The following is a 144179-nucleotide window of genomic DNA, read 5'->3' as shown; positions in this document are numbered from 1 at the left end:
CTCTGTAAGAGGATGGTATGGTCAATAGTGTCGAATGCAGCACTAAGATCTAATAAGACAAGTACGGAGACAAGTCCTTTGTCAGCAGCAGTTAGAAGGTCGTTAGTGATTTTCACCAGTGCCGTCTCTGTGCTATGATGCATTCTAAATCCTGACTGAAAGTCTTCAAATAGACTATTTCTATGCAGAAAGTCACACAATTGATTAGCGACTACCTTCTCAAGGATTTTGGAGAGAAACGGGAGGTTAGATATAGGTCTATAGTTGGCTAAGACCTCAGGGTCGAGGGTGGGTTTTTTTCAGAATAGGTTTTATCACAGCTACTTTAAAAGACTGCGGTACGTGACCCGTTAATAAGGACATATTGATCGTATCTAGTAATGTGGTGTTGACCACGGGTAGTGCTTCTTTAAGTAGCTTCGTTGGAATGGGGTCTAAGAGACAGGTAGTTGGCTTAGCTGAAGAGACCCTTAACATTAATTGTTGGAGGTCTAAAGGATAAAAGCCGTCTAAATAAGTATCAGGTCTTATCGTTCTCTCTAGCCCTCCTGCGCCCAATGGTGAGTCGTTGGAAGCTGTGGGCAGAAGGTGATGAATTTTTTCTCTAATTGTTATAATTTTATCATTAAAAAAGGTCATGAAGTCATCACTGCTCAGAGCTATAGGAATAGATGGCTCAATAGAGCTGTGACTATCTGTCAGCCTGGCTACAGTGCTGAAAAGAAACCTTGGGTTGTTCTTATTTTCTTCTATTAGTGTTGAGTAATAGTCTGATCTGGCATTTCTGAGGGCCCTCCTATAATTTTTTAGACTATCTTGCCAATCCACACGAGATTCTTCCAGTTTGGTGGAACGCCATTTACTTTCAAGTTTTCGTGAGATTTGTTTTAATTTGCGAGTTTGGGAGTTATACCAAGGTGCTAGTTTCCTTTCCTTCATCATCTTCTTTTTGAGAGGAGCAACCGAGTCTAAAGTAGTCCGTAGGCAGGCCGTAGCAGCGTCTACAAAGTTATCAAGTTGGGAGGGACTAGAGTTAACATAACAGTCCTCTGTTATATTAAGGCATGACATTGAGTTAAGTGCTGTTGGAATAGCTTCCTTAAATTTAGCTATAGCACTGTCAGATAAGCATCTAGTGTAGAAACTTTTATTTAATTTCGTATAGTCTGGTAGTAGGAATTCGAAAGTTATTAAAAAATGGTCTGATAATAAAGGATTCTGCGGAAATACTATTAAATCGTCAATTTTGATGCCATATTCTAGCACAAGGTCGAGGGTGTGGTTAAAACAGTGCGTGGCCTTATGCACCCTCTGACTGAAACCAATAGAATCTAGCAGTGAATTGAAAGCAGTACTAAGGCTATTGCTCTCAATGTCCACATGGATATTAAAATCACCTACAATAAGTACTTTGTCTGATTGAAGGACTACGCATGATAAAAACTCTGAGAATTCAGATAAAAACTCAGAATATGGACCTGGTGCTCGGTAAACAACAACGAATATAATTGGCTGTACTGTTTTCCATGTTGGGTGTTGAAGATTAAGAACAAGGCTTTCAAACGAGTTATAATTTAGTTTAGGTTTAGGATTAATTAACAGGCTCGAGTCAAATATGGCTGCAACTCCCCCTCCTCGGCCTGAGCCTCGTGGAATTTGGGTATTATTATGACTGGGAGGAGTGGCTTCGTTTAAACTAACATATTCGTCATGGCCCAGCCAGGTTTCGGTGAGGCAGAATAAATCAATGTGGTTATCTGATATCAATTCGTTTACCAATAATGCTTTCGATGACAGAGATCTAATATTTAATAGTCCACATTTGATTTTCCTATTCTGTTCTATCGTTGCAGTGGTTGTTTTAATTCCAATTAGGTTGTTTAGTATAGCACCTCTTTTGTTAGCGTTTGGTTTAAACGGTCTCAGTCGGGGGACAGACACGGTGGTTATGGGATTATGAATGGGTGATTGCTCTGAAGGGAGCACAGAGGGGCGTGTAGCGCTGTATCTCTGATTATTGACTTTGGGAGAGTGTGTCTGGTCAGTGTGCTTGTGGGAGTGTTTACGGGATGTAAACAGTCAATCAGAGGTCTGGGTATGCAGGGCGTGGTGCAAATTTCCACGTAGCATCTGGCTTCCGCGTGTATTGTTATTAACTAACTTTCCTGACTCTGTTGACTCTTCTACTGCAACAACCCACAAAGACGCACCCAGTGAACCGCTTTGAATTCAACTTCGAAGCAGTCACGTGGGGGGGTGTGAAACGAAGTTTCAGACGTCACTGGTCACGTGATTATCACAAAACGAATCAAGCTCCGATACAAAGCTTCATTCCAAATTGGTTCATTTCTTCGATACATGCCTCGAAGCAGGAGGTTCACGGGTAACATCACTACTACTCTCTACTGCTGTCTCTCTATATACAACTCTATACTGTTGTCTCTCTACATGCTACTCTCTACTGTTGTCTCTCTATATACAACTCTATACTGTTGTCTCTCTACATACTACTCTCTACCGTCATCTCTCTACATACTACTCTCTACCGTTGTCTCTCTACATACTACTCTCTACTGTTGTCTCTCTACATACTACTCTCTACCGTTGTCTCTCTACATACTACTCTCTACTGTTGTCTCTCTACATACTACTCTCTACTGTTGTCTCTGTTCATACTACTCTCTACTGTTGTCTCTCTACATACTACTCTCTACCGTTGTCTCTCTACATACTACTCTCTACTGTTGTCTCTCTACATACTACTCTCTACTGTTGTCTCTCTACATACTACTCTCTACTGTTGTCTCTCTACATACTACTCTCTACTGTTGTCTCTCTACATACTACTCTCTACCGTCGTCTCTCTACATACTACTCTCTACTGTTGTCTCTCTACATACTACTCTCTACCGTCGTCTCTCTACATACTACTCTCTACCGTTGTCTCTCTACATACTACTCTCTACTGTTGTCTCTCTACATACTACTCTCTACTGTTGTCTCTCTACATACTACTCTCTACTGTTGTCTCTCTACATACTACTCTCTACCGTTGTCTCTCTACATACTACTCTCTACCGTTGTCTCTCTACATACTACGTCATCTTACAGCGCCACGGTCGAGCTGCTGCTCTGCCCGGTGGGTTCCATCCAGACGCTAAAGAGTGATTTTTGCGCTGGTATCTGACAGCATCAGTAATTTACGAGTTGGGAGTGAGAACGGGTTGCAGTTAAACGTACAGTATGTCCCCTCCCAGAGTGTCAAATAGACACGCCAACAGTCCCAACCCAGAGAGTTGTAGCACGTGTAAATGTGACGACAAAGGGCTAGATGCGAGTCTTTCAGAGCGTGAAAAAGTGACGCCAAGAGTCCTGACCAAGCGCGTCTAAATATGACGCTAAAGGAGACTTTTTGCATCAATAACAAAACGGCAAAGATACCAGACCAAGCGTCGCTTTCTGACGCGATGGGAGTGAGAATGTGTTGGGTTGTTATCCTTACACATTCGTTTCCATTTTTAACCCATGCATGTTAACGTTTAACACTAAGGTCCGACCCATCTGTGATCTTTGCTGTGTGTATTTTCTGCGATGTGTTGCTTTGCTAGCAAATATTTGTCGGGTCTCGAGACACACAGCTTGGAACCGGGACGTCTTGTTACCGCAGTTCAAAAAGCTCCTTCTGTTATGTTTATACATATTTTCTGTGGGCGTGCTGTGTCCATAATGTACGGTTTGTGACAAAGAATTTCCCTTTGGGGACAATAAAGTCTAACGTCTAAAGCAGGGGTTATCAAACGTATCACTCAAAGGTCCTCCATCTGAATTTAGTTTCAGGTCAGGGGTCTGGAACGATTGGCGATAACAAAAACAGTTAATCAACTAACTTTGAAGCAATGTACATTCAAGTTGAGTTCTCTGTTTTCCTGCTCAACCTTTGTACTGATACCACGACCTGGAATACCGTACGCCTTTTTTCGGTAGCCTACTTTCTGTCTAATACCTTTTTTTAATTTCAGTTGTAAAAATAAGTCCAAACCTATTTGTTTTTAGGAGGGAGATATCAACTACGGTCCATTACACCAGTACTGTATATTCAATTCAATAACAATGTATTGATCATTATAAAATGTATTTAAAAGTAGAAAATGTCTAAAGTCTAAAGTCTAAAGATGCATGCGATAAAATGAAAAGAAAATCTTATTCACTGCGAAAACCGAGATATGTTTTCTGTGTATAGAGATTTAAACAACGCAACGTTTGCTTCGCAAAGTTTAGACTTCTGTGGACTTTGGTGAAAGTTAATTTTTGTAAAATTGTCGTTACAAACGTGTCGTAACGTGTGATAATCTAATTACAGTGATTACATGAGAGGCACGACCGGGCAGCAACTTCAAAAGATTCTATGTGTGATTATAAGTCCATCCTTGGAGCGATCTCAGTCATTTAGTTTGAATGATTTGAGTGCTTTTGTGCAGCAGTGTGGGTGTGTCTGCATGGTATTCTGCTGCCGGCGTGTTCCCATCATGTCAACTCTCAGGCTGCAGGGGAAACTGACTACTACACCCAGATACTAACTCAACCTGAATTTACACAATGTCAGATAAGTTTGTTTAAGAAGCGGGTAAACTTTTATAACTTTTTAAAAAGGAGGAATATGTCAGCTTCAAAAACATAAAGAACACAAACTTAAAAAAAAACATTTTAAACTGTGCCATGGATAAGAAAAGTTAATGTGCAGCTGTTTTAACCCTCATGTTATCCTTGGGTCAAATTTGACCCATTTTCAAAGTTTCTATATCATAAATGTGGGTTTCTTTTAACCACATTGCCCCTAAATAACATGGATGGCGCCATAAGACGCTCTTCACAAAGGAAATTAAGGCTCAGATCTCTATTTTCATAGAATTTTCAATTTTATAGCATTATCCTGACTAAACTTTAACAGATCTGTAATTATCCATTAGCTTCATTCCTCTGATCTTAACCATTAGTCAAAATCAGTCATCATTTCTGCTTTTTTCTTTCATATAAATGAGGTTTATTGACCATGAATTCCAAAAAAATCTGTGTAAAACTAGTGCAAATAAATAGGTCTAGTGGTGAATATACTGGTGTTAACAGAAAAAAAGTGCCAAAAACATTGAAATAAGTGACAAAAACCTTAAAAAAGCAAGCATTAAGTGGGGAAAAAGCAACATAAACGTAAAAACAGTGTCTAAAAAAGTGTTAAGTTTGACCCGGGAGGACAACACAAGGGTTAAAAGAACAGGAGGCAATAATGATGAAATAACTGTTGCTTTTCCATCCGACAAACAGTATGCAAAGTGGTGCAAAATTAGCCTAACCCTATCCCTAACCCCATAACCCCATAACCCCCTAACCCCTTAAACCCCCTAATCCTTAAAGACTTAAAAACTTCCAAGCATGACTCTGCAATTTGAAGAAAACAGACTTAAAAAGCCTATAAGCATGATTATGCAATTCAAGTGTGAGAAATGAAGGAATGGATAGCTGCAAACCCTAACCTTAGAAGTATAAAAGAAAGTGTCCATTGGCAGCGCCATTTCCACGCTTCCCATTCCTTGTCTCTGTAAGAAGCCGGGCAATGCATTCTAGGAGCGTTGCAGCGTCTTTTGAGAGACGGGAGGTTGCGTCCAAAATCAAATTCTCTGTAGAGCTGAAGATGGGTTCCGTCGGGTTCGGTCTTAATTTCTATCATTTTTCACGGGCCTGGGCTGGGCTCGGGCTTGCGCTCTGGGTTGCGCGGTAAATGAGCGGTCAGCTGATGTGTTTCGATTAGTGCGGAAATGGATGCTGAGGATGTGAAACCGAGGCTGGCCTCTGGCGATTACGTTTTGGCTGCACCGGCAAAGAAAGCAAAGTCTGAGGTGTGGAAAACTTTTGACCATGTGCATAATGAAAATAATGAGCCAGTGGATTATGTGAAATGCAAAAGATGCGACATTCTGTTAAAGTACAACAGAAAGAAAAGAGCTGTGTGCATGCGCACATTTGAATAATGTCGGGCTGTAAACGGGTTAGGCTTTTAAAAAGCTGTCAATCAAAATGTATTTGTTGGGCTCGGGCCGAATTCTGTCGGGCTCGGGCCTTGTCAGGCCTAACTTTTAAGGCCCGATTACAGCTCTATTCTGAATCTGTTCCAAAACTCACATAACATGCTCTGATTCACTTTGATTAGAAATCACAGTTGCCTAATCATTTGCACCAAGCCAGCAACAACACAAAGCCAGCTGCAATGACTTTGCAGTTTGGCCATTAACTGTCTCTACATGACTCCTCTTGTTGTGGGCAGAGTGTGGCAGCAGATGTTTTTAGAGATCTGGGGTCCGTTTCAGAAAGCAGGTTTAGTGAAAGCTCTGAGTTTGTTAACCCTGAGATGAGGGAAACTCTGGGTTTTCCGTTTCAGAAAGAGAGGTAACTTAACCTCAGAGTCAGTTACTATGGTTACTGAGTCTGTGAACCTAATCTGGTCGGGAGCAGGTTTTCTTCAAGAAACCTAGAGTTTCTCTCAGTCAGAAACTCAGGGAGGAGGTTTTCTCGAGGTTTCTTCTCTCTCATTTCCTCATTCATTCATTCATTCTGTATCAGGTGCATTTTAATGCAGTTTGTTATCTGCATGAATAAAAACTTAATAAATAAAACTTATTGTTAGGCAGATTATAAAACATTTTTTTCTCAAACATGTCATGTCCTTTTGTCGACGATCCTGTTGATGAAAAAGCTGTATTACTTCACAGAGAGTTTACGTCGGGAGATGATATTGAGTCGCGACTAAATGTATTTTCATTTCCACATAACCGATTTGAGAGGTATTTTTTTTCACCGTCCATCAGATATGTAGATACCTTATCCGTCCTCATATCACTAACATCCACCATCGTGGACATGCTTTAACATCCCAGCAGATTCTTTGTGTCGCATTATGTTTTTTGCAAATGGCATTTTTCTTTATTGGTAATGCAGAACATACTGTAGGCTAATAGTAAAGCCACTGTATGCAGAGCCGTCAGAAAAGTGTGACCCGCTCTGAAATGTTTTTTAAAAGTTTTTTGTATTGTTCTCTGGACACAAACCAGTGAGAGACATTAAAACGAAATAAATGATTATAAATTATAGTTCTGTTAATGATCATGGTGCTGCAGCCTCAAAATGGGATATAGTAGGCCTAGTAGCTTACTTTTTCGCCCGCAGGATTGCACCCAAATGAAATTATAGGTGTAATACAATTCCAGTTTTCACTAGTAGGCTAATATTATAAGTTAACTGTGATTAAATATGAAATTAATACACTGTTAATGCTTACACATTGACTCGAGCAGCAATTTTCTCCCACACCAAATTCTCTCTCTTTTGCAGCAGCAGCCCCTGTCTTGCTTTTTTAACGAAATACATGTTCAAACTCGCTGTTTGTGCGCATGAGTATTTCCGCCGACCCGTTTGTTTGTGGTTGTTACCATGGTGAATCGTAGAATCATGGCTCCATTCATACTGCCTTTTTATTGTGGTGGTGCACGCGCATGAACCTACTCGGAGTTGATTGAACCAACTCATATCAGCTGTTCTGAAACCGAAAACTCAGAGTTTCCTATCTCAGGGTAAATCAACTCAGATATCAGGGTTAGACTCAGAGTTTGTTAAACCTTCTACCTGAAACGGACCCCAGGTGAAAAGTGCAGTTTTGGGGTTTGGTTTGGCAGAAAGATGTGCTTGTGTTTCTGCAGCTCAGACTTGATGGCTCTAGTTGCGTGAATCAAGGGATGACATACAAAGGAGAAACTTTCAGACAACGTATTTGATCCCTTCCTGTTCTTTGGAATGTGCTTTGGTCAACGCGCTTAAACAAGACTCAGAATCAACTGATCTCTTTCGTTTGTCACATTTATTTTCCGTTATCATTCAAACTTCATATTGATATGTTTTCTTCGTTTCCACAAGCGGTACTCAGCGGCCATTAAACCGTGTGGGTACAAACCTAAGGAACCCCAACTGAATGACAGCTCAGCTCTTATATACCAGCTGATGCAATTACTGCCTCAATCAGCTGATTGTCAAAAGGCTGTGGCTGCAGTGCCCTGCTACGCCCTGCAGTGCCCTGCTATGCCATGGACTACTAAAACTACTATTTCTAGTCATAGTTCCATTATCTTTATTGTGACTGTTATTGCCACTGTTCATCACCCCCCCAACCGGCACCGTCAGATACCGCCTATCAAGAGCCTGGGTCTGTCTGAGGTTTCTCCCTGAAAGGGAGTTTTCCTCACCACCCGAGGTTTCTGCCTAAAAGGGAGTTTTTCCTCGCCGCTGTCGCACTAAATGCTTGATCTTGGGGGAATTACTGGAATTGTTGGGTCTTTATAAATTATAGTGTGGTCTAAAGCTACTCTATCTGTAAAGTGTCTTAGGATAAGTCTTGTTATGATGATTTTTAAAGGAGAAAAAATGTAGCCTACAAATTACATTTGTACAGTTCGGTTTTCGCTGTTTCAATCGCAACCGCTGCAGCTTCCTTGCCTGCCATTTTTCACAAGTTTGAAAACACGTTAGTGGTCCCGTAGCTTCAGCTCTGTAGCAAAGACGGTGGCCGTTGAGTGTGAGTAGTGTCCAGCATTCCACACTCAACATTTTGATAATTTTGAGTATATATCATTAGGATTGGGCATCGAGAACCGGTTCCTACTTGGAATCATTTCAAAAATCAGTTATTTATTGGAATCATTTGGAAAAATTTGGTTTCAAATCTGATCATCGGTTCCAAATTTAACACGTGCAAGTTTTTGGTTTCCGTAGCACCCGCCATACTTTCAGGCGCTTGTTGTGTGGGTTTATTTTACGTTGAAAAAGCCCGGTAGAACTGTAAACCACCATTGAATAAAAATAAACCTTTCCACTTATCTATGAAATAAGCATGTGACCCGTTTGAACTCCACCCCTCAAAGAATCAGAATCGAGAATCGAGAGGAACCAGAATCAAACGGAAGAATTGGAATTGGATTCAGAATTGTTAAAATCAAAACGATGCCCAACCCTATATATCATTGTATCATAGGCCTTCGTCAGTGTGAACACACTTTGTATTCAAAATACCAGAGTTTTATCTGCTCGTTCAGAAGAAGAAGATGTAGTTCCTCCATTTGGCCCCACATCTGCTCTGCCTATAGAAAACAACATTTTCTTCCAAAGCTGCATCTCATTGGCAAAGCGTCTTCACAGAAAAGATTTCAGTGTCTATAAATGAATCTGTAATGATTTAAAAAGGGGTCAGCCCTATGTTCCCACATTTCTAAGATTTTTCTTAAAATTAGGGCTTGTGTTCCTACATTTCCCTTCAAGGGTTAGGGTTAGGGTGGGTTAGGGGTTAGGCAAACATAGGGCCTAATTTTGAAAAAAATCTTAGAAATGTGGGAACATATGGCTGTGGGAACATAGGCACGCTCCCGATTTAAAAATACCTAACAGCACCTTTAAGTGCAATAATCTCTCTTAAACTTTGCGGCTTTCTTTCTATTTCCGATGTTTTTACCAAAGCTCTTTGCACCTGAGTTTCCCAATCTTATCTTGGACTGTTTTATGGATCTTAACAGAATATAAAGGGTCTCTATTTATTGTCCTCAGCTGTGTTTGCTCAGGATCCGGCCGCTGACAAAGACCTTGATCAAACAAGAGGTTTACTCTTTAAGCCACGGCACAATCACAGGCTGCCAACAGTTACCCAACTTATAAAAACTTTATAAGGGTTTTTCTTTTACAGCTGCGGAGTGATTGATTGCTTTTTCTATGCTGGGCTGGGTGTGAACTGTAAATCTAAATGTAACCGTGTCTGAACTCGCCCTGCAGATCTTGTAGACCCTTCTAGAAAACGAGAGATGGCGTGACGAAGCCTCTGGGCACATACAGGCGATTGTATAAGTGGATTCCACATTTCTCAGACACACCCACAGCCTGTTAACCTCACTCGCTCGCCGCTGAGTTAAACAAGGACAGGTGTCTCCTCCCAGGCTTGGCAAGCGCTCGCCATCCTTTCCCTCCGCCTCTTCACAAAACTCATACAACAGTATAAAATATCTCTCTCTCTCTGAGTTTCTCCACTCTCTCCTGAGCATCTGAAGCAGATTGACAGCTTTCACTCTTCAACGCCAAACAGAAAGACAATATGTACTACTCCCAGTCCATCAGCAGCGGAGGCGGCGGCGGCGGCGGCATGCGCAGCAGCAGCCGATCCATGTACGGAGGATCTGGAGGCTCTGGCGTCAGAATCTCCTCCGGTGGCTCCACCATGTCCATGTTTGGCGGTGGCTGCGGTGGAACTGGCTATGGCTTCGGCTCTGGTGGCGGAGCAGGCGGTGGCTTTGGCTTTGGCCTTGGCGCAGGAGGAGGTGGTGGTGGTGGTGGTGGTGGTGCTGGTGGCGGCGGCAGCTGCGTGGACATCTCTGCCAACGAGAAGGCCACCATGCAGAACCTGAACGACCGCCTGGCGTCCTACCTGGACAAGGTGCGCAGCCTGGAGAAGGCCAACAGCGAGCTGGAGCTGAAGATCAGACAGTTCCTGGAGAGCAAGGTCGGCCCGTCGGCCAGAGACTACAGCCACTTTTACGTCACCATCGCAGAGCTGCAGGGGAAGGTAGGCTCACCAGAGAACCCCCAAAACTGTCTGCATGCAACAACATTAAGGTGTAGCATCTCTCAACACATACTCTCATGCAGCACAAAACATGCTTTCATATACTGTACATTAGATAGGTACATATATAGTAAGCACATTAAGTACTCTTTTCGTTGGTATTTTTTAATTGAACGACCCTGTCGACTGCATTCTCCGCAATAAGTGTAGCACAGCCCTTGTACAATAAGATATTGCACAACTAACAACCCCCAATAGCCTACGTAATTATTGTGATATTCTGCGATATACTGCAACGTATTACCTTGTTTCCAACATCAAATTATGTCGCCAAAGAAAAACTTTGTCAAAGTCTGTTTTATCTGATCAGATGAATGTCTACGTTTGTTCATCTCATCTTTGTTCATTTTTAATGTTGCAAAAAGAGATTGTCAAGCAGACAAACTGACTTTGTTTTAATCCAAATCAATATTTATCAAAAGCAGTGTACCATAGACATCAGTCATTTAGTTCTCTTCCTCTTTAGGATTATTTTATTGTTTATGTTGGACTTATTTTGGGGAATTGGCCCTTTATTTGTCAAGGAACCACTTACTGGTGAATAGAAAGAACTAGGGCTGCAGCTAATGATTGTTTTCATTGTGTGATTAATGTGTGGATTATTTTTTGGATGAATAGATGAGTAGTTTGGTCTCTAAAATGTGAATCACGTAATCACGTAAAAAAAAAAAAATGTATAGATTTTTTGGTTTCCTGTTGTCGCCCTCTATCTTTAGATAGTCAGGTCTTTCCCCCAGAATTTCAGCTTTTACCCTCTGGTAGAAGATTCAGGGTTCCTAAATGCAGGCTAAACCGATATAAACACACAGTTGTGCCTATGTCGATTAAGCTTGTCAACACCAACATGTAGGCTGGCTGGGTTGTGCACTATGTCATCGTGCAATAAGTAGGTTATTGGGGTTGTGCAATATGTAAGTGGTGCAATACATGGGCTGTTGGATTGTTCAATATGTACTGTATAGGTTATGTGAAAATGTGTCATTGTGCAATATGTAGGCTATTGGGGTTGTGCATTATGTAATTTGTGCAATACGTAGGCTATTTGGGTTGTGCATTATGTTAGTTGTTAGTGCATTGTGTCATTTTGTGCAATACAAGAACTGCCACTGAAAGGAGGAGCTAATGTGCTTACTATATAGGTCCCTGTGTAATGTATATGAGAGCATGTTTTGTGCTGCATGAGAGTACGTGTTGAGAGATGCTTCTGTTCTGTATTTTGTGTTGTCTTTGTAAAGCTGCGGAACAGACAGAGTCCAAAACAAATTTCTCTTCGGGGACAATAAAGTATATTTTATCTTATCTATCTTAGTAAGTCTGTTAAAACAAAGTATGAACATGAAAAGCTGACAGTATTTCTTTTCCTCTCCAGATCCAGGACGCTACCAGGATCAACGGCGGCATCTACCTCTCCATCGACAACGCCAAGCTGGCTGCCGACGACTTCAGGATGAAGTGAGTCAATTAATTTGTTCATGAATAGTCACACTTAGCGTTGATTCATGGTCCTGCCTTGAATCTACGTCTCCGGGTAGCCTACATACGCAGGGTTAGGAATAGGTTTTTTTTTTTTCGGTTACCAGTGCCTGAACAGTAAAAAAAAAAAAAAAAAGAGCACAAAATGACAGTCGATGACGTTAAAGAACGTCTTTGCTATAGCCATATGGTTCAAATTTTATTTAAATTTAGCTGCAGAGTGTTGTACATCCCTGCAGGGCTGGATCATTAAATGCGCTCTGTCTCTATAGACACACAATAGAAACAATACACACTTCTCCCTCTTTGTTTGCGTCCTTGGTCTGCTTCAGCGAGCTATATTTTGGGAGGAAACAGATTTTGAAACAAATGCTTTGTTTTCCCTGCAGGTATGAGAACGAGCTGGCCATGCGTCAGTCGGTGGAGGCTGACATCGCCGGGCTGAGGCGAGTCCTGGACGAGCTGACTCTGAGCCGGACCGACCTGGAGATGCAGATCGAAGGTCTGAAGGAGGAACTCATCTTCCTCAAGAAGAACCACGAGGAGGTGAGAGCGCTGAAAGATCTAGGCCAGATTACAGCTGTATTTGTTGCTTTTTGTCGAAAGAAATTTTCTCAACGTTTTGGTCGCTTTTCCCAATGTTATTGGCGGGGTTTTCTGACATTTTTGGGGGTTTTTTTCTCAACATTTTCTCCGATGTTTTTGCTGTTTTTTCTTTACTCATCTGGACTGCCGGCGCCCCTGGCATCTGCCTATGCTGCCTATGCCATGGGCCGGCCCTGATTGGGAATAAATAAAACGTCTCAATAAAGTTAAACGAAAATAGGTTTACATTCAAAATTCTAGCGGTTAAAAGTTTCCTCTGGTTTGATGCGTCTCCTCTGGTTTCATGCGTCTCCTCTGGTTTGATGTATCTCCTCTGGTTTGATGCGTCTCCTCTGGTTTCATGCGTCTCCTCTGGTTTGATGTATCTCCTCTGGTTTGATGCGGCTCCTCTGGTTTGATGCGTCTCCTCTGGTTTGATGCGTCTCCTCTGGTTTGATGCGTCTCCTCTGGTTTGATGCGTCTCCTCTGGTTTCATGTATCTCCTCTGGTTTCATGCGTCTCCTCTGGTTGGTTTAATGCGTCTCCTTGTGTTTGTGTGCAGGAGCTGCTGGCGATGCGAACGCAGATGAGCGGCCAGGTGAACGTGGAGGTGGACGCTGCTCCGGCCGTTGACCTCCAGAAGGTCATCGAGGAGGTCAGGGAGCACTACGAAAACGTCGCCAACAAGAGCCGCAAAGAACTGGAGGCCTGGTTCCACTCCAAGGTAAGGACCGCTGAAACGTCTCAACGATTGTTGGATGGGTTGTGATGAAATGTGGTCGTCTGACTTTTCATCCAGCGCCATCATCATCATTACCTGCAGACGCACCGGGTATAGCTGCCCCCCTTTTTGGTTTGAAAACTCCCATCTAAATATTTTAGGAAAAGGGGGAAAAAAGTCGGGAAAAAAATTTGAATATTCTTAGAAAAAAACGTTAATATTTTTAGAATTAAAAAAAGTCGTTTATGTAAGGAAAAGGGAAAAAAAAGGCTGGAATATTTAAAGAAAAACGTCTGAATATTTGAAAAAAAAGTCAATTTTTTTAGAATCCATTGAGTTCCAGTGTGAACGCCGCCTGCTGTTTCTCTCTACAGTCAGAATCGCTGAACAAAGAAGTCGCCGTCAGCACAGAAACGCTCCACTCGTCCAAATCAGAGATCACAGAGCTCAAGCGAACACTGCAGGGCCTGGAGATCGAGCTACAGTCGCAGCTCAGCATGGTGAGAAAGTAACTAAGTACATTTACTCCAGTACTGTCCTTCAGTCCAAATCTTGAGGTACTTGTACTTTACTTGAGTCTTTTCTTTTCATGCCCCTTTCTATTTCTACTCCGCTACATTTCAGAGAGAAATATTGTACTTTTTACTCCACTACATTCATCTGTTACAGCTTTAGTTACTAGTTACTTTAGTTACTCCGCTACATTCATCTGTTACAGCTTTAGTTACTAGTTACTTTAGTTACTCCACTACATTCATCTGTTACAGCTTTAGTTACTAGTTACTTTACACATTAAGATTTCTGCACACAAAACAATGTAGTTTATTCTCTCTTTTTCTTTACTTTTAATACTTTAACCACATTCTCCTGATGATACTAACAGACTTTTACTGAAGTAACATTTTCACTGCAGGACTTTTACAGTAACAGTATTTTAACTGCAGTGAAGGATCAGAATACTTCTTCCAGCGCTGTTAAAGTGTCTCTTTGTGAATCCTCTCTCCTGCAGAAAGGATCGTTGGAGTCGACTCTGGCCGAGACGCAGGGCCGCTACGCCATGCAACTGAACGGGTACCAGATGCAGGTGAGCGGTCTTGAGCAGCAGCTGGTGTCGCTGCGGGCCGACCTGGAGAGACAGGGACAGGAGTACCAGATGCTGCTGGACATCAAGACCAGACTGGAGATGGAGATCGCCGAGTACAGGAGGCTGCTGGATGGAGAGGGCGGCGGCAGCGGCGGCGGCAGCAGGTGAGAGAAGCAAAGTGTTGATTCCCGTGAAAAAGAAAAGGAAACAGAGTTATTTTAACTTCACGGAACAAACGGAGCTACGTCACATTCTGCTTCACAAGCGTAACCTTCAGGAAGTGAAGTAGGCCTAATGTCTGATTTTAACTAACAAAGAGAGCGGCAGCAGAGCTCAGTTGGTAGAGCAGGTGCCCATGTGTAGAGGTTTACTCCTCGATGCAGCGGCTGCGGGTTCGACTCCGACCTGCAGCCCTTTGCTGCATGTCATTCCCCCTCTTTCTCCCCTTTCAAGTCTTTATCTGTCCTGTCAAAAATAAAGGCCGAAAATGCCCCAAAAAATAATCAGGCAGGTAAGCAGGTAGTTTAAACTAGTTAGGCTACATCTACATTGCTATGTTTTGGTTTTTAAGCAGAGTTTTGAGTCAAAAGCAAACTCTGTGCACAGAAGTGTTTTTAGCTCCACTAGAAGAACTATTAAGACCCATAACGTTCACATTTTGTTGCCTTAACTTAACCATAATCTCCACCGAAATGACCGGCAGCTGGCAGTGCTCTGTATAGGATTGGGCATCGAGAACCGATTCCTACTTGGAATCGTTTCAGAAATTATGATTCCGGTAGAATTGTTTATTTATTGGAAGCGTTTGGAGGATTTGGTTTCAAATCCGATCATCGCTTCCCAATTTAACATGCACGACTTTTTTGTTTCCAAAGCGGCCAGGCGCTTGTTGTTTTGCAGCCTTGGAGCACAGTAAGCAGTGTTCTAGTGTAGCTTTATTTTACGTTGAAAAAGCCCTGTAAAACTGCAAACCACCATTGAATCAAAATAAAACTTTCCTCTTATTTGTGAAAATAGGCATGTGACCCGTTTCAACTCCACCACTCAAAGAATCAGAATCGAGAATCGATAAGAACCGGAATCGAAAGGAAGAATCGCAATTGGAATCAGAATTGTTCAAATCAAAACGATGCCCAACCCTAGCTCTGTACCTGGCTCATAGTCATCTATTCTCGGGTAACTGAACCACCAACTACCACTGATACGACGGAGCACCATGCGGAGCACCGTAGCTCTGTAGCAGCTAAACATCTACTAACTGCCGCTGATACGGCCGAGCTTTGATGGAGGTCTGTAACAGCTTAAACAACAAGCAACTGTCTCTCTCTCTGCGCACGGCGCTCGTACCAGGCTACTGTAGCCGGCGTCACGTGACCAGCCGGCGTTCTCCTTTTGTACGATATCTTACGCTTTAGTGTGCATACATTTTCGTACGATATCATACAGAGCAGTTTATGAGAATGCATTGTGTTATGAATAAAAACCTAACTGTGTTGTTTGTCCCTCTCTCTCCTGCAGTGTCGCCATTTGCACCGCCACCACCCAAAAAACCACCCAAAAAACCTCCAAAACCAAAGTGATCACGGTCGTAGAGGAGATCGTGGACGGGAAGGTGGTGAGCTCGTCCTCAGAGACCATCGAGTAAACCCTGGGAGCTCCAGCAGACAGAAACACGCAAATAAACACAATAAAAGTCTGCCAAGGTGCTTCAAAATAAAACGCCGTCTGTTGCGTCTTCTGTTCAAACTCAAGTGTCTGATGCCTACCATACACTAGACCAGAGATCTTTAACAGCAGTCACTGCAAGGGGGCCTGCAAAAGTTTTTTTCAAAAATTAAAATGTCTAAACATAATTCCCATGTATTATTAGCAAATATAAATCCCCACTGATGATATGCTTACTGGCCTACACATTAAAAAATGGAGGTACGAGACAAGAACATTTCTGTACTTACAGGTACACTATTGAGTACAGTATTGTTTTTTTACGAGGCCAGAACTGGACCTTTGGACTAATTTGAGGGTAAACAATGAAAGAGAAGGGTACATGATTGTCTTTTTAAAAGGGAACCTCTCTTGCGACAAGCATTAGGTTCTCAATGATACTTCTATTTCTGAGTGTGTACAACATCAACAAACCGAAAACACTTGCCTTAAATTCATCAAGAGTCCAAAGTTCTCACTGTAATGCTCTGAAATATCAACACTTTTTTACAAGTGTACACAACTGTCCAGTACCCGGAGGTCTGTGTTTATTTGCCGGTAAAACTACCATTGGATGACTCGCTTCAGAAGGGTTAAAAATCAGAAACTTTCCCTCTTTAGCATTTAGCTTAGCGCGGCACCATAGCAACCATAAACAACACCGGCATAAGCCGTTTGCTGCTTCCTATTTGGTGCTGGAGGGAGAGCACCCATTGGTTGTTGATGATGCACGTGTGGTCAGCCCTATGTTCCCACAGCCCTATGTTCCCACATGTCTAAGAATTTTTTTTTCACTGAAAATTAGGCCCGATGTTCCCACAGCCCTATGTTCCCACAGCCCAATGTTCCCACATTTCTAAGATTTTTCTTAAAATTAGGCCCTATGTTAGAGTTAGGTTTGGGTTAAAACACAACGCCCGGGATGGGCACTGCGAGGGGCACGGGCACAAGGGGACCACTGGTGTGAATAAAACACTTAAAAACCTCCTTAAAAAAACAAGTTTGGTTATATAAAAGCTCTTTAAAAGAAAACCAGATATTAAAAGCAGCTTAAAAGAACCACTGGACAGGACGGACAGCGGGAGCATAAAACTTTAAATAAAAGGTCACCTCCACACCTGCGCTGGCCTCTCTCCTGGAGACAGTACACAATAAATACCTAATATATATATATATATATATATATATATGTATGGCGTCGCAATACAAAAAAATTCTATCCCAATCTATCTCCACATTGAAAAGAACTAAAAACATTTTAAAAGTCTAAAATACTATTTGAATTACTTGCCCGTGAGGTTAAAAAGTACACATACCATTAAACATTTGTAATAAGTGCTGAGGTTTAAAAGTGCTTAAAAAGTAAAAGTGCCACACAATAAATAGCCATAAATAATTTAAAATACATCTTAGAATAAAACCACACTGTTAGTCATGCATAAAACCAATGGCATGTGTATTATCATCTTAAAATCTTGAGGCAAGTAATTCAGTGTGTAATAATAAATGATAATAATACTAATAATACTAATACTAATAATAATAATAAACATTAAGAATAGATAAAGAAACAGTAAAAGTATTATTAAAATATAGATAAGGCAGAACAAAAAGTATAAAGGACAACCAAGGCATCTTTAAAATATTTATTAAAAAATCTGTAAAAACATATTCGGTGGGACCCCCTCTGCTGGTGGAAATTAACCCCCTTAAAGGAAAGAATAATAAAATCTAAACAGCATGCTATAAAAGATATAAATAAGTAAATATTAAAACAATTACACATAAATTATTAAACATAAATATGGATTAAAGCAATAGGAAAAGTCATATAAAAGAGAAAACAAAGGAAATAAGGAAAAGAAAAGAAAGCAAGGGGGGTTTAAAAGGTTGGTTATGATGCGCTGAGGAGGTCCAGATAAAACCTGAGGAGAGAGGAAACCAGAGCAGTGGGAGGTAAGTATTTCTAAAAATACCCTGTAAAACTTAGATTAAAAAGAGAAGTGGATCCATTTCAGTATTTTTTCAGTTAGACTTGTGGGGTCTATGGTTTTAAGAAGATGGAGATGGGTTAGGGTTACATTGCTACTGGATAATAGGTTGGGTGTAATTAGGAGAAAGAGGGATAAAAAGGAAATGTGGGAATATAGGGCCTAATTTTGGAAATTTTTTTTAGAAATGTGGTAACTGTAGGGACATAGGCCTAATTTGGAAAACAGTCTTAGAAATGTGGGCACATAGGGCTGTGGGAACATTGGGCCTAAGTTTTAGTGAAAAAAAAAAAATCTTAGAAATGTGGGAACATAGGACTGTGGGAGCATAGGCACACTCCCGTTCATGTGATTTAACTTCACTTCCAAGACTTAAAACTGAACGTCCAGACGGAGAAAGACTGACAGAGTTTTATGACCTTACATCAAACGATTGATTTCATTATGGACTTTCATTTTATTTTTTTTGGTTTCATTATTTCATTATGGACTCAGGATTTCATTCTGATATTGGAAAATAGTCCGCGACGATCGAATCGCTTAGTAAGTTGGTGTAAGGCCGGCATTAGGTGTCTAAAGTTGCAGTTGACCTAACTTGACTGGGAGTTTAAAGAACATAACGACATTTGATTCAAATCATCAATATATAGATATATAGATATCAATTCATAAAACCCTGAGATGGATCTTTTTAAGAGTCTCTGTTTTAAAGCCAGAGTGAAGATATTGGTATCATATGAAACCAGATGATCTAAGGAATCCATGTCATGATATATAATAACTCTCCAAAGTTAGACAAAACTTTGCAGATGGAAAAAAAGCACTTGTACAATGTTTTCTATCTCTATGTAACAGCTTTGGGGCCATTGTTTTCGTGATTAACAATTTTTAGGGGTCCAAGCCCGAGTGGGCTGGGAACCTGTGTATGCAAGGCAAAGCTGTTCCCAGTACCAGCGGAGCTGGGAACCCTATTGTAAGTGATATAGGGTTAGAGTTAGATTATTCTTATTCTTTTTATTTTTCCTTATCTAAAACTCTTGCTGCAGCCTCAACCGTAAATGCTAGGGTTGGAATTTGTACAGGACTGGTCCAGAACCCTGCAAGGACTTTGGACACAAAAATTGACACAATTCTGCCACTAGGTGGCGCTATAGCAGAACAATTAGTTTGGCCCTATAACTCCCAAACCGTACATTGCACATTTAAAAACCTTATATCCACATGTTCCCTGGATTCAGCTGAAATGCCATCAACTTAAAAATTGAGATTATTGTTCGACATGATGGTCTGAGGCTTTGTACCAAATTTGGTAAAGATCGGCCATTAGGGGGCGCTATAACGGAGGTAGATGGGTTTTGGCTGATAACTCGGCCAAAACCCATGATATATGTAATAAATGTAAATGGGAAATTTGCAATTGCAATTTACTACAGACTGTTTCATTATGTTCTGTCTCTATCTGGACTGTACATCATGGACGATTAAAGCAGTCTTACTTACTTGAACTTTATTGCAAGTGTGCAGTCATCATCTCTCAACTCTCTGCCTTTGTAACGTTATCTGAACTGGTCCGTGTGCGCGATGTAACCTCTAAATCAGTTCCCCGTACAACGGTACTTAAATAAACAATCCTATTGTTACATATTTCTCAAGTTAGTCTCTTTCCTTGAACTTAGGTATTCTAGTGCAACAAACTTGTACCATATGCTCTGCTCATTTACAACAGATCTAACAACATAAGCAATAATAAATCAACAGCTCAAAACATCAGTTTTTCAACAAGTGCAACAAGTGCATAAACAACACAGTTTCATTTCTTCTTCTTTTTTTTTCATAGTCCATACTCTAATCACCGAGTATAGTCTGTCAGGTAGTGGGGTCTGACAACTTGTCGACCTGACCTGGTGACCGTGTCTTGGTTCTCTGCTGGGCCATCTGGTGGTATGGCCGCCTCAGTCACTGTTGGTGTGGGTGTGTTTTGTGTTGGTGTGAGCTCGGTGGGATTGTGTCTGAGGTGGCGACGATTCCATCTCAGAACACCTCCTGACTCTAACTCCACCTCATATGATCTATGGCTCACCTGTTGGACCACTCTCGCTGGTCTCCAGCCCTTGTGTGTGTCACAGGGCTGTACTCTCACTCTGTCCCCTCTTTCCAGAGTGTCCATGTCTTGGCTGTGCAGTTGAAGTACTTTTCCTGTCTTTGTCTGCTGTATTTCAGTCCCTGTTCATTGTGTGTTACCTCTGGCTTCAGCAGAGTGTCCTTTGTGGGAAGCAGGGTCCTGGTCCTCCTGCTTAGGAGTCTCTGTGCCGGGCTTGTGTTGAGGCCCTGGCTCGGTGTGTTGTAATGATCCAGCGTGGTAAGGTATGGATCCTGTCTCACTGCTGCAGCCTTCATCGTCAGGCTCTTGGCTGTTTTTACCGCTGACTCTGCCTTCCCATTACTCTGCGAGTATCCCGGCGACGGTTTTGTGTTCAAAGCCCCACGTCTGACTGAGGTGCTGAAACTCTTGTGATGCATACTGGGGTCCGTTATCCGAGATAACAATGTCAGGAATCCCCTGTTGGGCAAAGTGGGCCTTGAGTTTTTTGATCACTGTGTTGCTCTAAGTGTCAGGTAGATAATCAACCTAAAACCAAAAGTTTGAGTAATAATTTAGGGTCTGCTGGCCATGTCATGTGGCCAGCAGACCCTGGGCCACATGACTCTCTTTGTTGCTTTGGGTTCACTGACCGACATATGTCACATTTGGAGATGAAGGTCTTGATCTCCTGGTTCATTCCCAGCCAGTATACACACTCCCTCGCTTGCCTCAGACATCCTTCTACTCCCAGGTGAGAGGAGTGGATCCTGTGAGTGACGTCCACCCTGAGTGCATCAGGTATCACGGCTCTGTCTCCTCGGAACACTATGCCGTCCTGGAAACTCAGTTCATCTTGGAAAGTGTGATAGTGCCTGATATCACTTGGTAAGTCCTGTTTTCTCTTGGGCCACCCTGACAGTATCCTGTTTGCCACACTGTAACTTTGTGTCATCTTCTGTTGCAGCCCTGATGGCACTCAGCCTCTCTGCTGAAATGGGTAGGTAGCTGACCATGTTCACAGTCTCTATATCTGTCTCACTCCTTAGTGCTCTCTGGTAAATATGCTCTACTCAGCGTGTATGCAAGTAACATATCCCTGCCTGGAACATTAGTCACACTAATATCATACTGCTGCAGCCTGAGTAGCATTCTCTGCAGTCTCTTAGGTGCACTAAGTAATGGCATGCCGTGTATATTCTCTAGAGGCTTGTGGTCGCTTTGTACTGTGACCTCTCTACCATAAGTATACTGATGGAACTTTTCCATCCCAAACACTATGGCTAAGCATTCTTTCTCTATTTGGGCATAGCCCTTTTCAGTTGGTGTGAGTGCCCTACTACCAAATGCTACTGGTTTCCCTTTCTGTCAGGGCGGCCCCCAGTCCTGTGTCTGATGCATCACACTGTAACAAAGTTGCCCAAAGTTCTCTGCCTTTTTCTCCGATGAGATAGTTGAATAGCTTGACTTATGTGGTCTCTTCGGTGTCTGGCATGGTAAGGTCGATGTATAGTGTGAACTCCTCCTTCCAACTTTTCCATGACTTTGTCAAGTTGTTGCGGTCCAAAACCAAAGTTCCCGGGGGTTTTAGCCCTTCCATCGCTGTCAGCTAGCTAAACTTTCACTTTCCCTAGTTAATTCTGACAATTTTCGACGTGCACACCGCTGCCACCATGTTTCATTATGTCTCTATCTGGACTGTACATAATGGACGATTAAAGCAGTCTTGCTTACTTGAACTTTATTGCAAGTGTGCAGTCATCATCTCTCAACTCTCTGCGTTTGTAACGTTATCTGAACTGGTCTGTGTGCGCAGTGTAACCTCTAAATCAGTCCCCCGTACAACGGTACTTAAATAAACTATTGTTACACAGACCTTTCAGCTTGCACGTTGCGATATTTCCTGATGTTTGCCTCGCTGCCCTCGCTTTGGGTTCTACTTTTGCATGCTGCACCGGGGGAGGCTTGGACCACCATCATAACTGCTTGCAGTTCTAGTAATTTTTAGTTTTTAACCAGATACAACTCCCAACATGAACACATCCCCCCCTTCGTCATCACCACCCACCCAGACAATATTCAATATGATCATTCAACAAAATAGTAACAAAATAGACAATAAACCAAATAAACATATGTATAAATGACAACACCATAATACCATCATACACATCTCTCCCCAGCACAGAGCTTCTTAAGAGCCCTCCAGAAAGTTCAGGTACTTTCCCCATTTTCTAGTATGGACATCCAATCTGGCAAACCGTTTATATGACATTTTTCAAACGCTGCCACTCTAGCCATCTCACAAGCCCACTCCTGGATTGAAGGCGGCACCACTTCATTCTTCCATCCTCTTAAAATAATCTGTCTGGCTATCATTAAACTAGTCTGGACCCAACGCTTTGGGGTCATAAATTAACGACAAGAGTAATATTTTTAATAATTATCTGACAATCTCTTTCATCTAAATAAACATTTAATGAAAACAATGGGAATTTGCAACCCTATATGGCCCATATGGTCATTTCTCATTTAACTGGGCGACGGCGGTCTGTCATAAACACAGAAGAAGAACACACAGAAACTGACCCTCCAATAAAACTCTCTTCCGTCCATAAACCTGCAGTCAGTCGCAGTTAATCTTCCACTTTAAAGCGGTCTTGGGTTTATTTACCATATACATTAACACTGTGAATGTTTTTAAGGACGCGTCATAAGACGCACTTTTATTCTCTGGCTTTTCATTTTAACTGTGTTAGGTTTTTTTTCCCAAGGTACCTCCAGGTTTCCACAAGTTAAATTTAAGACTTTTTAATACCATTTAGAATGAAATTTAATCCCGAGTTCATGAACATACTGGCACACGTATGTAGGACATAATGGAACATCAGAAACGATGTAAGGTTGTAAAAGTACTTGTTTACCAAGTACTTGAACTTAATACAACATTTTATTGTAGTACTCAATACATACACACTATGTGACAAAACAATGGAGTTATTTAATCTTATGAAAGCACAACACAAATATTAGACCTTTGTGAATGAAATGTAAGACTTTCTAAAGAAATTTAAGACTTTAAAGGCCTTATTATTCGAATATTATATTTCAGACATTTTTAAGACCCCACGGGAACCCTGAATGATAAACTTTACACTACAGGTACCCTGCTTTACTTTCATTTGATGTACATATGTGTGTGTATATGTGTGTATATATATATATATATATATATATATATATATATATATATATATATATATATATATATATATATATGTTTATTTTCTGTTTATCTGATTTCAATTTGTGCTTCAACTTGTTTCTTGTATTTCCACTACATCTATGTTTATATCTGTGTTTCATGCTTATATACATATGTTTTTGTCGTTGTGAAGCACCTTTATGCAAACTTGTTTGCTTTTAAAGTGCTATATATATATATATATATATATATATATATATATATATATAAATGAAATAAACTGAAACAATAAAGGGGAACCGTGGGGACGTCCACTGAAGATCTGCCTGCACCGATCCCAGTTTGAAACAGCGGCTCATAAAAAAACACACACCGGCTGATTTTACTCAGTCAAACTGAGGACTGAGAGAAGCAGCAGCATAATCATTCCTAACCTGCGTCTTATTTAACCAACTCAGTTAGAACTACCGATTATCTTCATGGTGGATTAATGTGTGGATTATTTTCTGGATGAATGGATTAGTTGTCTGCTCTTTAAAATGTTAGAAAATTATGAAAAATGTGGATCAGTGTTTACCAAAAAGCCCAAGATGACATCCTCAAATGTCTTGTTTTGTCCACAACTCAAAGATCTTCAGTTTACTATCACAGAGGAGAGAAGAAACTAGAACATATTCACATTTAACAAGCTGACATCAAAGTTGTTGACAGCTCTAAATTAAACTTGATGATGATGATTACTAATTTTATGACTTTTTAAGGCCGGGACATTTTTATTTTGAAATTCCATGACTTTTCCAGGTTTTCATGACCATAGGAAGTAGGCTATGCAAAGATCAAAATCACTGATGCACTATGGGAGATGTAGTGTACACAGGCAGGTTTATTTATATTTGGCAAGAAAGCAAACAACACAACTCACAAATCCCAGCTGGTGCCGGCTCTTAAAGATGTAGTAGGTAAGCCTTATAAAACTAACTTTCTGTCGTATTTGCTGAAACTGACCCTATGTTCGAGCAGAACTACATGAAGCAGAAAAAAAAATCCAGCTCCTCTGGCACCACCTACAGCCTGTAGTGAGATTTGCAAAAATCCATCGCTCCCTGTTCAGATGCATCAATCATGGCCAGAGGGTGTCTAACTGTGTGTCGATCACTGTTATGCACACACATTCATTCTCCCTTGTGGGGGGAGGGGCTTAGGAGAATGTTTTGGGCTTTAGCAGAAAGGGGGGAGGGACTGACAAGTTGTTCATGTTCAATTTTTTTGGCTAAGTCCTGGATCTTCCCAATCCTACCTACTGCACCTTTAAAATTAATTTATACTCGAGTAATCATTGAGGGGCGGAAACAAAGACAAAAACAAAACATACAATAATAGAAAGACACTAAAAACTTTCTGAATAGGAAAAATGATTTGATAAATTATTTAGGATAACATTATAGAAAAGAAAGTACAATTGTAAGCAGTTACAAGTAGATGTTTGCAGGTTTAAAACCACATTTCTAAATTGTTCAAAAGGCACAAGTGAGTTGATTTTTAAGCAAGTGCTGTAATTTGTTCCAGGAGTCATGTGCACTAAAGTTGAAAGCGGTTTTTCCAACTTCAGATCGAGCTCGTGGAACAAGAAGTAAAAGCCAGTCAGTAGAGCGACTCTGATGACGTTCCTCGAGAGACAGAAAGGTTCTGTAAGGTAGTGTGGTAGTTTTCTAATAAAATAATAGATAAAGGGACACCAGCAAGTTTTGTGTCTCTCTTGGAGAGAAGACCACCCAACACGTTCATATGAAATACAATGATATGTACCACAGACATGATCAGTTATGAATCTCTAGGCAGAGTGATAGACCAGAGTCTATCTAGATAGAGTCCAGAGATTTAACAGGTTAAAGAGGGTACGACCATATTTACTGCCGCACGTTGCCCATTCTATTTAAGAATTAATATACACACATATCCATATATTTGATTCAATATGAACATGCTATACATTGTTAGATCGGTTAGGTTCTCCGCAATTCAGTTCTTTTTCCGTAAATCATAAGCACCAGAGCATGATTCATTCAGATTTACCGGAAACAACAGAAACCTACCTAGGAGTCCATTCCTCCATCATTTATATTCCTGTAGTCCGAAAGTGTCCACCGAAAAGAATCCAATGGGTTTCTCATAAAAAGTAACCAAAGTTGTGATTATTGTTGTGTGTTGTTGCTAACTGTCTACTAACTTGGTTTTTCAGAACAGAAACCAAACTTGTTCCGAGTAAAATAAAACGTTCTCCTTTTTGGTGTGATTGTTTTTGGTAGTTTGCTGCCTACAAAATGAAAGTATCCCCACCGTTTTCTGTTTAGTTTTTACCCCGGGACAGCCTCTGAAATACAAGCAAGTGGACGGCCTCCATCTTGTCTCTGGCAGCCATGTCAGAGAGAGCTGTCATTGGCTATTAACAAGTCAAACATGACGACTGTAGCCAATCAAATTCCCTTTCCAACAAGAGCTAATGCTGCGTTCATAGACATTGGAAAAACATTTTTCCGAGTGAAAACGTCATCATTCACGTCCCTTGCTGTGGGAATCAGAGGTGGGAAACTCAGGCTAGATTTTGCTAACCGAGTTTCCCAATTGGTGACACGTTGTTGACAACTGAGGTTTGATGTAGGCGACTTTGGTTCACTGAACATATTTCAATGACAATAAACTGTTTATTGTGGACACATGCCTCTGCCAAGAAACATACACAGACATAACATGTTTAAAATTATTCATAAATAGGCCCATGTATAAAAAACCAACACCTTATCCGTGTCCTTTCCCGTTCGTTGTCCTGCAGGTAACACAAACAAACACCTGTCTGTGTGCTGTTTCTATGCTCGTATAAGAAAACAGCAGCAAATCTTTTGTTGTGGCCTCCATGTTTTCACACACCTGGGCCCTATTTAAGGAAGGAGGTTTACCAAACTCTGAGTCTAACCCTGATCTCTGAGTTGATTTACCCTGAGATGGGAAACTCTGAGTTTTCGGTTTCAGAACAGCTGATATGAGTTGGTTCAATCAACTCAGAGTAGGTTCACGCGCGTGTACCACCACAATAAAAATTGTGGCATGAATGGAGCCATGATTCTACGATTCACCATGGTAACAACCACAAACAAACTGGTCGGCAGAAATACTCATGCGCACATACAGCGAGTTAAAAAAAAAGCAACACAGCGGCTGCTGCAAAAGAGAGAGAAATTGCTGCTAGAGTAAATGCGTAGCCTATATTCCAATATAGTGTATATCATATTTAATCATAAGTATAGCCTAATATTACTGGTAAAATGGTATTGAACCTATAATCTATTTAATTTAGGTGCAATCCTGCGGGCGAAAAAGTCCTAGGCCTACTGATCCCATTCTGAGGCTGCAGCACCATCATTATCAGAATTATAATCCATAATCTTTTATTTCAAAGGGTTTACATCATTCACCTGCAATACTGTGGAACTCCTTTTAAAAACATTTAAAACACGTTTCAGAGCGAGTCACACTAGCCCTTTGCTACAGTGGCTTTACTAAAATGCTCCGCATCACCAATGTTGTAAAGACAAATACCGATGGCAAAAATACGTAATGCGACACAAATAATCTGCTGGGATGTAAGAGCATAGATGGGTGACGTTAGTGATATGAGGACGGATAAGGTTATGTAAGCTACATAACTGATTGACTGATTGAGAGAAGAAAACCGATACCGCTCAAATAGGAAGTTATCTGACAATTAAAATGTCGGGGCTTCAATATCATCTCCCGACGTATGTTTAACTCTCTGTGAAGTAAAGCAGCTTCTTCATCAACGGGATCGTAGACAAAAGGAAATGTCATGTTTTGAGAAATAAAATGTTTTATAGTCTGCCTAACATGGTTAATAAACCAACATTTTTTTTTTGTATTCATGTAGGTAACAAACTGCGCTAAAATGCGCCTGATACAGACTGAATGAATGAATGAGGAAATGAAAGTGTGCTGTGCTGAGGGAGGAGACTGAGAGAAACTCAAGGTTTCTTTAAGAAAACGAGCTAACTTCAGGTTCAACCCAGGGTTTTCTGTATCACGAAGGTGGATTAGTTGTTATCGGGTTCAATCGCCATGGTAACTTATGCTGAACACCTAACCTGGTCAGGAGCAGGTTATGTTGGAGATTAGAGATCAACCGGTAAAAAGCACCACCTACTGACCAATCAATACTCGACTGATAACGGCGTCACCGTTCTTAGAAGATCAGCTGGAGCTCGGTGGGCGGAGAGAGAGAGAGGTGCGCTCATAAAAGTTAAAACATTTAGAGACCGACAACCCCGTTAACATTCCCTGATGGGTATCTTTATGAAAGATATAGATTTGAAGCGGAGGGAATTACATATAGGCAAGTTGTCGGCTTCTTCAGCCGTGTGTTGCCAATAGGCACATCGGTTTACATTATGTTTTGATATTTTTTTATTTTCTCTCACAGCTTACCACTGCTGGGGTTGCAACTGAAATAAAAGGCTAAAGCAACGACAGTTCATGGAAAGCAAAAGTGTAATTATGGTCAGATCTTGTGCCTGACTGATGGGGAAGTGACCAGTGTAGTCTAATGTAGGCTATTATAGTGGGTGTAGCCTACTGTACTGTATATTGGCCAGAATCTGCCTTTGGGGGAGGAGGGGGGCATATCATAGTGGCATATCATAGTGGTCAAAATATATGTTATCTTAAAAAAAGCACGGATAACAATTCAAAATCTATCAAAAATATAATAGAAAGTATGTGAAGTGTCATTGGACATTTTTAAGTGGGTATATAGACATCCTGGAGCTATCACGTAGACTACACCACTGGAAGTGATATTGATAGGATAAGCGTTGTGATTTACGCAAAACAGCGTCGGCTTTTTATGCCAGCTTTCCTTCCTGCATTTTGCCTGTAAAACCGTGTCTGTGTTCTTCATATTTATGTAGAATTATAGTTTGCTCTTCTTATGTAAAATATGCGTCTCTGGTAGATTTTTTTGATTGGTCATGCTGCGCAAACACCGCCTCTTTTATGTGAACGTGCACGCCGCTGGATTGGGAAGCCCTGGGTTGATTGAACTAGTTGATAACCAGCGTCGTGATACAGGTTATGCGGGACCGCGGTTGTTAGGTTTGATGAAGCCGGATAACTGAAAGAAATCCAGGGCATGTTGATCTTGATTCGTAGTACAGGCCTCAGGTTAGGTTCACAGGCTCAGTTACCATAGTAACTGACTCTGAGGTTAAGTTACCTCTCTTTCTGAAACAGAAAACCCAGAGTTACCCTCATTTCAGGGTTAACAAAACCCTTAAACCTGCTTTCTTAAATACCACCCTGATGCTCTAGGCCAGTGGTTCCCAACCTTTTTTCCTTGGCGCCCCCCCTACTCATGTCTAAGAAAAGCTGAGTCCCCCCTGCGAAACCGAAGTTGAGGTAACTCTCGTGATAGATCCTTACTTTCTTTTTTGATACAGAGGAGTTATCAGCACGTTTAAGTTTCTCCGCCATGTTTCATTCATAAAATAGTGATGCCGTGGCAGCAGGACAAACGAGGATGATAGCAGCTAGCAGCTGACCTGATGACAGCAAGGGTCCCAGGTTAAGAGGTCCCGGAGGTTTGGCCTACTAAGTAGCCTGCCTACAATTTTAAGCGAGAACAAAAATATATAGTTTTTATACAGACTTTTGTATACATTATATAATCTAGTGTATTATCATAATTTGTTTAACATGTGCAAATATTTTTCTTTTTACCTCAACCTCAAACCAGATAAAGACTTGCGCACCCCCTGTGATCTTTGCCGCCCCCCTGAGGGGTCCCCGGACCCCAGGTTGGGAACCACTGCTCTAGCCTATGGCCAACCGTTGGTGGCAGTCATGCAACAAGTTGTTATGCCAAACACCAATATAACAGAAGAAGAAGAACACGCATCCCGGCCATGTGAACGCTGGCAGTCGGAAAAACAACGTAATCACGGGGGCGGCCCCTATTATTCCCAGGTGGCATGAATGCAGCGTTCATGCCACCTGGGAATAACTACCAGAGCCAGCAGTCACATGACTGTATCTTGTGCGAAAAAAGTTTTTTTCCAAACTTTATTTAGAACAATTCAGCACATTACAACTGCTTGTAGGAATGTTGAGTTTGCATTCCTCAAAAACAATATCAACATCAAAACAGCAACACTATACTGACAATAATAAAAAATACATACATAAAGAAAGAAAGAAATAAACATAAGGCAAGACATTAGCCACTTCCAGCAGTCCTTTATTAGGTTTCTGTACTCAGCCAAATATATATTTGTATCACGGATATTTTGAGACCAGGTTTTAAATAAACTTTTTTGATCACCAGCCAACACGGCTAATAGATTTTTAAAGTTAACAGCAAATCAGATTTTCCACTAGCCACGTTTTGTTTGTTTTTTTCCTAACTAACTTTACTTTAACTTCAGCTCCTCTGGTTTGTTTTGCGCCGTTCCGTTCGTCTTCTCCGTTTCAGCGTAGCTCGTAATCAACACCGCACGCTAGACACGTGGCCCACGGTTGTATGACACGTCATGACATAAGTGTTCATGGGAAATGGAGGATTAGTACTACAAGCAGAGTTGCCAGATAAATATTACGTTTTTCAAGCCAAACACACACCAAACCGCCCACATTACTTGGCTGTAAACAGACCATCTTTTAAACAGACGCAGTGTAGCCAGACCTTACTACACATAAGGTTGGGCATCGTTTGGATTTTAACGATTCTGATTCCAATTCCGATTCTTCCTTTCGATTCCGGTTCTTATCCATTCCGGTTCTTATCCATTCCCGTTCTTTGAGGGGCGGAGTTGAAACGGGTTACATGCTTATTTCAAAAATAAGAGGAAAGTTTTATATTGATTCAATGGTGGGTTGCAGTTTTACCAGGCTTTTTCCAACATATTATAAAGCCACACTAGAGTGCCGCTTACTGTGCTCCATGGATGCAACACAACAAGCACCTGGCCTCTACGGAAACCAAAACTTGTGCATGTTAAATTTGGAACCCATGATCAGATTTGAAACCAAATCCTCCAAACGATTGCAATGAAAAAACGATTCCACTGGAATGGTAACTTTTGAAACGATTCCAAGTAGGAATCGGTTCTCGATGCCCAATCCTAACTACACAGCACTGTGAAGATAGAGCTGGCTATGCGAGACCTTTACCAACCAACCCTGACTATCCGCTGTATGGGTCTGTGCTTGCATGAAGGGAAATCTTACTGCGACAGCATACAACCATATGTGATGAACACAAACAAGCTAACGTAAAAGTATGTGGGCTTTCCACAGACCTTGGGTCAACAGTTTGTGCTTGTCCCTTTCCTGTTTCAACATGACAACGCCCCGAGGACACTAAAAACAGCACCAAGAATGCACATTACTCAAAAGCTTTTAGAAGTGTTTCATCTGCATGTGGATCTGTTCAAGATCCACAAAGTAGCATTCACACACAAGAAAAAGTTCAAAATGTTTAAGGATGCTTTGTTTTTTAACTTGGCATATTTCGACCAAACTCCATTTCATATTACCTAATTCTGATGTCTAAACAGGTTCTTTCTTACATCCCAGTATCTGCTAAAATACAAACATGACTCAGCCCTGTTTGTTCATGGTGTGGAGGACATACATGGTGAATGGATCAAGGGGTGCATGAGTTAATCTGACAGGACTGTAGGGGGGACCTCAGACCAAAAATGTTGGGAGCCTCTGGTTAGATGAAGACAAATGAATGAGGTCATTTTATGGATTACACTTTTAGGATTGCTGTTTTTTTCCACATTTGCCACCAATAAAACACACGTGAAACATTTGTAAATAAACCAGTTCAAGAGTAAATAACCGTGTGTCTCCTGCTTGTGTGTGTCATGTCACAGCAAACAGCTCGAATAGGTGGCACAAAGGATTTCAATGTTTGCTTGCACAATAGAAGAAACGGGGGGGGGAAGTCTGAATGTAAACCTGCAGGGTCTAAAATAACACAGTCAACTCAGGAAAAACAGACAGGTTTGAACCTGCAGAGAGAAGAATCCAGGGGGATGTGAGACAGACAAGGGCTGCGTGTCATTAGACGTTTGAAATGTGCAAAAACTGCCAAGCGGATTAGATAAAAACTGATCCCATCAGGCTGACAGAAGAGCACAAACAGCTGAACAAACGGTGCGATTGAGTTACCAGGAAGACATTTTCAGATAGCAGAACAAACAGAGATGTGTTATCATTGTGCAACAGACGTAAAGTTCCCTGCTGTGATTGGCTGCTGTGTTTGCCGGCTCCGTGGCCCCTTAGGCATGCCGTGGGGTCTGGACCCTCCTCCCCTTGCTCACATCCAGGTGGGGATAAAAAGGAGCCAAGTTTGCACTCCGCTTCATTCTCTTGTCTCCATCCAGAGCAGACAGACTCCTCCACCATGACCTCCTACGCTCGCTCCGTCACCTTCTCCAGCGGGAGCCGCCTCAGCTCCGCAAGGGCCCCCAGCGTGTATGGCGGCGCCGGTGGCGCAGGAGTCCGCATCTCCAGCATGAGTGCTCCTAGGAGCTTCTCCTCTGCCGGGGCAGGGTTTTCTGCTGCCAGGTCTGGCAGTGGTGGCTTTGACCTGGCCGACGCCATCGACATCTCCGACAACAAGAAAGTGGCCATGCAGAACCTCAACGATCGCCTGGCGTCCTACCTGGACAAGGTGCGCAGCCTGGAGAAGGCCAACGGTGACCTGGAGCTGAAGATCAGACAGTTCCTGGAGAACAAGACCAAACCGGAGGGCCACGACTGCGTTGCGTTCAAGGCCGCCATCAGCGACCTGCAGGACAAGGTGAGCCAGGCTCTGATTCTGTACGCAGGTCTGTCTCTGACAGAAGAGATTCATTGATAAGTTGTCAAACATTAGATTAATCGCCAACGATTTTGACAATCTATCAGTTTGAGTCATTTTTTATGAAATACAGTGAAACTTGTGTGACGTCAGCTTGTTAAATGTGAATATTTTCTAGTTTATTTTCTCCTCTGTGACAGTACAACGGAAAGACTAGAAGTGTGAGATCATGTGAAGCCTTTATGCTTGAAAATTAATCTTCTCGGGCACAAAAGCTTCGTCGTCTCTGACACAAAAAGCCCCGCGGCCAAATTCAGGCAGACAGCCGTGATGTGTTGTTGGATGCAGGATGAAAACAGGTGCAGCCACACAATAAACAAAAGGAGGTAACTGAAGCACAGCCAGGCTACAGTTCCATTCAGAGTTGGTGCCCTAGGCAAGATTTCAGCTGGTTTCATCCCTTTATTAGATGTTTCTGTCACTTTTCTTCACTCATTCGGATGGCCAGCGCCCCTAGCATTTGCCTATACTGCCTTTACCATGGGCCAGCCCTGGTCTAATTTGCATGATATACATACAAGAACCACTAAAACAATGAGGGGAAATTTGACTTATATTTGAATAGTCTTGTCTCTTAAATCAGTTTTGTAGCTGCCTCATGGACCTTTGTTCAGTCCACACTCATTCAGGACAAAAATAAATCAATCCAAAAGTTAAGTTGCCTTTAATTCTAAAAGCCTAAAGTAGGATGAACCTGCAGAGATGTGCTGCTGTCTGCTGTTTCCTCCCCTGGATCAGATGAAATATTTCTTTAAGTCTCAGTACAGGTTACATTTTATTTCCATTTATTTTATTTATCAGGACAAAGCACATTAATCAACATTCCTGTAATTGGACATGTGAACACATGAGGTTTAGATCCACCAATCAAGTATGACAAATTAAATTCACCATTGACTTTTTAAACAATGTTTAGGGGGAAGTCAAGGGAATTAATTCCCTGCAACACAAAGGAGACATAGCCAAAATGGTGTGCCGGTTGCTTTCTACTTTAAAAAAAACAAACAAGACATCATAAAGACAGCAACAGCAACAACTTTAGCTTTCTCAAGAAGCCATGCAAAGCGACAGGAAGCAGCCAAGCAACACTGATTACAGTAATTTTCTTGATACTTGAAACATGCAGTGCAGCAATAATAATAAAACAAATAAATTAAATAAAAATCTGGATGGGGTTCTTAGTTGATTATTAAAAGTTGCTGTACAAGTTAATAAAATAGTTAGAAATAGTTAAAGTACGAGTGAAATCAATCCAATTTTACAAATGAACAAAAAAAAAAGATATGTTAGAGAAGGAGCAGGCAGAGGCATAATGCTTATATAGTCCGGCCCCTACTTCACAATATAATGTTATTACAGAAAAAAATCAAAATTAATAGATCATACATTGTCACACTCTGATGATGAAATAAATCTGTGCTGCCTGTGTGTGTGTTTCAGATCCTGAGTGCCACCCGGACAAACGGATCCCTCTACCTGTCCATTGATAACGCCAAGCTGGCTGCTGACGACTTCAGGGTCAAGTGAGTTTACCTACAACTGCAGCTTTTAACTTTTTGTTCAATGTATTGTTTTTATTATAACCTATGCTCTTCTATTCTTTATTCTTATTCCTCCTTACCCCTTTTTTCAAACTTCAACTCCTCCCACATTTTTCAACATAGAAACTTCCTTCAAACATCAACATATTCAGCTTGATACAAAATGACGTGCTATTACTTTTATCATTCATAACTTTCATAATTTTCAAAATTTTCCCCATTCAAGTGAATATGGGATCATATATGGGACTAATTAGGGCTGAGTGAGAAAATCAGATATCACAATATTCTTGACCAAATACCTCAATATCGATATTGCGGCGATATTCTAGGGTTGACAATTGGTGCTTTAACAAAATATCTTCACACTTAGATTTCAGATAAATAATCATCTGTAATGTGGACATAATGTCTAAGTGGGGAAAAGGCAAATAATAGAACAGCTAGAACAGTCTGGTAAGTTCACAAAAGTACATCATATCACAATATCGATATAATATAGATATATTGCCCAGACCTAGGAATAATGAGAGCAGAAATGTCAGGAGGAGAACAGAAAGAAGCCCTCTTTTGCCGGCTACTGTTCTGACATTTTTTTACACTACACATACCATTGTTTTAGGGGTGGTGTTTCTCAGTCCGTAGGGAGTGGGGTTGAGAACCGGAGGGTTGCTGGTTCAAGTCCCCATACAGACCAAAGTACGGAGTGTGGACTGGTAGCTGGAGAGATGTCAGTTCACCTCATGAGTACTGCCGGGGTGCTCTTAACCAAGGCGCCATACCCCCCCAACCGCTCAGGGCGCTGGTCCAGCACTGGCAGCCCACTCACTCTGACATCTCTCCATTTGTGCATGAACAGGTCCTGAGTGTGAATCATCCTGTGTGTGTGTGTGTGTGTGTGTGTGTGTGTGTGTGTGTGTGTGTGTGTGTTATATTATATATAACAGAGTGTAAATTGTAATTTCCCCAATGGGGATCAATAAAAAGTACAAATTAAATTAAATTGCAGTAGGAGTTATGGTTTTTGAGCTAGAAGCAAGAGTATTTAAAGGTGCACCAGAGGCTCATCTCTGTGAAAACAACTCTTTGAGACAGGAGTTGTCATGGCAACCTTTAACTGCAGTTGCTGACACAGAGCTCATTGAGAACTATTCTCAATATGTTACCTACTTCTTACACATTTAAGCAAGCAATCCCGTGTAGCATTAGCCTTTTCTAAAAAACAATTAAAATATTCCACACATTTCAAACATGGGTGTTATTCAACTATTCAACGACATTCATGCTAATTAAACCTGTTCCCAGTTTTTCAACTATTCTCACACATTCAAGCCAGCAATCCAGTGTAGCGTCAACCTTTCAACATACAGCATTCACACCGCAATTTCTTCAGAAATTGCATTCTCTAGTTATTAGATATTATTCATTATTGGTGACGTTTAGGCGACTAAAACTACTTTAAAACAGTTTAAAATTAAAGAGGTCTTGGCTGTGGTTTCTCTGGTGAAGTTTTCCTGTTTTGAACAAAGCTGACAATCTTATTGTTGCTTCGTTCGTGTTCAGGTTTGAGAACGAGCTGGCCATGCGTCAGTCGGTGGAGGCCGACATCACCGGGCTGAAGAGAGTCCTGGACGACCTGACTCTGGGAAGATCCGACCTGGAGATGCAGATTGAATCGCTGAGAGAGGAACTCATCCAGCTCAAGAGGAACCACGAGGAGGTGGGCACGAAATGCTAACTAACTGCATTCAAAATGAATTCAGGAGAGTTAATTTTGAAGTTTTGTAAGCCTCTAGCTCACCCAGTAAGAGCGTTTGCCCCATGTTGGCTGAGTCTTGCAGCGGCGCAGGGTTCGAATCCGCCCTGCTTCTCTTTGCTGCGTGTCATCCCCCTTTCATATCTATCCACTTTCAAATGAAGGGAAAAGCCCCCCAAAAAAAAATCTAAAAAAAGAAAAGGGTGTCAATATTGTGTGAGAGCATTTCAGTTGTATGTGTGTGAGGTTTCAGTATAGTATGTGACATATCATTTTTCAGTAGTGTATATGAAAGCATTTCAGGAGCGTGTATGAGAGCATTTCAGTTTTATGTGTCTGAGGTAATTGTGAATAATGTCCTTGATGGCCCCTCATAGCCTGTCTTCAGTATTTTAGTGTAAAGTTGCAAAGGCGATCTTGATTACAGATTTGTCCCAAAAGGTGGCCAGTAAAAGTCTTCAAAGATCATTCAAAAGACAACTGAATTGAAAAGGATATGAAAAAGAAATACGCAAGCAGCGAATCTTGATAAAGAACTTAAAAACAAACTTTTTGTTATCATCGTCATCGTCCAGGACCTGCTGGCTATGCGGGCCCAGGTAGGAGGCCAGGTGAACGTGGAAGTGGACGCCGCTCCGCAGCAGGACCTGTCCGCCGTCATGGCCGGAATCAGAGAACACTACGAGACCGTCGCCAACAAGAACCGCAAAGAGCTGGAGTCCTGGTTCCAGACCAAGGTGAGCGATATGTAAATCCTCTTAACCAAACTGTAGGGTGGGACGATATGCTTTTGTCCTGATTCGATTCTTTCCCAAAACATGGGCGCCAAATGGATTTGTATTCGAATTTTCATTTATTGCGATTTGATAGTATTGTGTGAGTGTTGTGATTTTCTTTTCCTTCTTCATTAAAACTAAAGTTGAATAAAACACTTCTAGTGACAATATATCATGAGATATTTTTAAAAACTGATAGTTTTCTAAGAAGAATGGCATCACATGTCAGTCAGTCAGTCTAACATTTATTTATTTTGTAAAGAAGTACATAACATGGATTTTCTGCATTTTTGGCGGAAATGATGTAGTCTATACGTATACCATATGAACAAGAAATATTAGGTGAATCATTGGTAAAAAAAATAAAGGTTGCTCGTTCCAGATGTTTATTAATGTGTTCTTTATTAATCCTGCAAGGGGAAATTACAATGTTTTCACTCTGTTGTTATTACACACATTACACACACATGCTCAGTGCCTATACATGCACTAATGGAGACATGTCAGAGTGAGGGAGCTGCCCATGGAAAGGCGCCCCAAGCAGTTGGGGGTTCGGTGCCTTGCTCAAGAGCTCCTTGGCAGTGCCCAGGATGTGAACTGGCACCTCTCCAGCTACCAGTCCACCACCATACTTTGGTCCGTATGGGGACTTGTGTGTTTATGTGCGATTTGTCACCAATTTTGTTCTCTCGACTGCCCAAGACTAATTCCTCCTATGGGACACAATAAAGGCGTATCTTATCTTATAAAATATCTTCCTCCGGAAAAGGTCTCTTTCTGACCTCATATTTACAAAGAAAAATTGGGTATTAGAGGGTAGGAATAAATGAGCGATATCGTCGTATGGATTGGAGGACTTATTGGAAATAAGAGTGACAAAAAGCAGATTTTGATTCATGAGCAGTGTGAAAACTTTGTTTTTGTTGTTTTGTAGTCCGAGGATCTCAATAAGGAGGTCGCCGTGAGTACGGAGACTCTTCAGTCGTCGCGCTCCGAGGTGACCGAGGTGAAACGCTCACTACAGGGCCTGGAGATCGAGCTTCAATCACAGCTCAGCATGGTGAGCATCTACCATCCATTTTGAATCCTCATTACAGACATTACAGCACTTTGTAAATGTATGTATGATACAGTGTATCATAAACACTAAACACAGTGAAAAATGTCACTGTAAAAAAAAAAAAAATCTTAATTGTTTTCTATCTGTTGTTTTATATCCTTGTCTGGATTTTTTTCTTCTCTTTCCTTTAAATATTTAAAACATATTCATGTTCATTTGCAAATTTGTGTCATGCATGTACAGCTGTCTTTAACCCTTGTGTTGTCCTTCGGGTCACTTCAATGTTAGGTGCGTTCCTTTTATAAGCCCTCAGGGGATGTTTTTTATCCAAACTGTGCAATTTATTATGTTATTGTATATTTATTCGTTTATTTTAATTTATATGCACAATTAAATAAAGAAAGAAAGAAGGAAATCATCGCAGTTTGTCAAGTCAACTTTCTGCAATATGTACCAGACATACAGGGGAATCGAAAATACATTTCTCTCAGACCCACTGTGCAATAAGGACAGGTACAAATAGTATAATATAATAAAGATATAAAAGATAAGTAATATTTACAAATACAGTCATACATTTTAAATTCTGAATAGTGCAAATGGAAGGCAAAACCAGACAGTATAAAAAAACTAAAGATATAAATCTCCTGACACTGTTTGTTCTCCCTTTCCAGAAAAAGTCTCTGGAAGGAACCCTCGCGGAAACCCAGGGCCGCTACGCCAACATGCTGGCAGGTTACCAGAGGCAGGTGAGCAGTCTGGAGGAGCAGCTGGCCCACCTCAGGGCTGACCTGGAGCGACAGGGACAGGAGTACCGGATGCTGCTGGACATCAAGACCAGACTGGAGATGGAGATCGCCGAGTACAGGAGGCTGTTGGACGGAGAGATGTTCAGGTGAATGCACCAGCTCATTCTGGGATGTTCTGGGACATAGATAGATCAAACAGATGCAGTATATTAAACATTTCAAGCAGATACAGAAAACAATGTGTAAAATCGGTGTTTTCCCTAGGTTTGTGTAATATTCCTTGTATATACCTTCCACCAAACGACTCTTCAAGTTATTCCTCTGTCTCAGACTAATGTATATATTCTATAAATAATGAAAACCTGAGAGTCTTGCTAGAATCGGGGGGGCTCCCGTCCTCTCCATCATTTTGAGGTAAGGTCATAAAACTCAAAGTCAGTCTTTCTCCCGTCTGGACGATCAAAATCAAATGTGTTTGATATTATCCTAAGTTTTAAGTCTTGGTAGTGAAGTCAAATCACGTGAACATCGTCAGCAACCACTGGGTGCTCTCCCTCCAGTACCAAACAGGAAGCAGCAAAAAGCTAGAGCCAGTGGTGTTTATGGGTTTATGGCGTCGCGCTAAGCTAAACGCTAAAGAGGGAAAAGTTGCAGATTTTCAACCCTTCTGAAGCGAGTCATCCAATGGGAGTTTTACTGGCAAATAAACACCGACCTCTGGGTACTGGAGACATTCATCTGCATGTACGGCAGAACAGAACATCTGCAGACTTTCCCTTAAATTACCAGCTAATGCTAGTGGTAGCTAGCTAGCTTGGTTTACTTTTTCAAAAGGAATCTATTTGTAGTCTTGCCAATTGCGACCCTGCAAGATCCCTGGTCTTTACATATTATGACAGATAACATTAGTCTTTAACGTTTGATGTGAGATGTCACATTTTAGTTACTTCAGAATATTTTCAGAGTCTTCTAATATACTCTGAAATATTTATAGGACCTCTGGCATATTTACAGGACCTCCCTCATGAAAATGTGAAATTTGTTAATTGAAAAAAAAACAATTGAAAACCATAATTTTTTCTATATTACTATATTACCAATGTTGGTAAATCTAGAGTAGATAATGAATCAACAACACTCAAAAATAAATAATGCAAATTAAATAATACAAAGTTTAAAGAGCACAAAGTATCAATATAGAAACATGCATGTTTGTATGAGTATCACTTGTAAATGTAACGTTGAAGCTAACGGGACTGTTTGTGTGTCTCACTGCAGCCCGCCAACCACCACTTCAACTTCATCTCGTAAAGTTATGATCGTCACCAAAGAATACAGCGACGATGAAGAGGTCAGCTCTGAAACTCAGAAGTGAAACAGCAACACGCTGCCAACCGTTCTCAGAAATAAACAAATAAAATGATGAACTGAAACGTGTTTGTATGTGTGTTTTCTGTGTATTATATCTGTAGTCTTGACTCATATCACTCAAAATAACTACATTCTCTTTTTATTATAGATAAAGATCGTGTGAGTTATACTATAATACATCATAATTAAATGATTCTGTGCTTAATGTTTCACAAGTTACCAAACATAATACAAAGGGCTTAAGAAGTGGCCACATGGTGGTGCTATTGGGACCATGTCTTGGGATCTTGAGGGCAAAATTTTAGGGACCATGTATCGCAAATTTGATGTCTTTAGAGTGTATAGACTTTGAGATATTAGATGAGAAAGAAAGGGGTCAAAATATGCAGTTTTCCCATGTTTTGTGCTAAGAACGGTTGTCAGATTGCTACCAAAACATCACAGCTGATTTCATGGATGTTTTCTGAAGGTTGCTCTAAGACTGCAGGACGAGGTACTCACTGAAAAAGAGACATACGTTAATAATAATAACTATACAACAACAATAACAATAGATGTCGTTATGCAGATGACACTCAAATGTATCTTGATCTGTAACCAAACAACTTCAGTCCCATTAATTATCTCTGTAACTGAATAAAAGATTGAATGTGCTGAACCTTCTTCAGCTAATTGCAGACAAAACTGAGATAATTGTTATAGGGGCAAAAAAGGAAGGCTGTGTATTAGCACTCAGCTCAACTCTCTGTCTCTAAAAACCAAGTCAGAAATCCATGTAAAAACGAGCCACATCATAACACAAAGTCTGCCTTCTTAAAAATAGAAAGGATCAGAGGATTCATGTCCAGGCAGGACTGAAAGAAACTAATCTGTAATAGTCTATTTTGTTTTAGCTCTCCTCCCCCCAAAACAAAAAATCTCTCAGAGAACTTCAGCTCATTCAGAAATCTGAGTATCTAGGTTAAGTAAATTACATAAACAAGTCCACATTGACTTTTGGTTTCACACGGGACACAATCAGCTCCATCCCGAGTGAAAGTCCTGAGTTTGTTTAACCCGTCCATCCCTACGTGGACTTTGTATATTTAATACATCAAAGATAAACATAATCTTGGTCCGAAACTAAATACCAGAAACCTGCAGCAGCTCCACTCAGGTTTATGCAGCTAATTGATGATGGTATGTCTTTGTCAATCAACAGATCAAGAGTGTTTTTCATAATTTAAAGCTGTAAACCCAAATTGTTGTCACGTTGACCAAAAATAACATCACAGATTATTGTATGGGTCTTGGTCTTAGTTGTAACAAATACAAATTTTCAGAAAAGTAGCCCCTGCAGTATGTTTCCCCTAGGGGAATGACATGTGGCAGGCCTATGAATCATGACCAGACCGACAGAAAAGCCTCTTGGAAGCATCCTCTAAACCCAACAGGAAGACAGCCATTTTGAATTTGCTTTGCTTTTTTAAATGTTTTTGTCTAGTTGCAGGCATTGTACTTTAACAAACTCCTCCTACTGATTTAACCCGATTGAAATGAACTAAATATTGTGTGAGCAAAGAATGTAGACAGCAGCAGCTTATCCGTCAGTGTGAAATAAAAACATGTGAACCACAGAAAACAATGTCAGACTTCGTCTTTATTAAAGAACCTGAGGCAGATTCAGTTTACACTTTACAGCATCTGATTCTGGTTCCATTGGCATCTAACTGCTGCTGATCACGGTTCCAGACTCGTCCACTTCCTGTGTTATCACCACCACCCTGGAGGTCTTAGTTGTGGTGGACGTCTTCGTAGTAGTGGTGGCGGTGGTGCTGCAGAACAGAAAATAAATAAAGACTTTTTAATTTTTTGACTGATGAGACTTGATGGGTTTTATTATTATTATGAAGATAAACGCTAGTAACATTCAAAACTATATTGTACTGTACAAGTACCAAATATGGATGAAAGAGTTAGCAGCAGTGAAACACACTGAGCTCATTGAACTTTTCCCTCAGCTCACCTCTCTCCGTCCAGCAGCCTCCTGTACTCGGCGATCTCCATCTCCAGTCTGGTCTTGATGTCCAGCAGCTCGGCGTACATGGCCTTCTGGTTACCCAGGTCGGCCCTGAGGTGGGACAGCTGTGCCTCCAGACCCTCCACCTGCCTCTGGTAACCTGTCAGCATGTTGGCGTAGCGGCTCTTGGTCTCAGCCAGAGTCGCCTCCACAGCTCCTTTCTATTGAGGAAGAGGGAGGACAGTCAGGTCAGCTGTGTTCAATGATTACCATCACTTTGATTTACAGTAAGACAGCCCTTTAGTACCTTACAAAACACCTCAAACCTTTTACATTCAAACCAATACAGAAGGCCAACTCTGCCAGAAAAGAACCAAATTAATGAAAAGCTCAAATGAAAGTCATCGTCAAAGTTATGCAATCAACTTTTCTTCACTTATCTCTATTTTCCTGGCAAAAATGGCAATCATTGATTAACACGGGAACGATTAACTTTAAGGGTTAAAATATCAAAATTCAGTCTTCAATAAAAGACTGAAGGGAAACTTTTTCAGATCATTGGGCTTGTTGGGTTGTTGTTTTGTTTTGTTGTTATGTTAGACTTGATCCCAAAATGCAGAAACAATGTTACATTTGATGACTTGATGAAGTTGAGAGATTCAGTGGTTTCTTACCTTGCTGATTGCAGCCTGCAGTTTGATTTCCAAAGACTGAAGAGTTCGTCTGACCTCTGAGATCTCAGTCTTGGACGTCTGCAGAGTCTCGGTGCTCACAGCCACCTCTCTGTTCAGCTCGGCTGACTGTGAAGAACAATCAATGATGTTATTGATCAAATATCAGGGTATCTGAGCCCAGCGTGATGTAGAGTTATCTGAGAAACATCCTGGAACAGCAGAAGTTAAGAAACTAAAAATAAGTTAAAGACTAAAATTTAAATAACTACAAAGTTTTAAAACTTCAAATTTCAAAATATCCTAAATCAGAACTTGAGAAACTAAACTTGAGAATGTAAAAATGTTAAAAAAAACTTAAAAGTTTCAAAACTTCAAAACAAGACACATGTAGTGATAAAAACATCCTAAGTTAAAAACTAAAAGTTTTTAAACTTCAAAACTGAAACTTAAAAAACTACAAAGTTTTAAACGTCTTAACAAAAAAAAAAATTAATATGAGTTCCCCCAGTCTGCCTATGGTCCCCCAGTGGCTAGAAATGGCGATAGATGTAAACCGAGCTCTGGGTATCCTGCTCTGCCTTTGAGAAAATGAAAGCTCAGATGGACCGATCTAGAATCTAGGAAAGGTTACCTCCCCTTTCTCTGCTTTGCCCGCCCAGAGAATTTGGCCCACCCATGAGAAAGAGAGAGAGAGACAGCATGGCATGCAAACAAGCAAAGTGGCAGTTGGTCAAGGCCACACCCCCACCCTCCACCTTGCCCCCCCCCTCTCTCCTCCTCAATAGTATTTAAAGCTACAGACAGAAATGGCACATCCTAAGGAAAGCTCTAGTGGCTGTAATTCTGCACCAAGGCTGAATTTTGGGAAAGATACTTCAGATACAGTATTAGGGGACCACTAAGGCCTGTATAAAAGAGACTTCAGATACAGTATTAGGGGACCACTAAGGCCTGTATAAAAGAGACTTCAGATACAGTATTAGGGGACCACTAAGGCCTTTATAAAAGCATCCAAAAAGCAGCATGTCATAGGACCTTTAAGAAACTACAAATTTCTTCAAAACAACAAAAGTTATAAAAGTAAAAAAAAGTAAAACTATAAGTTAAACGATAAGAAAAAACTCTTATAGTTTAGTCAATTTACACTGAAATTCATTTTGAATTCCCGAGGAGCTCCGCTTAAACTAAAACTTAAAAAACTAAACAGTTTTAAAACTTAAAAACAACAAAAAACTAGTTCTTTAAGGACGTTTATGCTTGTATTCAAGTACTTTTGGATACTTTCATCTAGAAAATACATTCAAACCGTACCAATGTTCTACATCTTTTGGCATTATTGAACTTTTGAAGCGTTAGCTTTTCAAAAAACCTTTAAATACTCCAGATCGTTTTTACATTAGTGGTGTAATACAACTTTTTAATGAAATTCATAAAACCATTCACAAGTTTCCAACTATCCTCACTACTTCACTTTAGTATTTTAGCTTTTCAGCATTCACACGCATTTTCTGCAGGAAATGCCTTTTCCAAAAAACTTCCTTAGTTATAAATGTTAAAAACTAAAACTTAAAAAACAAAAAAAGTTTTAAAACTTTAAAACTATAAAACTTTAAAACAATAAAAAATAATAAACTGTTGTGGTCCGGAACAGAAGAACTTAAGAAACTAAAAAGTTAAAAAAAAACAACAACAAAACACTAGTTATAAAAACGTCCTAATTTATAAAAGATAAAAAAAAAAAAAAAAAAAGTAAAACTTCAGATCAATAAAACAGGGCAGGTAACAGGACTCTGTGGTAGGTTCAGCATTTTAGCTTTTTAGCATTCACACATATTTTCTGCAGGAAATGCACGTTGCTTGTGAATGCAAGTTATAAAATTTAAAAACTAAAAGTTATAAAACTTAAAAAAACAAAAAAGTTTTAAAACTTCAGAATAAAACAGGGGGCAGCAGTAACACATTCAGGACAGGAAACAGGACTTTGTTGTCTCACCTTGGTCTGGAACCAGGACTCCAGCTCTGCGCGGTTTTTGGTGGCTACGGTCTCGTAGTGTTCTCTGATTCCAGCCATGACAGCGGACAGGTCCTGCTGCGGAGCGGCGTCCACCTCCACGTTGACCTGGCCTCCCACCTGGGCCCGTAGGGCCAGCAGGTCCTGCAGGAAGACGCCGGTTAAACTTCTGTCTTTTAATCTTTTTATTAGCGCCCGAGCACCAAAGTGCCAGGGATATATTGTTTTTTTATTCTAATGCAAAACAGCTGTTTTGTATGTATATATTTATTTCTGTATTTATTGTTTATTTCATAATAATGTTCCATATGTTTGTTTATGTAAGCACCATTCACCAAGGCAAATTCCACGTAGGTGTAACTTATTGTGGTAATAAATCCTTTTCTGATTCTGATTTAAAAGGGTTATTATTTTTCTGTTGTTCAATCACATTTTTGAGGGGCTTAGGATGCTCAAAAATTTAAAAAAAGAAGGTCAATGACAGATCTGGCAAAAATTGCAAAGTTGTGCAGTGATTGGGCTCAGGGGCGTGGCCATCGGGCTCCATAGTTCCCCCTAACGCACACCATGGTTCGGATAAAGTTTATTTGATGTTCACGAAATTTGGTGGGATCATTTAACTTATCTTTAGGAATGTATAAAACAAAATTTTAATTTATTTCACCTGACAGGAACTCGGCCATCTTGGATTTTGTGCGTTCATTTTACAAACACGTTTGAGGACTTTACGATGTACAAAAACTCTTAAAACTTTGCAGCCATTTTCTAAATAGTAATTCTTTCGATTTCAAATCACATTTGTGCAGAGGTGGAATGTAAGAAATTACAATAACTCATGTTACAGTAATTGAGTAGTTTTGTATGTGTACTTTAACCGTTTAACTGCGGCTGGAGAAGGAGGTCAAGCATTGTAATGCACTTTGTTACATTTTAAATCACATCCATTAAAAAAAGTAAATAGAAAAAGGTCTCTAACTTTGTTTTGGAAAAGTATCTAAATGGTTTTGTGTCAAATCACAAAAGACTTTGATTTAATGAAATATGTATGTATAAATAAGATATTGAAGTATAAATATAAAAAAGTATGTTTAACAGTAACTAAGTAACTTTTATTCTGAGTACATTTTAAATGAGCTACTTTTTACTTTTACTTTCATACCGGTAATTTTACTTGTACTTAAGTAAAAGTTCATCAAAGTCTTAGTACTCTAACTTAAGTAGAATATTTATAAATACATATAAAATATGCACTTTCATCCATTAAGTAGGCCATCTAGGCTCTCACCTCCTCGTGGTTCTTCTTGAGGAAGATGAGTTCCTCCTTCAGACCTTCGATCTGCATCTCCAGGTCGGATCTTGTCAGAGTCAGCTCGTCCAGGACTCTCTTCAGCCCGGCGATGTCGGCCTCCACCGACTGACGCATGGCCAGCTCGTGCTCATACCTGAATAAACAAACATGAGAATGAGTTCCAGAAACTCACCTGGGTGTTGAAATGATTGTGTTAATGACTGACGATGCCTGGACGTTAAAGGAAACAGAGGCTGCGTTTCATTAGTGGTTCAACATGCCCTCATTCACTTTGCCCAAGCACTTGCCCTCATTCCTTTGGTCTGAAAAACTGAAGTGAACTTGGTCTTGCTCTCCAAGTGGCCTCTGTGTGACATATGCTGATACGTCATACAAAGGGCGGGGGGGCATGTTGAAAGACACAAATTCTCACACTCACTTGACTCTGAAGTCGTCGCTGGCCAGCCGGGCGTTGTCGATGGCGAGGACAAGGCCGGCGTTTCCACGAGCAGCGGAGTTGATCTGAAAAGTTCAAAAAGTTATAACTAAAAATTTTACAAAAAGTTATAAAACTTAACTAACATAAGAAAAAAAAGTTTAAAAACCAAAATTTTAACCTTCCTATTGTGTGCAGCTGATCGTCTTAATTATCTTTGTAGCAACTCATTTGGTAATGGCTTGAATGTAACGGATGTTCATTAATATCAAAAAGTTACGCACTAAAGCTTTAAGAAGATATGTACAAATTGAGAAAATGCCCTTGGAGTTCAGAGTCTCTGTGCTTACCTGGTCCTGCAGGTCGTTGATGCGGACATAGTACGCGGTCCAGTCCTGGGACGCAGGTTTGGTCTTGTTCTCCAGGAACTGTCTGATCTTCAGCTCCAGCTCGGCGTTGGCCCTCTCCAGGCTGCGCACCTTGTCCAGGTAGGTGGCCAGGCGGTCGTTGAGGTTCTGCATGGCCACTTTCTTGTTGTCTGAGATGTCGACGGCGTCGGACAGGTTGAAAGCGCTGCCAGCACTGGCGGCGGAGGAGGAGGAGAAGGAGGCCTTGGAGACACGGATTCCCGTCCCTCCAGCTCCTCCGTACACACTGCCGGCCCCCATGCTGCCAACACGGCGGGAAGAGGAGGAGGAGGAGGAGGACATGAGGCTGCTGCGGCTGGAGAAGGAGGTCATGGCTGAGGGTCGGCTGGTTGTCGGCTCTGAGCGGAGAGTGAAGAGCTGCTGGGACTGAGGCTCCTTTTATGCTTAGGGGAGGATGCAGCTGGGGGAGGGATGCCAAACTCGCCCGGTGGGTCACATAAAGCCCCGGGGCCCAGAGAGCAAACCGGTCGGAGCTGAATAGGCACGGTGCAGCAGGTTGGGGCGGTCTCCACTAGGGTGGAATGTAACTTAGTACATTTTCTCCAGTACAAATGTTGAGGTACTTGTACTTTTCAGATTCTCAATTATTTATTGTAACGGTTCCTTGTATACTTTCACATAAAATGAAAAACTGTTCACCAGCCACTTGCAGTGCAAGAGGAAACAACAACAATCATACAGACGTATGCAAGAATGCGCAGACTAAAATATGTAAAACCACATACAACATTTAAAGACTGTGGGTTAAAGTGCTGTAGTATGTTGAAAAGTTGAAAAGTTAGCAGCGCGGTGTATTAAAGTGTTATGGTGCCCATGAAGGATTTGCAACACAGAATATGTAAAGTTGCATTTATTACAGTCCTTTGAGTTCAGATTAAGGCCTGGGGGTGGGGGTGCATCACCTCACCTTGCACCTGTTCACTGTTAGTGGTGGAATGTAACTAAGTACATTTACTCCAGTGCTGTACTTCAGTCCAAATGTTGAGGTACTTGTACTTGAGTCTTTTACTTTTCATGCCACTTTCTACTTATACTCCGCTACATTTCAGAGAGAAATATTGGACTTTTTACTCCACTACATTCATCTGACAGTTTTACTTACTAGTTACTTTACACATTAAGATCTCTGCACACAAAACACATGTAAAATCTGATGTTTTATTCTAAATGAAAGCCAACAATATAACGGCCTACAAGTCCAGCTGAGATGATTAGACCATTAAACACACAACTGTTTGGATCCTTTACACTTTCTACAATGTTTTAATACTTTAACTACATTTTCCTGATGATACTTACAGACTTTTACTGAAGTAACATTTACAATGCAGGACTTTAACTTGTAACAGAGTATTTTTACAGTTTGGTATTAGTAACTTTACTGCAGTAATCCGAATGCTTCTTTCTCTTCTGCGGATGTTCTGCCTGTGCAAGAATGCAGGTCTGTTTAAACAGTCGCACATCCCAAAACCAGTTCTGTCATGTATTGACTGCAGCTCAGAAACATTGCAAAAATGAGATCTACATTCACATCTTCATTCTTTCTCTTCAGGCTGAATCCATCTTAATCAGAGAAAGTGTCCACACTCACTCCACCTACATTCTGACACTTTCTCTCATAGTACAGGCATTATGTAACATGACACCAAACAAACTGCAACAGAAACTCTTTCAACGGATCTAGTCTCATAAAAGTCTCCTCTATAACATATAAAATGTCCTAAGTGATTGTAGAGGTTGAAAGTATTGAAAAAATGTTCCCAATGCAGCCCATCTTAAAGGGACACTACAGGTGAACAGGGGATCATATTAAAACTAACAAATAACATGAAACTCCCCCATTAGATTATTTACATTAAAACAGTAATCTTTAAAGTGTTCTGAACTTTTATGTTTAATTATACAAAATAGGCTTTTGTCAGTTTTTCAACTTTGAGACAACAAAAAACAGGTAAAGTTGTGTGATGTCAGCTTGTTAAATGTGAATATGTTCTAGTTTCTTCTCTCCTCTGTGACAGTAAACTGAATATCTTTGAGTTGTGGACAGAACACACTATTTGAGGATGTCATCTTGGGCTTTGGGAAACACTGCTCCACATTTTTCACCATTTTCTGACATTTTAGAGACCAAACAACTAATCATATAGAAAATACAGAAAATAATCTCTCAGCCCCTTAGCTGTGATAACATCTCAACATACCCCTCCTTTTGTGAGTTGTTTCTCAATCGTCTCACCTGAGGGCAGAGCTGTGAGCTGTGAGGCATTTGTGGTCCGACTGGATGTCTGTTCCTCGGGGCTCCGTGTGGACTGACAGGACCGGACCGTCAGCTCCTCCAGGGAAGGAGGAGAAGCTGACAGGTCAGGCTCCATTCCTGATCCTCCATCCATGAGGTGAGCTCTGACAGCATAAGACTCTTCACACAGAAAGTAACAAAACATGACCTGTTGTTTCTTTTACACAATACATGGACTTACTGTATGAATGATATTTTATGTGTGTCATACCACTAAGTGGCCCATCGCTCACAGTTAAACGACACCAACACAAAAGACATTTCATCCAAAGCTTGCAGTCCAATGTCCACACACAACATACTCTACTTAAACTAAACATTTCATTTATAAACGAACATAAAACATTTCATACATAAGAGAAGACATTTTATACATGAGAAAACATTTCTGACACAAAAAGGGGTGGCCGGGAATGAGATTGGCTAAATGTAAAAAATATATGCACTGCAGCAAAACATGGACAAGTGCTTATAAAGACTCTCTGGTAAACGTTAAGCAGACGATGAATCTTGACTAAATGTCACAACTGCCAAAACAAAGACAATAAAATAAAGTAGCTGCAAGCGGCGATTCGAGGGTTCAACCCCTTTCTCAGCCAACAGAAGGTTGTAGTTCTGGTAGTTTATGTAATTCTGTAGTTTCTAGTCTTAACCACTACTCCAAGCACTTTTAAATATAACAGGCAATGTTCACACCCATTAATACACTGTGGCCTAGACTGCCCTATGAGGCCCATCTGCTTAGCACATAAACATACACACATTCACACACCGATGGCGCAGCATCGGGAGCAATTCCCTTCGACATTGGACAGCAAGGCCAGCAACCTTCCAATTGGTGGGCGACTGCTCTACCACCTGAGCCACAGCCGCCCCTAGGAAGCAGCCCAATCACCAAAAGTCAAAGCAGCAAGCAGCATTAAACAGATGCCCAATCACCAAAGTCAAAGCCAAAAGCAGCGTTGAGCGATTTCTAGATTCACAAAGCTTCACAAAACCACTTCCGATGGTTTAATCCTGTATAGAAAAAGTGGTGAAACCAAGCACACACCTGTTTTATCACTACAATAGATGCAGCATTTCAATAAGTCCCGTTATTTCGCCCCCTTCATTGGTTTTAACAAGACTTGGAGTGTACCGTACGTTCAGGTCTTGGTGTCTGATGTCTCCATCTATTTTAGGCAGGATTGCTGTGGAAGAATCTGAGTTAAGGGCAATGTTAGGGCAATTCCCTGCTAAGCCCCACTCTTTACCAAGTTCTCTGATTGATTCGGCCATTTTTTATGACCAATCTTGCTCATTTATAGCAGAAATGTGTATCTCAGTCCTGCATGGCTCTATACCAAATTTGTGTTAAAAGAATCAACATCCACAAAATTCTATTCATTTTACTGTTTTTCACATTATGCAAAAAACATCATGGCAGAAGTTGTAGAACACACTGAGCTAGACATGTTTGAGAAATATCAAGTCAATCGGACTCACTGTGTGAGGGACGTGGCCCTTCAAAATGTTGGCCTAAGTTATAGCGCCACCATCAGGCCAAATGGAATCGTATTTTATGGGAAGTATTAGCATTAGCATGTTCATGTCTCTAGCTCCTTCCAGCCTGCATTAACTTGAGAAAATGCATAATTTAGTATATAATGCAAATAGGCCACGCCCACATGCATCAATCAGTACGACACTTCAGATCTAATTTAAAGCGTAACTCTCACCAAAATGCAACCTAGGGTCTTTTTGTGAATGTACCCGAGTCAAACTTTCGTTTAAATGCATATTTAAGATTTACCGTATTTTCGTTTTTCAGTCAAATGGCCTTTTGAATGGGAGAGCTAGGGGCACTTTTATGCTAGCCTCAAAATAGCTGTTTATAAACCACTAAGAAGGCTCGACACAACATGAGACTTTGCTAAAGTGAGTTGCTCAAAACCTTTCTTTTTAGTAAACTCTGGGTACACAAACAATGTTGTCAATGCTTTCGTTAAGGTGTAGAGCCCCTGGTGATACTTGGAGCAAAGTCTCATGTTGTGTCGAGCCTTCTTAGTGGTTTAAAAACAGCTATTTTGAGGCTAGCATAAAAGTGCCCCTAGCACTCCCATTCAAAAGGCCATTTGACCAAAAAACGAAAGTACGGTAAATCTTAAAAGTGGCGATTCCATCCTAAATATGCTTTTAAACGAAAGTTTAACTCGGGTACATTCACAAAAAGACCCTAGGTTGCATTTTGGCGAGAGTTACGCTTTAATACTCGCCCCAAGACCATATGTACCAATTTTGTTGTAATTCTGTCCAACAAGTTTTGCAGTACATATTTGCGGTACTTTTGGCGCCTCCTATTAGGATTGATGAGATATGTTACAAATGCTATGATGATTAGTCAAATTAGTGAGTTATGGCCAATTTACTGCTAAGCTCCACCCTTGGCGAAATTCTTTAATTGATAGTGGCTATGGATTTTCACCAATCTTGCTCATTTGTAGTAGAAATGTTTATCCCAGTCCCGCAAGACTGCATACCAAATTTTGGGTTGATAGAATCAACATTGACAAAGTTCTATTCATATTCATGTTACCGTTTTTCAAATTATGCAAATTAATTCAAAAAATCCATCATGGTGGACCAAAGAGGTCCCTCCCCTTCCGGTGGAGCACCATGGGAGCTTAATTCGGAAGAAATAAGAACGGTAGTGAACGAAGAAAGAATTATCCTTTTTTTATGCTGTTTGAATTGAGCCATGAATTACACATAATGATGTTCGTCAGTTTAAAAAGTAATTTTGCAAGTCAACAAAGTCTCAGTTTATTGTTAAACTGTTGGAGTATAAGACTGTGAAAATACTTAATTAGAACGACTACACAGAGCTAAGCCAGGTAGTGAGAAATCCGAGAAACATATTTTTAATTGCTCTGTATGTCTGGCACATGCTGCAGAATTGACAATAAAGTTGACTTGACTTGAAAAGAGAGCCAATCAAGTCTGGACAAATATACAATGAGTCCTGTTTTGTGGGAGGAAAAAAAAGACACAGATGATTAGCTTTTGTAAATGTAATTTTTATTTTGCAAGTACAGTTGATAAAAACAACAACAAAAATTACAACACACCCAATGCCAGATATAGCCAAGATAACTTTTTCCTAATGTATATCATTAATTTCCCACCCGTTGCTTTCAGCTCTGTTAAATTATGCATCTCTTGTCGCTTTCATGGCACAGAATAGTAGGTATGATCAGTTAACAGAGCTGTATCTCCTGAAGCCATCTCTTTTGCTCACTGTCCAAATTTGAACAATAACCTCTATAACCCTATTTTTATGTTAGCTAATGTGTTATACAAACATCTGTGTTAGTTCTACATAAAAGCTTCAGCATGTGATTGTCTGACCTTGTGATTTTCTTATTCTTTATTTTATAAAGGACAACACACATTAATGAACATTTCTGTAAATGTGCCAGTGTTAGCCAGCCGGCTAATTTTCAACTGTAGTCCTTTGGCCAGATGATTTTAGACCATATGACAGTGTGTGACAAAAAATATGCTATGTTTGCAAAGCCAGAACACATCGAATTACGCTAACTTGCATATACTAGCGTTAAAAATAAGTGGACATGAACTGACAAAATTGTTTTTGAATCAGATTTAGTTTCCCACTGACTTCCACCTCACGTTGTCAGGTACTCTTGTCTTCCAGGAATCACGATGTTTAGATAACGGCCTTCCATTCCATTACACACAAAGGTTTGAAAAATAAAACAGAACTATGAGTAAAACTGGGTTACCACACACAGACTGTGCATACATCTTACCACCAGTTGAATGTAAATTTTTGATCATGCTATTGCTGTGAAAACTATGGCTTTCTGTTAGGGAAGTATGTAGATATACAGTGCACTAATTTCCTGTTATTTACACAACCAATGTTAAATGTTTAAATCTTAAATAAGACAGAATGTGCTCTTATACCTGGGGTTACCGTTGCCATTGTCATTGAGGGAATCTCCAATGCGTATCTCAGCACCATTGATTCTTTCGGGGCAACAATCTCCTCTGTTGGTGATGGTGACACTGTTGATGTGATATGTGTTCAGGAGGTCCAGTCTCCACCATGGTTTTAATTCATTGTTAGTGTGGCTACAGGATCCCTCTCCACCTCAACACAATTTCCATCAATAGCCCTTTCAGGGACGCAATTCCCATGCACAGAGGACTGGATTGCGTTTCTGCCTCTAGCAATATTAGGATCTGGAGTTACAAAATGTGTCATTTAAGATAGTTTATGGAAGGCACAGACATATTACATGTGTTGATCTGACCAAATTTGTCGCCAAAGAACAGGCAGTTATCATATTTGATTGAACTTTGAATGTGATGTTCTGGTAAGTCACGTATTGGTCACGTTATAGTATACGGTATAAATCACCAGTTGGAGCAGTGTTTAGTTACAAAATGTGATAATGAAGATAGATAGATAGGCACCCATGTTACATATGCCTATTAAATACTAAAATGTGAATTCATTGGGTAAATATCAATAATTTTATTCAACCAATTAAAGAATAATCTCACCAACTTGGCCGCTGGTCTGTCCTAGATAGTGTTGGGGAAGTTACTTTTAAAAAGTGGTGTTTGCTTGTTACTCGTTACTTCTTAAAAAAGTAATCCATTACTTTATTTATTTACCCCCTATGGAAAGTAACTTTTTACGTTACTTTTAAAAGCAGGCGTCTCCGGCGCCTCCGTCTCCGAGACTGAAGTTAATTATACAATAACTACCTTTGACCATAAAGCCAATCTCTTGTTTATCAGTGAAGTGTGTGAACTACACTACAGACTGGATTCTCTACTCACAGTGATGGCTGATTCATTATGAACGAGTCCAGCGCGGGTTGAATGGTGAATTAGTGTATGTAATGTCTGTATCATAGACTGTATAATACAGTCAATGGTCTGTATCGACTTGTACCGGTCGCGCAGCCACAATGGTCCGTGCATTGTCGTAGACACATGCAGCCTCTTTTCTGGAAATCCTGCGTGTCCGTGCGACCGACACAAGTCCAAAGCGGTCCGCTGCGTGTAGCCTATGCATCTCCACCACATCCATCTGTGAGGTTGTCAGCTCTGTGTCTGCCTGGCATGCTCTGTTTGTAGGACAGCCGATTTAACTGCCAGTCCTCAGCGATGTAGTGGCATGTGTCACGTAGCTGTCCGTACAGAGCGCCGTCCAGCAAAAAGCCACAAAGCTTAAAACACTCTCAAAGGTTAGCGTTGGCTGCTTCTCGCTTGCCATGATTGCTCTGCTACCAGCCTCTGTCACATACCGTGTGGAGCTTGTAAGCGTGCAGCTGAGAAGACTGTGTTGCTGTCAAATCTGTCCCTGGGAAAAGTAAGGTTGCGCCGAATTGAAAAAGGAGATACGTTTCGTTACCAAATTTTCAGTAGTAGCGCGTTACACTACTTTTTACCTGAAAAAGTAGGGGGGTGGTGGTGGGGGAGTTCTCCGCTCATCATTGACTTGTATTGCGTGAAAGTGCCTCATCGTCAATTTTGTATGGTAGCAAACAGAAAAATGCTTAAATGCTGCTGTGTGGTGATATTCACTACCAACAAAGTTTTTTGGGGGATTCTCTAGCAATTGCCAATGCAAGATTCCGCTGGTGAAGATATCTGAAAGTCTATCTGTGAATCATGTATTGTCACATCCTTTAACCTTGTACTTTCTAAGAGGAGCCTATCCTATTTAGAATATCTAAAAAGATTCATTAAAAATATGATAAAGCAGTCTCAGGGACAGGAATCAGAGACACCTTTGTCTAATCACATAAATAGTGATCAGGTAAAAAAGCTTGCTCACAGAATTTTTTTTAAATGATTTTGCTTATGATACGTGGTTGTAATTTGTCTCTCACTGCGGCGATTACGCAATTAACGGTGATGTCATTTGCAAATACAGTGGTAGCTTTATATTTATGTGGAGTGTTAGTTATAAACAAGTCAAGAAGCGATGACTTTTCAGGATGTTTAGGATTTGGCCTTGTCGGTGACTCAATCATTTGTGTCAGATGTGCAAATTCACAAAAACATTTCAAAGGATCAGAGACCGGAGCCAACAAGTCCCAGTTTAAGTCCCCCAAAATACCAGGGGTCTCATTTATAAATGTGGCGTAGGCTACGCACAAAACGGGGCTGAAAATGTGCGTACGCCACTTCCCACGCAAAGGTTGTGATTTATAAAAAACAAACCTGACGGGAGAATGTGCGGTCCTCCACTCAAACTCTGAGCCATGCGTACGAACATTTTGGAGACAATGGGAATTGGCGACGCAGATGGTGAGGTGGTGAACTGAAGTCAGACTGCAGAAAGTAAATGTGGGAATAAGGATTACTCGTAATATTTTCAAGTATTGACGCTATGGAGCGCAGGAGGAGGAGATGGCCCGAGTCCATGGAATACAGGATAGCATCAAATACCCTAGCATTAGATAACGGCAGAACACAGTGTCAATAACTAAATATGTCTTCAATACTGTGCATATATCATCACATGTCAAAGTCTGGAAATACAGCTGTTAAGCTCTCGCACAATCATTAGACTTAATGTCCTCATTATCGGTCCGAACTTTAATACTGTTAATGACAAAACCTGCATGAAGAAAAGTGTGTTTGCCTATTAGACTTTCACCTTCAGATTTTATCTCGGGGTGGGGGATACCAATAGTTGATGCTGTGATTTTGGCAAGGTGTCTACAATCACAAATTGTTGTAAACATATGTAGCAGCTCCGCTGCTGTAGACCTCTGTTCACAGATACACACACACACTTGGGGAGGAATAGTTTCAACAGCTCTTTATTTAATGACCGGATCACTAGAGTGTATTGTCCCACAGTTCATCTGGAGCTGTGAATTTGCTCTGTCCAGGGCATGAAGTTAACTTTTTTGACCACCAGCCACTGTGGCAGGTGGATTTAAAAAACCTTTAAAGACTTTTTACCAGCCAGTTTTTTTTGTTGCGTGGTGAAAGGTGAAAAACAGGAATTGCTGTGTCTCTATGATCCTATCCTGTCCTATTGATGGTAGCCTACTCATGGACATTGCGCCGTCATCACGTGCTGTAGTATGGGCGCCCGCCTTGATAATCCTGCATAGGGGCCCGGTGTTGGCTCGTTACGCCACTGCATATAAGAGAGTTACTCTGTAACGTTAGCTTACAATGCCTTGTGTTTCTCACAAAAAAAATCACATTCGAATAGTAATTTCAGCATTCAAATAGAACTGATTCTTTTACAACTCGAATTATATTTGACTTTCAGAATTCCCTAATATGCAAATGACATTGTCCTATTTTCAAAGAACGTATCATGATCCTTTCCTGCACTTACTAAATGATCAGAAATTATATGGTTACAGAGTCAATCATGCTAAATCTAATGTTCTTTATCTTACTCAGTCTGAAAGAGTGATGAAAGCTTGAAACACCACCAGAAACACTCAAAATGAATATTTTTTCCTGCTGGATGTGTAAATAAGCAAGTGTTTGCTAAAAGGTTCACCATATCAACTTAAAATGTGATGATATGTCAAAGTTAGTACACAACTCTTTTCAGTTTGCTATCCTCAACTTTGTAGACATTTGCGTCCAAGGTCAAGGAAATCAGAGTATGGTTTACAGACGTTTTGAGCGCAGTCACAGCCACAACAGACCAGATTAAATCATCAGTCAAATCCAACAAATCAGTTTTTACGGTTTCATATTATGAACAGGCTTTTTTGTAACACGGCGATTAGCAAGCATGATCTGTTTGTGACGGCAGAGATGATCGGTGGGGACTGAAAGAAGACCTATTTTTTTAAACAATATACATGATGAGTGTAACGGTTCATTATTGACTTGTATATAAATGTTTGTTTTTTTTGTTTTTTTTTTGGATGCTAATCAAACAATAATAATGGGTTGTTGTTGGTATTTGTGTGATTGTATGTCTGTAAAAGGAATCTGTAGGAATGTAAAATACTCCAGTCATATTTATTTCCTAAGAAAAGAAAGACAAAAAGCTTTATTTGGCATTTTAGTTAACACATGGAGTCAACATGTAATTTGGACGTGTGACAAATGTGATTGGATATTGCAAATGACAGCAAACATTGATGTGTATTAAATAAAGACCGTGCACACCTTTTGCACTTTTATGTATTTTATTTTATTTGTTCTTGCCCATTACAGACTATATATGTGTTCTTTACCACTGTTATTAGCAACAAGTATTAGCAAAATCAGAAAACATTCACACATTTTCGGCTTGACATTTGAGGAGCACCTCAGATGGCAGAGTAATGACCCCTGGTGTTCATTACTTCTAATTACACAATCATATTCTCAGATGCATATCTAAATTTGATCACTTAAAATAAAGCAATTTTTTAGCTGTATTGTCAAATTTAATATCAACACTAAGTGTGGATCAATATAATGTTATTATGCAATATAAGTCTGAGATAAGAAAACATGAAATACAAATTGTTTTAGCATCCTTATTCATATCATCAGAAATTACAAAACAACACGCAACTCATCAAAAAATGGAAGCGTTACATTCTTGATGCTGTAGTTGCTGTGTTTGAACTGCAGGGGGCAATGTGTAATTACATTTCTGACAGAGAGAAAAAGGAAACGTCTCCTTATTCACCCTGAGAAAGACATTCACTGGACCAAGGAAAGTAAGTGAAATATTTCATTTACATGTTTTTTTGTCTTTGCATATTTTTTCCATTAAGAGTCAGTTTGAAAACAATTGAAATGATTGAATTGAATCAAAGCAACCTCTCATCCCCCAAAAAACAAATATGTGTGAGTATTATTATTAGCATCACCAGTAGCCCATTTTCTCATTGTCTAATGTGATAAACCTTGCATTTATACTTACTTTCTCACTTTCATCTTTAATAGCCTTTATCCTCTTTTTTCACACTTACTTCTTGATTGCCTTTACAAAAAACACCCCAGACGCGTCATCACCCCAGAAGTTCATGTCCTGAGGCCATGTGTAAACCTCCAGCCTGATCAGGGTGTAGCCGCTCTCCTTCAAACTAGCACAGACCTGGGCCTCATTCACTGGGATCGTAGGGATCTTTAACCCAGGCCCCCCAAAATTGTAACTCATTCCCAGAGTTCCGATGAGCAGGAGGTGGCCACCGGGCCGCAGGAGCCTCCCAATGTGGCCCAGGGCCCTGGTGAAGGCAGCCAGGTCACGGCTGGCACTCTCCAGACAGTAGGAGGACACGAGACAGTCGGCCCCTGTTGAAGAAAGGACGTCAAGGGCCAGAGGCTGAGGGCAGTGCACGTCAATTGGGACAATGTCGTAGCCTGGCAGCCTTCACTGTCCATGCTGAGGGCCTGTTAGAGTCAATGAATCACCAAATTAGATAGAAACAGCTATTGTAAATGCACACAGCATTTATCTGCACTAGTTATGTAATTTATACTGTGTGTTGACTCAGAAGCACACTGCATTGCAGTTTAAAGCTTTCACTTATGCTGTGAAATATTTCTACATCTACTTGGTGAATTGGTCCAACATTTGGTAGAGACATTCATAGTTCCCAAATCATGTATCCTACTGACTTCCTGCTCTGACTTTTCATCTACAGTAGTACCAGGTCAAAAATTTAAATGTGTCCATAACTTACTGCTTTATGACCAAATACAAAACTAATTAAAGCTGCAAGCAGCGTTGGATGGGGCCTTGCGCCTCTGCGCGTGTTGGGGTTAATGGCAGACGTTGCTCCTTGCCCACCAATGACAAGGGAACTCCCTGCTGAGTTCAATGATACCTGACACAAGACTCTACCTTAAACTGGTCACCAGTTATGAAGGAGGCGTGGCTTAAGCATAGTGGGCGGGCCAAACCATCACCCAATGAAGAAGGAACTATCTGCTGAGTTCAATGATACCTCACACAATACTCTACCTTAAACGGTTCAAATGTTATGAAAGGGGGCGTGGTCTGAGTAACTGGGCGTGGTTAAAGCATAGGGGGCGGCTCAGTATCACATGTAGACCACATATAAGTTTCATGTAACATTCATTTCATGTTTGTCATATAAGGCTGATTTCCTGTTGCCAGCGGGGGGGCGCTATGACCAAAAGTCAATATTGGCCTGTCCTCAGGCCTGGACTCTTGTTGACTGTGGGGAATTTCAAGCAGATATGACAATGTACACTGTAGTTACAGCCACTTTCTCGTTCATTGCTAAACACTTAAAATGGCCACCACGCCACGCCCACACTGTTTGACGAAAAGTTTTTCTTTTAATAACTTTTCATCTTTAATGTCTTAAGATGGTACAGAGCAAATTTGAAGTCCATCGGATGAAATCTCTAGGAGGAGTTTGTTAAAGTATAGCACCTTGACTTTTAGGCCTACTTCCTGTTGCCACTAGGGGGGCGCTATGACTTTGAGTCAATTTTGTCTGGTAAATGTCCTCAGAGTTAGAGTCTTATGAATCATGAAAAGTTTCGACCCAATTGGACAATGTACACTTGACTTACACCCACTTCTTGTTTCAATGGCGAAACGTACAAAATGGCCGCCCCGCCACGGCCATGTCCTATGACGAAAAGTTTTTCTTTTAACAACTTTTCATCTTTAACGTCTTAAGATGGCACAGACAGAATTTGAAGTTGATCGGATGAAGTCTCTAGGAGTCAAAAGTACGACGTGGAAATGTCCAAAATCGCACTAATTTCGAACTTTCAATTCAAAATGACGGACTTCCTGTTGGGTTTAGGGTATGGCTCCATTGACGTTTTTTATACGTCTTCACAAGTTACATATGTCTACCAAGTTTCGTGAGTCTACGTTAAACATACTGCAGGGGCTCAATTTATTTAATTTTGTAGGGGGCGCTAGCGAGCCATTTTTGTGCGCCTATTCCCGAAACCCTTAAAATAAGTAAATTTTCACCAGTCTTGATGCGACCGCCAATTTTGGTGAGTTTTTGAGTATGTTAAGCCCCTCAAAAAGGCAATTTGCCGGGAAAAAGAATAATAATTCCTTCAGCTTCAATAGGGCCTTCGCCGCTGTCGGCGCTCGGGCCCTAATGATATTGTCATCAGCCTCAGCTGTACTTTGCACTTGTATTATTGTCACAGTAGGCACAGTACAAGGATGACTCATAGCTCAAAAAGAGGGCCAGAATAAAACGTGCGATCTTGTGACCCTTGAAATAAGATGACAGATTCATTTTTAGAATTGTGAAACCAATTATGAGGGAAAATGGTGTTACCACAAGGAGGGGGAAAGTAGAAAAAGGAACTCTAGAATGCTATGTAAAAATCAATGTAAAGTGAAAAGAGTAGCATTCTTATTTTCTCTCTATAGAACACCTTACATTACAAATATAAACCATTTCCTGATGATGATAGTAGTTAAACATTGAGTCATTCATAGTGAGTGATATTTCAAGATATCTCAAGTCTTTAAAACTGAGTTTACCTGTTGACCTCCAGGAAATCTGTGAGGAGCACCTTGTTGAAAACCTCACAGCCACTCATCACCTGGTGCAAGGTGGGACCCGAACCTATGTCCACCAGCAGCTCACCACTCACATCACCTGGAAAGGTAAGAGAGAAGTACAGTAAGACTCTGAGAAAGAGCTAATTGAGAGTTCTTCACCAAAATGCCTTGATTAATATGCAGCTTCTATTCAGATATCTGAAGTTATTGTATGATCATAGCTTCCGAATATTAATAAAATTAAAATGATTTTAGGGAAGAGTGCTTGGATAATAAAGAAAGATTGCAAAGAGGAAGAGAAAGGACAGGCAAATGTTTTATGTGAAAACTTTGACATAAAACAGTATCTGGTATTAGCATCTGTTAGGTATAATCACACTGTTGTCCTTTATTCTACTTCATCACCTTAATTCTTCAACAATTTCATTAAAGTTAAATTAAAAAAAAATCCTTCTCACTGTTATAACTACGGAGAGTGTCACATACTGTATTCTGGAATCACTTGTTGCACCAATTTTCTGAGATTATATATATATTATGTCTCATTCGATGACAGTACTCTGTATCTACAGATCCACCTGAAAGGGACGAAGACTCACAGGAAGGACTGAATGCATGTGGATTTAAGGCTGTATTGAGAACAATAGACCTCCCATCATCATGCTGCACGGTGGTGGGCTTTGACATATCAATTACTTTAAGAGTACCTCTGTTTTGTACTTCTGACAATGAGGTAAGGTTAAGGAACTCATTTCCGAACAAGGAATCCATTTACATTTAGAAAAGGTTAATATAGTATAGGATAGAAAAAGAATTAAAGGAACAAAAAGATAACCAGCCAGAATACAGGGTGACTTTAGAGGTATACAAAATTACATTTCATATTTTAAAAGACCTTTTAAATAATAATAATAAAAAAAAAACTATATTTCAAATTAATTTTTCACAATTCAACCATCGCTTCAGGTCAATATAAATGTCGGTACTGCATTTCTGGTCCACGTCAGAAGTCAGTGTTAGGTAGGAATATGGTGAGTTGTTAACTAGAGTATTGTATTAAACTGTTATTTAACAAGATGCTGGTATACATTTAACCAGGACCCATAAAACTGGGGACTGGTCCATGGATTTTCTGGAGTTTCTTTCTGAAGGTCAGTATGTGAGCTGTCTCATTTTCCCAGAGGATAAGTGCAGCATGTCAGTAAAAAGCAGGATTGTCTTTAGCTGTAGGCTTAGATTTTTAAAATCAGACATGCTACCTCTGATGCAGTAGAACCTGTAACTAGTAATGTTGACAAAACATTTATTAAAAGTTTGGGTTAGAATTTAGACCTTATGAATTAAAATGTGAACTTTCCCTTGTACTGCTTATTATTTATAAAATTGAATTTCAGACATGTTTAGGAACTGCGGACACCCTGTGATATAAGAAATATAGTAGGTTAGAACAACTATTGCATTAGATAGATATGCAGGAAGAATATAAGAAGCTGCACAATCCCGTAACCATATTTACTAACGTAGACAAAAGCGAATCATCATACCCCTCCAACTCCGTTGCTCATCACCTTGTATTTCAACATGCCTTTTTAAAGTCACCATGCGGGCTGATCCAATCTTGTAGTCAACAAGTGGATAATTATTATTATAGTTCACTGGGTGCCTCACAAGTGAATGTACCGATGTGTGGTTGGCTGAGTTCAAAGGCTCTATAATGCTCTCTGTACCAACCACTGAGCTCTTTCACAATGTAAAATACACTCTCATGTAAAATACAGATTTGGTCAATTTCACTAAATTCAGGCAATCTGCCTGCTGCTCTGTGGGTCAGTATCATTCCCTTCCTAAAGCTAATGCCTTTAGATGTCACACACTGTGCAAGGTGAACCTCAGGTGTGTCAGGGAACTTTTGCCTGATGGCTTGTGCTACCTCCTCTTTGAGTAAGTCTACTGGTAGAGTGCATACAGCTGAGACCTTTAGGTCAGGCTTGCTCAGACATGGAGAGCTCAGATGGTAAGCAATCATCATCTGATGCTTTGAGGCTAATGAGAGGGGCACATTCTTGAAGCAACTTTTTTGTGTGATAACCTGCTTGAAAAATCTATGCTTTGCCTCAAAGCACATTGTCCACTGGCTGACAACTGGACCAAACAGCCTAATCATCTAAGGGTAGTGTTCCAAATAATGGTGTTTTGGTCGCAGCCTAGTGTCAGGGAACAACTCTTTGTATCTCTGCCGGTGCTCTATGATTTTACCTTCTAAAAATGCAAGTGAGCCATCACTATGCACAGGGGCAACAACAAGCTCTGTGATGTCCTTCAGGTCCATGAGAACTGGAGCAGGCTCCAGTTTTCATGAGCATTTCCCCCCACTGTTTTTCTGCTGGAGAAAGTTTGTGACACTACATGAGGTTTGTTAGTCTTGTCAACCCATTTGTCAGAATGGCATTGTTCAGGTCACCTAATGTGAAAAGCTTTCTGGACATAAGCACCGTTAAGCATTAAGCTAGCTTGACTGAGATTATACCCTCAAAAACATCGTGGGCAAGATCAGGTGGATAGCCAAAGATGACATGAAAATGAGACGGTGTTTTGTGAAGACACATATTTCGTACACGTATCTTGGGCTTGTTTGATATGGGCTTGATGAAGCTCCTTCGTTCTCAGACTGAACGCATCAGATGCAACAGAATGTAGTTGAAAATCAGTGATTTTTCCTGTGCAAAATCCTGCAACGCTGTGCGCTCCCAGGTTGTCAGCCACTACAGTGAGTACAGTACCTTTAACTGACTCACCTAACAGCGATACATAAACACCCACCTCCTCCAGAGTTTTCAGATATTGTAGAAGAGGTTCAAAGACTTTACCATAACCATAGGTTTTAACATCATCGGATTTGCACAAAACTGACAGGTAAGGGACCGTTCGGTATTTATGGAATGGACCACCGGAGGAAAATAGGGGAGGGGAACGTTTTATGGTGTGACTGCGCTTGGTTTCTGCGTTTGGAGAGGCATCTCAACAGACTGTAGGTCCAACACTGATTGTTCACGGTTACATTTTAGTTGAATTTAAGCGTCTGTCTATTGCGTTCCAAAACAGCCGTGCCGCGATTGGTTTTCATAAGGGCGAATTGTTAAATTGTTACAATGTAACTTAAAATCTGCTTTAAAAATAAACATATGTGTTTTGGAATATAATGTTCAGCTTCGGCAGCTTTACCTATGTGCTAAAATATACAATGACGATAGTGACATCGATACGTTAGTCCATAGCAACCAGTGTTGAATTGGTTATATCCCAGCTTGCTTTGCTGAATGGTCTCAATGTTTTATTGTTCTATTTCATATGAATACTAGTTTACTAGAGGAGTAACTTAGTATCTGAATGTAATACATGAAGTGTGCATTTAGTTTCCATGCTTATTGTGTTTCCACAACAATATTAGTGAGTAAATCTACTGAAATGGCCACCACACCATAACAGAGGAGTGTGATGTGTAAGATGAGAATGCAGAGGTTAACTCCTGTACGTCATGGCTGTAAAAATCAAATGGTGTCTGTACTTCTTTGCTAAGTACAAACTTGCACGCGAGGAGAGGGTCATTCCTTTTTATCAAATCATTTTGGAGGATCATAGGAAAATTATTACTATTACTACGAGGGGAGGGTCATGTCTTTTTAGGTTTGAGGCCACAAAACTCCTCCGGTGGCCCCTTAATTAAATAACGAACAGTCCCTAAATAGATGATAACGAGGAATGAGACCCCGGAGGCAAGTTAGCCAATACCCAATGTACCACAAAAAGCTTGTGCTTTTTCTGCGAGGTGCCCAGGGGGTTACAAGTTTCAAAGTCATCCACATAATAATGTAGGATGATTCTTGGCTTTTCTCCAGAGAAGAAACTATTTTCCTTGAATAGGGAACCATCTCCTGAGGACCTGTACCTATATGACATGCCAGAATATGCGCCCTCCTGTCTTTGATGGTCCTCAACAATTTTATCAATGATATCCCATCTATTTAATAGCTGATGTAAGGACTTCAATGCAACTGCGTTTGTTTTTTGCATCAAGAATGTATTCAACTGGCTCTACAACACTGAAGTTCTCCTTGTAATACTGCTCACGCAGATATGCAGTACTTAGAGGGCCACCTTTTTGTATGGACCTTTGCACAGGATTACCAGAACAAATTGCATTAACAGTTTCTCTAATTATAAGTTCATCGACAGGAATATTTCGCTGATGAAATATTTCACTTACAATGTCACAAGATATTGAAACAGGTGCAGAACCAATCAAATGATGGAGTTCCCCTAAAAAACATCAACAGCTGAGCTCGGTACATGGACCAAATGCTGCAACTTCAGCAAAGCAGCGGCCAATCTTTGCTCTATGACCTTCTGCAAATCCTCAATATGATAATGACTATTTGAAGGAATGGCAGTATCTGACTGCTCCAATTCATTCAAAGATTATATCCTAGTAGTAATAACTACTCCAGGTTTAAAATCAACCAATGTATGATGGCAAAGTTTTCGGTTTTTGTGTGATTTAAATGTACAATAAATGTTTGTTTTAAAGTCACAGCCTAAAAACATACAAATGACTGACTCGTTTCTTTTGAGATGTGCATATATATGAGCAAAATAATTCCTCTCTGATGCTAAATCACTACAAGCACAAAGGTGACAACTGAATATCGCTTCCTCCTTGTGAGTGGCTTCTGTTGAGTGGATTGTACTTTGGTGGACAATAAGGGGATTCCACGTCTTAAATGTGCATGGACAGTGCATGTATGTACATGGAAAGCGAGAACTACGTCCAAAATGTGGATGCTTTAAGTTGTAGTGATGCAAAAGCTTTGACCTATTTGACAGAGTTTCTGTACACCCCTTACATCTCCACATTCCCACCGCCTAGCCCTGTAACATATACCAAGCTCCACATTACTGCCAGTAATTTTTCTTATCATTTAAGCTCAGATCTACAATTCAGATATAAATAAAGTCCGCTGCACTATCAAAATTCACAACACAATGGAAATCTCACTTCCGAGTTGATAGGTCTTTAAATACAAGAAATAACACTAAACAACAACTTGGTGTTTAGTACTTTTAAATATAACAGGCACCGTTCACACGCATTAATACACTGTGGCCTAGGCTGCCATAAGAGGCGCCATCTGCTTATCATATACACTCATACACACATTCACACGCCGATGGCGCAGCATCAGGAGCAATTCCCTTCGACATTGGACAGCAGGGCCTGAGTAAACCAGCAACCTTCTGATTGGTGGGCGACTGCTCTACCACCTGAGCCACAGCCACCCCTAGGAAGTAGCCCAATCACAAAAGTCAAAGCAGCAAGCAGCATTAAACAGATGCCCAATCACCAAAGTCAAAGCCGCAAGCAGCATTGAACGATTTCTAGGTTAAGTACATTACGTAAACAAGTCCACATTGACTTTTGGTTTCACACGGAACACAAACAGCTCTGTCCCGAGTGAAAGTCCTGAGTTTGTTTGACCCATCCATCCCTACATGGACTTTGTATATCATCATCATCATCATCATCATCATCATCATCATCATCATATTCTTTATTCAGGACACAAAATAAACGGTCCATAGCACAAAATAAAACATAGCAAAAGACAGACAAATACAAGATAAAACACAAACAATAAGAAATGACTACAACAGTCAAAGTTCCACAATACACAAAAAGAGTGTTCAGATATTAGCATATAGACTAAAACGCCAGTGGTTCCACAATCTTGAAGTGAACCTAACCACACTCATTGCAGGGTTCACTAGTGTTGCAATTATGCTGTTGAATGACTCAGTTAGTCTACACATACATCTGTACATGAGATTCCTCAGTACAGCAGGACAGGTGGATACATCAACACTTACAAACATTTGGCTTGCACTGCTCCATCGTGGCATTTTAAGCAGCAGCCTCATGCCATCATTATATGCCACATTGAACACAATGAATGAACACATACTAAATTTGCGATTCAGCATATTAGCTTGTGCATACATCATACAGTACTGTCTATGAATGTCCCTATCATCAGACAGGTCATCAGTTATATAGTGCCCTAAGTATTTGACCTCATCACAAACTTTAAGGACAGTACCAGACAGAGAGAAAGAAGGAAATTACAGTTTTTTGTTCTCCCTGCTTCTAGCAATCATAATATTACTCTTTGTAGAATTATACTTAATGTCAAAGTCTGTGCCATATTGGGAGCAGACCCTCAGTAACTGTTGAAGGCCAGCAATATATGGACAAAGAATCACCAGATCATCTGCATACATCAGGTGGTTGATAAAAAAAAACATACAGTCTGTTCCACAGTTATTTAGCAGCTTTGATAGATCATCCATATAAATATTAAAAAGAAAGGGAGATAAAATACTTCCCTGCCTAACTCCATTGCTTACATTGAATGGGACAGACATCGAGGTACCCCATTTCACATACATTGACTGATGAGCATACCAGGAAGCCAAGATTCTCACTAGATATTTGGGAACCCCTCTGTTGTGCAATTTGTAGAATAGCTTCTCATGACTTAAACGATCAAAGGCTTTAGAGGCATCAATAAAACACATACAAATTGTGGAATTATGCCTGTTATACAAATCTAGGACCTCATTTAAGGCAAAAATATACATATCTGTGCCATGTTTAGGTTTGAAGCCAAACTTGTTGTCAGAGGTCAGGACAAACTGTTCCAGCCTATTCAGTATAATCCTCTCCAAGACCTTGGATAAAATACTGGCCAGAGCTATAGGCCACCTTGTTCCAAAAGGAAATACCAGAAACCTGCAGCAGCTCCACTCAGGTTTATGCAGCTAATTGATGATGGTATGTATTTGTCAATCAACAGAAATAACATTGCAGATTTATTATTTTATGGGTCTTGTTCTTAGGGGTAACAAATTGACTGATCTACAAATTTTCAGAAAACCCCTAGGGTCATAACATGTGGCAGGCATATGAATTATGACCAGACCTAAAGAAAAGCCTCTTGGAAGCATCCTCTAAACCCAACACAAAGTCAGCCATTTTGAATTTGCTTTGTTTTTTTAAATGTTTTTGTCTAGTTGCAGGCATTCTTCTTTAACGAACTCCTCCTACAGATTTAACCCGATTGAAATAAACTAAATATTGTGTGAGCAAAGAATGTAGACAGCAGCAGCTTATCCGTCAGTGTGAAATATAAACACGTGAACCACAGAAAACAATGTCAGATTTCGTCTTTATTAAAGAACCTGAGACAGACTCAGTTTACACGTTACAACATCTGATTCTGGTTTCATTCGCATGTAACTGTTACTGATCACGTTTCCAGACTCGTCCACTTCCTGTGTGATGGTTATCACCTTCGTTGTCTTAGTGGTGGAGGAGGTCTTGGTGGTGGTGGCGGTCTTGGTAGTGCTGCAGAAGAGAAAATAAATGACTAATTTTAAATTCGACTGATGAGACTTAAAAAAGTGGGTTTTATAATTGTAAAGATAAATGTTAAGCATCAGTTAGCGTCCACTAAAACTTTTGTTTTTGCCGCTGACAGACTCAGATTATTATACTACGTGTCTGACAACATTATGGAAAGGATCCCTACAGAGATAGACCTTTTAGTTAAAGAGGAAGATCCTTTTAGTTTAACATGAAACAGCCCCGAAATCACCATCACCAAACCCACCAGACTTCATGTAAATAATCAGTACTTTTAGCGTGTATAGAGCCAGCATATTTCCACATGTAAATGGGTGAATTAAGGGTTTATTTCAACCAAACCAGAGTGGTGATTGCTGGAACAATGGAAAGATGAACCAAGACGACTTTTGGTAGTTTTATTTTGTTTCTGTCCACTTTGAATGAAGTGTGTTTTACGATGATAACATTACTGTTTATTTAAATGGAGTCTGGTGGGTTTGGTGATGGATGACTGTAGACTCAGCTCACCTCTCTCCGTCCAGCAGCCTCCTGTACTCGGTGATCTCCATCTCCAGTCTGGTCTTGATGTCCAGCAGCTCGGCGTACATGGCCCTGTGGTTACCCAGGTCGGCCCTGAGGTGGGACAGCTGCTCCTCCAGACCCCCCACCTGCCTCTGGTAACCTGTCAGCATGTTGGCGTAGCGGCTCTTGGTCTCAGCCAGTCTCACCTCTACAGCTCCTTTCTGTTGAGGAAGAGGGAGGACAGTCAATGATTACCGTCACTTTGATTTACAGTAAGACAGCCCTTTAGTAATTTACAAAACACCTCAAACCTTTTACATTCAAACCAATACAGAAGGCCAACTCTGACAGAGTGCTAGTGTTCTTACCTTGCTGATCTCAGACTGCAGTTTGATCTCCAAAGACTGAAGAGTTCTTCTGACCTCTGAGATCTCAGTCTTGGACGTCTGCAGAATCTCGGTGCTCACAGCCACCTCTCTGTTCAGCTCGGCTGACTGTGAAGAACAATCAATGATGTTATTGATCAAATATCAGGGTATCTGAGCCCAGCGTGATGTAGAGTTATCTGACAAACATCCTGGAACAGCAGAAGTTAAGAAACTAAAAATAAGTTAAAGACTAAAATTTAAAAAACTACAAAGTTTTAAAACTTAAAGCTACAAAATATCCTAAACCAGAACTTGAGAAACTAAAAAGGTTGGACTGTGTTGTCTCACCTTGGTCTGGAACCAGGACTCCAGCTCTGCGCGGTTCTTGTTGGCGACGGTCTCATAGTGTTCTCTGATTTTGGCCATGGCGGCGGACAGGTCCTGCTGCGGAGCGGCGTCCACCTCCACGTTCACCTCCACGTTCACCTGGCCTCCCACCTGGGCTCGCAGGGCCAGCAGGTCCTGCAGGAAGACGCCGGTTTAACTTCTGTCTTTTAATCTTTTTTTTAGCGCCCGAGCACCAAAGTGCCAGGGACCTATTGTTTTTTATTCTAATGCAAAACTTGTATAACTAATGTATAAACTTGTCTCTGTATTTATTGTTTATTTCATAATAATGTTCAATATGTTTGTTTATGTAAGCACCATTCACCAAGGCAAATTCCACGTAGGTGTAACTTATTGTGGTAATAAACCCTTTTCTGATTCTGATTTAAAAGGATTATTATTTTTCTGCTGCGTTATCACATTTTTGAGGGGCTTGGGATGCTCGGAAACAAAAAAAAAAAAACCTTTCTCATTCCGAACTCGTAAATTAAGGACGTTTGGACAGTGGCTGTCAGCGTCTGATGCGACGAAAAAGGCATCTTTCAGCGTGTTTGTGGAGAGCAGCAGTTAGATAGGATTTAGCGAGTAGTATGTAAGGGCAAATTTCCATGTAAGGAGGTTGGTTGGGGTGGTGGATGGGTCAAACACAGGACCTTCACCCAGGAGAGCGGGATTTGCATCTCGCTTGTCACGCTTGCTATAGTCGGCCTCTAAGTTTGGTTTGGAAAAGTATAAATGGTTTTGTGTCAAATCACAAAAGACTTTGATTTAATGAAATAAGTATGCGTATAATTAAGATAGTGAAGTATAAATATAAAATAGTATGTTAAACAGTAACTAAGTAACTTTTATTCTGAGTAAATTTTGAGCTTCTTTTACTTTCATACCGGTAATTTTACTTGTACTTAAGTACAAGATCATCAAAGTCTTAGTACTCTTACTTAGGTAGAATATTGTGCGTTCATTTTGATTTAACAAACACTTTTTAAGGGACTTAAGGATGCATGAAAACTCTCAAAACTTTGCAGCCACTTTCAAAGTAGTACATATTTTTGAGACTTCATTTGTGCTTTTGTGTGACACGGTGGACGGTTTCAGTGCTCTCACCTTCTCGTGGTTCTTCTTGAGGAAGATGAGTTCCTCCTTCAGACCTTCGATCTGCATCTCCAGGTCGGATCTTGCAGAGTCAGCTCGTCCAGGACTCTCTTCAGCCCGGCGATGTCGGCCTCAATCGACTGACGCATGGCCAGCTCGTGCTCATACCTGAATAAACAACCATGAGAATGAGTTCCAGAAACTCACCTGAATGTTGAAATGATTGTGTTAATGACTGATGATGCCTGTACATTAAAGGAAACGTGCGTTTCATTAGTGGTTCAACATGCCCTCGTTCACTTCGCCTAAGCACTTGCCCTCGTTCCTTTGGTCTGAAAAACTGAAGTGAACTTGGTGAGATCGACCCTCGGAGGGCTGACGGAGCAAGTGAACAATGATGGTCACTCCAGAGGTGGATTATATCACAAACAATGCTTTGTTAGTTATGCATTCTGTGCAAGAAAATACATCTATGGTTAGGTGGCAGTCATTTGCAACAGCTGAAACTCCTGTTGCTGACCACCAAAGGAGGAAATGAATAAATTACTAAATACATTTCGACTTTTTAGTTTCCTTTTTGTTAGCTTGATAACCCTAGGCGCTGTGCAGCAGGTTGGGGTGGTCTCCACTAGGGTGGAATGTAACTTAGTAAATTTTCTCTAGTACAAATGTCGAGGTATTTATACTTGTACTTTTTAGATTCTCAATTATTTATTGTCATGGTTCTTTGTATAATTTCATATAAAAAGAAAAACTGAAAAACAGCCACTTGCAGTGCAAGAGGAAACAACAACAATCATACAGACGTATGCAAGAATGCGAGACTAAAATAAGTAAAACCACATACAACATTTAAAGACAGTTAAAACAGTTGTCGGTACTGTGTGTTAAAGTGCTGTAGTATGTTGAAAAGTTGAAAAGTTAGCAGCGCAGTGAATTAAAGCGTTATGGTGCCCATGAAGGATTTGCAACACAGAATATGTAAAGTTGCATTTATTACAGTCCTTGGGGGTGGGGGTGCATCACCTCACCGTGTACCTGTTCACTGTAAGTGGTGGAATAAGTACATTTACTCCAGTGCTGTACTTCAGTCCAATGTTGAGGTACTTGTACTTTACTTGAGTCTTTTCTTTTCTTGCCACTTTCTACTTCTACTCTGCTACATTTCAGAGAGAAATATTGTACTTTTTACTAGTTACTTTATACATTAAGATTCCTGCACACAAAACACATGTAGTTTATAAAAGCTGATGTTTTATTATAAATGAAACTAGCCAACAATATAACGGCCTACAAATCCAGCTGAGATGATTAGACCATTAAACACACAACTGTTTGGATCCTTTACACTTTCTACAATGTTTTAATACTTTAACTACATTTTCCTGATGATACTTACAGACTTTTACTGAAGTAGCATTTACATGCAGGACTTTTACTTGTAACAGAGTATTTTTACAGTTTGGTATTAGTAACTTTACTGCAGTAATCTGAATACGTCTTTCTCCTCTGCGGATGTTCTGCCTGTGCAAGAATGCAGGTCTGTTTAAACAGTCGCACATCCCAAAACTGGTTCTGTCATGTGTTCACTGCAGCTCAGAAACATTGCAAAAAATAGATCTATATTCACATCCTCATTCTTTCTCTTCAGGCTGAATCCATCTTAATCAGAGAAAGTCCACCTACATTCTGACACTTTCTTTCATAGTACAGGCATTATGCAACATGACGCCAAAAAATCTGCAACAGAAACTTTTTCAACGGACCTAGTCTCATAAAAGTCTCCTCTATAACATATAACAAGTCCTAAGTGATTGAAGTGGTTGAAAGTATTGAAAAAATACTGAATTCGTTGATTCCACAGTTTCCCATTGCAACTTCACACCACATTTGATTATTTACGTTAAGACAGTAATCTTTAAAGTTTTCTGTAGCTTTATGTTTACTTATACAAAATAGGCTTTTGTCAGTTTTTCTGTTGCATTAGTGGGAGATTCACCACTTTTTCTCACAAAATGCTACACTATCATCAAATAATTTTTTAAACAATGATGAGACTTAAATAATTCTCTTCGGCAATAAAAAAGGAAGACCAGGACTTCCTTTGATTTTAGAGGACTAAAAACCAGAGCTGCAGAGATGAATCGATTAGTTGTCAACTATTAAATTAATCTCCAACTATTTTTATTTATTTATTTAATTAGTTGATTTGTCAGGGACAATGTACAAAATACATTAATCTTACGAAAAGATGTTTTGTACCAGAGTTAGCTAATGCTAGTTTCCATCTGCAGTCTATTAATCAGATTGAGTCTTTGTTTGTTGAGAAAACAGGTAAACTTGTGTGATGTCAGTGTGTTAAATGTGAATATGTCCTAGTTTCTTCTCTCCTCTGTGACAGGAAACTGAATATCTTTAAGGTGTGGAAAAGACAGGATATTTGAGGACGTCATCTAGGACTTTTCGAGAATTACTGATCCACATGTGTCACTGTTTCCTGACATTTTAGAGAACAAACAACTAATCCATTCATCCAGGAAATAAACGGATTAATCAACAATGAAAATAATCTCTCAGCTGTGATAACATCTCAACATACCCCTCCTGTCGTGAGCTGTTTCTCAATCATCTCACCTGAGGGCAGAGCTGTGAGCTATGAGGCGTTTGTGGTCCGACTGGATGTCTGTTCCTCGGGGCTCCGTGTGGACTTACAGGACCGGACCGTCAGCTCCTCCAGGGAAACAGGAGGAGCTGACAGGTCAGGCTCTCATTCCTGATCCTCCATCCATCAGCATCAGACTCTTCACACAGAAAGTAAGAAAACATGACCTCTTGTTTCTTTTACACAATACATGGACTTACTGTATGAATGATATTTTATGTGTCATGCCACTAAGTGGCCCATCGCTCACAGTTACATGACACCAACACAAAAGATATTTCATCCAAAGCTTCCAGTCCAATGTCTACACACAACATAATCTACTTTAAACTCAACATTTCATACATAAGAAAAGACATTTTATACATGAGAAAACATTTCTGACACAAAAAGGTGGGTAGGGAATGAGATGGCTGAATGCAAAAAATATATGCACTGCAGCAAAACATGGACAAAGCTTATAAAGACTCTCTGCTAAACGTTAAGCAGACGATGAATCTGGACTAAACGTCACAACTGCCAAAACAAAGACAATAAAATAAAGTAGCTGCAAGCAGCAATTTGAGGGTTCAACCCCTTTCTCAGCCAACAGAAAGTTGTAGTTCTAGCAGTTTAGGGACCGTTGGGTATTTATGGAATGGACCACCAGAGGAAAATAGGGGAGGGTCATGTCTCTTTATTCTTTGTTGAGGGGAGGGTCACCCAACTTTTGTATTCATAAAAAGAGCAAAATTTCGAAGTGGCTTGTTTGGTGCAGTCAAACCTAGCAGATGGGTCTGACCACAAACGCGGAGATGGCTGGGGGGGGGGGGGGGCAGGAGGAGCACTGCCCCCTGGTGGCTCAAACGGGTAATTGCATTGTTTAAAAAATTTGTGGAATAATTATATCTGGCATGACCAGATATTTTATAAATATTTTAAATAACAGAAAACAACTAACTGGTGGTAGGTAATACATCAGATTTCATATACTGCTTTAGTAAACAAAAATATGACCTGGCTGACGATGGGAGCAGCAGGACTGCTGTTGCATTAGTCTGGACATCTTGCTGTGCCAACCTTGCAATAAAGGTTTCCTAAATGCCATGTATATACATGTGATGTCATCTTACTAATTGATTGCGGGTTTTGTGTAGATTTGGACTTTTATACGTTTATTCCACTTTGTTTAAACGGCGAAGTGGAGAGGCCTCGTTCACCTGTTTGGAGCTGGCTGCTGAATGTGACGCTCATATAGGCCTTGCTGGATACACCGTGACTCTGTTTGTGGATCTACTGATCACTGTGGGTTACTTTTTTTTCGTGTCATTGGATTACGGCAAAATATGGATCTTTTTTCTCAACGTGTCTTAACGTTTCATGGTGTGGTTTCTGCGTTTGGAGAGGCATCTCAACAGACTGTAGGTCGAACACTGATTGTTCACTGTTACATTATAATTTAAGTGTCGGGGCATCCTGCCACCGTCTGTCTATTGCATTCCAAGACAGCCGTGCCACGATTGAATTTCATAAGGGCAAATTGTTAAATTGTTACAATGTAATTTAAAATCTGCTTTAAAAATAAACATATGTGTTTTGGAATATAATGTTCAGCTTCGGCACCTTTACCTATGTGCATAAATATACAATGACTGAGGAAGCCTAGTGACAATTCCATAGCAACCAGTGTTAAATAGTTGTTTCCCAGTGTCCTATGCTGAATGGTCTCAATGTTTTATTGTTTTATTTCATGTGAATACTATTTAACTAAAGGAGGAGCTTAGTATTTGAAGTAATTCAGTAATGCAGGAAGTGTGCATTTAGTTTCCATGCTTATTGTGTTTCCACAAGAGTGGTGCAGCATCGGGAGCAATTCCCTTTGACATTGGACAGCAGGGCAAACCAGCAACCTTCCGATTTGTGGGTGACTGCTCTACCACCTGAGCCACAATCACCAAAGTCAAAGCCAAAAGCAGCGTTGAGCGATTTCTAGATTCACAAAGCTTCACAAAACCACTTCCGATGGTTTAATCCTGAATAGAAAAAGTGGTGAAACCAAGCACACACCTGTTTTATCACTACAATAGATGCAGCATTTCAATAAGTCCCATTATTTCGGTTATTTTAGTGTTTTTCACATTATGCAAAAAACATCATGGCAGAAGTTGTAGAACACATTGAGGTAGACATGTTTGAGAAATATTAAGTCAATCGGACTCACTGTGTGAGGGACATGGCCCTTCAAAATGTTGGCCTAAGTTATAGCGCATCAGGCCAAATTGAATCATATTTTATGGGAAGAATTAGCACATTACCATCAATTATGCTGAACATGTTCATGTATGTAGCTCCTTCCAGCCTACAGTAACTTGAGAATATAATTTAAAATATAATGCTAAATAGGCCACGCCCACATGCGTCAATCAATATGACACTTCAGATCTAATTTAATACTCGCCCCAAGACCATATGTACCAATTTTGTTGTAATTCTGTCCACCAAGTTTTGCAGTACATATTTCTGGTATTTTTGAAGCCTCCTATTGGCTGATTTCAAAATCATTGTATAGGCCAATTTCTTATGTCGGACTGGAGATATGTTACAAATGTTATGATGACTAGTCAAGTTAGTGAGTTATGGCCAATTTACTGCTAAGCTCCACTCTTCTTTAATTGATGGTGGCTATGGATTTTCATCATGGTGGACCGAAGAAAGGCGAGGTCCCTCCCCTTCCGGTGGATCATCATGGGAGCTTAATTTGGAAGACATAAGAACGGTAGTGAATGAGGAAAGACTTATCCTTTTTTTTATCTCGTTTGAATTGAGCCATGAATTACACAGCCCGACGCAAGTGTCTTTGCTAGTTTAAGAACGACGCAGTTGTTAATTTCCCATCCAGCGCCCACGTCGTTTAAATAGCAAATGCACCTGCAGCCATCTTTGCGCCCATGGGCATGCTGGTCTTACAGGGAGGTGTGCTCAGGTGCATTCTGGGAGCATATTGCTATCTTGAGGCAGCGGGAAGTGATCGTGCCATTGACCAACAAAAACCTGGTCTAAAGTCAATAGCGCAGCATTTCAATGTAATTTTAACAGCAAATTGGTAAAATGTGCCTAGACTTGTGCACAGCGCGCGCACACTATGCTTGTTACACACACAGGGACACGCATCAACACACACACACATGCAGAAAATTACAAATAAAAGTATTACAGTGCAAATCCTCCATCAAAATAGCAATGCACCAATGTACAAACGTGCATGCCTTTTAAAGGGAATGGGAGATGACACTTGGTTTATTGCATGTTATGCCCAAAACACACCTCTGATTAATGAAGACACTAAGTACAACCTTTTTGAACCATGCGCCCAGCGCACGGACAATTTTCTTCCGCTGTCAAACTAGCAAAAGTGGATTTGGACACACCCTAAATGCACCTGCACCAGACGCTTCATGCCATGAGCTTAGATCATTAAAATAGAGCCCATAATGATGTTCGTCAGTTTAAAAGGTAATTTTGCAAGTCATGAAAGTCTCAGTTTATTGTCAAACTGTTGGAGTATAATACTGTGAAAATACGTAATTAGAAAGACTACACACTTCAAAGTCGCATGGATGACGCGCTGAAACTACGATGTCCGTGTGTATCGTACCGGGACGTAACGTTACTCACACGAGCAGAGGATCTCACGTGTTTTTACGCTTCTCTGCTGATAAAACTTTGCTGGATAAAACACACCATGTAAAAGAACGTTACATGTGTTGTGGAACAGCTAAGCCAGGGAGCGAGAAATCCGAGCATCAAGCCAGGTGACCTAAATTATGTGAGAGAAGAGATGTAGTTCACTGAGCGGTTTCACACAAAACTAAGTTGTCATACGACAAACTGAGACTTTCTTCAGTTAAAAAAATATATTTTAAATTGACGAACATCATATTTGTAATCCATGGCTCAATTCAGTTGGGATCAAAAAATAATTACCGGTACACTAACATGCATATTTCCTCCAAATTAAGGTCCCATGAGGTCCACCAGAAGGGGATGGACTTCGCCTCCTTTTATACTTTATGTAATGAATGGACAGAGCATCCAGTTCGGTGAAGTGATGCAAAAGCGAAAGTGCCTTAAACCTGTATTGTATCTGAATTTCAGCAGGGGGCGACACATGTGATTGCAAAAAAGGGTTTGCTTTCTATAGAAGTCTATGAGAAAATGAGCCTACTTCTCACTTGATTTATTACCATCAGTGAGCTACAGACAGCCGGGGTTTTTAACAACGCAGATCTCAAGACTGTTTTCCCCCATTTCCATCAACATGGAAACTTTTCTACAAGAGAAAGTAACACCCTGTACTTGTTTTACACCTCACACAGAGGTGCATACAAGCATACAAGTACATTGGCCCCTGTGACCACATGGGCCGATGTCTTTTTTATCTTTATTTGAATACATTTCTTATGTTTTATATTATACTTGTTATATGTGTTGTTATTGCACCGTGGGTCAGAGAGAACCATATTTTTAATTGCTCTGTATGTCTGGCACATGTTGCAGAATTGACAATAAAGTTGACCTGACTTGAAAAGAGAGCCAATCAAGTCTGGACAAACAGACAATGAGTGCTGTTTTGTGGGAGGAAAAAAAAGACGATGACGATTAGCTTTTGTAAATGTAATTTTTATTAAGTATAGTAGATAAAAACAACACCAAGAAAAATTAAAACACACCCAATGCCAAATGCAGCCAAGAGGCCTATTTCTTGTATATCAGTAATTTCACACCCATTGCTTTCATTTCTCCACAGCTCTGTTAAATTATGCCTCTCTTGTCGCTTTCATGGCACAGAATAGTAGGTATGATCAGTTAACAGAGCTGTATCTCCTGAAGCCATCTCTTTTGCTCGCTGTCTAAATTTGAACAATAACCTCTATAACCCTATTCTTATGTTAGCTAATGTATTAAACAAATATCTGTGTTAGTTTCTACATAAAGCTTCAGCATGCGATTGTCCTGACCTTATGATATTCTTATTCTTTACTTTATAAAGGACAACACACATTGGACTATATGACAATGCCAGGTGTTTTACTAAAAATATGCTCGGTTTTAAAAGCCAGAACTCATTGAATACGCTAACTTGCATATACCAGCGTTAAAAATAAGTTGACATGAACTAACAAAATTGTTTTAGAATAATTTTAGTTTCCCAGTGACTTCCACCTCACAAAGTGTCAGGTACTCTTGTCTTCAAAATGTGTCATTAAAGATGGAAGGCACAGACATATTACATGTGTTGATCTGACCAAATTGTCGCCAAAGAAGAGGCAGTCATCATATTTAATTGAACTTTGAATGTGACTGTCTGCTCAAAGTCATTTATTGGTCACATCAAATGGTATAAATCACCAGTTGGATCAGTGTTACCTTTAGGCTGACCATTGACTTCCACCTCGCACAGTGTCAGGTACTGTCGTCTACCAGGAATCACAATGTTTACATAACGACCTTCCATTGCATTGCACGCAAAAGTTTGGGTGGTCCCAGCTGCGATAGACGAGATAACAGCACATCTGATGAAAAATAAAATAAAACAGAACTATGAGTAAAACTGCGTTACCACACACAGACTGTGCATACATCTTACCACTCGTATTTAAATTCTGATATTGCTATTGCTGTGAAAACTATGGCTTTCTATTAGGTAATTATGTAGCTATCTAGTGCACTAATTTCCTGTTATTTACACAACAAATGTTAAATGTTTAAATCTAATATAATACAGAAAGTGTTGTTATACCTGGGATTACCGTTGCCATTGTCATTGAGGGAATCTCCAATGCGGATCTCAGCACCATTGATTCTTTCGGGGCAACAATCTCCTCTGTTGGTGATGGTGACACTGTTGATCTGATATGTGTTCAGGAGGTCCAGTCTCCACCATGGTTTTAAATCATTGTTAGTGTGGGTACAGGATCCCTCTGCCCAGTCGCTAGCACGATTTCCATCAATGGCCCTTTCAGGGACGCCATTCCCAAACACAGAGGACTGAATCACGTTTCCAGCTTGAGCAATATTAGGTTCTGGACAAAGTTACAAAATGTGTCATTAAAGATGGAAGGCACAGACATATTACATGTGTTGATCTGACCAAATTTGTCGCCAAAGAAGAGGCAGTCATCATATTTAATTGAACTTTGAATGTGACTGTCTGCTCAAAGTCATTTATTGGTCACATCAAATGGTATAAATCACCAGTTGGACCAGTGTTACCTTTAGGCTGACCATTGACTTCCACCTCGCACAGTGTCAGGTACTGTCGTCTACCAGGAATCACAATGTTTACATAACGACCTTCCATTGCATTGCACGCAAAAGTTTGGGTGGTCCCAGCTGCGATAGACGAGATAACAGCACATCTGATGAAAAATAAAATAAAACAGAACTATGAGTAAAACTGTGTTACCACACACAGACTGTGCATACATCTTACCACTCGTATTTAAATTCTGATCATGCTATTGCTGTGAAAACTATGGCTTTCTATTAGGTAATTATGTAGCTATCTAGTGCACTAATTTCCTGTTATTTACACAACAAATGTTAAATGTTTAAATCTAATATAACACAGAAAGTTTTGTTATACCTGGGATTACCGTTGCCATTGTCATTGAGGGAATCTCCAATGCGGATCTCAGCACCATTGATTCTTTCGGGGCAACAATCTCCTCTGTTGGTGATGGTGACACTGTTGATCTGATATGTGTTCAGGAGGTCCAGTCTCCACCATGGTTTTAAATCATTGTTAGTGTGGGTACAGGATCCCTCTGCCCAGTCGCTAGCACGATTTCCATCAATGGCCCTTTCAGGGACGCCATTCCCAAACACAGAGGACTGAATCACGTTTCCAGCTTGAGCAATATTAGGTTCTGGACAAAGTTACAAAATGTGTCATTAAAGATGGAAGGCACAGACATATTACATGTGTTGATCTGACCAAATTTGTCGCCAAAGAAGAGGCAGTCATCATATTTAATTGAACTTTGAATGTGACTGTCTGCTCAAAGTCATTTATTGGTCACATCAAATGGTATAAATCACCAGTTGGACCAGTGTTACCTTTAGGCTGACCATTGACTTCCACCTCGCACAGTGTCAGGTACTGTCGTCTACCAGGAATCACAATGTTTACATAACGACCTTCCATTGCATTGCACGCAAAAGTTTGGGTGGTCCCAGCTGCGATAGACGAGATAACAGCACATCTGATGAAAAATAAAATAAAACAGAACTATGAGTAAAACTGTGTTACCACACACAGACTGTGCATACATCTTACCACTCGTATTTAAATTCTGATCATGCTATTGCTGTGAAAACTATGGCTTTCTATTAGGTAATTATGTAGCTATCTAGTGCACTAATTTCCTGTTATTTACACAACAAATGTTAAATGTTTAAATCTAATATAACACAGAAAGTTTTGTTATACCTGGGATTACCGTTGCCATTGTCATTGAGGGAATCTCCAATGCGGATCTCAGCACCATTGATTCTTTCGGGGCAACAATCTCCTCTGTTGGTGATGGTGACACTGTTGATCTGATATGTGTTCAGGAGGTCCAGTCTCCACCATGGTTTTAAATCATTGTTAGTGTGGGTACAGGATCCCTCTGCCCAGTCGCTAGCACGATTTCCATCAATGGCCCTTTCAGGGACGCCATTCCCAAACACAGAGGACTGAATCACGTTTCCAGCTTGAGCAATATTAGGTTCTGGACAAAGTTACAAAATGTGTCATTAAAGATGGAAGGCACAGACATATTACATGTGTTGATCTGACCAAATTTGTCGCCAAAGAAGAGGCAGTCATCATATTGAATTGAACTTTGAATGTGACTGTCTGCTCAAAGTCATTTATTGGTCACATTAAATGGTATAAATCACCTGTTGGAGTAGTGTTACTTTTAGGCTGACCATTGACTTCCACCTCGCACAGTGTCAGGTACTGTCGTCTACCAGGAATCACAATGTTTACATAACGACCTTCCATTGCATTGCACACAAAAGTTTGGGTGGTCCCAGCTGCGATAGACGAGATAACAGCACATCTGATGAAAAATAAAATAAAACAGAACTATGAGTAAAACTGTGTTACCACACACAGACTGTGCATACATCTTACCACTCGTATTTAAATTCTGATCATGCTATTGCTGTGAAAACTATGGCTTTCTATTAGGTAATTATGTAGCTATCTAGTGCAGTAATTTCCTGTTATTTACACAACAAATGTTAAATGTTTAAATCTAATATAACACAGAAAGTTTTGTTATACCTGGGATTACCGTTGCCATTGTCATTGAGGGAATCTCCAATGCGGATCTCAGCACCATTGATTCTTTCGGGGCAACAATCTCCTCTGTTGGTGATGGTGACACTGTTGATCTGATATGTCTTCAGGAGGTCCAGTCTCCACCATGGTTTTAAATCATTGTTAGTGTGGGTACAGGATCCCTGTGTCCAGTCGCTAGCACGATGTCCATCAATGGCCCTTTCAGGGACGCCATTCCCAAACACAGAGGACTGAATCACGTTTCCAGCTTGAGCAATATTAGGTTCTGGACAAAGTTACAAAATGTGTCATTAAAGATGGAAGGCACAGACATATTACATGTGTTGATCTGACCAAATTTGTCGCCAAAGAAGAGGCAGTCATCATATTTAATTGAACTTTGAATGTGACCTTCTGCTCAAAGTCATTTATTGGTCACATCAAATGGTATAAATCACCAGTTGGACCAGTGTTACCTTTAGGCTGACCATTGACTTCCACCTCGCACAGTGTCAGGTACTGTCGTCTACCAGGAATCACAATGTTTACATAACGACCTTCCATTGCATTGCACGCAAAAGTTTGGGTGGTCCCAGCTGCGATAGACGAGATAACAGCACATCTGATGAAAAATAAAATAAAACAGAACTATGAGTAAAACTGCGTTACCACACACAGACTGTGCATACATCTTACCACTCGTATTTAAATTCTGATCATGCTATTGCTGTGAAAACTATGGCTTTCTATTAGGTAATTATGTAGCTATCTAGTGCACTAATTTCCTGTTATTTACATAACAAATGTTAAATGTTTAAATCTAATATAACACAGAAAGTTTTGTTATACCTGGGATTACGGTTGCCATTGTCATTGAGGGAATCTCCAATGCGGATCTCAGCACCATTGATTCTTTCGGGGCAACAATCTCCTCTGTTGGTGATGGTGACACTGTTGATCTGATATGTCTTCAGGAGGTCCAGTCTCCACCATGGTTTTAAATCATTGTTAGTGTGGGTACAGGATCCCTCTGCCCAGTCGCTAGCACGATTTCCATCAATGGCCCTTTCAGGGACGCCATTCCCAAACACAGAGGACTGAATCACGTTTCCAGCTTGAGCAATATTAGGTTCTGGACAAAGTTACAAAATGTGTCATTAAAGATGGAAGGCACAGACATATTAAATGTGTTGATCTGACCAAATTTGTCGCCAAAGAAGAGGCAGTCATCATATTTAATTGAACTTTGAATGTGACTGTCTGCTCAAAGTAGGGCTGAACAATTAATTGCATTTGCGATAATATCGCGATATGTTAAAACGCGATTTCCTAATCGCAAAGGCTGCGATTTGGTCACATGACTCGCGAGAACAAATCAGTCTGCACTCAGCAGAGAAAGCATCAACTTAGCATGCTAACGCTACGTCGTACCTTGAACTGATTTCTGTCATTGAAACAACTCTGAGTTGTAGTTTAAAACTTTTACAGCCATTTTAATAAAATGAAGGGTTTTATTCTGGTTTGAGTCCATACATGCAGTTAATGAATACAGACACGTAGAACTGAGGCAGCTCCTCTGTGCACTGTAAAAAAAAAGATACACTGTTGTGTGTGTGTGTGTATATACTATAATTTTACTTTTTTAACTGTCTAGTGTGTAATTGTGTGTTGTTCATACTATAAAATGATTTATTGTTTCTTTGTTGAATAATACAGAAGACAAAGCTTAAAAAAATAATCGAATCGAAATCACAATATTTGGGAAAAAAAACCGCAATTAGATTATTTTCAAAAATCGTTCAGCCCTAGCTCAAAGTCATTTATTGGTCACATTAAATGGTATAAATCACCAGTTGGAGCAGTGTTACCTTTAGGCTGACCATTGACTTCCACCTCGCACAGTGTCAGGTACTGTCGTCTACCAGGAATCACAATGTTTACATAACGACCTTCCATTGCATTGCACGCAAAAGTTTGGGTGGTCCCAGCTGCGATAGATGAGATAACAGCACATCTGATGAAAAATAAAATAAAACAGCACTATGAGTAAAACTCTGTAACCACACACAGACTGTGCATACATCTTACCACTCGTATTTAAATTCTGATCATGCTATTGCTGTGAAAACTATGGCTTTCTATTAGGTAATTATGTAGCTATCTAGTGCACTAACTTCCTGTTATTTACACAACAAATGTTAAATGTTTAAATCTAATATAACACAGAAAGTGTTGTTATACCTGGGATTACCGTTGCCATTGTCATTGAGGGAATCTCCAATGCGGATCTCAGCACCATTGATTCTTTTGGGGCAACAATCTCCTCTGTTGGTGATGGTGACAGTGTTGATCTGATATGTGTTCAGGAGGTCCAGTCTCCACCATGGTTTTAATTCATTGTTAGTCTGGGTACAGGATCCCTCTGCCCAGTCACTAGCACGATTTCCATCAATGGCCCTTTCAGGGACGCCATTCCCAAGCACAGAGGACTGAATCACGTTTCCAGCTTGAGCAATATTAGGTTCTGGACAAAGTTACAAAATGTGTCATTAAAGTTTATGGAAGGAAGAGACACATTAAATGTTTTGATCTGACCAAATTTGTCGCCATAGAACAAGCAGTCAGCATATTTGATTGAACTTTGAATGTGATGTCTAAGTCATGTATTGGTCACGTTATAGTATATGGTATAAACCATCAATTCGAGCAGTGTTTAGTTATGAAATGTGATAAGGAAGATAGATAGATAGGCACACATGTTACACATGCCTATTACATACAAAAATGTGAATTCATTGGGTAAATATCAATAATTTGATTCAACCAATTAAAAGAATAATCTCACCAACTTGGCCGCTGGTCTGTCCTAGAACAGCCAACAAGACAAAGACCACAGATGGAGTCATCATCCTGTGGAGGAAGTTCACATAAATAAAAAAATTGTTAATAAATATTAAATTAAATACCTAAGCATTATTGTTAAGTAGAATGTATTTCATGTACCTTTTTTTTTTTAAAGCGCTGGTAAATAAACAACTTAAAAGTAATTTGCTGGAATTTGTGAGAAAACATTACCCTACCTAAAGGTATGGCTGTTGTTTTATAAACCAAGAGTTAGAGTTGAAGGGTAAATAGACACAAAGCTAATTTATTTTCCCACCCAACCGAGCTCTCCATTGACTTGCATGAAAGTGCCTCATCGTCAATTTCGTCTGGTAGTAAACAACAGAAAAATGCTTAAATGCTGCTGGTGGTAATACTCACTACCAACAAAGGTTTTTGGCGGAGTTTTTTGGGATCATTACAAACCAAGACACTAGAAACTCACACAAAAAAGGCAAAGCACAAAACAGCACAGCTGTACAAGCAGGGGGAACCAATGGGGTTATACAATGTATTAAAATACCTTGAAAATCTGAACATACTCACTCTCTCTGAGAACAAATTCCCCAGTCACAAGGCAGGCGAGGCAAAAAGGGTTTCCTGACTTCAAACTAAAGATCAACTCTTGAAGGCAGAAATGTGCATCTTCTCACATACATGGTCTGTCTTATATAGCTGAGCCCTGATTAGGGAGTTGGCCACAATTAAGTCTTTAAAACAAAGGGAAACCCGACAGACCTGTCAGGTTTCCCTGGGGGACCATCACCTTCAGAGAAACAGGAGGAGCAGGAATGGAGCCTGACCTTTCGGTCGGGTGACCGCGGGCTTAGAAAAACCAGACTCTGCGGATCACTACAGAATAGGCTGGGCTAATGTGTAAAATATACTCAGGCTCGCAATGCCTTGTTTCGCACAGAAAAGCAAAAATTATAACTTTCACATGTGCCCGGTTTCTTTTAATCAAGTCAGCAAACTGCCCCTGTGTGTCTTTTGTTAACTGATACTATACTGTAACGTTACTTCGCCGCAGGAGGCTGTGCCAGAGGAGTCAGACTTGTTGATACCATGCTCTGGGTGGGAGAATTAGGTGTAGACCTTGTGTCCGGCTGCATTAATTAAGCAGTGAGTGCCAGAGGTGGGACTCGAGTCATGTGACTTGGAATCGAGTCAGACTCGAGTCATGAATTTGATGACTTCAGACTCGACTCGACAAAATGTACAAAGACTTGCACCTTTTGACTCGAGAAGACTTGCTACTTCCCATGAAAACTGGGGAAGAAAATGTTCACACGGCCGCGCCGCTCTCAGTTTATCTGCATCTGTGAAAAAAATGTGCACCACCTGTATGCATGCAGAGAGCACGCACACTGCCTGCACGACATCCAATCACTGTAGTCCCACGTTGTTTTGATTCGACAGCATCTAAGCAGGCACACTGCAAGACAACCAATGAAGCACAAGCAACAACGAGCCAGTTGGCAAAACGATACCGAAGATAGGTTCGTTTGGTTATTAAAAATTACGAGGTAGTCGACAAAAAAAGAGTTGCAATTTGCAAAACATGCGGGTCGAAGATTACAGACGGAGCTGCCACAACGTCCAACTTTGTTCGACACCTGAAGTTGCACAAAGAAAGGTAAGTTTTGAACGAATGCTAAGCACCTTATCGGATGTATGTACCGTAACATCCTAGCTGCTGCATATTTACTGTATCAACGACACAGTAAACGCACGTCTCCCTTGCTGGTTCATGCTTACAAAAATAGGGATTTTTGAACCCTGATTATATGAGGTACATGAGTGTATCACACTCAGATGGAAAACCTCGCCAACATCATGTCAACGTCCGTTTTAAAGTAACGTTACCATAACACAGTCACAGTAGATCCACCATTAGCCTTCCCTTTTCATATCAGGTTGTATTCGCTATAACTACCGCCTCGCTATACATTATCCCGCTTATTACATGGCTACCTACCAAATAAATTACTTTGACACAAAATATTGATTTAAAAAGGAGTTTATTGATTTAAAAACGAGTGTATTGCTTCCGCTAAACCGAACTGCGTCCATAGTAACGCTCTGTTTTTCATGGCAACGGTCTGTTATCAAGAAATAACAGAACGCATTCTACATTGGAATTCAACCAAGCCATGTAATAAAATAAAATAATAACGATTATAGTAGTAATGTTCAGAGATGCAATACATTATTATAGTGCAGTTCTTAACTAATGGGAATATTGTTTAGCTTATTTTTGGTTTAATTTGGTTTACTTTAGTTATTTAATTTATTCAGTTATTTTGTTTTGCATTGCATTCCTAGCACTCCCTCGCGGCACCCAGGGGTCCCCGTCGCCACTTTGAAAACCACTGCTATAAAGCATATGACTTCAGTTTCTTGAGAGAAAGGGCTTTCTTATGACTTTTGAGGCAGTGAAAATATTCTTAATATTGCATACACTGAAACTGAAATGACTTGAAATGACTCGAAACTAAAATGGTAGGACTTTGGACTCGACTTGAGACTTGTTGGCTTTGACTTGTGACTCGACTCGGGACTTGCCTCATCTTTGACTCGACTTGACTCGGGACTCGAGGGCAAAGACTTGAGACTTACTTGTGACTTGCATAACAGTGACTTTGTCCCACCTCTGGTGAGTGCTGTAGACAACATGCTAGCAAGCGTTTACTGTTTTGTTTAGATCGCACGGCAAACGTCTCCCAAGATCCTTGGTTCACAGTCAGGTCAGTGGCGTTTTGGCAGCCCGAATGTCAGTGAATGTTGTTTTTAACAGAGTTTAAATTATATTTAAAATGAACAATTATTGTATTAAACAACAATATCTCAAGATTAGAAAACATTGTTTTATGAACACTATAAACAGTCTTTCCAGAAAAATGCAGAGTTGTTTTGTGATTGTTGCGATGACATTGCGGGAACTGGCAAAAATCACGGGAACTTGCAAAAACTGCGTTTCTTCATGGCTTCATCACGGGGTTTGCAGCTTTTCGATGATGTTCACGCCGCGTAATTACGTCACTTCATAACGTTCCCATGGCAACAGGAGAAAATGGCTGCTCTTGTGTGAAGTAAACGCAACATTTTTCAACTTTCTGCTAAGATATATGTGACTTTTTTGCAACGAAAATGCGTGGATTATGAAATCATGCAAGCCCCACATATGTTGCGCAGAAATCGTCAATTTATGCGGCTAAAGTTGAGGCGTATTTGAAAAAATGCGGCCCCCGCATAAATATGTGGACTTTGGCTGATTATGCATTGAATTACGCGAATGCATAATCGCGTTTTTCTGGAGGGACTGTATAAAAAATAATTCTGCATCTGAATATCTTCACATATCTTGTTTTGTCCACAATGTAAAGATATTCAGTTTACTGTCACAGAGGAGAGAAGAAACTGGAAAATATTCACATTTAACAAGCTGACATCACACAAGTTTCACTGTTTTTACATAAAAAAATGGCCTGACCTGTCGGCTCCTCCTGTTTCCCTGGAGGAGCTGACGGTCCGGTCCTGTCAGTCCAAACGGAGCCCTGAGGAACAGACATCCAGTCGGACCACAAACGCCTCATAGCTCACAGCTCTGCCCTCAGGCGAGACGATTAAGAAACAGCTCACGACAGGCTGGGTATGTTGAGATGTTATCAAAGTCAAAGTATCTTTGTTAGCCTCCCTAAGGAAAAATTTGTTGTGGACACTGGGAAAAATTGCTGCAAGAGTTACAACAGAGATACACAACAAGCACAGGGTTAAAACAATTAAAAGACAGATGTACAGTAAACATATGGGCTACTCCAAGAACCTATGCAAAATGCAAATTACGTTTTCTATACTTTTCTATACAAGCCATCCTTCCGACATTCTTCTGTTCTCCCATACATGCCTTACAAACACTCATTCCTACTTCCATAAGCATCCATGAATTCAGTCATAAAAAAACATTCATTTATCCATTCATAAATATCCATACATTCAGTAACAAATGTGCATTCATTCCTTCATTCATATCCATACATACATTCAGTCACAGATATACATTAAATAATTCATAGTCATATGTTCATCGCTGCTCATTAATGATCTTAACTGAAAGAGGAACAAATGAGTGCTTATACCTGTTATATTTGCACAGAGGAACCCTGTACCTCTCTCTTGAGTTCAATAGCTCGAACTCTGAAAACAACATGTGAGAGTTATCAGATAGAATGGTCTTAGCCTGCCTGATTGTTGCCTGATCAAAAAGCTCCTGTGGGTTGAGAGGTGCAGGTGTTCCCATCATTTTGCCTGCCGTCTTAACCAGATTGAAAATCTGAGTTTTGGATTTGACTGTCAAATTCCCAAACCAGCTGGTAATACCATACCGAAGAATTGACTCTGTTGTTGCTCTATAGAAGATTAACATGATATTTTTACAGACCCCAAACACTCTAATGGCCCTGACACACTAACCCGATAATCGGCCATCAGACAGTCTGGCGAGGTCGATGACTCAAGTCTGTTCGGTGTGTTCTGTGCCGTCGTCCGTTGGAGGAGATGTCGGCCTTCATTTTGGTCGACCTGACTTGCTGGGTCGGAGGGCGGGCAGTCGGACTCACTCCACCAGAGTGCAAACCCGGAAATGACGAGCAGGATGAGTGACGAACACCTCTCAAAATCTGACGAAAATCTTTTAAACTGACCTTTGTCGATGAAGACAGATTCAGCAACTGCATGGCCTGCTTCTCGCTTAAAATGTTTTCAGAAACACGTTTCAGTGAACTATTTTCGTAAAATAAGAGATCGTATTTTTACCGCCATTACTATTGGCTGGAGAAGCAAGACCCACGTGACGCGTTCGTCATTTCCGGTTTTCATTTTTTGTATTATGGCTCGCGCACACGCAGAACGTATTCTCAAGACGGCGTCACTTCGGTGTGCTCCGAGGCCTTTTGGACCTTGGGGAGCAGACTGATCAGTCTGACTGCCTTTTCTGCCAACGGTCAGCCGTCGGGTTGGTGTGTCAGGGGCTTAAGTTTGCGCAAAAAGTGGAGATGCTGATGAGTTCTGGCACAGACATTTGTTACATGTGTGCGCCAACTCAGGTCATTATCAATATAAACTCGCTAGATATTTTAAGGAGGACACCTGCTTGATGTCATGACCATGGATGGCCACAGGGCTCTGATCTCTAGTGGATCTGGGGTCTACCAGCATTTCCACAGTTTTTCTTGTGTTAATATGAAGTTGGTGTGAATCACACCAGTTGACAAACTTGTCCACAGCAACTTGGTGGATGCTTATTTTGCTTTCTGTAAGCAAACGGAGAAGGACAGTGTCATCTGACAATGTTACTATATGTTGGTTTGGCTCAGAGTTGATGCAGTCATTGGTGTACAATGTAAACAAAAGAGGTGAACTGACACACCCTTGGGGGGCGCCAGTGCTGCACACTGCTGGATCAGACAGGGCGGAGTGAAACTTCACCTGCTGTGGCCTGTTTGACAAAAAAGAGTGATACCATCTGATTAAAAAGGGATTTACATTTAACTGAACTAATTTCCTAAGCATGATATCTGGCTGGATTGAGTTAAAGGTGCATTATTGTTGATATGGCATCACTTGTACTACGTTTTTTTTCCGTAAGCAAATTGGTATTTATCTAACATTTGATCCACATCTGTATGGAGTATCTCTATCATAAGCCTCTCCATTGATTTAAAAACATTAGAGGTAATAGCCACTGGCCGATAATCACTGTTTTCCTGGGGACATGCCTTTTTGGGTACTGGAATAATAATAGATTTTTTCCAGAGTTTTGGTACTGTGTATGTGTCTATGGAGAGCAGGAGTAGTTTATGCCACACTGGTGACAGTTCTTCTGCAAAAGTTTTTAAAAGAAAAGCAGACAGGTTATCAGGGCCTGTTGCTTTGGTTGTTTGTATATTTTCTAAACACCTTAGTAACAGTGTGCGATTCAATTATGATTCTGTCCAAGTTCACATTACAAACTACATTCTCTAACACTACAGCATATTCCCTGACATTGTCAGTATTAAAACGCATATAGAAATTATTCTGTTTGTTTGCCCTTTCATTGTGGGCAAACAGGGGCTTCCTTTTAGTGTCCATGTTGGTCATTTGTCTGATAGAGTCCCAAAGTGTCTTTGTGTTGGATTCTGACAGCTCTTGTTCTGCCCGCTCCTTCTACTGCTGCCGAACTGCTCTCTCTCTCTGCTGATTAAGGTGTTTTAGTGCAGCTCAGACTTCTGCTTTATTTCCGGATCTGAAAGCTGTTTTCTTCCTGTTGATGCATTCCCTAATGCCTTTTGTGATATAGCAACCCGTTCTCATTCCGAACTCGTAAAATAAGGACGTTTGGACAGTGGCTGTCAGCGTCTGATGTGACGAAAAAAGCGTCTTTCAGCGTATTTGTGTAACGCACTGGGGAGAGCAGCAGTTAGATAGGATTTAGCGAGTAGTATGTAAGGGCGAATTTCCGCGCAAGGAGGTTGGTTGGGGTGGTGGATGGGTCAAACAAACACAGGACTTTCACCCAGGAGAGTGGGGTTCGCATCCCGCTTGTCACGCTTGCTATAGTCGCTTTTTATTTTCCTCCTGCGTGTCACAGAACCGTACGCCCAGCCACGACCCTTTCCTAAACATAACCATCCCGTTCTTCCCGCGTGTCATGGAACCATAAGCCCACCCACGACCTTTTCCTTAACATAACTGCGTCAAAAGGGACGGCAATAGTCCCGACCAAGCGCGTTTACTTATAACGCTAAAGGGACGGCAATAGTCCCGACCAAGCGCGTTTACTTATAGCGCTAAAGGGACGGCAATAGTCCCGACCAAGCGCGTTTACTTATAGCGCTAAAGGAGACTTTTAGCGTCAATAAGAACGACAAAGGCACCTGACCAAGTGTCCGTATTTTACGAGATGAGTGTGAGAACCTGTTGGATATAGGGTTTGTTATTAGGATATCTTTTAACAGTTTTCTGGGATATGACAGAGTCAGTGCTGAAAGATATGTAGGCAGTGATGGATTCAGTGGCACTGTCAATGTCTGCAATCTTGAAAAAGTTATCCCAGTCTGTGCAGAGGAAGCATCCCTTCAGCGCCTCCATTTTGTCACTGAACCATACCTTCACAGACTGGATTTCCGGTTTGCTGGAATTAAAAACTGAGCAATATGTGGGGAGCAGCTGGATAACATTATGGTCAGAGTTATTCAGGGGAGGTCTGGCTCTGGCTGTGTAGGAGTCCTTGATATTGCCATAGCATTTGTCAAGGATGTTGTTATTTCTAGTGTTACACTTAACATATTGATGAAAGCCAGGTAAAGTTTTTTTCAAATTGCAGTGGTTAAAATCGCCAACTATCAGCATGGGAGCGTCAGGTTTGTTCTGTAGATGGCGATGGACACGGTCTGTGATTGCCTTAGCTGCTCTGCTGGCGTTCCCACTTGAATATAATATAAGAATATAAACAACACACACAAATATGTTGGTAAATTCCCTTGGCAGATAATGTGGCCGCAGCGTAACACACAGCAGCTCCAGGTTGGGGTTGCATTTTTTGTCTCTCACTGCAAAGTTACGGCACCAACTGTCCTTGATATAAATACACACCCCACCCCGCCGTGTCTTGCCCGAGTTTGCATCTCTGTCTAAATGTAGGTGGGAGAAACCTTCAATTTCAATAAAGTTGTCTGGCACTTCCTCACTAAACCAGGTTTCCGTAAAAGCCATTAAACCAGACTCGCGGTATACGTAGCAGGCTCCAACCCATTGACGCAGTTCATCCAGTTTATTTTTAAGGATCGTGGGTTGCAGAGAAGCATGGGTGGTAGCGGTAGCTTGGTGGCTCCTCGGATGCGTTGTCTGAGGCCGCCTCTCCTACCCTATTTCCTGGCCTTTCTGCCTCGACGGAGGCCCGGTCCATGATGTTGTCGTAGCTCCCCAGGCACATTGTGGAGCAGATCAGGCGACGGTAGCACTCTGCTGTCCCGCAGTCCCAGCAGCTCACTGTACGTTAGAAGGAAGCTGCTGCTGATGGACCCATCAGCAGAGCTCTGAATGACTGGGCCAAACAGGATTAGCCACGCCAGTGCTAGTGGTCCCATTCTCTTCAAATTCACTTTGCACACACGCAGCATACACTTCACAATACCAGTTATATCCAGCAAATTTGCACATTGAGTTCACCGATACCAGATATAAAACAGGGACATAACAGACGCCATGACAAACGAACAATCAAATTGCAGCAAGAGCCCTCCTCCATGTCGCCAGCGGAGCTGGGCCATCTTGTGCACATCTGAGGAGCTGAGAGATTATTTGCACTGTCAATTAATCTGTGTATTATTTTCTGTATGAAAGGATTAGTTGTTTGGTCTCTAAAATGTCAGAAAATGGTGAAAAATGTGGATCAGTGTTTCCCAAAGCCCAAGATGACATCCTCAAATCACTAGCGTAGCCAGAAAAGAGACTCTGGGTGTGCATCAGAAAAACTGGGTGTGCCACATTTATGGTCGGATTAATGTGCACCTCCACAAATATTTAGGAATATAGGCCTTTATCTCAGCTGCCCAGTCGGTAGATGTTATTTAGATTTGGCCTAATCACTCCTGAGGGCTATTTCACAAAACCTAGATAGCAGATTAAGCCGGGATTTCCTAGTTATTCTGGATTACTTAAACCTTGAATCGGTTTCACGAAAGCAGAGGCACCTAAATTACCATGGAGATTTAATCTGTGCAGCTAGCCTGCTCCAGACCAGACTAACAGCCAGGATTTATTAATCCTGGAGCCATTTCTGTTCACTCAGCAGTGGGTTTACCTTATAGTTATCAGCCTGCATTAAAATACAACAGGTGCATATTGCTGTTCAGTTAAATACTGTTAATATTTTAACATTGTGACTATTATTTTAAAAAGTATTCATGTTACTGTTGTTGGTGCTGTTATATTGCTGTATGAAGACTGCTGTTTATATTGTTGTTAGAAGTTTGGTGAATATATTAGGCTATGGCAGTTGTTGAGATAATTAGAAAAGGCTGATGAAGTTGCAAATGTGTTTTAAATGAAGTCTGCAATGAAAGGGCAGTATATAAAGTGCTATACATGTGTGTTTCTATAATGGTTCTAACAAAGGCCGACCAGTCGGAGATCAATGCATCTTTTAAGATAATTTATTTCTTTTTCTATTCTTTACCTATAATAGCAGACAATAGCGAACGGACTAAATGATAGCCTAAAAATATACATTTACGAACCACTACTCTTAACTGAAACCATTCTGTCCACTTTTAATGCAAAATATATAACTGTTAATGTGTGCAAATGATTAGTAGCCTAACTCCTCGAATGTTAAAAATATGAAGGTTTCAGTTCAGAGTCGTGTGTATATAAAGTGCTTATAAAGACTCTGCTAAACGTTAAGCAGAGGATGAATCTTGACTAAACGTCACAACTGCCAAAACAAAGAATAAAATAAAGTAGCTATAAGTGGCGATTCGAGGGTTCAAACCCTTTCTCGAGACACAAGTTCTAGTAGTTTATGTAATTCTGTAGTTTCTAGTCTTAACGACTACTCCAAGCACTGTTTAATATAACAGGCACCGTTCACATGCATTAATAAACTGTTGCCAAGGCTGCCATATAAGGCGCCAACTGCTTAGCACATAAACTCATACACACATTCACACACCGATGGCGCAGCATCGGGGGCAATTCCCTTCGACATTGGACAGCAGGGCCTGGGGTAAACCAGCAACCTTCCGATTGGTGGACGACTGCTCTACCACCTGAGCCACAGTCGCCCCTAGGAAGCAGCCCAATCACCAAAAGTCAATGCATCAAGCAGCATTAAACAGATGCCCAATCAGAAAAGTCAAAGCAGCAAGCAGCATTAAACAGATGCCCAATCACCAAAGTCAAAGCCGCAAGCAGCGTTGAGAGATTTCTAGATTCGCAAAGCTTCACAAAACCACTTCCGATGGTTTAATCCTGCATAGAAGAATTGGTGAAACCAAGCACACACCTGTTTTATCACTACAATAGATGCAGCATTTAAATAAGTCCCGTTATTTCGCCCCCCTTCATTGGTTTTAACAAGACTTGGAGTGTACTGTACGTTCAGGTCTTGGTGTCAGATGTCTCCATCTATTTTAGGCAGGATTGCTGTGGAAGAATCTGAGTTATGGGCAATTCCCTGCTAAGCCCCACTCTTTACCAAGTTCTTTGATTGATGTGGCCATTTTTTTTATGACCAATCTTGCTCATTTATAGCAGAAATATGTATCTCAATCCTGCATGGCTCTATACCAATTTGTATTTTGGGTTCATAGAATCAAAATCCACAAAGTTCTATTCATTTTACTGTTTTTCACATTATGCAAAAAACATCATCATTGTTAAACTGTTGGAGGAATTAGAATATGAAATTAGAAAACCTTCACACTTCAAAGTCGCATGGATGACATCTCGCTGAAATTACGATGTCTGTGTGTATCGTACCGAGATGTAACGTTACTGACACGAGCAGAGGATATTGCTTGTTCTTATACTTCTCTGCTGTTAAAATTTCGCTGGAAAAAACACCATGTAAAAGAAACGTTACATGTGTTGTGGAACAGAGCTAAGTCAGGTAGCGAAAATTCCGAGCATCAAGCAAGGTGACAAACTGTGTGAAACAAGAAATGTAATTCACTGAGTGGTTTCACACTAAACTAAGTTGTCATATGACAAACCTACGACAAACTGCGACTTTCTTCAGTTAGGGACTGTTCGTTATTTATTTACGGGGCCACGGGAGGAGTTTTGGGACCTTTAGTCAAACTAGACCTGACCCTCCTTTCACCAGCAATAAATTTTGGATGACCCTCCAAAATGATTGGGAGAAAAGGGATGACCCTCCCCAACAATTTATTGTACTGGTTTGCACTTGGAAAAGATGTACAAATTCCCATTGTTTTTTACAGCCATGACATGGTGACTAAACCTCTGCATTCTAATCTGACGCATCACACTCCTCTGTAATGGTGTGGTGGCCATTTCAGTAGATTTACTCACATTGTTGTGGAAACACAATAAGCATGGAAACTAAATGCACACTTAATGCATTACTGCATTACTTCAAATACTAAGTTACTAATCTAGTAAACTAGTATTCACATGAAATAAAACAATAAAACATTGAGACCATTCAGCTAGCGATAGGCGCCAAGACTGAGAGAGCTACATGGATAAATACGCACCAAACAAGCCACTTTGAAATGTTGCTCTTCTCATACAAAAGTTGGGTGACACTCCCCCTTAGGCTAAAAAGAATTGGATGACCCTCCCCTCAACAAAGAATAAAAAGACATGACCCTCCCCTATTTTCCTCCGGTGGTCCATTCCATAAATACCGAACGGTCCCTTAAAAAAAGTCTTTTAAATTGACGAACATCATATTTGTAATCCATGGCTCAATTCAATTGGGATCAAAAAATAATCAGCCTCTCCCCGTTCATTACTTTCTGAAGGTCCAATGAGGTCCACCAGAAGGGGAGGGACTTCGCTTCTCTATAGACTATATATAATGAATGGACAGAGCATCCAGTTCGGTGAAGTGATGCAAATGCAAAAGTGCCTTAAACCTGTATTGTATCTGAATTTCAGCAGGGGGCGATACATGCGATTGCAAAAAAGGTTTTGGTTTCTATAGATGTCTATGAGAAAATGAGCCTACTTCTCACTTGATTTATTACCATCAGTGAGCTACAGACAGCCCACCCAGACGGATTATTCATTATCGCCGGGGTTTTTAGCAATGCAGATCTCGAGACTGTTCTCCCCCATTTCCATCAATATGTAAAACTTTCCTACAAGAGAAAGTAACACCCTGGACTTGGTTTACACCTCACATAAAGGTGCATACAAGCATACAAAGCAATAACAGTCTTAAATGCAGCTAAACCTTTTTTAATGATGCAGTTTGCATTGTTACTCAGCACTTTATCCACATTAGAATATGTATTACCCACTTAGTGTGAGAGAGTGGGTAAGTTGTGTTTTTAATGTTATGGTTAGAATGTGCTTGCAGGAAAGATGAGTGTTTGCTATGAATGATGGGTGAGATGTATTTGGTACAGATCTCAAGACTGTTCTCAGCCATTTCCATCAACATGTAAACTTTCCTACAAGAGAAAGTAACATCTTGGACTTGGTTTACACCTCACACTGTGGTGCATACAAGCATACAGTACATCGGCCCCTGTGACCACATGGGCCGATGTATTACTCATCTTTTTTTATCTTTACTTGAATACATTTCTTATGTTTTATATTATACTTGTTAAATGTGTCCTCATTGCACCGTGGGTCAGGCTGAAGTCATTTGGATAGATGCGGGTTCACGGCTTTCTTGAAGAGACCGCGAGGTGATAACAGATTTCCTGATGCTAAAATGGAGAATACTTGTGCATTTACTTTACACAGAGTGAGCAGCAGCTTCTTGTGGAAGTTTGATGAAGGGAAACACCTTATTTGTAAGAAACACGGCCGCTGTAATAAAACAGCGAAAGAAAGCATTGCAAACAATCGCGGACCGACTGAATATGTAAGTAGCCTAAAAATAGACATTATGTGACCACAACTCTGAACTGAAACCATCATATTTTTAACATTCAAGGAGGCTACTAATCATTTGCACACATTACCAGTTGCATATTTTGCATTAAAAGTGGGCAGAATGGTTTTAGTTTTAGATGTTGTGTGCACTTATGTATTTGTCCTCATTGTTGTACAGCTTTGATGTTAATATTTTGGTAAAAATTGTTAAGACCCCAGGAAGAATAGCTGCTGCTTAATGTAGTAGCTAATGGGGATCTAAATAAAGAAAGAAAGAAAGAAAGTTAAGAAAAGTGGTTCGTAAATGCATATTTATCATTTATCATCCGTTCGTTATTGTCTGCCACACAATTTCTCGCTGTTTTATTATAGCGGCCGAGTTTGCTTCATCACATATATGCTTTGCTTCCTCGTATATGGACATAGAAAATAAAGACGCTGAAGAAGTCGGACTCTAAAATCTAGAATCTATGAAGATAATTAAGTGATACACTCAATGCACACTGTAAACAATGACTGTAACAGAATATTCATCAGTTATTCTCTCCCAGCAAAATATAAGGTCAAAACCATTGAGGTGTCTCAACTAAACCTAACCCTAACACTCTCCCTGTTGTTACATTAATGTACAGTAGCCTATACTGTATAGTTACTGGTCCAGTGAACTAAGACTATTATAGGTTTTATATTTGTTTAATCCTCTCAAATTATAGTCCCAGTTCACTGGACAGAACACACATTGTGTGCTAAGAGTGGCAAATAAAATGGCCATTGAAGAGTTACATAGGCCTACACGATCCTTTATTGTTAAAGAATAGAAAAAGAAATAAATCATCTTAAAAGATGTATTGGTCTCTGGCCGGTCGACCTTTGTTAGAACCATTATAGAAACACACGTGTATAGCACTTTATATACTACCCTTTCATTGACTTCACTTAAAACACATTGGCAACTTTATTAGCCTTTTCTAATTATCTCAACAACTGCCATAGCCTAATATATTCACCACTTCACTTCTAACAACAATATAAACAGCAGTCTTCATACAGCAATATAACAGCACCACAGTAACATGAATCATTATTAAAATAATAGATCAATATATACTTTATTCATCCCGAGGGAAATTTTAGGCATCCAGTAGCTTAGACAACCATTACACAACAAACACATACACACATATATCTCACATACATGAAAATAACTCACAGAAATTTAAAGAGTTAAAGGTGCTATGGTAGAGTGTGTGCGATGGTGGTAGTGCAAAAGAGAACAGTGCAGGGATTGAACACTGCAAAAGCTTATTATTAACTATGACTATGAAAAGACAAGAATGGAAACATAGTAGAAGAACAATATATAACAGAGTATAAGTTATTAGAAGTAGATGTTATGACCACAGTCCAGACTGTGGAGGAGGGCTAATATATCCTGTAAGACAGTCAGGTGTACAGCAGACAAAGTGATGTGATGGTAGGGGCTGAGAGAGACAGGCTCATGCTGAAAAGTCCATTTCTCCCCTCCCCCTTTGTGTGGTATTGAAGAGTTGGATGGCCCTGGCAATAAAGGACCTCCTCAACCTGTCTGTTGAGCATGACAGTGACAGATGTCTGCCACTGAACATGCTCCTCTGTTTAAAGAACGTGCTGTGTAGTGGGTGGCGGTCATTGTCCATGATCGCCAGCATCCTACTCCTGGTCCGTTTCTCTGTAGTTGCTGTGAGTGACTCCAGCTATGTGCCAACAGCAGAGAGTTTATAATTTAACTGAAAAGCAATTTGTACCTGTTGTATTTTAATGCAGGCTGATAACAATAAGGTAAACCCACTGCTGAGTGAACAGAAAAGGCTCCAGGATTAATAAATCCTGGCTGTTAGTCTGGTCTGGAGCAGGCTAGCTGCACAGATTAAATCTCCATGGTAATTTAGGTGCCTCTGCTTTCATGAAACCGTTTCAAGGTTTAAGTCATTCAGGATAACTGGGAAATCCCGGCTTAATCCGCTATCTGGCTTTTGTGAAATAGTCCTCAGGAGTGATTAGGCAAAATGCCATCTAAATAACATCTACCGACTGGGCAGCTGAGATAAAGGCCTATGTTGCTAAATACTTGTGGAGGTGCACATTAATCCCACCATAAATGTGGCACACCCAGTTTTTCTGATGCACACCCAGAGTCTCTTTTCTGGCTACGCTAGTGATTTGAGGATGTCATCTTGGGCTTTGGGAAACACTGATCAACATTTGTCACTATTTTCTGACATTTTAGAGACCAAACTAAACCTTTCATACAGAAAATAATCCACAGATTAATTGACAGTGAAAATAATCTCTCAGCCCCTCAACTGTGATGACATCTCAACATACCCCTCCTGTCGTGAGCTGTTTCTTAATCGTCGCGTTTGTGGTCCAACTGGATGTCTGTTCCTTGGGGCTCCGTGTGGACTGACAGGACTGGCCCGTCAGGTCCTCCAGGGAAACAGGAGGAGCCGACAGGTCAGGCTCCATTCCTGCTCCTCCTGACGGTCCTTCAGGGAAACCCGACAGGTCTGTTGGGTTTCCCTGGAGGAACAGGTCAGGCTAATGGTCCTCCAGGGAAACAGGAGGAGCTGACAGGTCAGGCTCCATTCCTGCTCCTCCTGACAGCCCTCCAGGGAAACCCGACAGGTCTGTTGGGTTTCCCTGGAGGTGTGTCAGTTTCAGATCGACAGGTCTGTCGGTTTCCCTTTGTTTTAAAGACTTAATTGTGGCCAACTCCCTAATCAGGGCTCAGCTATATAAGACAGACCATGTATGTGAGAAGATGCACATTTCTGCCTTAAAGAGTTGATCTTTAGTTTGAAGTCAGGAAACCCTTTTTGCCTCGCCTGCCTTGTGACTGGGGAATTTGTTCTCAGAGAGAGTGAGTATGTTCAGATTTTCAAGGTATTTTAATACATTGTATAACCCCATTGGTTGCCCCTGCTTGTAGAGCAGTGCTGTTTTGTGCTTGTTTTGCCCTTTTGCTCTGTTTGTGTGAGTTTCTAGGGTCTTGGTTTGTAATGATCCCAAAAAAATCTCCAAAAAGCTTTGTTGGTAGTGAATATTACCACACAGCAGCATTTAAGCATTTTTCTGTTGTTTGCTACCAGACGAAATTGACGTTTAGGCACTTTCATGCAATACAATTCATTGGAGAGCGGGGGGGAATACATTAAATACATTCGACCTAACAATAATGCTTCGCTATTTAATTTATGTTTATTAATTTTTTTTTTTTTAATGTGAACCTCCTCCACAGGATGATGACTCCATCTGTGGTCTTTGTCTTGTTGGCTGTTCTAGGACAGACCAGCGGCCAAGTTGGTGAGATTATTCTTTTAATTGGTTGAATCAAATTATTGATATTTACCCAATGAATTGACATTTTAGTATTTAATAGACATATGTAACATGTGTGCCTATCTAACTATCTTCATTATCACATTTCGTAACTAAACACTGCTCGAACTGGTGATTTATACCAGATACTGTAACATGACCAATACATGCCTCAGCAGAACGTCACATTCAAAGTTCAATCAATTACAGTGTCCGTTCTATGGCGACAAATTTGGTCAGATCAACACATGTAATAAGTCTGTGCCTTCCATCTTTAATGACACATTTTGTAACTTTGTCCAGCACCTAATATCGCTAGAGGCGGAAACGCAATTCAGTCCTCCGTGCTTAAGGATGGCGTCCCTGAAAGGGCCATTGATGGAAATCGTGCTAGCAACTGGGCACAGAGATCCTGTATCCACACTAACATTGAATTAAAACCATGGTGGAGACTAGACCTCCTGAACACATATCAGATCAACAGTGTCACCATCACCAACAGAGGAGATTGTTGCCCCGAAAGAATCAATGGTGCTGAGATCCGCATTGGAGATTCCCTCAATGACAATGGCAACGGTAACCCCAGGTATAACAACACTTTCTGTGTTATATTAGATTTAAACATTTACATCACATTTTAAATAGAACTGGTGGTAAGATGTATGCATAGTCTGTGTGTGGTAACACAGTTTTACTCATAGTTCTGTTTTATTTTATTTTTCATCAGATGTGCTGTTATCTCGTCTATCACAGCTGGGACCTCCCAAACCTTTGTGTGTAATGGAATGAAAGGTCGTTATGTAAACATTGTGATTCCTGGTAGACAACAGTACCTGACACTGTGCGAGGTGGAAGTCAATGGTCAGCCTAAAGGTAACACTGCTCCAACTGGTGATTTGTACCATTTAATGTGACCAATAAATGACTTTGAGCATATAGCTGTATCAAAGTTCAATCAAATATAATGACTGCCTGTTCTTTGGCAGCAAATCCATTCATATCAACACATGTAATATGTCTGTGCCCTCCATAAACTTTAATGACACAGTTTGTAACTCTGTCCAGATCCTAATATTGCTAGAGGCGGAAATGCAACTCAGTCCTCCGTGCTTAAGAATGGCATCCCTGAAAGGGCTATTGATGGAAATCGTGCTAGCAACTGGGCACAGGGATCCTGTATCCACACTAACATTGATTTAAAACCATGGTGGAGACTGGACCTCCTGAACAAATATCACATCAACAGTGTCACCATCACCAACAGAGGAGATTGTTGCCCAGAAAGAATCAATGGTGCTGAGATCCGCATTGGAGATTCCCTCAATGACAATGGCAACGGTAACCCCAGGTATAACAACACTTTCTGTGTTATATTAGATTTAAACATTTACATCACATTTTAAATAGAACTGGTGGTAAGATGTATGCATAGTCTGTGTGTGGTAACACAGTTTTACTCATAGTTCTGTTTTATTTTATTTTTCATCAGATGTGCTGTTATCTCGTCTATCACAGCTGGGACCTCCCAAACCTTTGTGTGTAATGGAATGAAAGGTCGTTATGTAAACATTGTGATTCCTGGTAGACAACAGTACCTGACACTGTGCGAGGTGGAAGTCAATGGTCAGCCTAAAGGTAACACTGCTCCAACTGGTGATTTGTACCATTTAATGTGACCAATAAATGACTTTGAGCATATAGCTGTATCAAAGTTCAATCAAATATAATGACTGCCTGTTCTTTGGCAGCAAATCCATTCATATCAACACATGTAATATGTCTGTGCCCTCCATAAACTTTAATGACACAGTTTGTAACTCTGTCCAGATCCTAATATTGCTAGAGGCGGAAATGCAACTCAGTCCTCCGTGCTTAAGAATGGCATCCCTGAAAGGGCCATTGATGGAAATCGTGCTAGCAACTGGGCACAGGGATCCTGTATCCACACTAACATTGATTTAAAACCATGGTGGAGACTGGACCTCCTGAACAAATATCACATCAACAGTGTCACCATCACCAACAGAGGAGATTGTTGCCCGGAAAGAATCAATGGTGCTGAGATACGCATTGGAGATTCCCTCAATGACAATGGCAACGGTAATCCCAGGTATAACAACACTTTGTTTTATCTTAAATTTTAACATTTAACATTGGATGTGCAAATTACAAGACATTAGTGCACTGGATATCTACATAATTACCTAATAGAAATACATATTTTTCCCTGCGATGGCATGATCACATTTTAAATAGAACTGGTGGTAAGATGTATGCATAGTCTGTGTCTGGTAACACAGTTTTACTCATAGTTCTGTTTTATTTTATTTTTCATCAGATGTGCTGTTATCTCGTCTATCACAGCTGGGACCTCCCAAACCTTTGTGTGTAATGGAATGGAAGGTCGTTATGTAAACATCGTGATTCCTGGAAGACAACAGTATCTGACACTGTGCGAGGTGGAAGTCAATGGGAAACTAATCTGATTCTAAAACAATTTTGTCAGTTCATGTCCACTTATTTTTAACGCTGGTATATGCAAGTTAGCGTATTCGATGTGTTCTGGCTTTGCAAACATAGCATATTTTAAGTAAAACACTTGGCATTGTCATATGGTCTAAAATCATCTGGCCAAAGGACTACAGTTGAAAATTAGCCGGCTGGCTAACACTGGCACATTTACAGAAATGTTCATTAATGTGTGTTGTCCTTTATAAAATAAAGAATAAGAAAATCACAAGGTCAGACAATCACATGCTGAAGCTTTTATGTAGAACTGACACAGATGTTTGTATAATGCATTAGTTAACATAAGAATAGGGTTATAGAGGTTATTGTTCAAATTTAGACAGCGAGCAAAAGAGATGGCTTCAGGAGATACAGCTCTGTTAACTGATCATACCTACTATTCTGTGCCATGAAAGTGACAAGAGATGCATAATTTAACAGAGCTGTGGAGAAATGAAAGCAAAAGGTGGGAAATTAATGATATACATTAAGAAATTGGTCTCTTGGCTGTATCTGGCATTGGGTGTGTTGTAATGTTTCTTGGTGTTGTTTTGATCTACTGTACTTGCAAAATAAAAATTACTTTTACAAAAGCTAATCATCTGTGTATTTTTTTTCCTCCCACAAAACAGCACTCATTGTCTGTTTGTCCAGACTTGATTGGCTCTCTTTTCAAGTCAAGTCAACTTTATTGTCAATTCTGCAACATGTGCCAGACATACAGAGCAATTGAAAATATGTTTCTCTCTGACCCAAACATAAAACATAACATAAAACATAAGAAATGTATTCAAATACAGATTAAAAAAAAGATAATATATTATATTTTGCTGGGGGAGAATAACTGATGAATACTCTGTTACAGTCATGTCTACAGTGTGCATTGAGTTTATCACTTAATTATCTTCATTGTTTCTAGAGCTTAGAGTCCAATTTCTTCAGCATCTTTATTTTCTATGTCCATATACGAGGAAGCAAAGCATATATGTGAAGAAGCAAACTCGGCCGCTATAATAAAACAGCGAGAAATTGTGTGGCAGACAATAGCAAACGGACTAAATGATCTAAAAAAATAAAAAAATATACATTTACGAACCATTTCTCTTAACTGAAACCATTCTGCCCACTTTTAATGTAAAATATACAATTGTTAATGTGTGCAAATGATTAGTAGCCTAACTCCTTGAATGTTAAAAATATGACCGTTTCAGTTCAGAGTTGTGGTCACATAATGTCTATTTTTAGGCTACTTACATATTCAGTCGGTCCGCGATTGTTTACAATGCTTTCTTTCGCTGTTTTATTACAGCGGCCATGTTTCTTACAAATAATGTTTCACTTCATCAAACTTCCACAAGAAGCTGCTGCTCACTCTGTGTAAAGTAAATGCACAACGCGTATTCTCCATTTTAGCATCAGGAAATCTGTGATCGACCTGATCAACCGCGGTCTGTTAACGAAAGCCGTGAACGAGCATCTATCAGAATTACTTGAGCCTGACCCACGGTGCAATAAGGACACATATAACAAGTATAACATAAAACATAAGAAATGTATTCAAATAAAGATAAAAAAGATAAGTAATACTTGTATTAAAAATAAAGATTTCCTTAAAAATGTCCTCTATTGTCATTGCATTTGAGTACAATGAAATTGTAGACCCATTGTAGTAAGGTGCATCATCATTGTAACACATCACTGTAACACACACACACATATATATATATATATATATATATATATATATATATATATATATATATATATATATATATATATATATATATAAAAAACTCATCTCACAACACATTCATTGCAAACACACAAACACACACACACACACACACACACACTCCAAATACATCTCACCCATCATTCATAGCAAACACTCATCTTTCCTGCAAGCACACCCTAACCATGACATTAAAAACACAACTTAGCCACTCTCTCACTCTAAGTGGATAATACATATTCTAATGTGGATGAAGTGCTGAGAAACAGTGCAAACTGCATCATTACAAAAGTTTAGCGTAATTTAAGACTGTTATTGCTTTGTATGCACCTTTATGTGAGGTGTAAACCAAGTCCAGGGTGTTACTTTCTCTTGTAGGAAAGTTTCCATGTTGATGGAAATGAGGGAGAACAGTCTTGAGATATGTGTTGTTAAAAACCCCGGCGATAATGAATAATCCGTCTGGGTGGGCTGTGAGAAGTAGAAGTGAGAAGTAGGCTCATTTTCTCATAAACTTCTATAGAAACCAAACCCTTTTTTGCAACCGCATGTGTCGTCCCTGCTGAAATTCAGATACAAAACAGGTTTAAGACACTTTTGCATTTGCATCACTTCACTGAACCGGATGCTCTGTCTATTCATCACATAAAGTCTATAGAGAGGTAGAGTCCCTCCCCTTCTGGTGGAACCTCATGGGACCTTAATTCAGAAAGTAATGAACGGGGAGAGGCTAATTATTTTTTATCCCAATTGAATTGAGCCATGGATTACAAATATGATGTTCGTCAATTTATAAGATATTTTTTTAACTTAAGAAAGTCTCAGTGTGTCGTAGGTTTGTCATATGACCACTTAGTTTTGTGTAAAACCGCTCAGTGAACTACATCTCTCTCTCCCACAGTTTACGTCACTTGGCTTGATGCTCGGAATTCTCGCTACCTGGCTTAGCTCTGTTCCACAACGCGTGTAACGTTCTTTTACGTGGTGTGTTTTTTCCAGCAAAGTTTTATCAGCAGAGAAGCGTAAGAACAAGTGAGATCCTCTGCTCGTGTGAGTAACGTTACGTCCCGGTACGATACACACAGACATCGTAGTTTCAGCGAGACGTCATCCATGCAACTTTGAAATGTGATAGTCTATCTAATGACATATTTTCACGGTCTTATACTCCAACAGTTTAACAATAAACTGAGACTTTCTTGAATTGCAAATTTACCTTTTAAACTGACAAACATCATTATGTGTAATTAATGACTCAATTCAAACGGCAGAAAAAAAGGATAAGTCTTTCTTCATTCACTACCGTTCTTATTTCTTCTGAATTAAGCTCCCATGCTGATCCACCAGAAGTGGAGGGACCTCACCTCTCTTTGGTCCACCATGATGAATTTTTTATTAATTTGCATAATATGAAAAACAGTAACATGAATAGAACTTTGTCAATTTTTATTCTATCAACCCCAAATTTGGTACGCATTCTTGCGGGACTGAGTTACAACGATTTTGAAGTCAGCCAATAGGAGGTGCTTAAAATACTGCAAATACGTACCGCAAAACTTGGTGGACAGAATTACAACAAAATTGGTACATATGGTGTTGGGGCAAGTATTAAATTAGATCTGAAGTGTCATATTGATTGATGCATGTGGGCGTGGCCTATTTAGCATTATATGTTAAATTATGCCTTTTCTCAAGTTACTGCAGGCTGGAAGGAGCTACAGACATGAACATGTTCAGCATAATTGATGGTAATGTGCTAATAATTCCTATAAAATATGATTCCATTTGGCCTGAAGGTGGCGCTACAACTTATGCCAACATTTTGAAGGGCCACGTCCCTGATTGACTTGATATTTCTCAAACATGTCTACCTCAATGTGTTCTACAACTTCTGCCATGATGTTTTTTGCATAATGTGAAAAACACTAAAATATATAGAACTTTGTTGATTTTGATTCTATGAACACAAAATACAAATTGGTATAGAGCCATGTGTGACTGAAATACACATTTCTGCTATAAATGAGCAAGATTGGTGATAAAAAATGGCCACATCAATCAAAGAACTTGATAAAGAGTGGGGCTTAGCAGAGAATTGCCCATAACTCAGATTCTTCCACAGCAATCCTGTCTAAAATAGATAGAGACATCTGACACCAAGACCTGAACGTACGGTACACTCCAAGTCTTGTTAAAGCCAATGAAGGGGACCGAAATAACGGGACTTATTGAAATGCTGCATCTATTGTAGTGATAAAACAGGTGTGTGCTTGGTTTCACCACTTTTTCTATAAAGGATTAAACCATCGGAAGTGGTTTTGTGAAGCTTTGTGAATCTAGAAATCGCTCAACGCTGCTTGTGGCTTTGACTTTTGTGATTGGGCATCTGTTTAATGCTGCTTGCTGCTTTGACTTTTGGTGATTGGGCTGCTTCCTAGGGGGGGCTGTGGCTCAGGTGGTAGAACAGTCGTCCACCAATCGGAAGGTTGCTGGTTTACCCCAGGCCCTGCTGTCCAATGTCGAAGGGAATTGCTCCCGATGCTGCGCCATCGGTGTGTGAATGTGTGTATGTTTGTGCTAAGCAGATGGCGCCTCATAGGGCAGTCTAGATCACAGTGTATTAATGGGTGTGAACATTGCCTGTTATAATTAAAAGTGCTTGGAGTAGTTGTTAAGACTAGAAACTACAGAATTACATAAACTAATAGAACTACAACCTTCTGTTGGCCGAGAAAGGGGTTGAACCCTCGAATCACCGCTTGCAGCTACTTTATTTTATTGTCTTTGTTTTGGCAGTTGTGACATTTAGTCAAGATTCATCGTCTGCTTAACGTTTACCAGAGAGTCTTTATAAGCACTTGTCCATGTTTTGCTGCAGTGCATATAAAGTTCCTGTGGAACCAGCTCCCAATCTGGGTTCGGGGGGCTGACACCGTCGCTACATTTAAGACTAAACTGAAAACTCTCCTCTTTGATAAAGCTTATAGTTAGGGAGTGAGGAGTTGCAGTGAACGCCTAGACCGGCGGGGCAGGGTGTATAGCTGCAGACACAGCACCCCTGCTTTTCTCTGCTTCTCTTTACAGTCATCAGATTTACCTATCGTATAATCAATAATATAGTACCTCTCCTAGTTATGCTGTTATAATTGTAGACTGCCGAGGAAGTTCCTTCTTATGACACGCTCTTTTCTTTTGTTTCCTTTTATGCACATCCTGTCTCAGAAGTGCTTGTTACTCACCTAGCTCTGGGGAGTTTACTCCCCAGAGTCCTTATGTTTCTTCTTCGCCCAGAACATCGCCTCGGATTAGGGTGACACCAAGACCTTGGTCTTGGGTGCAGCTGTGGCTATGGACCTGCTACACCCTGCTACGCTCTGCGATTCCCTGCAATGCCCGGCTACGTCCTGCTGCGTCCACCGCGTCCAACCATGCTCTGCTGTGCCACGCTACATCCTGTACCGTCATAACCCCAACCGTCAGACACCGCCCACCAAGAGTCTGGGTCTGCCGAGGTTTCTTCCTAAAAGGGAGTTTTTCCTCGCCACTGTCGCAATAGCCACTGCTAATGCTTGCTCTTGGGGGAACTATTGGAATTGTTGGGGCTTTATAGAGTGTGGTCTAGACCTACTCTATCTGTAAAGTGTCTCGAGATAACTCTTGTTATGATTTGATACTATAAATAAAATTGAATTGAATTGAATATATTTTTTACATTCAGTCAATCTCATTTTCGGCCACCCCTTTTTGTGTCAGAAATGTTTAGTTTTATGTATGAAATGTTTAGATTAAGTAGAGTATGTTGTGTGTGGACATTGGACTGAAAGCTCTGGATGAAATGTCTTTTGTGTTGCTGTCATATAACCATGTGCGATGGGCCACTTAGTGGCATGACACACACAAAGTATCATTGTTCATACAGTAACTTCATGTATTGTGTAAAGGAAACAAGAGGTAATGTTTTGTTACTTTCTGTGTAAAGAGTCTGATGCTGATGGATGGAGGATCAGGAATGAGAGCCTGACCTGTCAGCTCCTCCTCCTTCCCTGGAGGAGCTGACGGTCCGGTCCTGTCAGTCCACACGGAGCCCCGAGGAACAGACATCCAGTCGGACCACAAACGCCTCACAGCTCACAGCTCTGCCCTCAGGTGAGACGATTGAGAAACAGTTCACGACAGGAGGGGTATGTTGAGATGTTATCACAGCTGAGGGGTGTTGTTCGGCCCGTTGTTTGGTCTCTAAAATGTCAGAAAATGGTAAAAAAGGTGGATCAGTGTTTCCTAATGCCCAAGATGACGTCTTCAAATTACTAGCGTAGCCAGAAAAGAGACTCTGGGTGTGCATCAGAAAAACTGGGTGTGCCACATTTATGGTTGGATTAATGTGCACCTTTACAAATATTTAGGAATATAGGCCTTTATCTCAGCTGCCCAATCGGTAGATGTTATTTAGATTTGGCCTAATCACTCCTGAGGACTATTTCACAAAAGCCAGATAGTGGATTAAGCTGGGCTTTCCCAGTTATCCTGAATGACTTAAACCTTGAAACGGTTTCACGAAAGCAGAACCACCTAAATCACCATGGAGATTTAATCTGTGCAGCTAGCCTGCTCCAGACCAGGCTAGCAGCCAGGATTTATTAATCCTGGAGCCTTTTCTGTTCACTCAGCAGTGAGTTTACCTTATTGTTATCAGCCTGCATTAAAATACAACAGGTGCATATTGCTGTTCAGTTAAATACTGTTAATATTTTAACACATTATTTTAAAAAGTATTCATGTTAATGTCGTTGGTGCTGTTATATTGCTGTATGAAGACTGCTGTTCATATTGTTGTTAGATGTTTGGTAAATATATTAGGCTATGGCAGTTGAGATAATTAGAAAAGGCTGATGAAGTTGCAAATGTGTTTTAAATGAGGTCTGCGATGAAAGGGCAGTACATAAAGTGCTATACACGTGTGTTTCTATAATGGTTCTAACAAAGGCCGACCGGCCAGAGACCAATACATCTTTTAAGATGATTTATTTCTTTTTCTATTCTTTAACAATAAAGGATCGTGTAGGCCTATGTAACTCTTCCATGGCCATTTTATTTGCCATTCTTAGTACACAATGTGTGTTCTGTCCAGTGAACTGGGACTATAATTTGAAGGGATTGAACAATTATAAAAAACCTATAATAGTCTTAGTTCACTGGACCAGTAACTATACAGTATAGGCTACTGTACATTAATGTAACAACAGGGAGAGGGTTAGGGTTAGGTTTAGTTGAGACACCTCAATGGTTTTGACCTTATATTTTGCTGGGGGAGAATAACTGATGAATATTCTGTTACAGTCATTGTTTACAGTGTGCATTGAGTTCATCACTTAATTAGCTTCATAGTTTCTAGATTTTAGAATCCGATCTCTTCAGCATCTTTATTTTCTATGTCCATATACGAGGAAGCAAAGCATATATGTGAAGAAGCAAACTCGGCCGCTATAATAAAACAGCGAGAAGTTGTGTGGCAGACAATAGCAAACGGACTAAATGATAGTCTAAAAATATACATTTACGAACCACTTCTCTTAACTGAAACCATTCTGTCCACTTTTAATGCAAAATATACAATTGTTAATGTGTGCAAATGATTAGTAGCCTAACTCCTTGAATGTTAAAAATATGACGGTTTCAGTTCAGAGTTGTGGTCACATAATGTCTATTTTTAGGCTACTTACATATTCAGTCGGTCCGCGATTGTTTACAATGCTTTCTTTCACTGTTTTATTACAGCGGCCGTGTTTCTTACAAATAATGTTTCACTTCATCAAACTTCCACAAGAAGCTGCTGCTCACTCTGTGTAAAGTAAATGCACAACGCGTATTCTCCATTTTAGCATCAGTAAAACTGTGATGGACCTCGCAGCCCTTGTGTTTACTTCCCTTCAACCTTGAAAAAAAATTTTTTTCTTCTACACATTTTCCCGATATCCCCCACATATCCCATATTTTCTGATATAAAACAAAAATTTAAAACGGGTCAATGTGACACGACACAAGGTTAAGGAAAGCCGTGAACACACATCTATCAGAATTGCTTCAGCCTGACTCGACCTAGTCTCTCCTCCTCAGCCTTACTAGATCTAGTCTCTCCTCCTCAGCCTGACTAGACCTAGTCTGACCTAGTCTCTCCTCCTCATCCTGACTCGACCTAGTCTGACCTAGTCTCTCCTCCTCAGCCTGACTCGACCTAGTCTGACCTAGTCTTTCCTCCTCAGCCTGACTCGACCTAGTCTGACCTAGTCTCTCCTCCTCATCCTAACTCGACCTAGTCGCTCCTCCTCAGCCTGGCTCCACCTAGAATAAAGTCACAATATTTCAGGAACTAATCCATCTGCCTGCCCTATTGTCTGCTGTGCATACGTTTGTTGCTGGCCATTAAGCCAAGTTATTTTAATAAAGAAATTAAGCAGTGAGCGCTGTAGAAAACATGCTAGCAAGCGTTTACTGTTTTGTTTAGATCACTATCAAATGTTTAGTTTTATGTATGAAATGTTTAGATTAAGTAGAGTATGTTGTGTGTGGACATTGGACTGGAAGCTTTGGATGAAATGTCTTTTGTGTTGGTGTCGTCTAACGGTGTGTGATGGGCCACTTAGTGGCATGACACATAAAATATCATTCATACAGTAAGTCCATGGATTGTGTAAAAGAAACAAGAGGTCATGTTTTGTTACTTTCTGTGTGAAGAGTCTGATGCTGATGGATGGAGGATCAGGAATGAGAGCCTGACCTGTCAGCTCCTCCTCCTTCCCTGGAGGACCTGATGGTCCGGTCCTGTCAGTCCACACGGAGCCCCGAGGAACAGACATCCAGTCGGACCACAAACGCCTCACAGCTCACAGCTCTGCCCTCAGGTGAGACGATTGAGAAACAGCTCACGACAGGAGGGGTATGTTGAGATGTTATCACAGCTGAGGGGCTGAGAGATTATTTTCATTGTTGATTAATCTGTGGATTATTTCCTGGATGAATGGATTAGTTGTTTGGTCTCTAAAATGTCAGAAAATGGTGAAAAATGTGAATGAGTGTTTCCCAAAGTCCAAGATGACGTCCTCAAATGTCTTGTTTTGTCCACAACTTAAAGATATTCAGTTTACTGTCACAGAGGAGAGAAGAAACTAGAACATATTCACATTTAACAAGCTGACATCAGAGAAGTTTAATCAATTATCAAAATAGTTGGAGATGAATTTATTGGTTGACAACTAATCCATTAATCCTCGCAGCTCTGGTTTTTAGTCCTCTAGAAGCAAAGTAAGTACTGACCCTTCCTTTTTCATTGTCGAAGATAATTATGTCTTTTCTTTGTTTAATTAAATTTTTTTGCATCCAATTGTTTCCTTTTTTCAGGTCAAGAGAGACATGAGAGAAAAAGTCAGAATGTAAGTGCAGCGCCCAGAGCTTCCCTTCAGCTGCAGACTGCCCCGACCTGCTGGACCTCGCCTGTTCAGCTCTGACCGGTTTGCTCTGTGGGCCCCGGGGCTTCATGTGACCCACCTGGTGAGTCTGGCATCCCTCCCCACCACATGACCCAGCCTCATTTTGAAGCATAAAAGGAGCCTCGGTCCCAGAAGGTCTTCACTCTCCGCTCTGAGCCGACAACCAGCCGACCTTCAGCCATGACCTCCTTCTCCAGCCGCAGCAGCCTCATGTCCTCCTCCTCCTCCTCCCGCCGTGTCGGCAGCATGGGGGCCGGCAGCATGTACGGAGGAGCCGGAGGGACGGGAATCCGTGTCTCCCAGGCCTCCTTCTCCTCCTCCTCTGCCGCCGGTGCTGGCGGCGCCTTCAACCTGTCCGACGCCGTCGACATCTCCGACAACAAGAAAGTGGCCATGCAGAACCTCAACGACCGCCTGGCCACCTACCTGGACAAGGTGCGCAGCCTGGAGAGGGCAAACGCCGACCTGGAGCTGAAGATCAGACAGTTCCTGGAGAACAAGATTAAACCTGCATCCCACGACTGGACCGCATACTACGTCCGCATCAAAGAACTGCAGGACCAGGTGAGCACAGAGACTCTGAACTCTAAGGGCATTTTCTCAATTTCTACATATCTTCTTAGATTCACCTTTTAAGGTATTTGTATATAACTGATCCCCATGTGTTTGATATAGAAATGTTCAGAACAAACTCAGCCTTCACATGTGTCCTAGAGCGTTGTGTAAAAAGATAATTTGGCCAATAATGCTGAAAAGTTGACGTTCACTTTTTTGGAATTCTTCAATTATACACAGAGAGGCAAATGACAAGTGTCCCAAGCTCTCTTCCCTGTCTTTCTTGCGTCAGAGTAGTTTTTTTAATAGTGAGGCCCAAATTTGTCCTAGAGCAATGTGTAAAGAGACAATTTGGCCCTAAAGCTGAAAAGGTGTTTGCTTTTTGGAAGTCTCAGCTTCACAAAAGTAGTGTAACATATGAACAAAATAAATAAATGTCTACTACATGTCTAGAATAAAATGTTATTATATCGCTTTTTGAGTTCTTTTAACATTTTAGTTTGACGTTCATAACTTTTTGAACTTTTCAGATCAACTTCGCTGCTCGTGGAAATGCCGGCATTGTCCTCGCCATCGACAACGCCCGGCTGGCCAGCGACGACTTCAGAGTCAAGTGAGTGTGAGACTTTGTTTCCTTTAACGTCCAGACATCGTCAGTCATTAACACAGCCATTTCAACACTCATGTTTTTTCAGGTATGAGAACGAGCTGGCTATGCACCAGTCGGTGGAGGCCGACATCGCCGGGCTGAAGAGAGTTCTGCAGGAAGTGACTATGGGAAGATCCGACCTGGAGATGCAGATTGAGGGTCTAAATGACGAACTGATCTTCCTCAAGAAGAACCACGAGGAGGTGAGAGCGCTGAAACCAGATGGAGAGATAGATTAAAGCTGCAAGCAGCGATGAATGGCCACCATGTCATGCCCAAGCACAAATTAACTACTACTACTACTACTTTGAAAGTGGCTACAACGTTTTAAGAGTTTTGTGTAAGTCCTCTCAAACATGTTTGTAAAATGAAAATGAACGCGTAAAATCCAAGATGGCCGACATCCCGTCAGGCGAAAAAAAATCATAAACATTGTATATGTTCCTGAAGATAAGTAACATGTTCCCACCAAATTTCGTGAACATCAAAGAAACTTTTTCCGAACCATGGCGTGCGTTACGGGGCGCTGGCCACGCCCCTGAGCCCAATCACTGCACAACTTTGCAATTTTCGCCAGTTCTGACGTGTGCCAATTTTTGTGAGCATCCCAAGCCCCTCAAAAATGTGATTGCGCAGCAAATAATATATGATCCTTTCAAAAACAACAGGTCCCTGGCACTTTGGTGCTCGGGCGCTAATAAAAAGATTAAAAGACAGAAGTTTAACTGGCGTCTTTCTGCAGGACCTGCTGGCCCTGCGAGCCCAGGTAGGAGGCCAGGTGAACGTGGAGGTGGACGCCGCTCCGCAGCAGGACCTGTCTGCTGTCATGGCCGGAATCAGAGAACACTACGAGACCGTCGCCACCAAGAACCGCGCAGAGTTGGAGTCCTGGTTCCAGACCAAGGTGAGACAACAAAGTCCTGTTTCCTGCCCTGAATGGGCTCACTGCTGCCCCGTGCTGTCCAAAAGCTGCTGCAGCTCAACTTACACCACAAACATCTTTGCTTTTTATTGTTCTGAAGTTTTTAAAACTTTGTAGTTTTTAAGTTTTAGTTTTTAACTTTTGGAGAATGCCATTTTAACTTATTTTTTAGTTTCCTAGATGTTCCGGGATGTTTCTCAGATAACTCTACCTCACACTGGGCTCTGATACCCTGATATTTGATCAATAACATCATTGATTGTTCTTCACAGTCAGCCGAGCTGAACAGAGAGGTGGCTGTGAGCACCGAGACTCTGCAGACGTCCAAGACTGAGATCTCAGAGGTCAGACGAACTCTTCAGTCTTTGGAGATCAAACTGCAGTCTGCAATCAGCAAGGTAAGAAAACACTAAATCTGTCAAGAAAAGTTGATTGCATAACTTTGACGATGACTTTCATTTGAGCTTTTCATTAATTTGGTTCTTTTCTGGCAGAGTTGGCCTTCTGTATTGGTTTGAATGTAAAAGGTTTGAGGTGTTTTGTAAATTACTAAAGGGCTGTCTTACTGTAAATCAAAGTGACGGTAATCATTGACTGTCCTCCCTCTTCCTCAACAGAAAGGAGCTGTAGAGGTGAGACTGGCTGAGACCAAGAGCCGCTACGCCAACATGCTGACAGGTTACCAGAGGCAGGTGGGGGGTCTGGAGGAGCAGCTGTCCCACCTCAGGGCCGACCTGGGCAACCACAGGGCCATGTACGCCGAGCTGCTGGACATCAAGACCAGACTGGAGATAGAGATCACCGAGTACAGGAGGCTGCTGGACGGAGAGAGGTGAGCCGAGTCTATAGTCATCCATTTAAATAAACAGTAATTTTATCAACGTAAAACACACTTCATTCAAAGTGGACAGAAACAAAATAAAACTACCCAAAGCCATCTTGGTTCATCTTTCCACTGTTCCAACAATCACCACTCTGTTCTGGTTGAAATAAACCCTTAATTCACCCATTTACATGTAGAAATATGCTGGCTCTATACACGCTAAAAGTACTGATTATTTACATGGAGTCTGGTAGGTTTGGTGGGCTGTTTCATGTTAAACTAAAAGGATCTTCCTCTTTAACTAAAAGGTCTATCTCTGTAGGGATCCTTTCATAATGTTGTCAGACACTTAGTATAATAATCTGAGTCTGTCAGCGGCAAAAACAAAAGTTTTAGTGGACACTAACTGATGCTGAACATTTATCTTTACAATTATAAAACCCACTAGTTTAAGTATCATCAGTGAAATTTAAAATGAGTCATTTATTTTCTGTTCTGCAGCACTACCAAGACCGCCACCACCACCAAGACCTCCTCCACCTCTCAGACAACGAAGGTGATAACCATCACGGAGAAAGTGGATGAATATGGAAACGTAATCAGCAGCTAATAGATGCAAATGAAACCAGAATCAGACGCAGTAACGTGTAAACTGAGTCTGTCTCAGGTTCTTTAATAAAGACCAAGTCTGACATTGTTTTCTGTGGTTCATGTGTTTTTATTTCACACTGACGGCTCAGCTGCTGCTTTGACTTTATAAAAAGAGAATCATCTCTGATGTAAAACTTATGAGGGAACTTTTTAACCCTCATGTTGTCTTCCCGTCGACCATGCAACGTTTGGTTTTTGTGGGTCAAAATCTTTTTTCAACGTTTTGGTGTTCTTTTTTAATACCAGAGATCTGTACTATGAATCCTGATCAACATGCTTTGTCCACATGTAAATGCATAAATCACAACGTTCATCAATATCACGATTGTGAGAGCTAATAAAAAAATATAAAAACATACCTCAAACCTATTTGCATTGGCAACACACGGCTCAAGAAGCCGACAAAGATAGATAGATCTTTCATAAAAATACCCGTCTCAGTCTCTAAATGTTTTAACTTTTCTGAGTGCACCTCTCTCTCTCCGTGCACCGAGCTCCACCGGATTTTCTAAGAAAAAACACCCAAATTCAATAAAAGTAGTGAACTGATAATTTATTTTACTTGGGAATAGCGTCATATGGAACCATCCACCTTATTTTTTTTGACAATTTAGTTGAAAGAAACCAAAATTTCTGATATTAAAACTTCTTGAAATTGGGTCAAATTTGACAACAGGAGGGTTAAAGGGATATTTCTCCGATGGAAAACTGAATATATCTTTAATTGGGTCACTTATGTAGAATAAATGTGAATTTTTTTTTTAAATTGGTGCCTTCTAGTCCAAGAAAAGAGAGGAAATGTGTTTTTGGCTCATGTGTGGATGAAAGACACCAAATCCCAGAATGCACTTGCTTCACTGTTCCGAGTCCACTCCCAAGCCACGCCTACCGTTTACAGACAGACAGACAGACAGTGAGACGGTCAACTCAATTCAACTGTGTTTTGTCATTTCAACCATATACACAAAACAACGTTTCACTGTGGCTCAAGTGGTTACACAATTCAAATATATAAAAACGGCATTATATAAAAACGACATACGAAACACATTATATGCTCCGTAAAGTTCAGCTAACACATACTAGCATTCGCGCTTGGTAGGCTGTAAACACAGCCGTAAATTTGCGTGGAATGTAGAATGGTCGGCATCTAACAGTCACAAACTCCACCAGCAGTTAGCAGTTAGTTAGATACAAGCACCCCATTTCTGCAACAGTCCGTGTTAAAAAAGCCCACCTCCACTAGCTAGTCTTACCCGGTGACAGAGCAGCACTGTTGTTCAGCCATGTTTCCACAACAACAAAAACACAGCAGTCTCTGAACTTGCGTTGGGAGTTTCGTTGAACTTGAATGTAGTCCAGTTTGTTGTCCACAGAGACACTTGCAAGCAGGATTGATGGGACAGGTGGCCGGCTAGTGTTAGCTTTCCACCTAGCTCATACTCCTGCTTATGAGCTAGGGACATCCTCCGCGTTTCACCGCTGAGGATACCCCCTTACCGGTTAGCGGCATCGAGCAACACCACAGGCTGAGGTGCTGGTCTCCGTAGCAGGTGAAGCCTGGCCAGGTGGCCGGCTACGGCGGCTAGCATTAGCTTTCCACCTAGCTCCAACTCCTACCCTCGTCCTGCTGGATCTCAGGAGTACTTGTGCTGGAGCTTGATTAGGAGATCACTTGCAGCTGCGCTGGAGAGCCAGGTGCCCTGGAGAAAGCCACGCCTGCCCACACACTCCCGCACACACACACAGAACACCAAAAAAGGAAACGTGTCTGAGTTACGGCTAGGCCGTGACAGCTATTTTAATAGCTAAACTGCTAAAATAAAGTTGTATATGTTGCACTTATGTGGCTTTTTGTAGTTTGGCTTATTTGAAGCTAATGTACTCGATTATTGCTGTTTGGAGTTTCCCGTGGTAAAGTTGGTTTTATATTGGACATTGGATGCGGCTTACCATTTTGACCTATTCATGTCAATCCACTTTTGGTGAACTCAGCTAACTCCCGTACACATTGCACAAAGCTTACTTTTTTTTAAAAAAACATCCTTTGATTTTTTTTATATTTTTTTATTATTTTTATTATTTTATTTCATCTTTGTAGACTCAATTTGACTCATGCAGAAGATGGTTCCAAGGTCTCTGCACTCCAGCAACCGGAATGGTACATGTTCCAGAAGAATTGTTTCAATGTACACTGTGTGAAAAACAATAAATAACTACAACTGCAAGCAGTTATGACAGGGTCGTGAGTAGCCCCCGACGACCTGGGGAGCGCGCAAAAGTGGGACCCAAAGTGTAACGGTGAAGGAGGCAAACGTCAGTAAATATCGACATGTGTGAGCCGCAAGGTCTGTGGTACGTTGCCGTTGCAAATGTCCCATTAACATTGATTGAGTAGAAGAGCCGAAACTGGTCTACTTGGCTACAGCGCCCCTTAATGGCCGATCTTCTTAAAATGTGTGGGGGACCCCCAGAGGGTCATGGCAAACTAGGATCTAAAGTTTCGTGTTGGTAGCATTTATTTTGGTTGAGATATGTCAAAGTTGGTGTTTTCATAGTTACCTACACAAATTTGTTTGTGTGTACTTTGCACAATCTTTGTCTAATACAAATTCTATAAAATTAAAGGATGGGTTTTTCTGAGAAAAGAAGCTTTGTGCAATGTGTAGGGGGGTTAGCTGAGTTCACCAAAAGTGGTTTGACATGAATAAGTCAAAAGTTCAGGCCACATAATAGATTTATAGCATATTATTTGGCTTGCAATAGATTTCTCCAATGTGTCGAATATCCAACGTCCAATATAAAACCAACTTTACCACGGTTTGGAGTTTATACCTTAATGGTTGAATGCACTTTTAAGAAGCCGATTTGGATAAAAGCATCAGGCGAGAGTCAGTTACATGTGCTTTTGTTATCACTTTGTATTTAGATACATTTTTTCTTCGTTTTGTTTAATTGCGTCAGTTCTAATTTTTAAGACATATGAGATGTACTTTGTAAAGTGTCTGTGTTATTTGAAGTAATGTCTAATGTTTTGTTGGTGTAAATTGTATTGTAATAAGAAAAAGACTGCAGGACTCCAGGAAGAATAGCTTCTAGCTTATGCTAAAGCTGATAGGGATCCAAACAAACAAATAGCTAAATGTAATGTAATGTCTAACCCTAACCCCAATTTCCTGGGAGTGTCTTCTTTTATCAACTCATTTGGCAATGGCTTGAATGTAATGGGCGTTCATTAATATAAAAAAGTTGCACACTAAACCATTAGGCTAGTATCTACCTTCCACTCCAAGCACTCCTGCAGTTACACTCCATGCTTCTCTTTTCTGGTGTTGTGTTTATAAAAAGAATCTGTGATGTCTATCATGTTTTTCCACCTCCAAGACGAATCCTTCGTCGTCCGTGGTGTTGTAGAGGAGACGTATGTTATATCGTGGGGATTCTTTTGGTACATTGACTGGATGCTCTCGCTGTTTCACATGGGTAAAAATAGACCTAGACGTGTATCTTTAGCAAAGTGGAGCGCCGCTTCACGCACACTTCTGGGACGCAGCACAGACACGCCCGGGGGGAAAATAGGGGTAACCCTGACCTACATGTTGCACTACCATTTGGCTCTTTGTAGTTTGGCTTATTTGTAGCTAGTGTACTTGAACTCAATTCTTGCTGTTGAGAGTTTGAACCTTAATAGTTGAATGCACTTAATGAAAGTCGCTTTGGATAAACGCGTCAGCTAAATGTAATGAGATGTAAACTAAGAGACAGGGAGCAAAGAGGCTGTAAACCTGCCCGACCTACTTGCTGTTTGCTGTTTACACCTCCAGCATGTTTGGCATCATAACATGACCTACCTCCTGGGGGTCTGAGGGAGGGGATGTATGTGAGGCATAAAAGGAGCCTCGGTCCCAGCAGCTCTTCAATCTCCACTCAGAGCCGACGACCAGCCGACCCTCAGCCATGACCTCCTTCTCCAGCCGCAGCAGCCTCATGTCCTCCTCCTCCTCCTCCTCCTCCCGCCGGGTCGGCAGCATGGGAGCCGGCAGCGTGTACGGAGGAGCCGGAGGGACGGGAATCCGTGTCTCCAAGGCCTCCTTCTCCTCCTCCTCCTCCTCCACCGGTGCTGGTGCCGGTGCCAGCTTCAACATGGCCGGCGCCGTCGACATCTCCGACAACAAGAAAGTGGCCATGCAGAACCTCAACGACCGCCTGGCGTCCTACCTGGACAAGGTGCGCAGCCTGGAGAGGGCAAACGCCGACCTGGAGCTGAAGATCAGACAGTTCCTGGAGAACAAGACCAAACCTGAGGGCCATGACTGGACCGCGTACTACGTCCGCATCAAAGAACTGCAGGACCAGGTGAGCACAGAAAGACAGAAAATCGGATGACTTTAGTAGGGACCGAAATATGTCCCAGAACAATGTGTAAAGAGAAACTGTAACTTGGCCCTTAGGCTGAAAAGTTGATGTTCACTTTTTGGGAATTCCACAAATCTCTTTATTGAGAAATCAAAAGTTTACTCATGGGGACAAATAGTTTTGGTGCTTGAAATGAGTTTGCCAACGTATTGGCTTCATAAAGTGTATATATATATATATATATATATATATATATATATATATATATATATATATATATATATATTTAAAGGTGGGCACAAAAATACAGAAAATAGGCTGGATTTTGGAGTTTAGTGAAATAAAAGCCTCTTTAGATGTAGGGTTGGGGAAAAAAATCCATCCAATCCAATTCACTTTATTTATATAGCACGATTTTAACAAACACAAGGTTTCCAAAGTGCTGCACAAAAAGATAAAACAGAAATAAGTAGAATAAATAAAATACAATATGACAAACACAATACAAATATGCAAGTATACACATAAGATCAACAATCTACCTGGTGTTAAAAGCCAGAGAAAAGAGGTGGGTTTTAAGAAGATTTTTTAAAATTAGACAGAGAGGAGGCCTGTCTAATGTGCAGAGGCAGTCCATTCCAAAGTTTTGGCAAACGCTCTGTCCCCTCTGAGCTTAAGCCTAGCTTTAGGCACCATCAGGAGCAGCTGGTCAGCTGACTTGAGAGAGCGGCTGGGAGTGTAGGGGTGCAGCAGCTCAGAGAGGTAAGGTGGGGCAAGGCCATTCAAGGCTTTAAAAACAAATTAAAGAATTTTAAAATGAATCCTCAAATGGACAGGCAACCAGCGGAGTGAAGCTAAAATAGGTGAAATGTGCTCGTACTTGCGTGTGCCAGTTAAAAGACGTGCAGCAGCATTTTGTACCAATGTATCGACAATACTGTATCGATACACGGACGCCAAGTATCGATCTTTGATTATATAAATTGCACATGAGAATTTGTTAATAATTGAAGTGAGATGAACAAAGAGAAATATGTTGGACAGATGTTAACAAAGTTTTCCTTTGGTGACATTGTTTGAAGTTGGAAAAACAGGAAATAAATTGCACTCTCTCTCTCTCTCTCTCTCTCTCTCTCTCTCTCTCGCAACATAAAAACACAGAAAAGTGTTACACAAGGCTGCAACTAACAATTATTTTCATTATCAATTATTCCGCCGATTATTGTCTCAATTATTCGATTGTTTCGTTTGGTCTATAAAATATCAGAAAATAGTGGAAAAGTTCCATCCCAGTTTCTCAAAGTCCAAGATGATAAAAGTCTTGTTTTCTTAGTCCAAAACCCAAAGATATTCAGTTTATTATGATATAAAACAGAAGAAAGTAGGAAACCGCCATGTAAGAGGCTAAAACTGCATTTTCTGCATTTTTTTGCATTTGCAAAGTATTCTTCTTTTAGGAGACACATGTTGTTTATTTTTTTATTTATTATTTTATAACATTACATTATATAGATTGTGTGCTAATGCACTTTTTAACGCACTTTTTAAGTTAGTTTAACCCTTAATGGATGGGTTGGCTGTAAAACTGAATTGCCCCTTTGGGGATTAATAAAGTTATCTGAATCTGAATCTAGATGGTTATTTTTGGTTGAACTCAAATGTGGAGTTTGTACATAAATAAGACCTGGTGAACTCGAGTAAACATCAGGTGATCATCGTTAGTGTGTAAATATGAACCAGTTTGTTTAGTTTGTTCTTTAAATATGTACCTTTTCGGGGTTTTTTGTAAATATGAACCTGTTTGTTCAGTTTCTTTCTGTAAATATGTACCTTTTCAGTTTTTTTTGTGAATATGAACCTGTTTGTTCAGTTTCTTTCTGTAAATATGATAATAATAGTGAATCTGACGACTATGAAGAGAAGCAGGTGGGCCGGGCTAGGCAGACGCTGTAACTCCTCACTCCCTAACTATAAGCTTTATCAAAGAGGAGGGTTTTCAATTGATTCCTAAATGTTGTGACGGTGTCTGCCCCCCGAACCCAGACTGGGAGCTGAAGGCTCTGGCTCCCATCCTACTTTTAGAGACTCTAGGAACCACAAGTAGCTCTGAATTCTGGGAGCGCAGTGCTCTAGTGGGACAGTAAGTTGCTAAGAGCTCTTCTAGATATGATGGTGCTAGACCATTTAGAGTTTTGTAGGTCAGGAGAAGGATTTTAAATTCAATCCTGGATTTTACAGGAAGCCAGTGCAGAGAAGCTAATACAGGAGAAATATGATCTCTTTTCTTAGTTCTTGTCAGAACACGCGCTGCAGCATTCTGGATCAGCTGGAGAGTCTTAAGGGACTTATTTGAGCAGCCTGATAGTAAGGAATTACAGTAGTCCAGCCTGGAAGTAACGAATGCATGGACTAGTTTTTCAGCATCGTTTTGAAACAGGATGTTCCTAATTTTAGCAATGTTACGAAGGTGAAAAAAGGCTGTTCTTGAGGTTTGTTTTGGATGGGCATTAAAGGATAGATCCTGATCAAAAATAACTAGTAGATTTCTGACAGTAGTGCTGGAGGCCAGGGCAATGCCATCCAGGGTAGCTACTGTATATCTTTAATTAATGAAGTTCGGAGGTGTTTGGGGCCCAGCACAATAACTTCAGTTTTGTTTGAGTTTAACATCAGAAAATTATAGGTCATCCAGGATTTTATATCTTTAATGCATGCTTAAAGTTTAGCTAACTGACTGGTTTCGTCTGGCTTGATTGACAAGTAAGTCTCATGACTTGACTCAAGTCCGACTCGAGTCGCCAATTTGAGGACTTGAGACTTGCTTGACTTACATTGAAAAATGACTTGACTTTGACTTGAGACTGATGACTTTGAAGGACTTGAATTTGTATTAATGTAGTCTGACTTTGTTTTACATCTTGGATTGTGGTGGCACAGCCCAGTCTCATGGCAGTTCGTGAAATGGTTACGTTATTGAATCTATTGATTCATGAACAGGACACGATTATGTCGTTTTTTTCGTGTGGTGATTACGAATTTTCATTTAATGTATTTAAATGGGAAGCATATTTCGTGATCACAGCATGATAATGGTAGGGAGTAGTATGAAAAGCAGAAAATCCACGTAGGGAGGCTGGTCGGGGTGGTGGATGGGTCAAACAATACAGGACTTTCACCCCGGTGACCGGGGATCACGTATGGCGTGTTGTAGTTCCTTTCCGCGTTATTCTCTTCCTAACCACAACCGTCCCGTTGTTGTCGGCGTGTCCTGCTTGGGACAGGTACTTTCCCAGTTCTTCTTTTCCTAACCTCAACCGTTCCGTTGTTGTGGCATTTCATGTCCCCGTTGTTGCGTGCCATAGAGACCGGGGATCGTGTCCCTGCATCTGGGGATCGTGTCCCTGTGTGGCAGTTCGTCCTGTTGTTGTCGCCGGCGTGTGGCGTTTAATTTCCCCGTTGTGGTATTTAATTTCCCCGTTGTTGCGTCCCCCAGAGCAGCCCAGTGTCATGGCAGTTCGTGAAATGGTAACGTTCAAAAATCGTGATCTGTACACGAAATAAACGAGAAAATCTTGACCTGTACACAAATCAATAAATAAAAATAACGTGACTATTTACGAACTGGTGTGAGACCGGGTTGGGTGGCACCTAAATTGTGTTTGCAGCTGCTGCCATGGTCCGGCTTGACCCCCTGCTACACCCTGCACTGCTACATGTTTAGTCATAGTTCTATTATCTTTATTGTTACTTTAATTGCCCACTGCTCATCATACCAACTGCTATAATTATTATGAATCATGTTTCTGTATATCTGTTTCTGTGTCCCAACTGTCACTGTCGCACCACATGCTTGCTCTTAGGGGGGATTTTTGGGTCTCTACATTATACAGTGTGGTCTAGACCTCCTCTATCTGTAAAGTCCTGAGATAACTTCTGGTAGGATTTAACACTCTAAATAAGATTTAATTCAATCTTTAAAAAAAACTTACATTTTGTACATCAACAAAAAGTTGTTCATACAGTGTCTTCCCCTCCTTCCTGCTCAGATCAACTTCGCAACTCGTGGAAACTCTGCCCTTGTCCTCACAATTGACAATGCCCAGCTGGCTACCGACGACTTTAAAGTCAAGTGAGTGTTTAAGTTCCTTTAAGATCAATCCTGCATCAAGACCATCTGATTCAAGTGTTTAAGTTCCTTTAAGATCAATCCTGCATCAAGACCATCTGATTCAATCTGTCTTTTTGTGAGTATGTTCTTCCCAATCATTCCAACACTCAGGTGAGTTTCTGGAATTTATTCTTGTGTTTTTTTTCCAGGTATGAGCACGAGCTGGCATTGCATCAGTCAGTGGAAGGCGACATTGCCGGGCTGAAGAAGCTTCTGCAGGAGCTGAACCTGAGCATTAGGAACCTGGAGATTCAGGTGGAGGGTCTGAAAGACGAGCTGATCCAGCTGAAGATGAACCATGAGGAGGTGAGACCACTGAAACCAGACATTAAGATAAATTAAACTACTCATTCTCATTAACGGGTTTGTATGATATCCAACAGAATTAGCCGATCACCAGCCGGTCACATGACAATTCATCCTTTTTGGTTCGGTCTTTACAGTTAAATCTAGCAAAACAAAGTTGACCGTGGGCCAGTTACACAGCACAGTGAGGTGGCGGCCCTTCAAGAGGCTGTTGCAGTTGACTTTAGCCGACAAAGAAATTGTCATGCGGCCAGGACAGTTAAGTTGAGACACCAAACTGACTAGTTTAGACATTAGAGAGTAGAGGAAATGCTGTGTGAATGTTCTGTTGAAGGGCTGACGCTAAACTGGATTGCTGGCTTGAATGTGTAAGAAGTAGGTGAAGTAGTAGTAGTAGTTCTCAAGAAGCTCTGTGTTACTAACTGCAGTTAAAGGTTGCCATGACGACTCCTTTCTCAGAGAGTTGTTTTCACAGAGATGAGGCTCAGGGGCACCTTTGATACTCCTGCTTCTAGTGCAAAAACCATAACTGCTATCGCTTAATTTGTATTACCTTAACTTCTTCAGGGACATAAACACCCGTTTCCTGGGTGAAAGTCTTGTGTTTTCTCCTTAACTTCTTCAGGACATGAACACCTGTTTCCTGGGGGAAAGTCTTGTGTTTTCTCCTTAACTTCTTCCAGGACATTAACTCTGCTCTCCTCTTGAAAGCCCTGTGTTTTAGGAGCCAAACATCGCCCCCAACCTCCTCCCTACAAGGATCTTCACGCTCTTATACAGCAGCAGTCAATGTGCTGCTGACAGTAATTAATACGTGGAATACATATGAATTACAGAGCTTTACTTTTCAAAGCTTTATGTACTTATGCTTCATGAGAACAAGCTGCATAAAAAGATAAAAAGACAGAAGTTTTATCGGCATCTTCCTGCAGGACCTGCTGGCCCTGCGAGCCCAGGTGGGAGGCCAGGTGAACGTGGAGATGGACGCAGCTCCGCAGCAGGACTTGTCCGCCATCATGGCTGGAATCAGAGAACACTACGAGACCGTCGCCAAAAAGAACCGCCAAGAGCTGGAGGTCTGGTTCCAGACCAAGGTGAGACAACAAAGTCCTGTTTCCTGCCCTGAATGGGCTCACTGCTTCCCCCTGTTTTATTGTTCTGAAGTTTTAACTTTGTTTTGTTTTAAGTATTATAAGTTTTACTTTTCAAGTTTTTAAACTTTAAAGTTTTTGAACTAAATCTTTGTACTATATGTGTAATTGTTGTCTAACTCTGTGTATTCTTTATTCTTTTTGAGCGAAGCTGCTCAGGAACGCAAATTGAATTTCAGTGTAAACTGACAACAAAGTTGTATTGTTTTTTAAAACAGGAAGTTTTACGTTGTTTTAAAGTTTTTAAAATTTAGTTTCTTAAGTTCTACAGCTCGGTCTACAAACAGTTTTTTGTTTTAAAGTTTCATAAGTCTCTGTTTTGAAGTTCTATGACTTCTATGAATTTTGGGAAAATGCATTTCTTGCAGAAAATGCGTGTGAATGCTGAAAAGCTAAAATGCTAAAAGCTACCACAAAGTCCTACGTCCTGCCCTGAATGTACTCACTGCTGCCCCCTTCTGTAACCTGGCAATAACCTTTCACTTCAGCCGAGTTTTTCAAAATATTTTTATAAAAGCATACCATTTTATTTAATTTCATTTTACTAAAAATATTTTCCACTGCTTACTGCTGCCTACATTACTAATTCTTTGTCGTTTTATAATCCTTCACGGCCTTTTAGATCTTCTGTTGCTGGTTTTCTTAATGCAAGCTATCGCACAAATAATCGAAACTCACCTTAACTATGGAAATCTTTATCCAAGAATATAAGACAGGGTTTTTTTCTGGCTCAGAGTGGGCCTTCGGGGGGGACACAAAGACTTAATTTCCTGATACATTTTTAGACACAAATGTATAGTAAAAACGTCTTTATGTCAAGAAAAACAAAGTGAAAAAATGTAGGAGTGACTTAAGGTAACTGCTATTACTGTTAGCAGTACTGTTATGTACAATAATACAATAGTGTTATGAATACAAAACCTTATCAAGTGTAATGTTTTCTATTTTTGAAATACATTGATTTTCAGTGATGTTGAATACAGTAGTAGTGTAGTAGGGAGGCCTGCTACTGAAAACCAGCTTTGGCGCTGGTGATTTTCCTTTGGCACTGGCTAAAAAACATCTTTGTGGGTGGGTGCCAAAACTTTCTCTATGCAGAAAAACCCCTGTAAGAGATAATAGCTCTGTGGACATTTTGAAAGATTATTTGAGCACTGTTTTAACTAATTGTCAGTCTTTGTTTTCTGTTTTATTGTTCCTATGCTTTTCATTTGTCTTATTATATATTGTATTTTTGTTTGTTTAATCATCATACTTACATGTTTTGTTTCTATGCTTTTACTTTGTTTTGCTTTCACATGTACTTTTGCTCTCGATATTTGCTGCCTCTGTATCATGTGAATGCTCAGTTTTCATCAGACAAATGTCTGCTTGATTTCCTTTGTGTTGTGGTTTCTCACTTTGTTGTAAAGCACTTCCATCACTGTATAAAAACCCTGATATTTGATCAATAATATCATTGCTTGTTCTTCACAGTCGGTCGAGCTAAACAAAGAGGTGGCTGTGAGCACCGAGACTCTGCAGACGACAAAGACTGAGATCTCAGAGCTTCGAATGACTCTTCAGACTTTGGAGATCAAACTGCAGTCTGAGACCAGTAAGGTAAGAAAACACTAAATTGTCAAAAAAAAGATTTATTTTGTCTTTGAGCATTTTGAGTGTTATTCATTTATCTGCTCTAGCTTTTTCAACATTTTAGACACATATGTTAATAATGTGAAATAGTTTTTTAATTAAAAAATGTAACATATCCTTGAGGGGGGAGCCCTGAAGTCCTCCAGAAACCCATAGAAAACAGTGACTTTTGTTTTTTATGTTGGACAATTTGTGACTTTTAAATAAAATTCTGCGATGTAATTTTAGTAATTTTAGTTTGGACTTAAAAAAGTTTTTACTTAAAGTTCTTACTTCAACCTACAAATTCATAGTTTTGACTTGAAAAGTTAAAGGTCCAATACATTTACTGTAATAAATCCAAAAATGACCCCAATGAATCTGTACTGCAATGTACAATGTACACTAGCTGTCAGGATTACATATTGCACCTTTAAATAAAAGTGTTTAAAAACCTGCGGAAAAGTCAATATTTATGTAGTTGTGTCATTTCAATTTACAGTCTGACTAACTTTAACAGTTTGGACTTGCAGTGAATAAAGAGAGAAAACCGAGGAGCATCTCGCTGCAGTCTGCGGGAAGGCGGGGCTTGACATCAAGCCCCGCCCACATCCAAGTCAGTCATTTTTTTTTTTTTTTTTTTACCTACGTCGTCTCCCCATACGCTCGAACGGACCAAGACGGTATCAAAGCTGATATCCTCTTGTTTCACATTAGATGACAGAAACTGATGTAAGCTAAACACAAACGACATTTCATGCAACAACAGTGAACTGTAATTGGGCCCGTGTACTTTTTCGTTCATTTGATTTCCGACTTTGAAACGAAAAGAGTGGTTCGGAAATAACGTAAGACTGCTCCGGTGAAAGCCTTGTTTTCATGAGCTTCTGGGGCTAGCTGCTAGCTAGCTCGGAAGCTACATCTGATCATGGCAGGCAGGTTGCTAATTAGCCAATGCTAAAAAGTATGGAAGTAGCCTACTCGTTCCCCCTGCTTTCTATCAATATCCCTCAGTATTTGTCTTTTGGTGTAGTTTGCTAACATGCTCGTAGACATGTAAATGAACTGTTTGCGTGCTAGCTAAGTCAACGGTCAACACCTTTTATATTGTAACGTGAAAGCTCAGGCTGCGTTAGCTTCAGCTAAACCACAGCAGCAACTTGCACTGCTGTTAAAATGCAACTTCAAACCTCGGATATAACGGTAATCACGTAGCGATTTTACTGTATCTAAACATCTGTATGTGTGTTTGACCTTTTGAAATACTTAGATTAGGTGTGTTACTGTGCAGGTAATATCCGAGGAGCATCTCGTATGATTCTGAGTTTTACTGAACCAGACTGAGAGACCATTTAAAGACTTAGGAACCCTTTGCAGGTGTTTTGGATTAATTAGCTGATTAGAGTGGGACACTTTGAGCCTAAAATATTGAACCTTTTCACAATATTCAAATTTTCTGAGGGTTTTCATAAACTGTAAGCCATAGTCATCAAAATTATAACAAATACAGGCTTGAAATATCTCGCTTTGCATGTAATAAGTCTATATAATTAGTTTTACCTTTTTAAGTTGAATTACTGAAATAAATGAACTTTTGCACAATATTCTAATTTTTCGAGTTTCACCTGTATGCTTCTGGTTCACCTGTTAATTGTTAAAGCAAAATAGCCCCTTTGTACATTTGGTTGTGACTGAATTCTTGCTGTTGATATGAAAGTCCATAACGAAACAACACACCATTCTACTTTGAGGGCTAAATTAAATGAAATATGGCTCGTTTTCCGTTTGAACACATTGTCATCAATATTAACAAGGTTTAAAATGACCCATTTTTCAAATTTTGATATCATTTCAAAATCAGAAATCAGTAGTAACTACATGAAAACTTCACTGTTGCATGAAATATCATTTGTGTTTAGCCTACATCATCAGTTTCTTATCTAATGTGAATCAGAGGCTATATCAGCTTCTACCAGGCTGTCTTTTTTTTTAATTTTTTTTTTGTCTTCAAAAACCTTTATTATTCAAGTACAGATCCATAAACACATTGAAAACATTAAATGCATACATACATACACGAAAAAGGGGCGCATGAAATTTATATTAAAGAGGTTGTAAGGCATTGTAAATGTTCAGAGTCCGGATGGCTTTCTTATTTGTCAGTCCTTTTTTAAAGTTTTAAAATATAATTTCATGTCATTTTTAAATTGGTGACTAGCCTATTCGGTTTTCTTTCAGATCATTTACATTTATAGATATAAAATTTTAAAATAAAATTAAAAGATTCAAAATAAAAAACATGGCATTTATCCAAATAATTTTCTTCATAGTAAAAAAATTCTACCAGGCTGTCTTGGTCCGTTCGAGCGTATGGGGAATGACGTAAGCTTGATGTCAAGCCCCGCCTTCCCGCAGACTGCAGCGAGATGTACTTGAGAAAACCTGCACTTAAAGTGGCTATATGTTACTTCCAGTTTTTGTCGCTTTGGACAAAAGCGGTAGTGTTTTTACCACACCTGCTGTCGTAAAGGTCTTTTTACGGTGCTGTATCCCCCACTGTAGAATATTGATTTACCATTACTGGGAGGTCATATAGTCATGATGAATGTCAGACAGAAAATCATTCATTTACAATAAGAGAACAAGTCACAGATGCATCGTTACATTTCAAGTGTTGCATACGGTAACTTAGCCTACTTTGGATGTATCGTGAGCTAAACAGGCTATCACTGTCACTGAGTCATAGCATTAAGAGTTTGTTGTAGCAACCAACGTAGTAATAACTTAGATGTATATATCATGAAACCTATGGACGCTTTACACAAGTACAGGGGGAAAAGGGAAAAGAAAATAGTAGGCCAACACAAACACAGACTGAAAGGAATAAAAACTGGGCACTAAATGGAAGGGGGACGTAATTTAATGTTGGCTACTGATGTACAACCACATCACGCATAAAGTTATTTTATGAATGAAATAGACATACATGAGGGCCAATTCGGGGTGGGTTTTGAATCATTTACAAGCCCGTAATTGTTAAAAGCCCGACCGAAGTTGACTTGACCGTCATCTTTCACTTTCCCTTTCAGCTGTTAGTTGTTCTTTGTTTAATTTTCTTCTTTCCTGTGATGGCCATAACTACAACAGATAACTTCTAAAATAACATTAAAATACAAGTAGGCCTATATAAAGAAATCTCCTGCTTCCTTTTACCTGGGTCAACAGGCTGGATACGCTAACACAGGCTTTCACAGAAATCTGTGACCCATCAGAATGTGTTCTCTGTAGCGCCGTCTACTTACCGCAAATCATTCTGTGACTTTGCGGGAAAAATCGGACCCGGGCAGAGGCATTACTAAATACTATATGAAATTAGCGTTCTTTTCACTGTTTGTGTCATTTAGGACCATTGTATGAAAAGATGACAGAGCTTTAGAAACATTAAAAAGTTCAGCCTGGTCTCACAGAATTCCGTGAAATGATCACGAACTGTTAATGGCGCAATACATGGTGGTGGCACGGAATGTGTGAAAATTCCATGTGGCCACCACGGAAAACAATGCCAATGTAAAGTCAATGAGAAGATGACGTAGCATTAAGAGCGACTACGGTAGCGAGTAGTATGTAAGGCCGAAATTCTGCATAAGAAGGTTGGTTGGGGTGGTGGATGGGTCAAACACAGGACTTTCACCCAGGAGACCGGGGATCGTGTCCCGCATGTCACATTTCCTGAAGTCGCTTTCTTCTTTTCCTGAACCCACCCGTCCCGTTCTTCTCGCGTGTCACGGAACCGTAAGCCCACCCACGACCTTTTCCTTAACTTAAGGGGCCGTGTTAATTTATCAGAATTCTTCCGTGGGCCCATCACGGAATGTTCGGCGATCCGTGTTCATTTCATGGAATTCTTCCGTGGGCCCATCACGGAATATTTTGCGATTCTGTGAAACTGCCACAGATTTTGAGTTAAGGGTCCGTTAAGGTTCATTTCATGGACTTCTGTGAGATCAGGTTGAAAAAGTTACATATAGCCACTTTAACCTTTCCATTTTGTATTCATAGTTGGACCGATATCGTAATAGATCATCATAGGATTGTCTAGCAATACATTGATTATGGCAGAGTTACTGTATTGGGATATTATCTGTATGGTGAGCCATGTATCGTATTGTTAGGTACTCTGTGATTCCCACCCCTAATGTTGGATATGTTTCCATTCACGTCTGCTACAATGATGGAGCGACGCCGACATAGCATCCTCGATTTCTACACAGCTTTCTCTCTCCGTTGCTGTTCCGTAGCTGACCGAGACTCTTTTCTAGATCCGCAGTTTTATTTGCACTCGCTGTATTGTGACGCACAGCAATCAGCTTTTTGTGCTAACGCACATACCGTAAAAACAGTGGATGTAGAGCAGTGTTGTTAAAAAATACAGGAAAGATTTGATTTTTGTAAAGTGTGACTGTCCTACCTCTTCCTGAACAGAAAGGAGCTGTGGAGGCGAATCTGGCTGAGACCCACAGCCGCTACACCAACATGCTGACAGCTTACCAGAGGCAGGTGGAGGGTCTGGAGGAGCAGCTGTCCCACCTCAGGGCCGATCTGGGTAACCAGAGGGCCATGTACGCTGAGCTGCTGGACATCAAGACCAGACTGGAGATGGAGATCGCCGAGTACAGGAGGCTGCTGGACGGAGAGAGGTGAGCTGAGGGGACTACAAAACATCTACAAAGTCTACAGTCATGCTAGCAGCTCTGAGGATAAATCAGGGGTTGATGCAGAGACTGTATACTTGAAGTTAAATCATCTGGATCGCCCCTTGGTGGCTGGCTGCAGTATAGGTCTAGTCAAATAGTCTCAGGAAGGAACTTGTTTTGGTGGAACATTTTCACCCCGCAAAAGAAAACACCACATCCAATATTAAATGAAGTTAACTGTTGACACAATACAATAACATGAGCTATTTAAATTAGCTTATACATGGTTAAACCTCATTGGTTTTTACCAGTGTATCTCCGTGTGTACTTCGTTCACAGCAATCCCACCAATCAATCCCAAAACATCCCAGTTAGAGAGGAAATGCCCTAAAGATATTTTTAGTAAATCTTTACAATCATTCCCCGAAAGAACCAAGCAGGCCTGTCTTGTTGCACCGTCCAATTTTCTTCAAAACTTTTTAGCAACTAAATTATGCATTTTCTGTTTTGCAGCACTTCCACCAGGACCTCCAGGGTGGTGGTGATCACGGAGGAATTGGACGAACATGGAAACGTGATCAACCGCAGTTAGATGGGAATGAAAGCAGAATCAGACGCTGTAAAGTTTAAACTGAGCCTGCTTCAGGTTGGTCAATAAAGATCAAGTCTCACATTGTTTCTGTGGGTTACGTGTTTTTGTTTCACACTGGTGGTTTATTATAAAGAATCTTCTCTAAAAGATAACCGAAGAGAATTTCTGTTTAAGTGTTTCGATGTACTTTCTTTGCTCGCATAATTTTTTTTTTTTATTGCAATCGGGTTAAATCTTTAGGAGGAGTTTGTTACAATCCCTGCAAATGGACAGAACATTAAGAAAGCACAGTATATGTATAATGGCTGACTTCCTGTTGGATTTAGAGGATGGCTCCAAGAGGCTTTCTTGTGAGTTTCTTTATGATAAATACGCCTACCAAATTTCATACATCTAGGGCACAAACGTATTGCAGCAGCTAGTTTTTTGAAATTTTGTAGGGGGGTGTTACACCAAAGAACAATTTGGAGAGAGAAGCAGCATTAAGGTAATATTAAACTACTAAAACAAGAAAGGAACTAGAACTGCAAGCAGTTATGATGGGGTCGACGCCTCCCTGACGCAGAGCATGACGGCGGCGAGGCAAATACCAGGAAATATCGCAACACGCGAGCGGCAAGCTCTGTAGTCAATTGCAATGAATCCATTTACATAGGACGCCAAAAAATGTGTCTACCTTCATAAGGGCCGATCTTCACCCCATTTGGTACAGAGCTTCACAGTACTGATCCATCTTTGCGATGGACAGAATACGATCTCATATTTTACAAAAATAGTCGAAATCGAAATGTATTTCTGAAAACATTTTAAGCAAGAAATAGGCCATACAGTTGCTGAATCTGTCTTCATTTCAGATCGACAAAGGTTAATTTGAAAGATTTTCGTCTACTTCTACTGGATAGTTGCGTCACGTTCAACAGATTAATTTGCATAAAGATGGGCATCGGCCAGCTTCTTGACGCGCAGCATTTTTGGACCTTGGACCCCTAAAAATGTAGAACGAAAATCGAAAAAAATACTTATTCCTTTCTTGCCAAAAATAAATCCTACTGAGGTCTGGTTCATGAGATTCTTGATTTTTCACTAACTGAACTACAACCAAACATTTCAGTTTCAGTTACTGCAGGTTCCTAAATTAAACTGATGGTGAAGGCTGCCCTCCTGTGGCCAGTGGTGGAATGTAACTTAGTACATTTACTCCAGTACTGTACTTCAGTCCAAATGTTGAGGTACTTTACTTCAGTCTTTTCTTTTCATGCCCTTTCTACTTCTACTCCGCTACATTTCAGAGAGAAATAGGCTATTGTACTTTTTGATCCACTACATTCATCTGACAGCTTTAGTTACTAGTTACTTTACACATTAAGATTCCTGCACACAAAACATATGTTATAAAATCTGATGTTTTATTATGAATGAAACTTGCCAACAATATAACGGCCTACAAGTCCAGCTGAAATGATTAGACCATTAAACACACAACTGTTTGGATCCTTTACATCAGTGGTTCTCAACCTTTTTTGTGCTATAGCCCCCCTATCCATTATCCAGGTCCCTAACCACCCCCCATCAAATAAGATGTAGGCCCCGAATAATAATGTTTACGTCCTAATATTAGGCCTATTACTGTTGTTACTATTATTATAAAAAATAATCAAAAGATCATATCATTGATGACAAACAACATATTTATTAGTTTCCCAGGTATCAAAAAAGCCATGTGAATAGAAATAATATTTACAGGTGTTTAAAAAAATGCCACCATTTGACATTAAATTTAAATTAGGTAACAACAGCCAATCACAACGACTACATATGTAACATTCAAACTTTAATTAGGTATTACAAACACTAACAGTAGCCAATCAGAAACAGCTAGCAATGTTACATTCAAATCTATTTTTCATTCAAATCTAAATCTATAATCGAATTGTTCCAACTGTAGCTTTAATTATTTTTGCACAAAACTCTTACTCAGCAATGATTTGAAAGGCTGTCAACTTGATGATTGAAACCATTATTTGAATTACCTTACTGAATAACAGAGAAATGCAGGGAAACATATTTTGTCTCCACCAAGGTGACATAAACAAGCGCACCCAGTGAAAAGAGATAATGAAGAATACATGACAGGACTTCACATGATAACATTCACAACTTGGATAATTTTTTTCATCCTTACAGACTAAAGGAATATAAATAATTGAGGAATCGACAGCTTCAAAGTTATGAAGCTGCCACTTTGTTCAGTCTCATGTTTACTATGCTGGTTGTTAAATCTGAATCTGTTCCCGCAAAATTAACTGAACAACCTAAATATGTCGAATCTAACTATCATAACGAGGTGCAGCATGCATATGTTGACAAAAGTTTAAACATATAATAATAATCTATACAGCTAAAGTAGGCACAGAGTGGGGGAAGACTCACCTATAGCCACACCAGGCCAGTGACAGGCGATTAATTCGGACTCGGCTTTTATTTGAATTTTTTTTTATGCTTAGAAGAGTATATGTTTGCTATTGCCTGTCTTGCGAGTAAAAACTGTTAGTGTGAAATATAAAGTCTACTTGTGCTACAATTGGGGGGTTAAAGCACCACCCTGCGGCGATTGCTTTTTAAAAAAAATCTGAACGCAGCTTCACGCTGAAGTACGGAGCTCATTTAAGATGATGCTCTGAAGTCCCATTTCCAAAGCTGACAGAAGCACTGAAGAGAAGAAGAGTCAGAGGTTCGGTATACTTCACGTCATTTTGACGTCAAATTGTCGTGTGACAGGTCAACGGCAACTGTAAAGAGGCCTTTATGATGCACTGTCTCGTCCAGTTGCAGTGCCGTAAACTGGCAGGTTTTAATGTTGCAGACCACTGTTTGCAAGTAGTTTAAAATGTAAACATGTATTGTTATTGTGAATCTTTGGTTTAAACTAGCCTTCACACAAACGCCCCACTAGGGCACCTCAACGCCCCCCCTTTCACTGCTTTCCATTTCCTAAAATGGGAGGAGAGTTGTTTACTTTTAATACTTTAACTACATTTTCCTGATAATACTTACAGACTTTTACTGGAGTAACATATTTAATGCAGGACTTTAACTCTGTGGTGTTAGTACTTTTACTGAAATAAAGGATTTGAATACTTCTTCCCTGCCTGTGTCACAATGCAATCTTTAAAACAAAGTCCAGACTGGGACATGCTTGTTAATTTGCTGCTTTTTGGCGCCACCTGCTGGCCACAGATCTCCATACATCCGCTGTTTATCCTGCACATATCTCTTTCCATTGTCGTGCACACTCAAAATATTTTATTGCCTTAGAATTGTGACATTTTAACTCATATTTATCCTTAGTCACAACACCATGCACTAACCTCCATCCTGGACTATACATCTACCCATTGCACACAGTGCTTAACTACTTAAACAGCTGTTTTGTATATATTTGTTTCTGTTTCTGGATTTATTGTTTATTCTTATTAATGTTGTGTGTGTGTGTGTGTGTGTGTGTGTGTGTGTGTATATATGTCTGTCTGTCTGTCCGTGTGTCTGTGTGTGTGTGTGTGTGTGTGTGTGTGTGTGTGTGTGTGTGTGTGTGCATGTCTGTCTGTGTGTGTGTGTGTGTGTCTGTCTGTGTCTGTATGTGTGTGTGTGTGTGTGTGTGTGTGTGTGTGTGTGTGTGTGTGTGTCTGTCTGTGTCTGTATGTGTGTGTGTGTGTGTGTCTGTATGTGTGTGTGTGTGTGTGTGTGTGTGTGTGTGTGTGTGTGTGTGTGTGTGCATGTCTGTCTGTGTGTGTGTGTGTGTGTGTGTGTGTGTGTGTGTGTGTGTGTGTACCGATCACCAAGGGGAATTCCACGTAGGGTAACTACTATGGCAATAAACTCCTTTCTGGTTCTGATTTTGACTAATTTAATCTTTAATCTTTAATCTTTCTTCCTGTTTTAATACCTCATGCCTTAATTTCTTTATTCCACAATCAATTAATTAATTTTTTGTCTCGTCTTTAGGAGGAAGCCACTGTACATACTGCTTGCGTTTGTGACAAATTCACTTTTGAATTGTTGAATATAATAACGTCTGTCATGATTTTTTTTAAATTTAATAGGCTGACTGATTTGTCACAGCAGTTTTTAAAACATACTGTACTAAATATCACTAAAGGGTTTTAAACTGATGGAAAGTGTGTTGGTGCTGACCGCCCTCCTGTGGCAGATGTGAGAAACTGCAGCTCCATCTCTTCACCACATCCTGTTCTGTAAACCATCATGTTACCACTGTCATGTCTTTTCTAACTTTCTAACTTTATGCAGATTCCTCGCTTGAAAGGGATTTAAAGTTATGAACTGGATTTCACTGAACTACCAAACTTTTGACCGTTTTCTTTTGCATCAGCCATTAGTTTGATAGGATTAGGATATTGGTATCTTTTTAGGTCTCTAGATGTTAAGTTCTCTATGTTTAGCTGTTTAGGCTCTACATGAATAACCTCTAAAAACTACTATTCTCACTCCCATCGTGTCACAAAAAGCAACACTTGGTCCAGTATCTTTGGTGTTTGTTATTGATGCAAAAAGTCTCCTTTGGCGACATATATTTGACGCCCTTGGTTGGGACTCTTAAAAATGTATTTATTTAAAAATCTTTTTAAATTCTCCTTTTAAGGGTATTTGTGTTTCACATGTGGTTCATATCAAAATGTTTAAAAACACACTCTGCTTTCTGTAAAGTGAGGCCCACATTTGTTCCAAAACAACGGCTGTGTCTCAAATGCCTACTTGCACACTTCAAACACTTAATTTTAAGTATATAGTGTAGATAACGCAAAAAGTCAGAGCACTGAAAGTACCCGCATGACCCCTTAAAAACGGTCAAAAAGTTCAGTGTTACTGGTTTTTTTTGACCTGGTCCCACTTTGTCAAAAAAAAATAATTATAACTATCTCGTGGCCTCAAGATAGTATCTCGTGGCCTCAAGATAAGTGTATATAAAAGGAGAATGCACAATGGAGCGCATCAAGACATTTAAAGGAATATAAATAATAATAGAAGTTGGTAAATAAACAAGTATATACATGTAAAAAGTATAAATATAGGCTATAAAATATGAAGAAGAATTATAAAGAACTATGGATATGCAGTCTCACGGCAGTTTGTGTAAATGTCACGTTATTTTCTCGGGGAAAGGACGCCGGGAGACGGCTGGGAAACGGCCGAAAATGACGCTCTGTAAGCTGTGAGGCGGCCGCAAGGCGGCCCGCTGGGGACGCGTCACAATAACGGGATGGCGGAGGTTGGGTTTGGAGAAACATAACGGGGAAAGGGCACCTTACCGTGGATTTCCACAGGATGCGAAACGTCTGCGGACCGGCTCCGCTGCGGAACGGCTGCGTGCTCCGCCGTCCAACAATACCCACCAGGTCCGGATTTGTTGCGTAACGGCTGCGGCCAGCCGACCACGAGATCTCGCGAATTCACATATGTTCGTGCGATATAACAGGATGTAGTTTCTATAAACAGAACCACAAAACCAACAACAGTTTGTTTCCATCCAGAGGAGTAGAGGGGAAACAACTCTGTGCTGTGTTTTCAAGGTCTAGTGCAGGGAAATATGACCTGCCGTGAGCACGGTATATTTTATTTTGAAAAGTAACCGGATGTTTTATTTTGTTTCTGTGCTCGACTTCCTGTCCCGCACAATCTGAATTGTGATGAATTGCTGCGGAGCTCTCCGTCGTCTGTCAAAAATAGAAGCTCTGGTATCTGCTCCGGAGGGCTGCGGACTGACGGAACTGGGACGGAGTAGGGACGCAGACGTTCTGCAGTCAGTGGAAATACACACATTGACTTTAATGGAAACCTAATGACTCCGTCGACGTTCCGGAGACGTTCCGCAGACGTTCCGCATCCAGTGGAAATTGCCGGTTACGCACCGGGAGACGGCCGCGGGGGACGCTCCAGAATAACGGGATGGCGGAGGTTGGGTTTGGAGAAACATAACGGGGAAATGGCGCCTTACGCGCCGGGAGACGGCCGCGGGTGACGCGCTCGACTCGCCGCCTCTCAAAATCTGACGAAAATCTTTTAAACTGACCTTTGTCGATCAAAAAAACAAACAGATTCAGCAACTATATAGCCTATTCCTTGCTTAAAATGTTTTCAGAAACACATTTTGTGAACTATTTTCGTAAAATACGAGATCGTATCCGAACGAGCCGCCATTATGGTCTGTTTTGAAATGTGGGCGCAGCCAGACCCACATGACAGGTTCGTCCAATAAGCTGCCATGTGTTGCGTTCGTCCCACTCATCCCGCTTGTCATTTCCGGTAAGTGTTTTAACATAAGTGTTCCTTTTGGGACAATACTAACCATCGAAAGTGGGACTACGGCAGTAAGTGGTCAGTGCACATTAGCAGTGTACTGATGGAAGTATGCAGAATGAGACACAGCCAATGTGCACAGAGACAATTTCGCCCTAAAGCTGAAAAGTTGATGTTCTCTTTTTAAAGTTGCTTGAAAATAATTTACAAATGTAGTGTAACATATGAATAAAAGTAAGTAAGTAAATAAATGTCTAAAATAAAAAAATGTAATATTGCTTTTTTAATACGAGTGTTAGGAAAAGATGGTGGGTGGGGTTAAAAAATGTCAGCTACTGTTGTCTCTCTACATACTACTCTCTACTGTTGTCTCTGTTCATACTACTCTCTACTGTTGTCTCTCTACATACTACTCTCTACTGTTGTCTCTCTACATACTACTCTCTACTGTTGTCTCTCTACATACTACTCTCTACCGTTGTCTCTCTACATACTACTCTCTACCGTTGTCTCTCTACATACTACTCTCTACCGTTGTCTCTCTACATACTACTCTCTACCGTTGTCTCTCTACATACTACTCTCTACTGTTTTCTCTCTACATACTACTCTCTACTGTTGTCTCTCTACATACTACTCTCTACTGTTGTCTCTCTACATACTACTCTCTACTGTTGTCTCTCTACATACTACTCTCTACTGTTGTCTCTCTACATACTACTCTCTACTGTTGTCTCTCTACATACTACTCTCTACTGTTGTCTCTCTTCATACTACTCTCTACCGTTGTCTCTCTACATACTACTCTCTACCGTTGTCTCTCTACATACTACTCTCTACCGTTGTCTCTCTACATACTACTCTCTACCGTTGTCTCTCTACATACTACTCTCTACCGTTGTCTCTCTACATACTACTCTCTACCGTTGTCTCTCTACATACAACTCTCTACCGTTGTCTCTCTACATACTACTCTCTACCGATGTCTCTCTACATACTACTCTCTACTGCTGTCTCTCTACATACTACTCTCTACTGTTGTCTCTCTACATGCTACTCTCTACTGTTGTCTCTCTACATACTACTCTCTACTGCTGTCTCTCTACATACTACTCTCTACTGTTGTCTCTCTACATACTACTCTCTACTGCTGTCTCTCTACATACTACTCTCTACTGTTGTCTCTCTACATACTACTCTCTACTGTGAAATGTTTGTTGCGATTATAAATGAAAGTTTTGACATATATAGAGGGGTAAATGTCAGTAAATCTGAGTAAAATACAGACTTCAGTTATCCCGCCTGATGCGCCGCACGATACACAGACATGGGAAGTAGTTTCTAAATCCCATGACGTCCTCTGGTAATGCAAGTCTCCGTGTGAATAGGGCTGTATTGAAACTGTAACCCCTAAACTCCTGGTTTCTTATCAGAGGGCATGTGCAAGACTACTCCATGAAAGAAAGAAGAGACTCAACACCTTTCTGTCTGTCAGCGGGTTTCTTCCTGGTAGGTAAAAACACAACAAGCTAATACATTGCAAAAAAAACAAAATCTTACCAAGTACATTTGTCTAATTTCTTGTCAAAATATCTTACACAACCACTTAACAAGACCCATTCACGAGTGATATTTCAGTGAGATGTAGGGACTTTTTTTTAGATGATGCATCTTAAATATCTTGATTTTGAGTCATATCTCAGACTAAATAAGCTTTTCTATAACATCTCAAAGGTTTTTAGCTGCTGTTGTATTTGTAAAAGATGGATCACTTTGAGTGAAGATCATATCTTATTTCAAGAAATCTTACCAAGTGAATTTTCACTTGTTTAATTGACAGATTGTTATACTTATTACCACTCCCGTCGCTATGGGCGGGCCATAGGGGGCCGGGCCCGCCCCCAAAAATGCTTGTGCCCCCCCACTTGAGGCACAGATCTCTTAAAAAAATTACTTTAATTTTAATTTTATAATATCATAGTTGCTAATTTTGTGTTGCATTAATGTTGCATTTTTTATCATTAAAACATTAAACATATAAAGAAACAATGGTGTGATTTTGTTTGATTGATGGGAATCTACACTGCAACAGCCTATCACGGCCTTACTAAAAAGAAAATTAAGCTACGTACATGACGTAGCCTACGTCAGTGTAGCCGCTCAACAGTTACCGCGCATTTTTGAAAGCTGGATGAGTTTTCGCTGGCTTACTCGCTTCAGTTCATCATGGATATTCGTAAGTGGTTGAAAAGCCCACCAACAGTCTCCTCTGCCAAATTGGATACACGGACGCCTCCTGATGTTGTAGCTGGAGAAGGAGACCCTGGACGACAGTCTAAGCCTGATGCTAGTAGCTCCGTGGAGCCCGACCCTGGGCCTGGTAGGACCTGCAGGCCAAGTGCAACCGCGACTGGGGAAGCATTTGGGCCACAACTGCCTGTTGAATCAGTGGGTGTGAGTGACCTCAGCACGGACAAACCCAAACAGGTTGTGTTGAGGAAATATCCAGTTAAAATGTTTGGTTCAAAAAAACAATCATTTTCCTCTAGCTGGTATTTGAACAGGGACTGGCTTGAGTACTCGGTGGAAAAGGATTCCGCATTTTGTTATGCCTGCAGGAAATTCAAATCTGTATCATCGGACGCGACCTTCTCCATTAAGGGATTTAATGATTGGAAACATGCAATTGAAACAGGCAAGGGCTTAAATAAGCATGCAGCTTCAAAAGAACATTTAGCATGTGAAGCAATGTGGAGAGATTCAGAAAAACGTAGAGAGACAGGAAAAGAGATTTCCACTCTCTTAAATTCAGAGCAACTGGCTCGCAACAGATACTACATTTCAGGCGTAATTGATATGCTGGAGTTTTTAGTGGTGAATCAGTTACCATTACGTGGAGATAATGCTGGTTTTGCCAGTGTGCTAGATGATAGTAGCTCCATGGGGCTGTTTTTGTCTCTCTTTGAGTACACCATGCGCAAAGATCCCGAACTGACAAGGATTACAAAAACAATCCCACAGAATGCACGCTATACCAGCCCACAGATACAAAACGAGATTATTGAAATGATGAGCAAACTCGTGACAGAGGAGATAGTGAGACAAGTCGGCGATAGCTGGTATTCAATTAAAGTGGATGGCACACGGGATCCTTTAGGCCAAGAAAATATATCTGTAGTTGTGCGTTTTGTTGACGAAAACTATGGTGCGTGTGAGCGCCTCTTGGTAATGGCCACATCTGAGAAAGGTGATACAGAGGCTCTGACAGGTGTCATCATTGATGAGCTCACCAGCGCCGGACTCAGCACGGACAAAATCCTGAGTCAGGTTTATGATGGCGCATCACTCATGTCTGGCAGGCATGGTGGTGTGCAGAAATTGCTCCAAAACAAGCTGGATCGTAACATACCCTATATTCACTGCTTTAATCACCAACTTCATCTGGTCGTGATTCATGCCATGTCCAGTGAAGCAGCTGTCGAGGAATTTTTTGGAGTATGCAACATGCTGTACAACTTCATCAGGAAGCCAACCGTGGCTATTCTGTACAAAGGCGATACCCTGAAACGTCTCTTGGACCAGAGATGGACTGGCCACTTGGCAACGGTCAAAGTTGTGGTGAAGAGTTTTCACGACATATCCACATTACTGACCGAGGTGGAAAACACACGAGGCCTTGGAGCGGAGGTGCGCGTCGAGGCAACGGGGCTGCTTCATGCCATAACGCAGCGCAGTTTTCTTTTCATTGCGCACCTTGTTATGAAACTGTTGTCACTTTTCGAGCCGCCTAACAGACTACTACAGGCCGAAGATATGGACTTGTTAACTGCGGTGACACTTGTGAACAGCGATTCTTACTGCGTGAAGACACTGCGCACAGAAAACGAGTTTTCTGCACTGTGGGATCTCTGCGCTCCTCCAGCATCGGCCACCGAGGCTGTGCCGGTGACCGACCCTGGTCCAAGCAAGAGAAGACGCACAATTAACAAGAACCTCCGCGGATTTGCAGTTGAAGAAACAGTTGGTCAGCCACAAAGCGACATAGACAAGAAGACTGAGTTCATGAGATTGTTTTACAGTGTTATCGATGCTGTGCAAGGAGAGATGAATGCGCGTTTTGGAGAGCGCAGTAGCGAGCTCATTGGTGCACTGGCTGCTTTGAACCCAGAGGCCGAGGATAATTTCCTGGACCCATCAAAGGTAACCCCTCTCCTGGTATTAGCTGGAACTGATGTGGTTGAATCTGAATATACTGTGGCTCGTGAGTTCCTGGTGAAGAAAATGACTGACACCCCGGTTCCCCCCAAAGATGGAAAATGGACAATAGCCAACATCCTCAGCACGTTCAACTGTGCACTCCAGGCTATGCCGACTGTTCTCACAGCCTACACCCTTGCCCTAACTTTAGGAGCTTCCACAGCAATGTGTGAAAACTCATTTTCCACGCTCAAAAGCGTCTTCTCAGAGCATCGGCGCAGTATGCTGCACAAACGCAAGGCCCAGCTGATTCAGCTTGCTTTTGAAAAGGACCTCACTCACAAGTTTAAGTCCGAGTGGAAGGATACTTTGATGAGGAGGTTCTGCTCGGAGAAACGCCGCCTCCCGCTGTACTGACAGGAGGGACTGGACAGAGGACAGCGCTGCCTCCACTCAAAGTACCGGTAGGTTCAAAGTCTCTGTGCGTGTGTATGTGCGTGTGTGTGTGTGTCTCATGGCAATGCATATCCCTCTGTTGACTGCTTTAAAATGCAATGTTTGAGAGATGCTTCTGGTGTTACATCTAATATGTTGTATAGTCAAGTGTTTTATGGATATTCATAACATTGCTTGTATGTAATGTGGTGTAGGCTATAGGCTACCTGGTCATATTGCTGTTGGTTGTTTAACGTCATGATTACGTGCTGCGCGAATAGCGTATACGATTATTATAAATATACGTACTGTAGGCTAATAATAATTGTGCCCTCCCATGCATTTCATATGCCCCCCTTAAGACTGAGGTCTGGCGACGGGTCTGCTTATTACAAGCAAGAAACACCTTGTTTTCAGTGTTTTTATTGACTTAATTCCTTTAGTGGCCTGCTTTCCAGGGTATTAGCTCCTCCTGTGAGTCAATGTGATGACATAAGCTCAGATAGCAAACGTTCCTGAGTTGTGTAACTCGTGTCGGCTCCTAGCGTGTTCCTGGAAGTTGAGAGATCCTCCCAGGACTCGAGGCGTGTCCGGAACTCTTGGCAGCGCCAACGTGCCCATGAGCCAACCACATGCTTCTTTCATTGTTGTTGCTTGGTCGCAAACATTTTTATGAATTGAACACATGAAACTTAACTTGTGTCATGTTTAAAAACTCAGACTTTTTCTCCGCAGAACAAGTACCTTTGCTTTTGATACTTTAATACTTCTGGGAAGCAGAAACTTAATGTTAATGGAGTATTTTTACTTTGAGGTTTCAGTACATTTATTAAGAAATTAATCTGGAAGACTTTCATGTAAAAAAAAAAAGTCTGTTAAATCACTATCTAGCCCATGGCCCACTGATATGCAATATTACAATATTTGAGACGTTTTTGTCCCTTTTTGACATCCTGTAACAGTCTTTATCATTTTGAAAGCT

General features: G+C 40.6%; 6 protein-coding genes and 2 pseudogenes across 8 annotated transcripts in view; 4 read left to right on the top strand and 4 right to left on the bottom strand.

Moving 5' to 3' along the window:
• The first annotated feature begins 10095 nt into the window (after positions 1 to 10095).
• LOC116049981 (keratin, type I cytoskeletal 13-like) lies at positions 10096 to 16284 on the top strand. The gene is made up of 7 exons (XM_031300038.2): positions 10096 to 10642; positions 12072 to 12154; positions 12565 to 12721; positions 13323 to 13484; positions 13856 to 13981; positions 14491 to 14727; positions 16085 to 16284. The coding sequence occupies exons 1-7, from the start codon at positions 10175 to 10177 to the stop codon at positions 16208 to 16210; spliced, it is 1359 nt and encodes a 452-aa protein (XP_031155898.1). The 5' UTR covers positions 10096 to 10174; the 3' UTR covers positions 16211 to 16284.
• A 15387-nt stretch (positions 16285 to 31671) lies between these two features.
• Positions 31672 to 115418, top strand: LOC116049985 (keratin, type I cytoskeletal 13-like). 3 transcript variants are annotated; one of them, XM_031300043.2, is made up of 7 exons: positions 31672 to 32420; positions 33921 to 34003; positions 35585 to 35741; positions 36353 to 36514; positions 37488 to 37613; positions 38288 to 38502; positions 115223 to 115418. In XM_031300043.2, exons 1-7 carry the CDS (start codon positions 32022 to 32024, stop codon positions 115329 to 115331), a joined length of 1251 nt encoding a protein of 416 aa, XP_031155903.1. In that variant the 5' UTR covers positions 31672 to 32021; the 3' UTR covers positions 115332 to 115418. The 3 variants fall into 3 exon arrangements, with proteins under 3 accessions (XP_031155903.1, XP_031155904.1, XP_031155905.1); XM_031300044.2 differs by lacking the exon at positions 115223 to 115418 and adding an exon at positions 39641 to 39799 and having other exon boundaries at positions 31678 to 32420; positions 38288 to 38508; XM_031300045.2 differs by lacking the exons at positions 31672 to 32420; positions 33921 to 34003; positions 35585 to 35741; ... (1 more) ...; positions 37488 to 37613; positions 38288 to 38502 and adding exons at positions 111898 to 112336; positions 112858 to 112940; positions 113023 to 113179; ... (1 more) ...; positions 114171 to 114296; positions 114516 to 114730 and having other exon boundaries at positions 115223 to 115331.
• LOC116049986 (keratin, type I cytoskeletal 13-like) lies at positions 41355 to 46921 on the bottom strand. The gene is made up of 7 exons (XM_031300046.2): positions 46492 to 46921; positions 46145 to 46227; positions 45703 to 45859; positions 44400 to 44561; positions 42407 to 42532; positions 41739 to 41953; positions 41355 to 41547 (listed from the first exon to the last, which is right to left on the bottom strand). The coding sequence occupies exons 1-7, from the start codon at positions 46879 to 46881 to the stop codon at positions 41439 to 41441; spliced, it is 1242 nt and encodes a 413-aa protein (XP_031155906.1). The 5' UTR covers positions 46882 to 46921; the 3' UTR covers positions 41355 to 41438.
• Positions 57772 to 62709, bottom strand: LOC116050008 (annotated as a pseudogene).
• On the bottom strand, positions 67642 to 71917 carry LOC116050012 (annotated as a pseudogene).
• On the bottom strand, positions 76656 to 83954 carry LOC116050013. Its single transcript, XM_035996729.1, has 14 exons — positions 83951 to 83954; positions 83429 to 83693; positions 83036 to 83201; positions 82037 to 82317; positions 81644 to 81809; positions 81191 to 81471; positions 80800 to 80963; positions 80345 to 80627; positions 79972 to 80117; positions 79499 to 79781; positions 79126 to 79271; positions 78653 to 78944; positions 78280 to 78425; positions 76656 to 76669 (listed from the first exon to the last, which is right to left on the bottom strand). Exons 1-14 carry the CDS (start codon positions 83952 to 83954, stop codon positions 76656 to 76658), a joined length of 2637 nt encoding a protein of 878 aa, XP_035852622.1.
• On the top strand, positions 99498 to 103002 carry LOC116050014. Its single transcript, XM_031300077.2, has 8 exons — positions 99498 to 99590; positions 99969 to 100033; positions 100352 to 100634; positions 100776 to 100921; positions 101114 to 101396; positions 101538 to 101683; positions 101876 to 102158; positions 102387 to 103002. The coding sequence occupies exons 2-8, from the start codon at positions 99970 to 99972 to the stop codon at positions 102532 to 102534; spliced, it is 1353 nt and encodes a 450-aa protein (XP_031155937.1). The 5' UTR covers positions 99498 to 99590; position 99969; the 3' UTR covers positions 102535 to 103002.
• Positions 115419 to 119275: 3857 nt separating the features above from the next.
• Positions 119276 to 144179, top strand: part of LOC116049982 (keratin, type I cytoskeletal 13-like) — a 511520-nt gene continuing 486616 nt past the window's right edge. Inside the window, exons 1-6 of the mRNA XM_035996645.1 lie at positions 119276 to 119728; positions 123775 to 123857; positions 124046 to 124202; positions 125135 to 125296; positions 126830 to 126955; positions 131450 to 131661. Coding sequence (XP_035852538.1) covers positions 119330 to 119728; positions 123775 to 123857; positions 124046 to 124202; positions 125135 to 125296; positions 126830 to 126955; positions 131450 to 131661 — 1139 coding nt within the window. The 5' untranslated portion in view covers positions 119276 to 119329. The remainder of the gene's footprint in view (positions 119729 to 123774; positions 123858 to 124045; positions 124203 to 125134; positions 125297 to 126829; positions 126956 to 131449; positions 131662 to 144179) is intronic.

Source organism: Sander lucioperca, chromosome 21, assembly GCF_008315115.2.
Source record: "Sander lucioperca isolate FBNREF2018 chromosome 21, SLUC_FBN_1.2, whole genome shotgun sequence".
Taxonomy (NCBI): domain Eukaryota; kingdom Metazoa; phylum Chordata; class Actinopteri; order Perciformes; family Percidae; genus Sander; species Sander lucioperca.
The sequence above is the reverse complement of the archived record's forward strand: the minus strand, read 5'-3'. Positions and strand labels throughout refer to the sequence as shown.

What these genes read in the sequence shown, in the direction of transcription:
- LOC116049985 (XM_031300043.2), top strand. Translation starts at nt 32,022, where the DNA reads ATGACCTCCTACGCTCGCTCCGTCACCTTCTCCAGCGGGAGCCGCCTC. An exon ending in TCAGCGACCTGCAGGACAAG is followed by an intron (nt 32,421 to 33,920) that starts GTGAGCCAGGCT and finishes TGTGTGTTTCAG; the next exon opens with ATCCTGAGTGCCACCCGGAC. An exon ending in AGGCTGTTGGACGGAGAGAT is followed by an intron (nt 38,503 to 115,222) that starts GTTCAGGTGAAT and finishes TCTGTTCTGCAG; the next exon opens with CACTACCAAGACCGCCACCA.
- LOC116050013 (XM_035996729.1), bottom strand. An exon ending in GTAACACTGCTCCAACTGGT is followed by an intron (nt 82,318 to 83,035) that starts GATTTATACCAT and finishes CTTTGTCCAGAA; the next exon opens with CCTAATATTGCTCAAGCTGG. An exon ending in AGTCAATGGTCAGCCTAAAG is followed by an intron (nt 79,782 to 79,971) that starts GTAACACTGGTC and finishes AACTTTGTCCAG; the next exon opens with AACCTAATATTGCTCAAGCT.
- LOC116049986 (XM_031300046.2), bottom strand. Translation starts at nt 46,881, where the DNA reads ATGACCTCCTTCTCCAGCCGCAGCAGCCTCATGTCCTCCTCCTCCTCC. An exon ending in TGCAGGCTGCAATCAGCAAG is followed by an intron (nt 41,954 to 42,406) that starts GTAAGAAACCAC and finishes CTTCCTCAATAG; the next exon opens with AAAGGAGCTGTGGAGGCGAC. An exon ending in AGGCTGCTGGACGGAGAGAG is followed by an intron (nt 41,548 to 41,738) that starts GTGAGCTGAGGG and finishes TCTGTTCTGCAG; the next exon opens with CACCACCGCCACCACTACTA.
- LOC116050014 (XM_031300077.2), top strand. Translation starts at nt 99,970, where the DNA reads ATGATGACTCCATCTGTGGTCTTTGTCTTGTTGGCTGTTCTAGGACAG. An exon ending in AATGGCAACGGTAACCCCAG is followed by an intron (nt 101,397 to 101,537) that starts GTATAACAACAC and finishes ATTTTTCATCAG; the next exon opens with ATGTGCTGTTATCTCGTCTA. An exon ending in AATGGCAACGGTAATCCCAG is followed by an intron (nt 102,159 to 102,386) that starts GTATAACAACAC and finishes ATTTTTCATCAG; the next exon opens with ATGTGCTGTTATCTCGTCTA.
- LOC116049981 (XM_031300038.2), top strand. Translation starts at nt 10,175, where the DNA reads ATGTACTACTCCCAGTCCATCAGCAGCGGAGGCGGCGGCGGCGGCGGC. An exon ending in GCCGACGACTTCAGGATGAA is followed by an intron (nt 12,155 to 12,564) that starts GTGAGTCAATTA and finishes TTTTCCCTGCAG; the next exon opens with GTATGAGAACGAGCTGGCCA. An exon ending in TCAAGAAGAACCACGAGGAG is followed by an intron (nt 12,722 to 13,322) that starts GTGAGAGCGCTG and finishes GTTTGTGTGCAG; the next exon opens with GAGCTGCTGGCGATGCGAAC.